The sequence below is a fragment of the Eublepharis macularius genome, chromosome 7 (genome assembly GCF_028583425.1).
Source record: "Eublepharis macularius isolate TG4126 chromosome 7, MPM_Emac_v1.0, whole genome shotgun sequence".
Classification (NCBI taxonomy): Eukaryota; Metazoa; Chordata; class Lepidosauria; order Squamata; family Eublepharidae; genus Eublepharis; species Eublepharis macularius.
Window position 1 is genome coordinate 44,501,552 of NC_072796.1, and position 144,179 is coordinate 44,645,730.

General features: G+C 42.5%; 3 protein-coding genes across 8 annotated transcripts; 2 read left to right on the forward strand and 1 right to left on the reverse strand.

Annotated features, from left to right (window-relative positions):
- Positions 1–6,120: 6,120 nt before the first annotated feature.
- Positions 6,121–27,121, forward strand: FAM217A (family with sequence similarity 217 member A). Its single transcript, XM_054985861.1, has 8 exons — positions 6,121–6,408; positions 8,795–8,901; positions 9,860–9,968; positions 11,538–11,619; positions 11,729–11,754; positions 12,536–12,604; positions 12,725–12,804; positions 25,963–27,121. The coding sequence occupies exons 1-8, from the start codon at positions 6,121–6,123 to the stop codon at positions 27,119–27,121; spliced, it is 1,920 nt and encodes a 639-aa protein (XP_054841836.1).
- A 5,418-nt stretch (positions 27,122–32,539) lies between these two features.
- PRPF4B (pre-mRNA processing factor 4B) lies at positions 32,540–63,165 on the reverse strand. Of its 4 annotated transcripts, none has more exons than XM_054984534.1 (19): positions 62,919–63,165; positions 55,974–57,173; positions 51,666–51,836; positions 50,656–50,808; positions 48,013–48,094; positions 46,222–46,432; positions 45,457–45,530; positions 44,816–44,906; positions 43,266–43,413; positions 42,033–42,170; positions 40,804–40,957; positions 39,323–39,437; positions 38,315–38,466; positions 37,326–37,412; positions 36,273–36,368; positions 35,597–35,731; positions 34,434–35,071; positions 33,606–33,651; positions 32,540–32,721 (listed from the first exon to the last, which is right to left on the reverse strand). In XM_054984534.1, exons 1-16 carry the CDS (start codon positions 63,032–63,034, stop codon positions 35,630–35,632), a joined length of 3,090 nt encoding a protein of 1,029 aa, XP_054840509.1. In that variant the 5' UTR covers positions 63,035–63,165; the 3' UTR covers positions 32,540–32,721; positions 33,606–33,651; positions 34,434–35,071; positions 35,597–35,629. The 4 variants fall into 4 exon arrangements, with proteins under 4 accessions (XP_054840509.1, XP_054840507.1, XP_054840508.1 ...); XM_054984532.1 differs by having other exon boundaries at positions 34,434–34,518; positions 35,026–35,071; positions 35,597–36,368; positions 62,919–63,163; XM_054984533.1 differs by having other exon boundaries at positions 34,434–35,731.
- Positions 63,166–65,299: 2,134 nt separating this feature from the next.
- On the forward strand, positions 65,300–70,996 carry LOC129333498 (zinc finger and SCAN domain-containing protein 20-like). Of its 3 annotated transcripts, none has more exons than XM_054985214.1 (5): positions 65,300–65,425; positions 66,152–66,436; positions 68,235–68,800; positions 69,536–69,616; positions 70,178–70,996. In XM_054985214.1, the coding sequence occupies exons 3-5, from the start codon at positions 68,251–68,253 to the stop codon at positions 70,621–70,623; spliced, it is 1,077 nt and encodes a 358-aa protein (XP_054841189.1). In that variant the 5' UTR covers positions 65,300–65,425; positions 66,152–66,436; positions 68,235–68,250; the 3' UTR covers positions 70,624–70,996. The 3 variants fall into 3 exon arrangements, with proteins under 3 accessions (XP_054841189.1, XP_054841188.1, XP_054841190.1); XM_054985213.1 differs by having other exon boundaries at positions 66,306–66,436; XM_054985215.1 differs by lacking the exon at positions 69,536–69,616 and having other exon boundaries at positions 66,306–66,436.
- Positions 70,997–144,179: the final 73,183 nt, after the last annotated feature.

A 144,179-nucleotide genomic window follows, 5' to 3' on the forward strand; every position in this document is an offset into this window, starting at 1 on the left:
CATTGTGGGATTTTCAGTAGAAGATCTATTTGAGTGGGGAAATGCCATTCTGAACTCATCCTGAGTGTCTGAAAACTCGTTTTTCTTCATATATCAACAGGATGAATTACCAACTTTTATTTACTCTGAGGAAAATCAGTTATACATTATTTAAGAAAAAAAGCATTAAACAGTTCATTTTAAAAACAACCTAGTATCTGACTAATTTTCTACAAGGGGGGAATCCTAAACCTCAGATTAATCAATCCTAAAAGACAGTTTCTAAAGAAAAATAATGTGGAATAGGGTATTAAACATATGAAAATGAGACTATAATAGAAAAGTCATGTAACCTTTCTACCAAAATCAATATTAGGGCCGATCACTGTAATAACAGGAGGCAGAATGTTTGAAGTCAAGTCCATTAACTGTTCATTAAATACAGTGACTTTTAAAATCATTACCTTTATTACTTGGACCAATACCAGGTCCTCCAATCAGTTTTTATATGGAAGTTGCTCCACATTCAAATGTAATCTTTTCACTTTAGGGATTATGACAAATTTGAAACATGTATTAATGCTATTTTATATTCAAGGCCTCAGTCATAACGTACTTACGTGGGAGCAAATCCCATTGAAATCAACAGGACTTACATTTGAATAAACATGTGTAAGATCATGATGTATAAGCATTTATATAAATCAAAGAAACATTTAGGCTTGATATTGCAAGCACTTACTGAGATGTTCAAATTGAAATCAGTGGGAAGATATATGAAAGTCTATGTATGACACTGAATATATGGTTTTGCATAAATAGGGGCTTGAAGGAGGCTAAGAAATTAGGTGACGCTTGATCACATTAAGGAATTATTACTAGCTAGAGGCCTATAACTCTTGGAGAAAAATTTGTTTTTCTGATCTTCTGAAATCAGAGTCACAATTTTTTTTGCTGGTTCTGTTCCTATGCCTTAAAAGCAGCTTGACACAAATCTAGCAGGTGATCATGGGATTAATTTCTGTATGCCAGGTTGCAAATAAAGTTGTCAGAGCAGGTTTTTCTAAAAGAAAGCTTGCAATAATTAAGAACAGTCAAAGTTCAGTCCAGCCATATATGTGGCAGCAGCGCAGAGTGCCCTCAAGTCATAGCTGATTTATGGCAACCTCTGGCAAGATTTTCAGGGCAAGAGACTAACAGAGGTGGTTTGCCATTGCCTGCCTCTGTAACCCTGGTCTTCACTGGAGGTCTCCCATCCAATTACTAACCAAGGCTGACACTGCTTAGCTTCTGAGATCTGACGAGATCAGGCTCCCCTGGGCTAGGGCCAAATAATTCTTCAGATAAGTAATAGTTTAGAACCAGTTTATACTTAATGTGTTTACTACTTGAGTATATACTGGCCTTTCTCTTGAACATCTGAAAACCTAAGGTGCATAATAACTATTTATTTATTTTAACAGGGCTTTTTTCTGGGAAAAGAGGTGATGGAACTCAGTGATGGAACTCAGGACCACAACATGATGTCACTTTGGGTCAGCTGGAACAAGGGGGGAGTTTTTTAAAGTTTAAATCACCCTTGGCGAAAATGGTCAGATGGGTGGGGCCACCAGCCATGTGACCATTTTCAAGAGGTGCCGGAACTCCGTTCCACCGTGTTCCTGCTGGAAAAAAGTGCTGTATTTTAAATATGTATATACCTACTTTTCTCCTGAGCATCTCAAGCCCCCCAAATGGCTAACAGCAACATAAAAGCGTGGATAAAACAAACATTAAAAATAACAAGATGTCAAAACCTTGAACCAAGTCTAAAATCACATTATGTCACCCATTTTCAGGTATTCCCCCTCTGCCCAGGCTAAGACTCCCCCCAAAGTTCTTGAGAACAGCTCTGTTTTGCAGCCTTTCTGAAAAGCCCAGCAAGCAGGAGACGTGCCTTGATCTGCTGTAGGAAGCTGTTCCAGACACACGGAAAAGCCACCTGAAAAGGCTCATGCCCAGACTTTTGCCCAATGTGCCTTGGTCAAGGAGAATGGGATACTGAAAGCTGATTCTGCTGGGAAGAATGAAGCTGCCATATGGGATCATGCAGGGAGAGGTGGACCCCAAGATAAGCACCAGCACCTTGAACTGAACCCAGAAACTAAACAGCAACTGGTGAAGGAACCCCAAAATTGGAATAACATGGTCCCCAACTAGAGATCCCAGACCCCTGGTGAGGGCGGGGATCCCACACCCTGCCCCCACTTACCTGAGCAGCAGGGGGCACGCACCTTCCTTGCATGCTCCCCTGCGGCGCAGTGTGCTCCAGTGCACCACAGCCATGGGGATCGGGCCCGTTTTGGGGCCACTGTGGAGCGCAGGAGCGTTCCTGTGCTCTGCAGTGCTCAAACTGGGCCCGATCCATGGCAAACTGGGCCCGTTTTCAGCAGCTGCAGAGCGCAGGAGTGCTCCTGCGCTTCACAGCGCCCCAAAACAGGCCCGTTTTGGCATGGATCGGGACCGTTTTGAGGCGCTGCGGAGTGCAGGCTCCTGCACTCAGCAGCACCCAAAACGGGACCGTTTTGGCGTGGATCGGGCGCATTTTTGAGCCGCTGTGGAGTGCAGGAACAGTCCTGCGCTCTGCAGCGCCTCAAAAACGGGCCTGATCCATGCCAAAACGGGCCCGTTTCCAGTGGTGTGGAGTGCAGGAGTGCTCCGCAGTGCCTGAAAATAGACCTGCCCAGGGGCCGCGCTATGACGTCACTCCTGAAGTGATGTCATCACGCCTGTGGGGGCACGCGCACGCACTCACCCCCCTCTCTCCAAAGATAAGTGCCAGGCCCCTGTCCCCCACCAGGAGGTTGAGGGGGCATGGCAACCCTATCCCCAACAGCTATCTCCAGACAAGAATGGGCAGCTGTATTTTGCACCAGCTACAGTTTTGAAGTGTCTTTGAGGGCATCCTCATGCATAGCAGTCCTACCTTACCAGATTGTTATGAGGATAAAATGGAGGAGAATGATGTAAGCTGTTTTGGGTCATCATTGGGGAGAAAAATTGGGTACATATGAAGTAAATCAGCGGAAAAAAGGTTTCATGACCCCCTCCCTTAGCCAAATCCCACTGGTTGCATGGTGACATTGTGGCTTTAAGATGGCATCATACTGGCTACATGATCCCCAACTGGATGGGCTATCTGCACTATAGTTTTTCTGGTTTTATTTTAGGTTATAGTTCCTGGATTTTTAAAAAAAGTTCTAATTATTGTTTTAATCACTCTTTATTTCTGTTCATTGCTACTCTAAGACCCCTTTAATGTTTGTTAGATGGAAATATGGCATACAGATTTTTAAAAAGATTTGAAAATAATGTGATGATTGACTCTCTGAATAAGACTATGGAATAAAACAGAGCAAAACAGGACATCTCAAAACAAACTATTCTTCCTGGGATTTTTTCTTTTAGCTAAAATCCATACTACATATTATATGGAGTTTGTGATTCTTTCCTCTACATTTTTTAAAATCTCAAACAGCTTTAAGCAGAATGGCAGTGCAAAGAGGCTGTTTTCTCTAGTAATTTTGCTATTCAAAATATGCCCTGATGCTTGCTGTGGTGGTAACCCCCAGGTTAGATTTATTTATTTAATGAATTTAACAAAACTTATATCCTACCTTTCTGCCCTCGTAGGGCCATTAAGACAGCTAACAAATTAAAAAACACATAATAATATTACATTTTAAGATTATTAGAACCAACCAAAACGACATAATTAAAATAGTTAAAACCAAAGCTAAAAACATACTAAGATATAAAAACAATATATACACGCACACACACAGTTTAAATAAATAAATTTGCCTTCCTGAGGGAGAGTTAAAATAATTTGGGGAGATTATGAGTTGGAAAAGATCCAGAGAAAGAAGTCTCTTTTAGTTTGCCTTTATTCTTCTTTGACTTACCAGAGAAAGAAGCCTCTTTTGGTTTGACTTTCTTCTTCTTTGACTTACAGTTTGTCCAGACTGCTTTGGGATAAAAAAGTATAATAAAGAATCATGGAACTCTTCAAAACATGTAGTTTGAAACCGAGTCACAATGTCCTGATGACACATTAAGATTCTAAAGAGCTAAACTCTAGCAAAGAAAAGTATCTAAAGCAACACTGAGTTTATTGAAGTGACAGCATGAAGAGGTATTTTCTAGCTACAGTCACTTTATATTTCTTGTTATTTCTAGGCTATGAAAAAATCATTGTTTTTAAAGTGTGCATTTACAATTCACTGCAATTTCAATTGCAATGTATCAGGAAATGAACAAACAGTATGTGTGATTTTCCTCTTGCTTTTGATGGCAATATTTCATATTGATAAATGTGAAGTTTATTAACTAAACTGACCTCAAAATATAATTGCTGTCAAATGCTCTGTTTCCATATCCAAGCCTCATCTAACAATGACATTAAAGCAACAACCACTTCACCTGCCAAAAGCAACAGTTGTATTCTCTCCACAACTAGGCAGCTCTGCCTGTAGTAAAACTATCTGGCCTGCTGCAAAAAAAGTGCAAAAAAGTAGTTTATCATACAGAGCACCCATAGTGAGTGGGTTTAGGACACCTTTTTATTCCAGGAAAAAACTACTGAGTAAATTTCATGCTGAAGAAGAGGATCAAGCAGTTCTCCCTGACATTAACATGTAAGTTTCAAATGTACTAAAAATTAAGCATTAATATATAATACTTTAAAATTAAACTAGTGGCAATATTTCATAGATGTAACAGGAAAACAAGATGCTGGTTTGGCTACTATTTAAGCCTTACGTGTCACTTGAATATGTCCATAGAGGTTCAGGGCTCAATCCAGCCAAAAGTCCCATTAATTTTCTTCCACTGAAATCAGATATACAGTTTGTTTACTTCTCATGCTGAAATTAAAAAGTACTGAATTTTGCTGGGATCATGACCAAAATCAGCACTAAGTCTATACAAGTACTGAGACTATTAATATACTCTAGAGATATTTGGCTGCCTCACTAACAACAGTACGGGGTTTTTCTATACTTATCAAAAGGCAAATCCCATGTTGGGATTATTAGAAAAAGAATTGAAAGCAAGATCACTGTATTGTGATGCATTTATTTAAATCTTTGGTGCAGCTACATTTGGAATACTGTGTACAGTTTTGGTCTTATCTCAAAAACAGTAAAATAGACATGGAACAATGCAGAAAAGGTAATAAAAGGGGTTAGGGGTTTGAAACACCATCACCAGGAGGAAAGGCTGAAGCGGTTCCATTTAGACAAGAATAACTAAGGGACATGTTAGAAATCTATACAACTGTGCATGGTGTAGAAAACGACTAGTGATCCCTGCTCCCATAATAGTGGAACTTGGAGTCATTCAATGGAATTGGCAATAGATTCAGGCCAAGCAATAGAAAATGTTTTAGTCACACAACACAATTTATGAACACCTGAAATTGGCTTATATCAAAGTCACCATTATCTAGTCGGGCAGGCAGCAACTCTCTGAGGTCGAAGCAAAGGTTTCTCACATCATCTATTAAGTAGAGATACCAGGAATGGAATATGGCTCCTTTAATATGGAACAAGACAGAGCCCCACCCTGAAAGAAATTCATTGTGACAATATGAGATGAGACAGTGCTTTATATGGCTTTAAAGGAAGATTGGGCACATTTGGAGGGGATAGCGTATAAAAGTCTATTGCCCATGGTAGCTAAACAGAACTTTCCTGACAAGAAGGTGGTCTTCCACTGATGCCACTCACTGGGATCGTAGGGGGCAGGGCATCTTTGTCTTTGTGCGTTTCTTGGAAGCATCTAGCTGGCTACAGTAAAGAAAAAGGATGCTGAAGCAGATGGACCTTTAATCAGAACCAGCCGGGCTCCCAAATTCTTAGGTCTCTAAAAAATTGTTATTTATATAAATGTAGCTATATAAAGAACTTGCACTCAAAACATGACCCTTAGTATGTCGTCCTTTGCCAATGGTGCAAAGAGTGTGTGACTTGTCTTGTTGTGAGCCTCTTTCCCTTCCCTCAGCTGGTTTCTCGAAAGAGGGCCCGTAGATGTAAGACAAAAGGGGTTTCATGAGAGACCCTTGAAGTCCAACCCGAGTACGAGAGTGCAGGGGCGACTGCAATGAGAGAGAAGCCAGAGGACACCAAGGACGCCGACGACCCCTCACCCTCAGCGGAAGAGCCTTTCCCCTCCTTTGTGGGGCGTCGCGGGCTGTCACAGCGGCTGACCTGTTTCCATAGCGACAGACTCCCTGTAACACGCAGGGAAGGCCGCGGCGGAAGTAGAGCCCGGGCCTACCCGACGCCCTTTCCCCCTGCCCCAAACCGTCATGTACCCGGCGAGAAGCAGGGATGTACCCGCTTCTCCCCCTGCGAGGGAAGCACCCGGGAATTTTGGAAGCTGCACAGGGTACGGGGTGGGGCGGCGGCTCAGAGGACCTGGAGAGGAGAAGAGCGGGGAGGTAGTCCCTGACGCGAAAGTGTCTCGTTCCTTATTTCTGCCTCAAATTACAGCCCTCTTGCGGACACACGCCCGCTCTTCTTTGCCTGTTGCTTTGGTTTTCCTCACTGCCATCCTCCAGAGATGACAAGGATGCCCTCGTGCTGTGGGTCAAGATTAGAAAGGAAGCACTTTTCTTCTTAGTCCCTATTCCTCAATCAAATGGGAGTCACTTTTGTACATACAAATTAGTGGCATATTCCGGGTCAGGGCTAATTGCTTCACCCATTATTATGCACCATGAAGCATATTTATACACGGTGGGACAGTTGAGGCCATAATCCTAACTCCCTGGCAGAGATACATGAAGTGACTCAACTCTTGAGTTTGGAAATTCCTGGAGATTTGGGGGTGGAGGATGGAGTTTGGGGAGGGCCTCATGGCATACAGTCCACACTCCAAACAGCCCTTTTCTCCAGGGAAATTGATGTCTATAATCTGGAGATAAATTAATTCCAGGAGATCTGCAGGCCCCACATGGAGGTTGGCAGCCCTAATGTATGCATTTGCTCCCATACATTCAAGGCTCTGAACGGAGTTCACAAAAAAATGTTCTGCATTGAAATGCAGAGTATCAAAAGTACATTTTTTAGAATCAAGATGGGTTTGTCTGTTTGTCTCTAGCAGTAGAAAAGAGCAAGAGTCCAGTAGCACTATAAGACTAACAAAATGAGATTTCGTGAGTCAGCTCACTTCTCCAGATACAGCTAGAATGGGAGTCTATCTGATCTTATATCTTGGAGAGTGGAATGATTTCAGATGTTGAATGACAATAGCAGGTGTGATTGGATTAGGTGGGATATGCAGAGGGGTAATAGGTGTGGAGAAATCAGAATTGGTAATGAGGCAGGAAGATTAGATCTCTATTCAATCCAGGTGGATGCATTGTCTTGAGCTTCATTATCGGTTGCAATTCAGAAGTCTAATATCCTTATGAAATTCCTCTGCAGGATAACTGCTGCTTTTAAGTCAGCAACTGAATGTCCTGGAACGTTAAAGTGTTCACCCACTGATTTTTGAATGTGTGGTTTCTGATGTCAGATTTATGTCCATTAATTCTTTGTTGAAGGGACTGGCCAGTTTGCCCAATGTAGAGGGTGGAAGGGCTTTGCTAACATGTGGTGGCATAAATCACATTAAAAGATGAGTAGGACTATGAACCTGAGATGGTATGGCTGATATTGTTGGGCCCACTCATGGTGCTGCTAGGATCTGAGAACAAAATTGGCATCTTGGTTTGTTGCAGGCCTTGGTACCAAAGTCCATGTTACTGGTAGTTTATCATTGTGGGTGGGTAGATGTCTTTGGTTAGCAGGTGGTCTGTAAGCAAGAAAACATTAGCCCCCCCAGTGCCTCTGCGAGAGAAGTGTCACAATCCAGCATGGGTTAGAGTTGCCAACCTCCAGGTAGTAGCTGGAGAGCTCCTGGAATTAAAACTGATCTCCAGGCCACAGAAATTAGTTCCCCTGGAGAAAATGGCTGCTTTGGAGGGTAGCTTCTATGGCATTATTCCCCACTGAGATCTCTCCCCTCCCAAACGCTGCTCTCGTCAGGCTCCACCTTCCAAATCTCCAAGAATTTCCTAACCTGGAGCTGCCAACCCTAGTTTTAAGTAATTAAAATGCGTTGAACTGGCTTGATTTGTGAGCTGTAGGTGACTACCAGCAGTGTTCTGTTGTTATTTTCTTTGGGCTTGTCTTGTAGCAAGCTGTCCCTGAGTGTCATTCTGGCCTTTCCAATCATCTTTCTCACCATGTCAGTGGGATACTGTAGTTGCAAATATTCACAACATTAAAAAACCAGTGGGGGAACTTTTTAACTGTCCAGGACATTCAGTTGCAGATCTAAAAGTAGAAGTTATCCTGCAGAGGAATTTCAAAGGAAGATTAGAAAGAAAGACTGCTGAATTGTAACTGATAAGGAAGCTCAAGACAATTCATCCACCTGGACTGAATCGAGGCCTGGGCTTCCTGTCTCATTACCAATGCTGACTTCTCCATACCTACTACCTCCTGCATATCCCACTTAATCCAGTCATGCCTGCTACTGTCATCCGCTGGCTATTGTCATTTACCTGCTATTGTCATTCAGCATCTGAAATCACTCTCCAAGATATAAGGACAATGGATTCCTATTCTAGCTGTATCAGAAGAAGTGAGCTGTGACTCACAAAAGCTCATACCCTACCACAAATTTTGTTAGTCTTATAGGTGCTACTGGATTCTTTCTCTTTTCTATTATTTAGAATGTGTACTTGATTTTAAATTGGATATTTGCTACTTTCTGTGTTAACAAGGTCCACACATTCAAATACCAAGATGAGTTTTTAACTCACAGTTTATATATTTTTAAGACAATACACACCAGCTCCCCTTGTCAAGAAAAGACCCGTGGTACAGAGTGGTAAGCTGCAGTACTGCAGCTAAACTCTGTTCACGACCTGAGTTCGATCCTGGTGGAAGCCAGGTTCAGGTAGCCAGCTAAAGGTTGACTCAGCCTTCCATCCTTCCGAGGTCGGTAAAATTAGTACCCAGTTTCCTGGGGGTAAAGCATAGATGACTGGGGAAGGCAATGGCAAACCACCCCATAACAAAAAGTCTGCCAAGAAAACATGATGCAACGTCCCCCCATAGGTTAGTAATAACTTGGTACTTGCACAACCTTTACCTTCTTTACTCCTTGTCAAACTAGAAATGTGCTCTGAATTTTTTAAAAAAGCAAATAGAATTATTACTGTCCTACTTCCACCAATCCAGGATCAGTTGAACACTATGCTACTGCCACTGGGCTGAGGTTAGTGCAAGTATTGCTCTGAAGGGAAAATGCCTTAGAGGGCTTGCATCCGTCCTGTTATTGGCCAATTTAAAAAAAGAATTAAGTACTTGGGCCAATACACCTGAATGCTACTATATCTTCCTGAGGGACAGCTGGCAACTATGAGACAGGGTGGGTGGATAATCAGTTGCCCCTTCATTTCATAATACTATAGCTTCATGGTGGTGTTTGTATTTTTACTCTAGCAATCCTAACCATAGCAGAAGGTGATCTGCCAATTACTGTGGCTAGGATTGCCAATGTAGGATTGGGACATTCTTGGAGATTTGGGGGTGGAGCCTAGAGAGGGCAGGGTTTATGGAGGGGAGACAACTCAGCAGGGTATAATGCAACAGAGTCCACTATCCAAAGCAGTCATTTTCTTCAGGACAACTGATCTTTCTAGTCTAGAGATCAGTTATAATTCTGGGAGATCTCCAGGCCTCACTTAGGAATTGGCAACCCTAATTGTGGCTGCTTATGCTATAATAAGTTGTCATCTTTGCTGTTTTGCCATCTAGATTTCTGTTCTTTTTGTGTCATTTAGGCTTATCAGGGGAAGCAAGACCAGCAAGTCTGCCAGCTTCATGGGAAAAAGTGACTTTGTTCCTGGTGTTTATGGGACCAGTCTCTCACTAAGGAGCTTTGCACACCAGGTAGATGAGCCTTTGTCTCAGGGATCATTTTTTACACATATTCCCTCCCTACATTTGTTTTATGATCAAGTAGGAAAGTGTCACATTAAGAATGAAATAAAGTGTTTTATTCCTTTGAAGCCAAAGGTGGGGAAATCCCATGTTTCAGGTTTGGGGAACACCCTGGTAGGAAGAAAAGTGTGGAGCAGTATAAAACGAGTCACTTCTGGTAAGGATGGTGGAGTAATAAAAAGCAACTCTGTACGTATAAAATCTTGAGAACTGAAGGTTTTAAAAAAATCTTACCATTATGCCTACTTGAGTGCATTTCAAATGTGATGACAAAAGAATTTGAAACACTTGGCAGCCAACAGGCAAAATAACTTAAATCTCATGAGTTTTAATTTTACATGTCAAAATTTTGGATAGTCTGATTAGTGCTTTTACATTTGAGGAAACCATTTCTGAATAAGAATATTCCAAATTAAATATTTTCATGAATCGCAGTAGCCCATTTTGCAGACATCCTGAGAAACTGTTAATTGCATGACCACAATAAGCAACTTTGCAGGAAACTTCCAGTTTATTATATGCTTTCAGAGTGCCTGCAGAACTAAAGCAACCCAGTAGTAATATGTGGCAGGTTGACATCATATGTTTGTTTGCCTATGATAAATTCTTGATAAGATGGCTGAGGTGGTAGGACTTTACAACATTGCTTAATAGGGTCATACGATATCTCAGTTAGATGGCTCTAAATTTGGGGAATAGGGTACTTTCAATTGTCACAGTTCAAACATGCATAAATTTCATCCTATTGATAGGGACCAGTGCAGAATTAAGGCAAACCATTCATTCTGTATGGCCACCATTTTTCTTTTCCTATAATATTTCTGTGCTTCTGATTTTATACTACAGCTGCCCTCTGGATGTGTCCTTCCTTAAGTATGGATACTGTGCTCATGCATTTTAATGAGTCTGTCTTTACAACCGCAATTTTATGATTATTACAGATGTAACTCATCAGTCTGTAATAAAATCATATGGTCTTGGCCAGGCTCTAGTGAACACACTGAGGGGTGTGTGTGTGATGCTTTAGCTGTACCCCATGAGCTACATTGAATCCCACTCCAGAGGTTCCATAGGTGCAATGTTTGGAGAGTTCAAGAGGCTGAAACGGGAAGGGGGGAGCATAAAATCCTAGAGTGCATGTGAAACACCATGCACAACCCTTTGAATCCTGTTCTTTGTGAATACTCTTGATATATCCTGTAATACCTTTTTCCAGGATCAGGTATTATTGGGAAGGATTTTAAATCTTATGGAAACCTGATTAAAAAATCTTCAGTGAGGCTTATCCATGTAGATCTCAGTGAAAGAGAAATATTTTGGTTTGCTTAGTTGTTTTAGCCATAAATAGAGTAAAAATGTTAATTATTCATTCAAACATACTGATGAATCTGGTATATGCCATTCCTGACTGCAATTCTTGCCCATCCCCCCCATTCTGTTTAAAAATCAAAGCTAAATTATATTTGATGCATATGTTATACATACAGTTGGTGAAACTATAAAGATATGTCATTTCAGACACAACACAATTGTGGTCTGGATTATGATGGCTCTGCTGAAAATAAAATTCATTCACCAGGAGATAAAATTGTTGCTGGAGGTGAGCAAGCATAAACATTTTTAATACAAGCACATTGTTTTAAAATAATGCAAGTAAAACTTAACTTTTAGTCTTCTACAGTAAAACTTAAATTCTTGGTCTTTTACAGGTGTTCTTGCAAGCACATTTTATAAGGTAAGCGCAAAATAAGCATCACTTTTAAGATAATATAGTAATATCCTTAGCAACCTACATTATCATCACAGTTCTTAATTCATAGAGACATATACATTATCCAAGCGTGAACAGACCTCTAATAGACTGATAATTGTGTGCCATTGAAGGATTCCTCTCTTGCTTTTCTTCACAGAACTAGTGTCCTCATTAGTGAGGTTATGCTAATCAACTGTAGATATAATAACTCAAACATTTCAACAATCCTCTAAAGCGCCGCCATAAGCCGGCATCATCTCTCAATTTTTGAGAAACCTAGATCGTCAGTTGCCTTTGTTGCTGCATTGAGTGTTGTTTGGGCTTCATTTTAGCTGGTATGTTTTAAGCACAGACAACCTGGGTCAACTGCCTCAGATGGTTAGTAATGTCACCTTTTGTTTGCATTTGTAGCATAAACAAGTTATAGCTCAAATGAGCATTATAATGTGAAATAGTAACATCTGTACTTCCTCTCTGATGCCGTTATGTGGCTGCTTTGGGTAGGATGTCTGTCCCTGAGTCCTTTCAGCCAAGATTTTTTCTTGAATTCTAGAGCAGAGTAGCGTGCGCACATGCATGTGAGTGTGCGCACACACTTTGATGGTCAGTTTAGATGTATATGCTATTGAAACTTGGAGTTTATAGGATTTTAACAAAAAGAGCTAAAGTTATTGATGGGATTAAAACATGCAACAAACATGAAAGCTTAAATTTTAGAACTGATGTACCTTCTCAATATTGCAGTTGCTCTGCTCTTTTACAGGACCATTATAAAGCTGCAGTGGAACAACTGGCAGCTCTCAGCTTGTCAAAAAATACCAGGAGAGCACAGGTAGTATTCATTTGCCAAAATCCTATAATATAGTTTGCTTCCTTTTGTATTCTCTGTGCATACTCTGAATTACATATCAATAGCTTCTTGTTGTTGTTGGAAATGTTTTGCTCATTTCAGCTCAATTCAAACAGCAACAAACAAGGGGCATTCCATTCCTGGAGCTATATACACCACCAAGGCAACAATGCAGTGAGCAGGTAAAGACATGTATTAGCACTGTAAATATAATAAAATAGAACAGCTAAACAAGCATGCCAGAATATGCTCTTAGCCACTTTCATAGATAAAAAGGGTGTGCCAAGTGTCACCCTTACAGTAAGTGTGCATTAGAACTCCTTTGTTTTGAAGTTTGTAATGTTCTTGTTAAGTATCTTGTCGCTTGTCTACATAAGTGCTTCTTTCTGCTGGGGTTTGAAGCTTATTAAAGAAAAGCCCTGTGTTTATACATAGGGACCTGTGCACTTTGATTTGCTGGACGTTACAGTGAAAGGAGTTGGGGACTTGAGTACTGTCATAGGAAATGCAAGTATCTAGGGTTGTTCAACATCAGAGCAAAAGGAAAGGAGACAAAAGAGAAAACAAATGTTATTATTGGTAGAGATTGTTGAACTGATTGACACGTAGAAAAGAGCAAGAAACCAGTAGCACCTATAAGACTAACAAAATCTGTGGTAGGGTATGAGCTGAAAAAGTGTGCTGAAGAATACTCAAAGAAGTGAGTTGTATCTGAAGAAGTGAGCTATGATGCACGAAAGCTCATACCCTACCACAAATTTTGTTAGTCTTAAAGGTGCTACTGGACTCTTGCTCTTTTCTACTGCTACAGACAGACTAACGCGGCTACCCATCTTGATTGACATGTGCAAAATTATATCAACATATCAGTCATATTTACACGTTGATAATGGAAGAGTGTCAAAACGGTAGAATAGAGGGACATTGTGACATGTCGTGCCTGAATGCAGTAAACTGGCATGTAGTTTATTTATTTATTTATAGTCCACCTTTCTTACTTAGTCTCAAGGTGGATTACACGGTTTAAATCAATACAATCAACAGCTGGGATATCAAATAAACAATGTAACAGGGTATGCAAATTTGCCAAGATGAGAAAACAAGCAGAAATCCAATACAGAGTTGATAACAATGCTGAAACAGAGCATAAGAAATTAAAGCTGATATATTAAACAATGCAGAAACTAACCAGTTGGAATGTACCGCAACAGACAATACACCGTAGTACAGGCTACAGTTCTTATCCCCTTCACCAGTGCATCTCTTTGAACCATTTCCTTACAGTACAGCCCTCCTACCTGTGTAAAAAAGCCCTCCTGAATAATTCAGTTTTGCACAGTGTGCAGAAAACTAGGAGAATGGGGATACTCCTAACCTAATCAGGCAGGCAATTCCATCAGGTGGGGGGCCACAACAGAGAATGTGCATGTACAAGCAGTTGTTGATTTTGCCCATCTGCAGAGTGGCACCTGCAGAAGGCCCTGTTCAAATGAGTGATGCTGCTAGGGTAGTGCACAGGGAGAGAGGCAGTCTCACTGATATGAGGGACCAAGGCTATGAAGGACTTTGTATGTGATAGCCAAAGTCTTGAATTCAGCCCTGTAACTGATGGGTAGCCAATGGAGTGACTACAGAATGGGAATAATATACATGCTCTGCCTGGCTCCTAATAATAACCAAGCTATGGTGTTCTGCACCAACTGCAGTCTCTAAGTTGACTTCGAGGGGAGACCTATGTAGACTGCATTACGGTAGTCTAGTCTCATTGTTATGGCATGGAGCCAAGTGGCCAGATTGGCTGTATCAAAGTAGGGGGCCATCTTCCAGGCTAGACTGTGTTGGTAGAAAGCATTTTTTTGCAGCTGCATTAACATGCTTCTCTAGCAGTGATGCTGGCTCTTAACCAAAATGTATAATATAGCCCTTTCTTTGATCTGCTTGTTTACTGAATGGAGAGAAGATTCATCAGATGAAGTGTTACAGTCTACAATTCTACCATATCGGTCTAGCATCTCCCATTATGTAATGTTCTTTAACCTTACCAACTGATCCTACTCACAGAAAAAATATGCATACATTTATATTGCTTGATACTCTACAAAAAAAGCTGCAAAACCATGCACGTTCTCTGTATAACATACTAACCCTTTGATCCTAAATATTTGTGCTTGTATAACTGCCTGCAGCACAGATGGAACATCATTAAAGTTTCTGCTCGCAACCAGTTTTAGTTCAGGATATAAAGAAGTCATAGACATCAATTTAATTATACTCATTTTCATTACTCCCTATTAGGTAGCTGAAACTTCCCATTTGCAATCTCCAGTTACAACTATTCAGCTCAATCCTGTGCATGTTTACTCAGAAATCCTGCTGATTCCTCTCCAGTAAACATGCAGAAGCTCTGCTACATATTAAAACAGCTGAACCAGCAGACAGCTTCCAGTCCTTTATTTCTGCTGAATAATGCTGGAACTAAACATTACAACGAATGCAGAACTGATGCCAAAACCAGCAATCTCATGCCCATTTTCTCCACTCTCTCCCTGTAGTATATAGTTATGCAAATGTGTGACATTTTGTGGTCTCCCACTGCCTTTCCCATTCAGCAGTATTGGCTGCCACTGGGGAGGGGGGCATTTGATGTCACAAAGATGTTATATGATGCAGTTTTGTAACAGTATGTAACAGAGAGAAGAGGGGAAATTCTGCATGTGATTGCCATTTTCAGTGGCACCCTCAGTACATTGTCATAGTTCTCTTCTCCCCACCAGAAGATCAGATCAATAAACCACATGGAATGTGCTTCAAAGCATGTATAATTGGGGCAAAAACCACTTTCAGTGTCTTCAAACACGTTAGCATACATATGCTTAGTCTTTGCAGAGATTATATGCAGATTATATGCAGAAAAAATAAACAGGAATTACTATTCCTGTTAGTATTAACAAATGCTTAGTTTAAAGACTAACAAATGTTTATTTGAGGACAAGTTTTCATGGAGTTTCTACTTTGTTTGATGAATGAGGTGGGTACTTACCAGACATCATATGTATTTCTATACTGAAGTTATTTTTCTTCATAACTTCATATAATTTCATTTTGTCCTGAGACAGAATGCTGAATTCTGGCTCACAACACTGCACTGCTTAGAGGGAACATCAGTCCTGAGTTAGTGGCTGACTAACATTAATGACAAAGACTTATTAATGTAGTCCTTACATGATTTTGGCAGCCAAGTTGAGCAAAGATCCAGTGCACATGTGGTGGCCTTCACAGATCCCAGGATCCTGTCAATATTCATCATGGTAACTGAGTCAAAGTGGTACATAAGCAGACCAGCCAAAGTATGAGGTGTTCCTTCTGCCTGGTCCTATATTACAGCCAGCTTCCAGATCAGAACTTATTCATGTTATTTTCAGGTAGATTTAAATGCTATAGATTGCATTGACTGGTAAGAATTTCTTTTTAGCCAGTGAGGGAAAGACAGCCAGTCATGACCGTAAGAAATGCAGGGTAATGGGAAGACATTTCTGAACCAGACTCCTGTGGTCCATCTCTTTGATGGAGACAATTTATTGTCTATTTGCACTTTTCAGGGGCAGGAAAGCTTTCCAACAGCTTTGACACCTCACTAGAAACCTGCTGAACATATAAGACATGGAAAATCACACATTTGTTGATGAAAAGATAAGGATCCTTCTCCTACAAATCGGCTGTACTTGCACGTCCATGTTTAGCAGTATATATCTTCTAAGAGATTGCTGAGGATACTAAATAAGGCATGGCCTGTTATCAGGTCTCAGTGAAGTGAATGTCTTAGGAAAGAAAGACTGCTGCGATCTAATGTTGGCTGCAGTCCTGCACTGTTTAACCCTGCCAGGGTTTTGCTTGACTTCAGTTAGAGCAGGATTGCCTCTTTTGTGGACAGCTGAAAAACAAAATGAGGGGGGAAAGCTTTTAAAGCCTCTTTATCATAAGTAATTATTTATTGTTATCACTCTATCCAGTATAAGTGACATAGTTTGCTGAATTGTTGCTGAATATTCATTTCCATTTTCTAGCCCTAAGAAAATAAGAGTTAAACCATTAAAAAAATTATTATATAGCCTTATTTCAAAAGTTTTACCTACGCTCTGAAAAACTATGTAGTTATATTAAAGTATTTTTACTGGAGTTGTCAGTCTAGCTACAGAATGTTAATAAAAGTTTAGTAGGATTCCATGATCTTGGCCCAAATTTAATTTTCAGTAATCCATCCTTTACTAGAGATCCTGCATTATGCTTTCCTTTTAATCTGTTTAATTCCATTCTAGCATACAAATAGGTGTTTCAGACCAAAGCCAATATTTTGTCTTTGCCAATGACTAGCCATATGCTCTAGAAACCTGAAACTGTTACTGACAGACTTACCTCACTGCCTCGCCGATGTGGGGATACGAGGGACTGCCTTACAGTGGCTTGTCTCTTTTCTCCATGGTTGGGGACAGAGGTTGGCGCTTGGGGAGAAATTGTCACTTCGTCATCACCCATTGGTGTGTGCATTGACATCCATAGCATAATGTTTAACAAAAATGTCAGCAGAGGACCACGTAGCTGCCTTACAGATATTAACCAGAGGCACACCCCTGATGAGCGCTGATGAGGCAGCCTGAGAACGCGTGGAATGGGCTTTGACCTCTAGCGGGCAAACCACCCCGGCCAGAGCATAGGCCCTACTAATGGCCGACACAATCCACCGAGACAGAGTCTGTGAAGATGCCCTGTGACCCTTGTCCTTGCCCCCAAAACAGACAAACAAGTGAGGACTACTACAGAAGTCCCTTGTCCTATCTAAGTAAAAAGCCAAGGCCCTCCTTAGATCTAAGGTATGAAGGGCCTTCTCCCCTTTGGAAGATGGCTGCGGAAAAAACGCAGGCAGCGTAATTTCCTGCGACAGGTGAAAGGCAGACACCACCTTTGGCAGGAACTTAAGGCATGGCTGCAGGACCACCCTATTACTATGGAATAGAAGGAAAGGTGGGTCAGCCCTAAGCGCTGACAACTCACTAACCCTCCTGGCAGACGTTATAGCCACCAAAAATGCTACCTTGTAGGACAACAAGTCCAAGGGGCATGTGGCTAATGGCTCAAAGGGAGGCAACATCAGCCTCAACAGCACCAGGGATAGGGACCATTGAGGCACAGGAGGGGACACAGGCGGGTAGAGATTAAACATCCCCTTCAGGAACTGACGAGATTTACAGTGTGAGAACACTGTGCTACCGTCTACCCGATCATGAAAAGCGGAAATAGCCGCAAGATGGACCTTAAGGGAGGTAACTCTTAACCCTTGGTCCCTCAACTGACATAAGTAGTCAAATATTAGCCCCAGGGGGCTACTGGCAGGCACCACTTTCTTAGCAAGTGCCCAAGCCTCAAACTTACGCCACTTAGCCTCATAGGCCCGCCTAGTGGACGGCTTCCTTGCATTCAGCAAGACTTTTTTCACCTGCTCTGAAAACACTACAGGCAGGGTTGTATCCGCCAGACCGACAGGTGCAGCTTTCTGGGTTCGTGGTGGAACAAGCTCCTGTTCTGCAGGAGATCCTGCCGGGGAGGCAGACATCTGCAGAAATTTGGGGAACCAAACTTGTCTCGGCCAGAAGAGTGCCACCAGAATGCAATCTGCATTGTCGTTTTCTATTTTGCACAGCACCCTCGGTATTAGTGGGAATGGTGGAAACATATAGTGCAACCTGTGGGTCCACGTAAACTGGAAGGCATCCCCAATAGAGAGGGGATCGCTCCCTGCCCTTGAACAAAATATCTGGGCCTTGGTGTTTGCTGAAGTCGCGAACAAATCTATGTTCGGTTGGCCCCACATCCGAAAGATCGGCCCAATGTACTCTGCGTTCAATTCCCACTCGTGGTCCAACATGTGCACCCTGCTCAGGGCATCTGCCCGAACATTGTCTGATCCCGCTACATGTATAGCCCGAAGCATCACACCATTCTGGATTGCCCAGTGCCAAACGAGCGTGGCCTCCCTGCAGAGAATCATAGATGCTGTGCCCCCTTGCTGGTTTAGGTAATACATGGCAGTCGTGTTGTCTGTCTGCACCAACACCTGACGGTTTTGTAGAAGTGCTGTAAAGGACACAAGTGCAAAACGAATAGCTCTTAATTCAAGTACATTAATGTGCAGGTTCTTTTCCCTTTCTGTCCAAACATCTTGTACACATACAGTACCACAGTAAGCACCCCATCCTATTAGGGACGCATCAATGGTCACCGTAACTTCAGGATGCTGGTAACCAAATAGGGTCCCTCTAAATAAGTTGTCATCAGACAGCCACCAGTCAAGGGAGGATAGAATAACCCTAGGTATGGACAGCTTGAGAGACGGAGGGTGGCGTATAGCATCATACCTCCGCACGAACCAATTCTGAAGCGGGCGCATACGCAGTCTAGCAAAGGGGACCACAGAGGTGGCTGCTGCCATATGGCCCAAAAAACATTGGATAGTGCGAACGGATTGGAACCAGTTCCTTTTAAACATGGATACCAGACCTTTCAGGGACTTAGCTCTCTCAAGGGGGAGCAGTGCCTTACCCTCTACAGAATCTAAAATTGCACCAATATAGGAGACCTTACGGCTGGGCACCAGTTTCGATTTATCAAAATTTATTAGCAGGCCCAAACGTTTGCAAGTGTTCAGTACTAACTCTACATCTTGCAAAAGCTTAGCCTCTGAATCAGCCACGATGAGCCAATCATCGAGGTAGGGAAAAATGGTACAGCCCTCTTCCCTAAGAAAGGACACCACAGGGGCCACACACTTGGTAAACACTCGTGGCGCCGTGGACAGGTCGAAGGGAGGCACCTTATAACGGAACACCCTTCGCTTGTAAACGAAGCTCAGGTATTTCCTGTGCTCCTCCTGTATTCCCATATGGAAATAAGTGTCCTTCAAATCAAGGACAGCAAATCAATCCCCTTTCTTTAACAAGGAGATTACAGCAGACAGTGTGACCGTTTTGTACTTAGTCACCCTTAGAAAGGCATTAAGGCCTCTTAAATCTAGAATGGGGCGTAAACCCCCATCCTTTTTGGGGACCAAGAAGAACCGAGAAAAGAAGCCCTTTTCAGATTCGTCATAAGCCATCTCTTCTACAGCACCCTTGGCCAGGAGCGATACTATTTCTGCATCTAGTTCGGCCATGGTATTATTTACAGCCGTTAGGGGTGAGCTACACCTAGGCAATTCCAAGAATTCCAGCCCGTATCCCTTATCAACGATTGTTAAGACCCATGAGTCAAATGTTATTGACTCCCAGTCAAAGAGGAAAGGCTTCAGCCTATCAGAAAAGTTCAAGGATGCGGCTGGATCGTCCCGTCAGTACTGCCTCCCAGGTCCCTGCTGATCTTTCTGCTGGGCCGGGGGCTGAGACGTGCGAGGCTTGAAGGGTTTACGCCTCCTGGGCTGCTGAGCAGGAGCAAAGTGGCGCTGAGAGGAGGCAGGGTACTGCTGGTAATAGGCTCGCTGCTGGTATCTGCCTTGATATTGGTACGGATTGTACCTTGCAGTATACTGTGGCCTGGATGCAGACCTGTCTGACGAGGTCAATCCCAACAACCGGGCCGTCTGCTTGTCTTCCTTCTTTTTCTTGAGCACCTCATCGGTCGTCTTAGAGAACAAAGAATCCCCTTCAAAGGGCAGGCCCTCGATCCTTGACCTCACTTCCTGTGGGAGAGCCGTCGACCGGAGCCAAGAATGACACCTGAGGACCACAGCTGAAGCCATTCCACGTGCAGCAGTGTCGGCAGAATGGCTCCCAGCATTCATCTGCTGCTTGGAGAGACGGATGGCTTCTGTCTGCAGCAGGGACACTACCGCCTTCTTGTCAGCAGGCAAATCACCGACGTAGGATGCCAGCTTCTCCCATAGGTATAATTGATAGCCAGCCATGATGGTCTGGTAGTTGGCTATCCGGAGGCCCAATGAGGAGATGGAATATTGTCGCCTGCCCAGGGCATCGATCTTCCTGCCCTCTTTGTCTGGTGGTGCAGAAGAGGGGCCCGACCGACGAGGCTGGATCTCTTCAGCAATCAAAGAGGAGGGTGGAGGGTGCTTGACCAACGATTGCCAGGTGCCCTGTTTGATTTTGTACATCTGTTCGATACGTTTAGATGTAGCTGGCTGATCCGAGGGCACCTTCCACACCTTCTCCACAATCTCTTCCACACCCTTCAGCATGGGGAAGCCCACCGTAGCAGGGTTGTCTCTGTAGATCCGGCGTAGGAGCTTGTCTTTAGTCTGCGGTGTGGCCGAGGAAATATCCATCTCCAACGCCTTTGCCATGCGTGCCATCTGGTCTGCATAGATCCGAAGGTCTTCATAAGGGGAGCTGGTACTGGGCGCCACATTGTCGTCTGGGGACGGCTCCGGCACCGACTCTTCTCCATGGAAGGGTGGGGGCAGCCAACCCTGTCTCGAGGTGGATGGTCTTGGCTCCGAGTACTCAAAACCGGCAGGGGCCCCTTTCCACTGGTAATGGTAGGCCGGAGGGATGTATGAGGCCTGTTGGTGCCGAGACTCCAGGGAGTGCCTGGAACCGACGCTCCCCGCTTCCGAACAGCGCCGGCTCTGAACGGAGGACGTCGGAGATATAGGAATCGCTGGCCCTGGCGAAGGTCGGCTCCGATGGTGGACCGACGGGCTCGGATCCGTGATGGGGGAACGATCGCTGGAGACTACAATGAAGGCCCCCGGATCCGGCACCTCCTCTGGAGCTGGTCCGACCGTCGAGTTCAGGTGAGGGGAAGGCGTGGGCGGAACCACCAACACCACCTCCTCTGTAGAAGCCCGACGTGGGGACCGAGAGTGCCGATGCTTGACCTTCTTCGGCTTTTTGGAAGGAGGCTCCGAAGAGGCCCTCGGAACCAAAGCCCTCTCGGCGGCCGGCCTCTTGCTGGACTCCCGCCTTGGACCCGACACCTTCCTGGGGGTCGACTTCCCGGCGGCGAGCTGGGGCCTCGGCGCCGTAACCGTCGTCGGTTCCACCGATGGCCTCGGATCCACTCTCTTCGGCTCCGATCCCGAAGCCTTCTTCGGATCCGAGTGCGCCGATGCCGTGTCTTGGGGCGATTTAACCGGCCCCTGCGCTGGAGAGGCCGCTCTCGATGCCGCAGCACTCGTCAGCTGAGATTTCGACGCTGACTTTGTGGATGCCACTGAGCCCGCTCGGGAATGCCTTTCAGCAGAGGGGCTAGGGCCAGCCTTGGGGGAAGGCAAAGGAGTACCCTCAGACATCACCTTCTGCCACAACGAGGAGTTCACGCGCGCCTGACGCTCCTGCCGGGCCTTGTGAGTGAACTTTTGGCAGACCTTGCAAGCCGGAACGTTGTGGGTCTCCCCCAGGCAAAACAGACACAGATCATGGCCATCGGTTTGGGCCATTTTTGTGTGGCACTGAACGCAGTGCTTAAATAAGGCCTTAGAAGCCATAATAGGGTCAGGCAAAAAGGCGACATCAAAACAGTCCAAGGTTATATTTACCGAGTCCAGTCAAGATCCAAATCAGTCAGAAGAAGAATAGTCAAGTCCGAAGTCCGAAGTCAATACCAAATAATCAATCAATCAATCAATCAATCAATCAATCAATCAATCAATCAATCAATCAATCAATCAATCAATCAATCAATCAATCAATCACTCACTACAAGCACGGAGCTGCGAAGCAGACGTTCACTTCAAGCGGCGGCAAGAAGAGAACTGACGGAAGGGGCCGTTGGTCGCTGGAAGGACATGTGACCGTTTGGGCGGGAAACGGTTGCTGAGGCGCGCGACAAACGGCCCCTTTGGAGCTATAGAAGCGATGAAGAATTTTCCGGCGGCTGGCCTGCGCCTGCACAGTCCCATGTGTGGAGGCACAGAAGAACGAAGATGAACATATGTTTGCAGCCGTGACTGATTGGTTGAAACAGAGTCGACTGAAACTGAACCCAACAAAGATGGAGGTCCTGTACTTGAGCCACAGGGGACTGGGTTCAGGACTCCAGCTCCCGGCCCTCGATGGGGCACAGCTTGTGCCAGTTCTGAGGGTCAGGAGCCTGGGGGTGATCCTGGATGCCTCCCTGAAAATGGAGGCACAAGTCGCAACAGTTGTCAGGTCTTCTTTTTTCCATTTGCGGCAGACCAGGCAACTTGTCCCCTACCTGTCTACCTGTGACTTAACTACAGTGGTCCAGGCAATGGTCATCTCTAGGTTAGATTACTGTAACTCACTCTACGCGGGCCTACCCTTGAGCCTGACCTGGAGATTGCAGCTGGTGCAAAATGCAGCGGCGCACGTCATTATAAAAGCACCAAATAGGGTGCATATTACACCAATACTGCGCAAGCTGCATTGGTTGCCAGTGGAGTACCGGATCAGGTTCAAGGTTCTGGTATTGACCTATAAGGCCTTGTGCGGACTGGGGCTAGCATACTTGAGGGACTGTCTCTCTCCATATATTCCCCGGAGGACCCTCCGATCAAGAGAAAAACAATTGTTATTGGTCCCTGGCCCCAAGGAGGCCCACCTCACTTCGACTAGAGCCAGGGTTTTCTCAGTCCTGGCTCCTACCTGGTGGAACGTTCTGTCTACTGAGACCAGGGCCCAGCAGGATTTACTATCTTTCTGCCGGGCCTGTAAGACAGAGTTGTTACGCCAGGCTCATGGCTGAAGTTGGGCCTCAGCTGGCCAGAGGATGCAACATCTACCCCCCTCCCTGTGAAAGCTGCCCACCACTGTTTGTTTTCCAGCTGCTGTTACTGTGCTGCTTTATCTAGTTCTACTGCTGTATTGCTCATTAATAGTTGTATTGCTGCCGCCAAGCAAAGAGTGCCGCTATTTTTATATAATGTTTTAATGTTTTAATATGGAATGTTTTAAAATTATTTTAAGGTTGTTATCCGCCCTGAGCCCGCTTGCGAGGAGGGTGGAATACAAATATGATATAAATAAATCTTCCATTGATGATGAATTCCCAGCACCCATTGATGATGAATTCCATAGATGATGCAACGTATAAAGAAGTGCTTCAGTTTGGTTTCCCAAAACTACTGCTAGGTAATTACTGAAGTAGAGGTGGGAAAATTTTCTTTTAGGTGAGATTTACTTTCCCCCTTCCACAGTGCCTTGCACAGCTTGCTTGCGCCATCTAGTTTATTTTACAAAACTTATCTCTAATGCTTTTGTCTTGCTGTGGCATTGTAAAACACATGGTCAAGCTAGACATGCAGATTTTTAGAGTTAGGTCTGGGTTCCCTAGACCCAACTCAGGTTTCTGCAGCCATACAGCAGTTAAAAAGTAAATGCCTGTTAAGAAAATAAAAGAGAGTCCAAATCACCTCAGAATGCCTCCGTGGGGGAAGGAGGGGCTCCTCCTCCCCCCTCAAGCCATTTCTCCATGTCATGATAGCACAGGAGGAACGCCCCCCCCCCCCCGTTTTTACTGCTCCACATGAAGCAGAAAAAACAGAAGAAACCTCTCTCTCCTTATATTTTGACATGGGGAAACAGCTTGAGGGGGGAGAGAGGAGCCCCTCCTCGCCCATGGAGGCATTCTGAGATCATTTAGGGTCTCCTTTATTTTTAACAGCTACTCCCAAAACCTGCTGTGCAGCTGCAGGAAACTTGTTGGGTCTCTTCAAAAAACTGCACGTCTAACTTGGCCCACAGAATTAAGTTTCAGTATGATCTTGACAGGGTGGAAAACTGAGCTATCAAAATGAAATTCAGCAGAGATAAATGTAAAATTTTGCATTTAAGTCAGGAAGATCAAATGCATAATTATAGGATGGAGGAGACTTGGCAGTAGTACATGTGAAAAGAGTCAAGGGCTCTTAGCAGGGCATACATTGAACATGAGTCAGCACTCAGCAGCATGATGCAGCAGCTAAAAAGGCAAGTGTGAATTTGTCTACATCAATAGAAGTATAGCGTCCAGATCATGCAAAGTGATTGTCTCACTTTACTCTGCTTTAGTTAGACCACTTGGAGTACTGCTGTTTTTGGGCACCACACTTAAAGCAGGATGTTGACAAGCTGTAATGCATCCAAAGGAAGGCAACAAATATTGTGAAAGGTCTGGAGATCACGTTCTATGAAAAAAGGTTGAAGGAAATGAGTATGTTTAGCCTCGAGAGTTGACGACTGAGAGGTGATATGATAGTCATCTAGCTATAGTATTTGAAGGACTGTCACATACAAGTTGGAGCAGAGTTAGAGTTGCCAGGTCCCCTGGGTTCCCCGGTGGGGAACTGAGAGCCTGGCACTTACCCTCCAAAGTCTTCAGTGTCTCTCCTTGCATGTGCACTCCTGGTGTGCGTGATGATGTCACTTCCAGGAAGTGATGCCATCATGCGGGTCAAAGGGCGGCCTGGTGTGCACGCCCGCGCTCGTGAAAGGGCTGAATTGCCCCCCTGTGTGCCCGATTTGGCCCAAAACAGACCTGTTGTGGGGCGTGGGAGCATGCCGTGGCAGGGTGTGGGGGTGCGCCACACTGCCAAGGGGTGCTCTGTGCCACTAGTGGGGGGCGCTCCAGGGGGGCGCGCCCCCTGCTGGCCAGATAAATGGGGCGGGGGGAGGAGGTGGGAGCAGGGGATTCCCCCCCCCCTGGGCGGGGGAATGGTAAGCCTAAGCAGAGTTGTTTTCTGTTGCCCCAGGTCGGACAAGAAACAGAGTTAAAATTAAAAGAGTTTTTGGTTACACAGGAAGAACTTCCCAACAGAGCAATTCTTCAGTGGAATAGGCTTCCTTTGGAGGTTTTTAAGGAGTGGCTAGATGGCCATCTGACAGCAATACTGATTATGTGACTCAATATGAATTTAGGCAGATTGTGAGCAAGAGGGCAAAATGGGATGAGACAGTGCTATAGTGGCCCTTTTTTATATGTCCAGGGTAATGCCAATCACCACTTTGGGATAAGGAAAGAATTTTTCTCCAGGCCAGATTGCGATCCTGGAGTTTTTTTGCTTTCATCTGGGCATAGAGCAGCAGTCAGTGGGGGGAGTGGTGGGGGAGGTAGCTGTGAATTACCTGCATTGTGCAGAGGGTTGTACTCGATGGCCCTTGGGACTCCCTTCCAGCTCTATGTTTCTATGTTAAGGGATATGCTGTTTTAATATGGAATGGTATAACTTTTGTATATTAGTGAAATTAATAGATTGCTGATAAAATTGTAGTGTGCATTACTGTGGAATTAACTACATATATATTTGTTCTTCCTGCATACGAGCAGCTGCATCTTAGATGAGTTATGTAATGTCATACCTAGTAGAGTTTTTCTTTCTTTCTCCACAGAGGCAGCAGGAAAACCTTTTTAGAAATGCCATCTAGCTCCAGTGATACTCCAATAAACCTCATCAATACCAATCCAACACTAGTAGGTTCTCAGTCTGTGAATAGATACCAGTCAGTTTCGTATCCTGGAATTCAGCAGACACCATTAGAGAACAGCAGTAGAAATGGAGATGGGGACTTTTTCAGAAAGACTCATGAAGCCACCACTTCTGATTCTTATCCTGCTACAAATAGTAGTAGTGATGATATGCTTTCTCTAATGAAATTGAACTGGAAAACAGGAAACAGTTATAGAGAGAAGGTTTTAGCTGAAGAGAAGGATGCATGTGAGGATGCAAAAAATAGGGCAGTTTTGCTAAAATATTTAAAAAATGCAAATCTTAATCTAAGACCAGAGCCTATAAAAGACACAGAAACTTCCTCTTCAGCTGAGTGTGATACATTTTCATACCCTGATTTCCTACCTCCACCTTTCAATACCTTGGATTTACAAAAATTGTCCTTATCCAAGTGGGATGACTGGAAATTATCATTTGAACCACCACTTGAAGGGTCACTTGATAAACTAATTTCTCGCTTAGTGGAAATGGAAAGGTTACAGCACTTGACTATATTAAAAGAAAGGGCAAAGGAACTATCTGCTTCTCCTACCATGGCTCTTAGCAACCGCCCCACTTCTACAAAAGATATGAAGCAATTGAAGGCAATTGATATTTCGTATCCTCAGGCAGCATTTGATGGAGATTTTCACAATTTTGACAGTTGTGTGCAGGAACCAGACATCTCAAAGTGTACTTGCCGCTATTGTCATAATAAATGGAATTCCGGACTAGTTTCTCCTCTACATTCAAAGCACTTACGAGCATCTTGTAATAAGTGCACTAAAGCTTCAGTGATTTTAGACTCAAGCAATATAGTTGCCCGAAGGTCTCTGTCATGCTGTGGAAGTTCAGCAAAAATCCGATCAGCTGTCAAGATGTCTTCACCCAACACAGCTGTAGCTTTTTCCTTACATGACAATGAAAGTTCTAAAGGTAAACAGCCAAGGACCAGAAGAAAACCTTGTAGAAAAAATGTAGCATTGATGGGTAAACCTTCTCACTCTCAAAGATTAAAATCCCTGTCTGTTATGGCAAAGCCCAAATATACTCAGATTGAGCATCAGTGATCTGTTGAATTAGATCACTAGGTCAGAAGCAAGTTGGAATGTTGCATCCAATTTTCAATTTGTATTATATTAAAGTATCAGATTTTTTCGTAATGATCATTTTCATATCATACCTTTAAAAAAGAAAGTAGCAAAAATTAATCCTGCTTTATTAATGATTAATTGGCTAGTAGCAACTGTAATCACAATTGTCTTGAAGGTGGTTTTGGACACAGTATTCAGGCTTACTTTTTAATATTATATTAAGATATAAATAAATTATAGTCTGTGGACTATCTGATTTGGTATTATTCTAAACTGCAAAATAGTAATCAGAAATTAAATACACTTTTGATAAAAGCTCTGATGCCTTGGCTGGAGAGTTACTCTAGAAGTGAGAATGAGGAAAACAAGTAACTCTCAGAGCTAAGAACAGAACCTCCATGCTCAGAGGACGTGTAGCTCTGATGACCAGATACTAAAGGTATACTGCATGGTTTGCCTATTCACAACTGAACTGTTCTAGATGTGCCCAAAGACGGTGCCATAAACTACATAAGCTGCTTTTGAAACTCTCTTACTTTTAAAAGAAGGTTGCTGTGAAATGCAAGGTGGAAGAAATTCAAGACCAGAGCACTGCTTGAAGTGTGGCTACACAGAACGTAAGAAAAGCCCTGTTGGAGCAGAACACCTCGTCCAGCATCCTGTCTTAGAGTGAACAACCAGTTACCCTGGGGGACCAAGAAACAGGGCATAGAGACAGTCTTTTGCTGCTGACTTCTAACACTTGGTTTCAGTGGTTCTACCTCTGGGTCTGGCCATTCTCTTTAGTCATTATGGCCAGCAGCCATTGGTGAACCTATCCTCCTTGAATCTGATCTGGCAAGGGTGATTGATGTCCCTTAGAAACTTCTGGGGACATCCACATATCTTATGCAGTAGAAAAAGACACACCATTATGGTGTTCTTCTAGACACTGAACAGATGGATTGCTTTGACACTGCCATTCATGAGGGATAGATGTTAGAAATGGAACACATATATTTGCCCACCATTAGGTGATTGCTGCTTTCGGTATAACCTGTTTAGCTGTGTGTGTGTTGGGGGGGGGGGAACCTTGCATAGTTGTGCTTAGACCATGGGGGTGGGGGTAGGGCTCTGTTTCAGGGTTTCAATTGTTCAGTATTGTGGGAGTGGGGGCACAGCTTTAACTTACAGTCTGAATGTAGGTGATAGAAGCAGCAAGTTCCCACATTTACGTTCGCATTGGGATCCATCCTCAGAAACAAATTCTATAGTAGTTACCACTGTTGAGGGGCAAATTATTCGAAAGCCTATAGGCATTCATGACAAAGCTAAAACTCAGGGTCCACTTAATTTATGTGAAACACACAGCTAAGTGTCGGAAACCAAATAAAAGGTTTGTTTCAGAGCCAAAGCAGCTTAAAAAGCAAGGTTTTTCACATTTGTCAGAAATTGAAGTACATGTATATGTTACTTTTAACCAGTAAAAATAGTTTTCATTCTCTTGCAAAGGATACTGGTAATAAGTGCTCACATTAAAATTGTAATTTGTTGAACACACACTGCAACCAATGGGTTTTTTTGCAATAGAATGAAATATACACACACACACACAAGCAAGGAACATGCGACTTGTGGGCAGCATCTCATTTTACCCTCCCACGATTTCCTCTTTCCATTTGCTGAAAGCCCCTATAGTCTTGTCTTCTGCTTCCTTCTGTCCTTAACGCCCACGAATAAACCTACCTTTTTACCTGTGTCCCCCTCTCTACGCTTTCTCCCAGCCATCCCCATGTCCTCACCTTTTTATGCTCCATTTTCTCCACTGTTTATTTCTCCCCACTTCAGCTATATTTATTTATACCCTGCCTGTCTCCGTAAGAGGGGCCCAAGGCAGCCTGCATTGTTCCCTCCTCCATTTGATCCTCACAACATTGTGAGGTAGGTTAGGCTAAGCATGTGTGACTAGACCAAGGTCACCCAATGAGTTTCCATGTCAGAGTAGGGATTCTAACCTGGGTCTCCCAGTCCCTGGTCTGAAACTCTTAAGCAACACACAACGCTGGCTTTTGTGGGGTGGCTACCGTTGAACAGTAAAAAAAACAGCTGGGACTAGGTGAGTCATGCAAGTCATCTCGTGGCTGCTGCTGCCAGGCCTGGCCCCATATTTCCTCAAAAGTCGAAACATCCCTGGAAAAGATCCTCCTCCTGCCCTTCACTGAAGGAAAAAAAAAAAAACAAAGCTCGCAATGCTGTTGTGGTTGCCTAACAACTGCCCCTAAGGGCATTCATTTTTAAAAGCTGCCACTCCTTGAATTTGGGGGATTTTTACACACACAGCCACCAGGTTTTTTAAATAAAGATTTCAGATTTTTCTGCATACTTGGGGCATTCTCAGGTTTATAGAAAAATCTGTCTTATCAGTCTATGGCTCCAGTCTCCAGATTTAAGTCTCCACAGATGGAAACCCATTGAGAATTAGATATGCTGATACAAAAAAACCATGGAAATAATTTTCAGTTAGCAAACATGTTGGTAATTCTGAGTCTGTGTGGTGACTTCAAAAGGCAGTTGGGAGTGCCAATAACTGAATGCTGCTGCATTTTAAAAACTCACCTAGAGAACCAGATGTTGGGGAGGAAAGGCTAGCTTGAATCACTCTCTCCAGTATCTAGTATTCTCTGAAGTGAAATGGAGACATCTGAAAGTAATACAATGTACTTATTATTTTGCACTCTTCTTGCTAGAGTAGATTGTAGGGAAATGCCATACGCCTCAGGATTCACACAGAAGTTACAGCAAATTGAGTCTGTACTCTGGTACATGTTCAAAATGCCTTTCCACAAGTTAACTGCTACAGGGGAAGCAGTCAGCTTCACAGGTACCATGTGATTCAGGGCCATGGATATGCAGTGCGCTCTAACTCAAGGAAGACAAATGGTTACCAGCCAACACCTCAGCCAGAGTTGTATGTTAGAGACATTTGGGAACCCACAGCTAGAAGGTATCTTTTCTTTTTGAAGAGATGAAACGACCCACAAGGGATCAGACAAGACATTATAAAATCTCTGGATATGGAGAAGAAACTCTCTTTTAAGATCTACTGTTCTGCTCTTAAAATATCCCATCAACATGATTAAAGCTACAGATGCCATCTTGAGCACGACTGAGGAATCGCCACTCTAGGAAACCGAAATGATGATTTCCAAACACTGTAACAATAGCCTACCCTTACTCTAACCATCTGATAGGTATGTGTAGCAGTAGAAAAAAGGATTTGTGGCAGTATCACTTTACATTTTGATCACTGATCAGATTGCTGTGTGCTTTATTAAACTTTATAATTTGAAAACATGTAGCCTGACCTCTGGACCCATCCTACACATTTTTCAGTCATGTTTATCAAGGAGTCTACCAGGCCCTTCATCCCCTGAAAATACAACTGACTCCTTGCAGTGTGAAGGAGAGCAGAAGAGGCACAGGGGTGGAGCCTTTAAGTGGCACCATGGTAGAGTGCTCAAGTGCTAGTCCTTCTGCAGGAGATACTTTTTAAAAGACTAGACAGTGGTAGAGAGAAGTAGGTAACACCGGATTAAGGGGAAGTGGAGCTTTTCCAGGCAAGATCCTGGGGCTGTTACAGACCTTCCCAAATTCCTACATGGGCAGAAACGTGGCTGTAAACAGTGAGGTGGATCCAACTATCCTCTAAGTGGCTCTTCCTCCAACAGAAGAGCCACTTAAGTTGGAGGAAGTCTCAAATGTAATAAATGAATAAATAAACTTTGCTCATTTGAGTGTTGGGACAGAGGTAGGATCCACACCAGTGTTTCCCTACAAGAGTAATATGAAAGTTTGTGAGTCTACATGAAGAGAAGTTGGGTTAAGACATCTCTTTAACCAATGTGTATATTTTGATGATGAAAACACAGGGAAACCGTAAAAAAAGTCATCCTACTCTGCTGCGACTCTGAGCCTCCCACAAATAGAAAATAGGATATTCGTTTCCAAATATCTCTAATCAAATCCCTTATCAGGCAAAAACTACAACACTTTCCAGAGACTTGAAAATAGCATTTTACAGAGCCACTCTACATGTAACAGCATCCCCAAGCCCACCAATGGGATGCCTCCACCATTTAAGAGATGAAAGCTGCGAAGGGATGGAGATGCTGCAGTCCTGAGATGAAAGCTGCAGTCCTGATCAGGACTGCAGCATGGTGAGAAGAGGCTCATGCTCCCCCCGCCCCCCCCATGCCATTTTCAAGCATCCAAACCCCTGGCATTTGGGCTCTTAAAAATGGTGCATGGGCAGGGGGAATAGCGCCCCCCCAGCAGTTGTAAGCAGAGGGAATTTCATCTTTAAAACAGCAGAGGTGTTCCTATGGTGGACATGGGGACACCATCACATCTAATGTGGCTCTCAAATTTCTGCTAGTAACTTAAATACTGGAAGAATGAGGGTTAGTAGAACAAAAACAAGAGTCTTGTAGTCCTTTAAAGATTAATATATTTATTGTAACATATGTTTTGAAGTAAAGCCCACTCCATCAGATACATGAAGTATCTTCAGATGGTATATAAGCATACACAAATACACAGAAAACAAGTTTGGAAACAATGAAATGAAAGAGGTTCTTCTATCTGTGTTACTAGAATGGAATAATGAGTGCAGCAATTTTCAGATAGGAAGCCTGTTTGATGATGAATCTTGAACCATTTTCTGTTAACTCAGTTTCTAAAGAGGCTGACATTTGTATAAAGCTTGCAAAAGGAAGTCTGACAGGGCATTTTCTTCCAGTCCCATGCTCTTCTTTCATGTAATTACCAGATATTGTTATGTATGAGTTTCATTTTATTAGTCATGCCAATTAAAAAGTCAATCCTCTGATAATAGGAAATTACTTGACAGTAAATATAAAAGAAAAGCACCTATAAAAAGCTAACTATTCATGATTACTTTGAATTAGCAACCACCTTGTGTTAACTCCTGCAAGATGGTTGACATGAAAGATTAACAATCATAGCATGACATAAAATGTGCATTTAAAAAAATATATTACGGTGGTCACAAGCCCCAAAGTGTCACAGAATGCACCTAAAATCTGGTCATTTTTGGATAGCAAGCCATTTGCTTAAGCAAAGGTAAAGTGCCCACATCAATTAGACAAATGAATTATCAACTCAGATTTGGAGCAAGAGGCAAAGATTAATTATTACTGTTTGGCTGCTCCTGAGGTGGTGGAGGTAGTGGTGGCTCCTTCACCAGAAGAAATCAATGTGCAAAGAAATAGTAAATCAATATTGTGACCTTCCTTTGAACCACCCACTAAATTGTCTGCATGTCTAATATTTTAAAGAATCCAGTACTTTTTAACTGAACAAACTTCATAAAAATTACAAATAAATGTTAACAGATGATTTTCAAAGCTATTTTATTATCATGAAGTGAACTACCACTTTACATTTTGATACAGAAGTTTACATTACAGCTTGCCAAAGATCTGAATTTCTGCATTCTGTATTTTCATAGACTGATCTGCCTCTTGAGCACAAGTCAATCCATGCAAATGTTTCTCAGAGGTTTTCTGCCACTTACCCTATACAGGAAGGGAAACAAATCATTAGCAAAGAAAAGTGAGAATTCCACATCAGATTTACCAAAATCATAAAAAAAACCATTTATGACATGTCAACCTACACTGCAGCACAAAACAATGATGAATATATGTGTACTAGAAAAGAATTCTAAAATTTATTTCCTAATCTGTTCCATCAGTATAAAAGAATATTTACTTGTCTGAAAACGACGATATGAAGGGCAAAGGAAATCTTTGTTTCTAGCTGTAATCCACTCAGTTTAAACAGAACTGTGTGTGTGTGTGGAGGGGAGACCACAGCACCTTCAGCCTTCTACCACATTCCTGGATTTGAACTATATTACACAGACCTAATTTAGATAGATTTATATATTGTCTCCACTGGCTTTCAGGCACATAACCACATAGCCAAACTGTGCTGTCAGAAAGAGCAAAAGGTCTGAAGAATCAAGGCCCAACCTGATACATCCACCAACAATATTAACATTTATTCTGCTGCCAAAGCATACACAATGTGAGCTCTGTAACAAATGAATGTTGCTCTATTTTGTACTTTTTTTTAAAGCACATTACTTGTCCTATTGGTATGTTTTTTCATAATATTGGTTGATCCTTGCCAAGGAGATAAAATATTGTAACGAAAGGTGAAAAAGGTGGTGTACTGTGCCTACCTCAATTTTATCACAACAAAAATCACATCACCCAGAAACAAAACGGACAACATTTTACATGTTCAAAAAATGCCACAACAGTACTATGCTAAGATCTGCCAGTGTGGCATGAGTGCAATGAAACCTCTATCTGAGTACTGTGAACTGGGGGAAAAAAAACTAGACATAACTAAAATGGAAGAATGTTTTTCATATCTTTTATAGAACAGAAACCTTTGTTCATGTCTTCTGGATGCCATCTTCTTCATTTGAGCTGCACCTACAACACAAAGAACAAGTAAACAAGCAACTTTGTTTTTCTTGAGAATGGTTTAAAAATTCTGTTGCCAAATGGCACGCTGCTGCTAGTGGAGTTGACATGACCAGCTTTTTTCACTATTTGTGAAACAGCGATATGAAACAATGATGGAGGCAGCAGAATTTTACATCTGTGTCAGACTGCCACCAGATGAGCAAGTTAGGCTGGAAGTGTCACCAAAGCACTGCACCACATTACTTTTGTGTGCAAACAACTATCAAGTAATCTACTTCTTCGAGTGTCAAAGCTGCATTCTGTCTCCTGCATGAACAAGAAACATTTTAAATAAGTTGAGAGAGAAATACATTTACTACTTTTAAAGAAACGTTAAACTGAAGAGGAGGAGACAAGGTAGAAGTTCAAAACAGGCAGGTAACATCACCTGCCATCTGTCTCCTTTGTGGTTTACTATGTTGCCATGGTGGAGAGCATCTCATGAGGAGCGCTCCACAAACAGCATGACTGACTGCACTAAACTGTGCATGTTAAAAGCAACTATGTGCCTAAATGGGTAAAAAGAAATCCCATTTAAATGACTATCACAAAGTATCTAGGACTGTGCTTTCATATAGTTGTGGAACGTACACAAAACGTACAAAAAGAAGGTGTTACATGAATTGTTTTTAACCCAAGAACTGGATAGGCAATCATGAATTGACTGATCTGGGGATCCTCACGATGAACAACAAACTACTGTTTACGTTGCTGCTAAATTTTTATCTACACATGCTGTCAGAAATAACCTTGTTAGGAAGGTGAAGTTGGTGTCTCAGCAAACCAGACCCCCTGGAGTAGGCGTTGAGTGGCCTGTGACTTGCCTTCCTTTGTCTCTCTCAGCACCATCAAAAAGGAAAAGTAAGAAAAACAGCACAAACATTAGTTAAAACCTGTATCCAGTCCCAAAGCTACAGGAATAAATTTCATTACAATGAAAACATCTGTAGAGTGCTGGGGGTATGGGGCTATTTATACTACGAAGTTGGTAATTAGTCTAATATTTTCAAAGGATTGTATCTTTTAGTAATCGATTTAATTAATGGACTATCAAAAATGAAAGATTTCTTCTTACAGATTACCTGAATCGGCAACACTGGAGACAAAAAAAAATCTTTTAAAAATGGCTACCAATGCCTTGTTCACAAAAGACTTTATTATCTAATGATGCATACTGAAAACATACAGAAATCTGCATGGTCCACTTTACATGCAGCAGAACAATCTTCACTTCACAATAAGTGAATGTCAACTGTTTTATGCAAGAGACAACACTTTAAAGTCACATTTCTTAAAGAAAGCTTCATTTACAAAAGAAATAAAAGGTAAAGAAGCAATTACCGCTTTTAAAAAGCAGCTGCTTTGTTCAAGAGTGGAAGGTTTATGCCTGTATTGAAAGACAACATGATCACAAATAATGAAAACAATGAACAAATTAAAAACACCTTTAGCATAAAGCAGTACACTTTCAAATGACATACAAATAGCTAAAAAGTTCATTACGATGTTTTCTATCTGGCCATGAGATAAGGACTTCCGGAATCGGAGTTCGATATTTGTTGTTAATAAATGAAAACTCTTCTCTAAGCTCTGAGTCTATGCCATAGTGAACTGTATTTAACAAAATGTATACAAATTCTATATATATAGCAAGTTGATTTTTTAAAAATGAAGGTAATAAACAGTACACTGAAGGCGCTCTCTCCATCAAGTGCACCCCCCGCCAATTTTTTTTAAATGTAATGATCGAACAGAAGTGGGAAGTATGCCACAGTTGTAATGCCATAAAACAAAAACAAGGTTGTTTATCAAACATGCAGGGAATTCTGCTACAAAGCTATTGACCCTCATTTGTCAGTTGTCCCAGTACAGTAACATCGTAAACACCAGTGATGTTGATGGTTTAGCTTACCTTCAGTGTACTGAAAGTTGTACACAACCTGCTTTAAAAGAGGAGACCATTTCTGCGGGCAGGCTCAAGAAGGAATAGACCCCCTTCGGCACTGACTACACCAAGGGCATGCTGCTGTGGCCTGCACGCACACACCTAGGAAAATGTAATATAAACAGCATTTACGCTGGCCATTTTTCCAGAGACAAAAATGAAGCCAAATCTGCTAAAAACCAAAATCAACCACCCAGTCTTACTGATCTTTCGTAACAGATGTTCTGTTTTATATAATGTTTGTGTGTGTCTGTGTTTTATAGGAACTGCAACCATATACATTAGCATTGTACTTCTGTGCAGTCTTGGCAATTAAAACAGTTCTACAGTGAAAAATCTTCACATAAGAGACAAACAGAATTACTCTAACATTTCTAAAAGAAATATCAGCCTTGGTGTTAATTCAAATATACCATTCTTCCTCAACGCTGCAGGGAAATTATTTATATGTTTTATATACACTTATAAACTGTTGTGAAATTTCACCAGTCTTTGTATATTAACTACTCAAACCCTTTGAACTTCTTCACTGTATTTAAATTTTCTCCTGGATGAAGGCATGCTGCAGAGCCTGGTTGATACTAATCCGTTTAGCTGGGTCTAACATAAGGATCTGGTCCAACAAGTCCTTCAGCTGGTGAACCTTTTTACGCTGGTCTTCAGGGAGGCGCTGGCACCCAATTAAATCTGCTAGAAGATCCTTGGTTGGGTTAATGGTGCTCATGACAGTTACTTTTTCCTACAAAGACAATGGAATCAAGCACTTAATTTCCAAATGACTACGAACATTAACAGATTACATGGATTTCTAGTTAGTGGTAGAACCCTCCCATTATTTTCATGGGACACAGCTCATTTAAGAACCAAATGTTATTTCTATGCTATATTTTATAGCCCCCATGTAGAGAATTATGAGATCATACTGAGTTCAGCCTGCTCCACTCGCCCATCACCCCACCCTAACTGCTGATGGATGCCCTGCCTTGAACTTCATCTCACTGCCTTTCACAATACCAAACTGCTATTTTGTGTGTATGCATGTATGGGTGTGGAAGAATTACACCCCAATGCTCTTCTGGGCAGAATGTTAAGGGGTTCAGTGGGCTGAAACAGGAAGAAACTGGTGGAAGAGTCCCAATCCATGAGCTCCACTCCTCTCACAATACTTCAGATCCAATCCAGGTTTGTTTTTATTCCGTCTTAATGTAAAGAGTCTGCAGCTCTAGAGACAGAATGGAAACCCAGCTGGAGAGAATTTATAACTAGTGACCAGGTAGCTGGTTAACTGCAAGCCTGACAGTGTGCTCTAATCAATACACACCCCAGCTTTTTGCATATTCAATAAGACTGATCTGTGTGGAGAATGCATTTCGCAACAACGCTGCAATATTAGCACATTTGATTACTCCACTAAATTAATTCCCTGTTACATAATTAAATACAAGAACCTTTATGTGTGTAGTCTTCTCTGTATTGGAATCTGCACCAAATTATAGGAAAAACATGTCACTTCTGCCTACTGATCCTTCAGCTTAATGCATGTCAATGATTTTAAGAAGCATGTGCTCCAAAGCCAGCACTTCACACTAATAGTTATAACCTCTTAACTGAACAACAAAAGAGGCAATAATACAGAAATTTCAATTCTATATGCAAAAAGGTATGAAACATTTCCCACAAAGTAGTTCAGACTTACCCTTTCTGTTACTTTATCTACCTCTATATACATAAAGTTGAGATTTTGATCGAAGTGTTGATCTTTGAACACACCTTTTCGGATCATCTGCCAATAAAAAGTTCACAAATGTACTCTCTTAAATTTACAGCTACATAAGAGTAAATATTGAAGTGTAACCCCAAGAGGAAACCTACTGACTTCAATGCAATGCTAATTTAGTAAACAGATAAATGAAGTGCAATTTCTTCTATTTGATTAGATCTGTACCCTCTCCTAACTTGAAAAAATTCATATAACATTATAAATCATGAACATGACAGGATGTTGCAAGAAAATTAAACTAACAGAACAGAGGGATGATTTTCACTATTTCCCCCCTTCCCTGCTGCCGACTTCCAACACTCTGAGCCGCCAGTGTTATGCCTGGGAGGTAACCTGCTACCAGGAGCAACATTTCAGGAATAACTTCAAGCTGCAACGAGAGAAAAGAGGCAGGGAAGTCCCATCTTGCTGGTGGAAATCCCTTTTGTCAGTAGAGATTTACTGCAGGATCCAAGCAATGAGGTGCTATAATAAAATAGCTCTGTAATACCAAAAGAATCAAAACAAGCCTGTATCAAAAGCCTCACATAATTCCAAAAATCACCTAGGATTATTATTTATTGCATTTCTAGCCTGGCTTTCTTCCATAGAACTGAGCACAGCTTACGTAGGGTTCCCAGGAGTTTTCTCATCCAGGCACAGACCTGTTTAGCTTCAGCAAGGCTGTTGCGTCATGTGCCTTCAGACTATAACCTGGGACCCAAAGAACAGTTGTGGGGGGGGGGGGGAGTTTTACAGTAAAAAATAGGGGGTTTTTTTTGCTTTGAAGAGAAGGTATAGATAACAGTTACTAGTTAATTTCACTGGAATTGTCAGAATGTGTCCAGAGCATTGTGCTGATTTCTACAAAAGGAGGGAAAATGCTAAAACACGGCTCCTTTGTTTTAAGCGCTTTATATCTTTACCTTGTTTGGCATCTTTCCTTTGAGGTCCATAGCAAGCTTCAACATATGGTTATTGGTTTTCCCAGGAAACAAGATTTTTCCTGTGTAAAGTTCATACAATGTACAGCCTACAGACCACATATCTATACCGTAGTCATAGATTTTCCCTATAACTGAAGGAGGAAAACAGTTTCAGAGTTAAACCACTATCTAACAGATACTGAAACTAAAGGTCACTTACATTTCTAGGATAAGTGAGCAACAACAACAACAGAGAATAAATTAATTACAGTATCTAGGCCACTGAAGAAAGGTGAGTGCATTAGTTAACTCTAACCATAATTTATGCCCTTCTCATCCTCAGGAATCTGCTGATGCTGCATGATGCTATATCTACAGCTTTATCTTTTATCCTATCAGCTGTGAAACAGGGTGTTTGGGAAGTAGACGGGGCAGTGGTTAGGCACTACAGGAAGTATATGGTGCAGAAACATATACTGCACCATTCATTAGACAGTATTTCAAGCAGCCATGTCTAACTGTCCATTCTGTTATAAAAGGCCAAGTCTTGGTAATCCTATGATCACACATACAGACATTCCACACACAACTCCATCACTGATAAACAGAGGGGTGAGCTGATGAAAGAGGAGGAAGCAGTGGTATCAGAGAAGAAAAAGGAGTGGGTGGTGGCAAGGGCCTGGGTGAAGGAGAAAGCAGGGGATGGGCGGCAATAAGAGGACAAGAGAAAGCAAGCGTGAGGGGAAGTTGTGAATGGCACTCACCCTCCCACTCAGCTGTAGCCTGTCTTTATGTTCACATTTCCGAACACATTCCCACCATTTGGCGGGCATCTCACATTAGTTAACTAGATAATTATAAAAATCTAATTAAGCACCAAGAAATGTTATCAGGTATAAAATTTCCATTTTTACAGTTAAAATATACACTTATCTGCTTCATAAATGTGTAAACATTACTATAATTACAAAACTTGAATGCAAACAAGAGCATCTCAGATTAACTTACTAATTTCAGGAGCGCGATAAAATCGACTGACAAGGTATGGTGTGATGTCATTATCAGCTACATGTGAAGCTGATCCAAAGTCACAAAGCTTTAGTATGGTTTTAGATTCATTCACCTAAAAAATATTTTATTTCAAGTCATGGACTACAGCAGCAAATGTTGATGGTATGCATACTAACAACCAGTTCATAAGAGTAGTACCAAATATTCTGCAAGCATTTCAGCATGTTTGAATGTGTGCAGTATATATTTAAACTTGATTATATTTGAAAGAAAGAACATGGTATTCAGAGATAGTGTACCTCTTGATACCAGCTTCTGGACAGAAACAATACAGTTTTCATGACCTGCCTGTAAGCTTCAAAAGAACTCTTTGGCTACCCACAGTTGGAAACCATATGGTGGCCTAAAGGGACCATTTGGTCTGATGCAACAGGACTGTTTTTATGCTTTTAGCATTTTCTATAAATAGAAATCTCAAAAATATTGTAATGGATTCAATCATTTTCTATGGTAAAGCAGTTACCATACAGTAATTGCTTCTAGCAGCTTTGACACAACTATCAGTGGTTTAGTTAAAACATACTTTAGGTGTTATGTGAACAAGCATTTAAGGAGCCTAGGAATCACTTACACAGATCTTCCCCCATGCACATACCATGAACTTTTCAGGTTTTTAGTAACTCATACTTTGCCTTTACGTCTGAGCTATGGTTTATGCTAGCTCTGCAAAGCAGAATTCTCAACCAAGAACAAACCAGAGTGTGGAATCCTGGTTTGCAAAGCTAGCACAAAACAGTTTGATAGTTTGTTTGAACATAAATGCAAGCAAGAGTTTGCAAAAAAAATCTGGAAATTACTAGGTGACAATTCACAAACAGAAGAGGAAGCTAGGAGAGGAAGAGGAAGCAAGTGAACCCAAAGCTTCTTAGATCTGATCATTAGTGCCAAAACCCTGGTTAGGCATTACAGTTGAACCTTTCCAGTGTATAAACCTGCCTGCAGTTAAGGCACATCATTATTTTGCCACTTTGAAAACCTAGAGAGGTTTTTTCCCTTGTGTTTTTGAAACTTTCAATATCTATTACTTTTTTTCTCACATGCACTGGTATTTTAGGGAGTAAAACAGGGCAACTCTGGAGGCATTTGGACAGACACTGTAAATAATAATAATAATAAATAATATATACTACCGTTCAGGACAACTTAATACCCACTCTGAGCCGTTTACAAAGTATGTTATTATTATCCCCACAACAAAACACCCTGTGAGGTGGGTGGGGCTGAGAGAGCTCCTAGAAGCTGTGGCTGACCCAAGGTCACCCAGCCGGCTTCAAGTGGAGGAGTGGGGAATCAAACCCAGTTCTCCAGATTAGAGTCCTGCACTCTTAACCACTACACCAAACTGGCTCTCAAATACACACTACTGTATGTTGCTTTCAAAAACTCTATTTAGAGTGTTGTAACTAAATACTGCTTACCAAAATATTGTCTGGTTTGATATCTGCATGCAAGATGTTGCATCTTTTCAGAAGTTTTAATGCCAGAAATAGCTGCTGACTGTAGGATCGTACAGCTTTAATATGGAGACCAACGTCCTTTCCATACTTCTTCAGAACCTCTCGCAAATTCATACTTTTAAATGTTGGAAACAGACAAAAGAAGAAGAAAAAGAAAGGGGGGGGGAAACATAAACCAGGGCTCAACATATATTAAATATATGGTGGTTTAGATTCCTTTCAGCAAAAAAAAAATTATGAGATGAAGACTCCTCACAGTGGAACCCAATAGGAACTAACCCAATATATAACATTATAAACATTATAAATATTAATGCATGAGACATTCATTACTAATTAGGATAATGTCCTTTGAAAAATACTGACTTGAAAAAACATTTTAAACAAATTTCAGACCTCAAACTACTTATAATAGACCAATAAAAAGAAAAGTTGATTACTGGCGGGATCTGTATAAAAATCTAACAGCTGAATAGCAGATTTTGGAATCTAATTTGCTTTAACAACTCTATGATTGTTTTTCAGGAATTGCACAGTATTAGCATTTATCCAAACAGAACCTCAAATACAATAGGAATGAACCAGAGTTTTAAGAATACAAAGCATTCTTTCCAATATGGAGAACTGCCTCTGTATTGGCAAAAGGAAGATTATGTACAAATTTCCCACTGAGTATCAGAATCTAACTTTTTTCTACTTGAAAACACAAGGCCTGATTTTACCTTCTGTATCAAAACTTAACCCAATTTCAAATAAAATATTCTCATCACTTTTAATTTTCCAACTCCATGTGTACATGGAATTTTTGATAAAAAATGTGTGTGTGTAAAATTTAACTGTTTAAAAAACTCCAGAATCTTCATCCAAACAAAATGCAATAGTTCACATAGTCTATTATTTATGTTTACAAAAAATATTATATTGTATTGGCCATGAACTTGACAATAGTCTTCTTTAGCAGACCTTGGGATTATTCTCAGTTTTGAGAGGTGAGATCATTTTACTTATATTCTCCCAGTATACTATTTCAGAATACAGAGAAAGAGTATTGCTCATTCTCATATTTGCTGAAGATTAATTTTTGAAACACCTGAGGAAAGAGTAATTTAGGGGAGAAATGGGCAATAAGTTTAACAAGATTATTTTTGGTTATTTTAAATAATACTTTAAATCTACTTATCAGGGCTCACCTGAGTGGTTCAAATACCAGACAAAGGTGCTGCTTGTGATAAAAATGCCGGAACAATCGCAAACAATGAAACTTGTCATCTGGGTCTGCATCATTGAGTTTTTTCAAAAATTCTAATTCTTTTAAACCAGTTTTCTGCCTGAAAAGAGATTTACTTACTGTAAAAATGCAGAAACATAACGGAGGAAGTAGCAGTAACAGTATTATTAAAGCTAAAAGGAACCACACAGCCTGAAATTAATAGCTAGCTACCACTAGCAGATGACAGAATATTCTGAGGACATGGTAAAGCAGAACTCAGCAAACAAGGATGAAAGCAGAACTGTGGAAAATGAGAATACCGATATAGTTATTTTATGAGCAGTTTCCAATTTGTAACAGCAACTGAAACCAAATACAGGACCAGAACTTGCACCACATTTTGCAGGACTGTGGTAGATTATGGAGCACCATGTTAAGGACATCAGGAGTGTGCAGCAACAATGATGGAATATACTAGTGCCAGAACCCGTTGTGTCTTAATACAACGGGCTCTAGCAGGGAGCCCCTGCCCAGGTCAGCTGGGCAGGGGGAAGGTGGAGGTTTGCCCGCCTTCTCTCTGCCCAGCTGAAGCAGGCTCCGTTGCGCCCCTTTGCCTGCAGATCAGCTGGGCAGAGGGAAGGCGGCCACCTTCTCTCTGCCCAGCTGAAGAGGGCTCTGCTGCGCCCCTTTGTCCCACAGATCAGCTCCTAAGAAAGTGCAGGGTGCGCCGTTGGGGGGGGGGGGAGGCACCCTGGCGGGCTCCTGCACCTGGCAGCAGCCTGTGCTGGCCCCACTGGAGCTAGATCGGGCTGCTGCAGGAGCAAAGCACCACTGGGGGACACTGCAGGCCAGGCTGCTGCAGGCCGCCTCGCATTGCAGTGGACCAGGCAGCCCCATGCTTCAGTGGGCCGCTGGGAAGCAGCAGGCCGCTGGGCCATAGATCCCTTCATCTTACTCTTTCTTCCATCTCTTTCCAGCTCAGACAGCTCCAGATTAGTTCCCATTCAAGTGTCACACAAATTTATGAGAAAATAACAACAAAGGAGGAAAGGAAACATACAGTCCTGCAATTTTACAGTCCTGCCCCACCCAAATGCTTTCTGTATAGCAATATGTGCCTTTGATCATAAAGCTGTCCCTGGAAAATTACTATGAGCTCAGCAGCTGGCTCATTAGAACTTAGGACACATTTAAAAAAGCCTTCTTTACTTACATAAGCTCATTGTTCCTGATGATTTTGACAGCCACTTCTTGATTTGCTCTTGCCATATCTCTGGCCCTCACCACATTACTGAAAACTCCCTGCCCAGTGTAACCATATACATTGTAACGTTTATCTAGAACTTCACCAATGTTAACACCTACAAAGGAGGAAAAAAACTTACTTTAGAAGAAATTTGCAGTAACACATTTGGCAGTGGAAGAATTAATAATGGAAAGCTTCCTCATACACAAATAACTATACATATAACAGGGATCTCCAACAGAGATAGCTCTCATACATCCCCTAGAAAATCCAGATATATTATGAAAAGACTTGCAATAGGTTTTTTTAAAAAAAGCTTTTATTTCATATGATTTTCCCCTCTGCAGCCTAGCTGACAGCTTCATTTTTGGTGCTCTTCTTACTTCATGCCGTTTCAAGGACAGAACAAATCTTGGTACCAAGTGTGTCCGTGTAGTTCAGAGGGAAGTAGCTCAGGATATTTTCATTACTCAGTAGTAGCTCTCGTTTAAGAAAAGGTTAGTAATCCCAAAAAAGAGTGTTACTACCTACCATGGACTGCCTACTGCAGCAAGCACAGCTCACTGGCAGAATTTCTAATTCTATTCCATTGGGTTAATGATCCTCAGTATGAGAGAGAGATGATGGGGAAGTCTACTGAAATTGCATGTTCTATCCCCTCTCTCACTAACTGTAGATAAAATGTAAATCTTTTTATCTAATTCTGAACATTGCCCTAGAATATAAATAAAAAAGTCCGCACAAATGTAAAGAGAGGGGCAATGTTTCTCCAAACCCAAGGGGACCTCAAGATTTGCAGAAAAATCTGAAAAGCTAAATTAAAAAAAAAACTTAAAGCTGGGGAAGCTGTGTTTGAGCTTGCAGAAACACTGCAACTTCAACAAAAAGCAGACATTTAAAAAACAGTAAGATTGGTGGAGAGGAGATGGCAGGGGAAGGAGAGGAGGACTTTTCCTGTACCATGACTTCTCACAGGTCTACCCTTTGTAGCAGTCATAGCTGGAGCTCTTTAGCCCTCCAAGGATGGCTGCAAAATTGGGAACAGACCCACCTTTGCAGCCACCCTATAGGATTAGAGGGCAGTAACTACTGGGGAAATCCCAGACAGTATTCTTTTATAATCTCATTCTTCAGGTTTCAGTTGTATGGAGAATGCTCTTGTCTATTTCCAGAAAAAGACTGAAAGAATGTCAGCTACACAGGAGCCACACACCTCAACAGCAGATGATATTACCCCATGTTATTTCAGTTGTGATTGTTAGAATTGTGGATTTTACTGGTTAGTTGACTGCTATACTATTTTACTGCACATGTGCTGCAGTCTACCCTAAATGCCCTATAGAATCCTGTGGTGGAATACAAATTTAAAAATTCAATCACACATTTGCTAATACTCTATCTTTAGAAGATGCCATGATGTTATCAGGTTTTTCTGCTGGTCCTTTAAACACAATTTCTTTCATTTAAAAATTGTACTCCAGAAGATAACATAAAGGAATTGTGGTAGTCGCACTCACGATAATATCCTTCAGCATCAGTCCAGTTATCCCTGAGGTTAGGGTTTTCTTTGAAGTCTTTTCCAATGCCAGCAGCCCTAAGGCGTGCACTCTGAAAGAAAGGATTTAGCTTTATTCTTCATGTTCCACATCATTAAATAACTGATGTTGCTTAATGCTTACTTGTGGAACTGAAGATCACAATAGTAGAGGCATTTAAAATACAAAACAGAAATATAATGCAATTAATTATTTTTAAATACTAATTAAGCAAATCTGTATTAGTTGACAAACTGTGCTTTATTCATCAATGTACTTTAATTCTATTGTGAAAAGGAGTCTTATCTACAACAAGAGATACAATTCGAGAGGCGAGTAGGAGCCGTAGGCCACAAAAGGGGAAAAAATTAAGTGTATTTCTGACAATATACAAAATGTACATCTCCAACAGTTACAATCAACTTCAGTGCACCTCCAAATACTTAGTTCAACTGAATGCTATGCAGAAAAAGTGGAATAATTCTTAGAAAGAATCAATGTATCAGAAATCTATTTAGTGACTTTTAACAAGTTTCTAATAGATAGTTCTTTCTAATTTTTTTTGGCAAATATAAACATTTTATGAACACTATGGCTAAAATGTATTTTGAGAAACTACGTACATCAAAATATGCAGCAAACATATCATCTGATTCTGTGAACATGTCAGGTGCTGTGAGTTTCTTCTGAGATGAACCTTTAAAACAGTTTATATTATTAATATTAAATAGAATGAGAACCAAAACAAGTAGCATAAACAAACTTGCACAGACTAAACTTTTATATGAGCTTTACCTGTCAATATTACCAACTCTAACTGCAATCCAACCTACAACTATGTCTGTGCTCAAGATCCTACGATTTCACGGAACAAATGTGTAACAGTGAGGTTAACAGAAACAGAAATTTCCTGTTTTTTTAATTCCATAGTAATTGGGGCTCCCTACTAATACTAAATACTTGCATTCTTCCTGCCCATCATACTTTTATAGAGATCCTGCAACATTACCATGTACCAGGGTTTGCAATGCTACACAGACACACTGCTACATACACAACACTATAAAACTCTTACATGCAAAGTATAAAATCTCATTATCCTAAGAACAGTACAGAAATGTTTTGAACTATGACAGTTTGTTCAGTCAGCTTGAAAATGTAAGAGATGTGCCTTATTTTCTGGTGACTCAGCAAGCTAAGAATTCAATTAATTCAAGCTAAGCTTAATTGAATTAAGCTTCTACAAATGACAAATAACTTATGCAATCTTTCATAGTGTTTTCAACACCAGGACACTAACATTTAATCATAGCTATCTTGTTTCTGTCACACATATCTTTTGTTGCATCATTCTTTCAGAACTACACAGCAGTACTAGACATTCTTACCATTATTTTGCTCAACAGTCATGAGGTTGTGCTTGGCCTTCACTGAGGCCTCAAAAGTGTCCATATTTTCCCGCTCGTACTCTTTAACATCTGCAGCTACCCGTTCTAGAATGTCATCAGGTGAGTTTGAGCGACTTCGAGTACTGCTCTGAGGACTGCTAGGTTCAGATGGCACAGACATGTTACTGTCTTCAGCTAAGTACTTGTATTTCTGCAAAAAACAAAAAATATCTTTATCATGGTATTGATATATTCTGTAACTTCTAAAATATTGTATATCAAACTGCTGCCGAACAACTCAATCCTCTGAATGCCAGCAGAGGGCTACTGCTGAATCATCACTTCCAGTAGTTAATGCAAGACTTTAAGCATGCTGCTGACCACAAACAGCCTAGCATTTACTATCTGGACTCTTTTCAATGTGTTCCCTAGTCTGCTCCTTTCATGTTGCGGTTCTGTTCACACATGAGAATCAATGGTTGGAAGTTTGTGGTGGTAATAAAATCTGTCAAAAAGTTGAACTGATAGCTTCTGGAATCACATGACCATGCTTCATGAGAATGTTCTGACCCGATGGGATGAGTGTTGTAGCAGTCCTAACATGGATAGGATTGTCTTTAGCATCACCCACTCTCTTGTCCTTATTCTTTTCAAAGACCACAACCAGTGATAGCTAGCCAAATTTCACTGGTTTCATTAACATAACCAGGTACAAAATTGCAGCATACAAGAATGAACTATTTTAGAATCTGCAGAACAGAGACAAAAGAAAAGAGTTACCTATCATCTGGTACATCAAGGATGGGCAGAAGGTCATGTATAAATGTCCAGTCACTTTGCAAGCAATTATAAACAGCTCTCCGCCCCTTCTCCAGTGCTGCTCTAATCACTTTCTTCTTATCCTTCCCTTTAAAGCTACCACAGTAGTCTCTCTCCTCTGCCTCTTTCAGAAAGGGGCACATGCACACACACCTTTGCACTGGATCGGGAAGTGACATCAGCAGCATACTTTCCCCCTCTGCCTCTTCTCCTTTTCACATCCACCACACACTCTTGCTTTAGATGGGAAACGAACATGCTACTGACCCTTTCTCCTGCCTCAAAGCTACTAGTCTCTTCCAGGGAAAACACAGAGATGACCATATATTTTTCCCCTGTAGGGCAAGTTACAGTTTAGGGTGCTGATGGTAGTTTGCTTTGGAAAAACAGCAGAGGAAAGTTTTCCATACCTAAGCACTATAGCTCAGAACTGCTATAATTTTTGTACAAGTTGCCATTTTGTGACTATCTCCATCCACTGCACTGCCACTGTGTGACTGATAGCTGCCAAGGTTGGGGGGGGGGGGGGAGTCGCTCCCAGAAACGTCTGTCCTGCCCTGTGATACACCACTTAAGGAATTTAATTTACACATATATTCATATAAACAAAGCTAACCTCCACAACCACTTACAAATGTGCTACTAATTTTATATAAACAAATATTTTAAAAGCTAACTAACATCAATCTGTGCAATATTTTTATTAGGCATTTAGAAATCTAAAGAATCTGATGGGTCTTGTGCTATGGTGACAGCTGCTGCCAAAAGCTTTTTTTTTAAAAAAAATACTCAGCCAATCAGATCTCCAGTGGCCAATCAGAAGCCCTGCCCACTTTCTAAAAACACTTTGTGAGCACCAGAAAATTTGTTCATAGGCACCACACTGGGGACCCTGACGTAGATAATAATGTTTTTACTATATTTACTGAGAGGAAAATCAGACTTGTTTATGAATAGAAAGGTAAGCACTACCTGCACAATAGCTTGCCTCTGTAACCTTCTCTGTTCTATAAGAGCTTCTTCATCTTCTTCTTCAACATCAAAGTCTTCAAGGCTATTAAAATGTAATGACAGACATATTCTGTTTTAATCTGGGAATTTGTATTTTAATAACCTAACAATACTCAAAAGACTTCTTTTTCTCCAATATGCCATTTGAGCATGCCACTAGTTTATTTGTGAAGAAAAGAAATTAGTAATCCTTTCTGAATTTTTTCAACAAGTCTCCACATGACAAATTTTATTTGTTCCCAAAATTTGGACACTTTCTACATTTTGTTTCATAATCAAGAGACATATTACCCTGAGTTTTATAAATTCAATAGGCAAAATGTAGACACTGAGCCAGTTTATGAGGCATCTGTATGCTAAAGAAAAGCACTGATTGCTAAAGAAAAGCACTTCTCCCCCCTAAAAGCACCTCAGTATTTAGCCGCAGAGAATATCTTAAAATATGTCAAAGGCCCAAAGTATGTTTCTAAATCTAATGATTCTGAAGGTTAACCTCAAGACAAGATAATGTGATTTAATACAAAACTTCATGACCACAACAGTTGATGGTAACCATCAGCTAGCAAGACAGATTTGTCGTATGATATTTCATTAAAATTGCTGGAATTGTTTTCTTAAAACAGAATAAAGCGTGAGCTCAGGATTCGTATCTTAATGACATGAAACTGTGAAGCCTACTAATTAACATCCCCTAACTAAACAAATTTATTTGGAAATACTGTAACAGCTGTGTTACCCAGTGCTTTGTTATCCACACAATTCAGTTAGATAGTACCTGTCAAAGAAAGCACTATGTCTGGGGGCAGAAGTCACACCTCCACGTTTACCAATAGAGGTGTGCGATGTGAGTTCACGAACTGGAAAAAAAGATGGCTTTATGCTGATTTGGCATAATTCAGCTATGCTGGTTCCCCAGGCTGAACCCTGGATGGGATCCGGGCACTCAGACTTGCTGGGTTGGATTATTTGGCCATAGGCAGCCACCACAAAGACAGAGCAACAGCAGCAGTGAGAGGGCGTAAATGAAGCCAAATTCCACATTGATGCAGAAGAGCATGGCAGGGCGGAGGAGGTGGCAGCAGGGAGAATGAATTTACATCCCAGTCTGCCCCCCCCCCGAGCTCCAAAATAGCTCATACAAGCCACCACTGCTAGCCACCTTTTAAACTCTGGCTTGGCAAGCCTCACCCCCTCCTCACTTCAGTAAAGGGATTCTCTGGCTTGATATTGGGATTCTCAGGTTTGACAAGAAACTTACAAGGGAGTTACATCGAATCAAAGAATCCCAAGCAAGGAGAGGGGAAGCTACAGAGTTTAAAAGGCTTGGAAATGTTTCCTCTATAGGAAACAACAGAGAGTGGCTGGGGGCAACTTATTCAGGGGCCCACAAAACTGGACCCCAGTGTCCAATTCTCCTGAAATTTGGTGGGGGGTCTTCAGTGGACAGTCAGGAGTAAATTCCCTGCAAATTTGGTGGAGACTGCTTTAAAATGTTTCCCAGCCCCCTGGATATTATTCCCCATAGGGAATAATAGACAGTTTAAATCCAGGATTCTCTAACCCATTTCAGAGAATCTGACTCAAGATTTAAGGGACTCTGGACTTTTTTCTGATCCTTGAAACCAGGATCCAGATTCCCCAGATTTTTTTTTAGTATACACACTTAGTTACTATTCACTGCAGAGAGGAGGAAGACTGACTCAGTGCCTGAGGGGTACACCATGGCCACTTTGCTCTCACCCCGAGTACTGAAACTCCCAGAAAGGGCAAAGAACAAGCTAGGCCTTTTGCAGTCATTGCTGTTTGCAGTGAGGATTGCTGTAAACTCAGCACTGGTGGAGAGTAATGGGAATGGCTAGGCACAAGCTAAGCCAGCCCAAGGTGAGCAGCAAACACAGCTCACCAGGTATGATGAAATACATGTCCAGCACTTGCACGTTAGAGAGGAAGCCCGCTGCTCACCTGGAAGTAAAGCTGGCAAGAGCAAGCAAGGAGGTGAGCTTGGGGAACCAAAGTGACTTACATAATTCTCTTTTCCTCCATTTTATCCTCACAACAACCCGGTGAGGCATGTTAGGCTAAGAGTGTGTGGCTGATCCAAAGTCACCCAGCAAGTTTCAGTGGCAGAGTTGGGATTCAAACTGGGGTGTTCCAGATCCTAGTCTGACATTCTAACCACTATACCACACTGATTTGTAGAACTCTCATTGATAGCTTGCTTGGATTTTGGATCCACATAGGGACCAGAACTTCAAAAAACACTCATAGCACTTTCTATCAGGCTTGACTCAAGAGTTGACTCACCCTGTCTGTGGTACTTTATTGTAAACATATAGATCAATCATTAAAGCATTTAAACTCTGTGTGTGTGTGTGTGTGTGTGTGTGTGTGTGTGTGTGTGTGTGTGTGTGTGTGTGTGTGTGTGTGTGTCTCTCTCTCTCTCTCTCTCTCTCTCTCTCTCTATATATATATATATATATATCCTCCAATATGAAAATACTGCTGGGTTTAGAAAAGAATACTTAAATTAATTACAAGTATTTGCTTATAGGACTGTACTTTTATGAGACATCATCAAGTTAAGCATTTAAATTCAAATCTTACTTTTCATCCGAAGAAGAATCTTGCTCAACCTTCATCCCTTCAGAAAGACTTCCTTTAAATTTATCTTCTATTTTGCTCCTACTCCTCCGTCTATGGCCACCTCGTGACCTGGATCTCCTCCTAAGACGAGATCTACTCCGTCGACCTCTATCTCTAAAAAGTGAGAATAATATATATCTTTCATATAACCTATCATACTTTCTTTTATTTGACAATATTATTTAAAAAAATTTCCTTGTTCCATCTTGTGGTAAAATGTTTAGCGAAGGGCTTATCTACTACTAGCACAACAACTATGATAGAAGATGCTAGAAGAACACTAGTTTTCTGACAAGACAGAATTCCTATTGTGGATGCTAATAAAGTATTGCCAACAGAAACTTAGCATAAATATAATAAACACAGATACTGCATAATACAGTGGTCTTCAACACAGGGGATGGGACCCTCAAGTGAGTCACAAAGTCCCACCTGCTGGATTTTGAGTCACTGCAAAGCTATCTTTTTCCTGTTTTACGGCAGGATAGACTTTTAACACAAATGCAGAGACAGCAAGGGAACCCAGTTTCTTCTCCTTGCCCACATGGAGAGGAGCAACAGAACACTGAAAAAAGGTCACTCAACAGAGAAGATAATTCCTTTTTAGCACAAGTTCAGAGACCAGAGCCACTTTCCCACAAATGCTGTCCCTGGTGTTCTCGTCCTCTGCCTGATCATTCCTTGCCCCCACCAGCCAGTCTTCCAATGTTCCAAGAGTACTCCCCCACCAGTGAAGTTACAACTCTGGTTCCTGCTCTTCCCGCCACATGACTCAATCAGTTGTGATTTCCTGTCACATTTGCAGCTCAATGAGTTCCATGCTGTTGCCTAGATGTTAAAGGTGCCTCTTGAAAATCTGAAGACTACTAGCACAGTATGTAACTTTGAAGGAAAGGTTTAAAAATAGTATTAGATAATATACAATGTTTATTTCTACTTACAAAGTACTGTACAGTATAAAGTATACATACCTCCTCCGAGGAGATCTACTACGCCTTCTTGGAGACCGGCTACGGCGAAGAGGTGAACGAGATCGTCGCCGAATGGGAGATCTGGATCTTCTTCTGGATGGGGACCATCTAGGTGGGCTGGCATCTTTTGATCTCTCGCGTCTAGAAAGGATATCATCTCGAGTTCGTGTTCTTGAATTTAAGAGAAGAAGTATGTTAAAATAAAGAGTATACGGAAATTTGTTATAATTCCCTTGACACCTCATGCTGAATTTTTTAAAAAAAATAACACAAATGTCTCATGTGGATTTATACAACTGAAACATATTATAGAATTGTTAGCCTCTGCTTTCCAGTTACAGAAATAAGTGGCTGGGTTATTAATATTCTAACGGGCAGAAGAATAAAATTGCATGACTTCTGTTACACCCTGTTAAAGGAGGTCTATTTTAATTGAATTGATTGGTATTTTTTTAAAAAAGAGTTGTAGTTCTTGGTTATAGTGATTACATTTTATTACTAATAGATATTTGGGTCTACCAAACACGACATGGAAACCTAGAATCATGTATCTAATTTGCAGATGTTTGTAACTGAGAAATATGGGGTAAGGTTTTTAGCAAACCCTGGGGATCCCCCAAGGTTGCAGAAAAATCTTAAACCTGCAACAAATTACACTGACCATGCATCTGCACATGTGGGGACACACAGCCTAACTCCTCCATCAGGAGCCAAGCAGGCACTTCTCCCTACCAGTGCCATCAATGGGTCCTAGAGGCAGGCAGGGCAGGCAGGAGACTCACCACTGCAATGTCAAAGCAGCGGCCACCAGGCACCTGGGAAAGGAGGCTGCTGTTAACCCTGCTGCTGAGGTGCCAAAGCTGCAGTCAGGCATCTGAGGCAGGTCAGAGCTGAGCAGGCAGCTGGGAGGGGGAAGGTTGGGACCCACTGACCCTGCTGCTGAGGCAGTAAACCTGTGGGAGGCTGATGGAAGGCTGGAGTAAAAGTACAAATGTGGGCCAGGAGGAGACTGCACTAGGCCAAATCACCTCATGGCCTCGCCACTGATGTACATGCTTCTTCTGCAGGCCTAGCCAGTTATTAAAAGGGAACAGTATGGAGGAATGGGGGGGGGGAGTAACAGGCAAGGCCATGAAAAGCTGGAAGTAATGGACAAGGAACCCAGCATGTTTCTTGGGAAAACCTCTCCCATGATTTTCCCAGCCCCCCATTGTTTTAAACTAATATATCATCAGATTCTAAGATTGGAAGACCATAATCAACTCTTTATAAAGTATGTAGCTTACGTACTTTCTACCTGCTAGGATTGTTTCTTGTTATTAAACTGACTTTTACAAAAGGAATTCAAGCTCTTTTGACTAGCTATACAAGCCAGCCAGTGCCACCCAAAGTAGTTATATCCTTCTAAGCTCACTGACTTCAATGGACTCAGTAAATGCAACCCTTCATAGGATTGTGCTGAAAAGCCACTAGGTATGTCCCACAGATGCAATTTTATCTTCTCTGCAGGATGAGCCCTATAGTACTCCTTTCAACAGCAAGTAAACTCTCTCCCCAGCAAACTGCTTCAAGGAATCTCGTGTTGCTGAGGACAGGTATGTATATGTTTGAGTGGGTGGGGTGGTGATGAGAATAAAGGAACATTTGTTCGGGGGGGGGGGGGGTGTTATACTTTGTACATTTTCTGTGCAATCCTAAGGGGAGGTGTGGAAAGTGCATAGGGAGAGAACTAAGGGTTGCATGGGCGTAAATGGCACTTATGTGGGTGTAACCCTCTTTACGCCGGTGGCTGCCCAAGGCACACTACCACAGATGGGGCGCCACTAGTGGGCACGCTTAGCGGCTGGGCGGAGGAGTAAGTACGGCGCAAGGACCTGTGCCTGCCTTGGAGAAGTCAGGGCAGGGCCGCGAGTTAGTCATCTTCCAAAGCTGCTCCAGGCGCAGGAATGCCCCCTGCAGCAGCAGAAAGTTACGCACAAAAAAGAAGGCATAGCCAATAGGTTCCCATTGAATGGGAAAACTCGGGCCATCCTCCCGGGACCTGGCCCTGTGGCCCGAACAGGGCATAGGATGGCAACTACCACAGGGACCAATCTGCGTGCACTTCTGGGGTGGGGGAGCCCCTCTCCCTGCACCCACGCAGGTGATTACCTCCAGCTGCACCGCTCATGAACTCAGGTAAGTGGTTGGCAGCTGGAGCCCTGCCTGGCAGCCTCATGCCATGGGGACTTTGTGTGCAAGGCAGGTGAATTGGTACACATGGTGGCGGGTCACAAGTGCACTGGGGGGACTTAGTGGAAAATTGGGAGCACTTTGCACTTGCTCAAGGGAAGAAGAGCAAAGTCCAGAATGAATGACTAACAAGAACCACCCAAGTCCCTTTGCAAGTCATCTGACTCTGGAGTCCCAGCTCTGGAAGGGGTGAGGGAGCACTGACTAGTAAGAAAAAGGTGGGGCGGCAACTAACCCAGCTCACTGATTTGCGTCAGCTGCCCTCCTCACCTGAACCCTCCCAAATGCCAGCCACCGGCCTGGACCTCATCAGAAATTAGGGTTGGATGGGTGAGAGGGTGGGTGCCCTGTCCACACCTTCATTGTTACTTCTGCCCCCCCCCCACTGGACAGGGACGCCTACTCCCTGGTGGGGGTGTTGGAGGGCAGCGGGCATCATGGCCTCCCCATTGGCTGCGCCACTACCTGCCCCTTGCCCACCTGTCAGGGGAGCAGTGCAGCCATTGGCTGGTGTGGGCAGGGTTGTCAGGGGAATGGCGGGTGGGTGCTCTTAGTGCCAATGTGGCTCTCCTGCAAAAGTCCATAGGGAGTAGCAAAGCAGCGCCGCTTTTACGTCGATGTGCGAGCAGGGGCACTGACTCAGGGCTTAGGATTGGGCTGCCCATCTTTAAATTAAACAGTGGTCCAATCTATAAATGCTGAGTAAAGATAGCTTCAACAATTATAAAAGTATGAAGTGCTTTACAAACAATTCATGCTTCATTTGTATTCCTCCTAGTTAATACATTTTCTCACACTATGTAAACTTAAAAAGCAAGCAACACAAGGAAAGATAACAAAAAGTTAAGTTATGCAGGAAATTTATGTTCTCTTGCTACTTCTTAAACCCAGTCATGAGACTATTCTTCCTTCTCAGAACTGCACTACTACCTAGTTTAGGATAACTGCATTTCAAAAATATCTATTTTATAGTAAAATAATCACTGTACAGAGGGCACTGTATAGAACAGCAATGGAAAAGTGCTTATGCTTCAGGGAAAGGGGGGATCAGAAAACAGAACTAAGTTCTGATATATGAGAAGGGCAGTTTGAAGATACCCAACAGCTATAAACCCATAAAAACTGTTGCGGTTGGTCAAAGAATATGATCTACTTAGTTCAGCAACTGATCTCCCATGTCGGGCTTATACGACAATGAAATTCAAAAAGAGGATGTATAGCTGTTATTTGTCACTTTCATTTTCTATCCTTCAGCGTTTCATATCGGTAATCAGTGGACATAGAGTCTCTTAAAATAAAGTTTGCACTTGTGTAGTGGTTAGGAGTGACAGGACTCTAATCTGGAGAATTGGGTCTGATTCCCCACTTCTCCACTTGAAGCCAGCTGGGTGACCTTGGGTCAGTCACTTCCTTAACAAAAGCAAACTGATCTCCATATCAGAAACTACTGTTTGCATCTACTCCTCCCTCCCCTCTCCACCTATATATCTGACCAGCTTCTTCTTGCCCTCCATGTATCTGACGAAGAGAACTGTGATTCTCGAAAGCTTATGCTACAATAAAGTTGGTTAGTCTTAAAGGTGCTACTGGACTCTTTTTGATTTAGCTTTCTTAAGAGCTCTCTCAGTCCCACCCACCGCACAGGGTGATTGTTGTGGGGATAACAACAACATACTTTGTAAACTGCTCTGAGTAGGCGTTAAGTTGTCCTGAAGGGCAGCATATAAATCTATTATTATTATTCTTGTTGTTATTTTACCCCTCTGATTTTCTAGCACTGTGACAATTCCAAAAAATATTTTTGACTGAACTAAACAGAATGGCACTGCAGGAAAACCAACAATCCATTTTAACCAAAATACAAAAACCAAAGGATAATACTGTTATTTTTTTATCAGATACCTGTATTTTGCATGTTTCCTTACAGGACTTTTAAAGCAGCATAAATTGCAGGTAACTTTTGGGGGGAGGAGGATCATTTGGGGATTTATTTCGTGGAGTTTAAATTGTGGTGCTTCTAATTCCTTATGCCATGACAAAAGGCAGGATATAAATATTTTAATAATAAATAAATACCTTGGTGAGGAAAATCGCCTCCTTTCTGATTCTCTTCTTTTTCTCTCTATTGACCTGCTCTTTGCTCTCCTACCAGGAGACCTATTTCTAGATGGCGATTTACTCTGTTTAGATCGGCGATCATTAAGAAGAGGTGATCTACTGCGTCTTGACTTATCACGCAGTTTTGGAGACAAACTTCTTCCTTTAGGACTGCGGCCTGGTCTTCTACTTGGAGACCTGTTTTCTTTCCCTGATGAGGCATCTTTAGAAGGAGACTTAGCAGGTTTCTTTTCTTTATCAGTCTCTAGTCTCCTGAATTTTCGATCTTTGGACCGTGATCGTCTGTCTTTGGATTTGCTTCTTTGATCTACTGGAGATTTGGATTTTTTGCCACGATCTCTACTTTTACTTTCATTAATAACTGGAGATTTTTTACGATCTCTTGACTTATTCCTATCTTCTACTTTAATCTTATCATCTGGAGGAGATCTGGACTTCCTATTTTTCTCTTGAGAATGCCTTTTAAGAGTTGGAGATTTTGATTTTCCTACTTGGTCTTGAGACTTGGTCTTTTTAGAGGGGCTTTTAGATTTTCTTCTCTCTTTTGACTTACTTCTAGTTGTTTTCTCTTTGACTCCATCAACTCCAGACTTGCTTTTCTTTTTATCAGTTCTGTGTCGAGTCCGTTCTTTTGATTTACTTCTACTTCGTTTCTTTGAACTAGTTTTATTGTCTGCAACCTCTTGTTTTCCCTTAGTGTTTGAAGATTTAGTTGCAGATCTAGTTCCATTTCTGACTTTGTCATTGATCTCCCCCTCTTCTTCAGAACCTGACTCATAACCTTGCAATATTAATCCCATCCCAGACTGAACTTTTCCTTCCATTAACTCATTTTCAAGTTCAGCCTTTAGCAAAGCTCTTTGTTTTTCCAGGTCTTCTAGAGGGGCTAAGAAATCAATTTTAGTTCTTTTTGCTGGCCCATCTTCTTTATCAGAAGCATCAACAATCTCCTTTCGTTTATGTTTCTTATGCTTGTGTCTATGTTTATGCTTTTTGTCCTTATCTTCTTCTGAAGAATGTTTATGCTTCTTATGCTTTCCTCGATGTTTATGCTTCTTTTTTTTATGTCTGCTGTGCTTATTTTGAGGTTGGTCTCCTTCTGAAATGTCCCCATTTTCTTCATTTGCACTTCTCTCTGAAATATCAGCATCTTCAGTTCTGCAATGTTAAAAGGACAGATCAGGGATCAAAAAATATTTTATATTAAATGCCTCACACTCTCCATTTATAGCATGCTTTTAATATTGTGATAGGGTTTGAATTGCAAGCTACCCTGAGCAGGATTCTGAAGTGGTAGTATAGCAATGCCCTAAATACATACATACATACATACATACATACATACATACATACATACATACATACATACATACATACATACATACATGCAGGCTGTATTTGATTTACATTTGAACAGTAAGTCACTGAAACACTGATTTATGGAAGCATCAATGTACCTCACACAACAAAGTTGTGAATAGCTAGTAAACATTCTATATACTAGTGCTGAGCTGTGCAAATGCTGTCCGATCACAGATAACGTATGGCAATCTGATAGGGTTTTCAAGGCATCTGCCATTACTGCCTGCCTCTGCATAGCAACGGTGGACTTCCTTGGTGGGCTCCCATCCAAGAACTAATCAGGGCCAATCCTGCTTAGCTTCCAAGATCTGATTAGATCAGGCTAGCCTGGATCAATCAGGTCAAAGCTGTGTGATAGATACACAACAGCAAAGAAGTATCAGGTCATATTTGTTATTACTTCTGTTACAGACAGGGATCCTGGGTGTCACCATGGGCTCCAAGACAATTCTCTCTGGGCCATTCCTCCCACACCTAATCATCAGATGAACTGTGGCTAACAAATTATTAGCCTAATCATGCATCACACTTTGATTTCCATTCCATTCCTCATTTTTATATATTGCATCCTTCCTCCAAGTTGATCAAAACAACCTGCATGCTGCTGAATTTCATCCTCATATCAGCACTGTGAGGCTGGTTAGACTGAGAAATACTGATACTAAACAAGCCACGTTTTCACCTTTCTTTCCTCTCAAAAACGGGATCACCAAACTTATAATCACACACGAGTGGCACTATGCACAGCTCCTGGGACACCCAGAATTTTGTTCCCCTTGTCTTGCCTACAATAGCCTTGCTTACTAAATTTGCTTACTAAGTTTAAATCACTTCTATCTAAATTTGTTAGTTAGTGTAAGCCACAGGGAAACATTTGGGGAGGGAGGAGATTGAAAGGCAACATACACAAACATTAACTCAATCAATAGATTTGTTATTAAATGTTTGTGGCACAAACTGAAGTGTTCTACTGAAACTTTTTCCAAGCGACACTTTGGCTCTCAAAGTGCTAATCTTTATTAACTGTTTGCTTCATATTCCAGGTTCCATTTGGGGGCTGAATCATTTGAAACATTAGTATATGCACCATATGATCAGCTGCTAAAGAAAATACATTACTTTCTTCATGGAGGAAAATTGTATTTTGAACCATTTTCTCACTACTTTTGCTTGCTAATTTGTAAAAAATTCATGAACAGTATTCAGAAAAAAGTACCAACCACCAACTATATGATCATAAAACAGGCCTAGCATAAAACCCTTTCTGTTGCATAATGAATTAGAATTTGTGGCAAGATTGAATTAACAATAATATGAAGACTAAATATAATAGCTGACTGTTTAATAGACGACCTAAAAATCACTAAACTTCAAATTAGTTGCATATGTAAGGTTTCAGTCTATATTTCAATATTTAAAGGTATGTATGGTATACATTTTTTTTAGGTCTGAACCATTCATATTATGTACGGAGCAGTTTTTCTCTAAGGATGGCTAAACCACATTTAGGGCTGTTAAATAATGTAATTATAAAATTTACTACATTATATCACAGCACTGCAGGTAGAGCCTTTGAAAATAATCATGAGCACTGCATTTAAAAGAAACTCATTGTTCACTAGATATCTCTACAGACATTCTCTGAAGATGATTAACACTTAAAAGAGTATTAGTTTTACATTTTCTACATAAAATATTATTGTGTTAACTATGCACTAGAAAATTATTGTTTTGTGCCATAATTCTATACTTAATTTTGCATTCCTGTTTACATGACACTTTCCTTCCTTGTATATGGAGTAATCAAAGTTTATCTTTATAATGGCATTTGCAATCATTAAGAGTGTCAGACTCTTGAATCTGGGAGACCCAGGTTCAAATCCCTGCTCTGCCATGGAAGCACCTGGGTGACTTCGTCCCAGTCACATTCTCACAGCCTAAACTATCTTACAAGATTAAACGGAGAAGAGAATGGTGTAAGATGCTCTGGGTTCCCACTGAGGAGAAAAGCAGGGTATAAATGAAGCACAGAGATAGACAGATGAACAATGTAAGGATCTAACTAACCTCATTACTAATAGTCAGCTAATAAATTCCATGTGAGAAAGAAGGCCTCCCGACGTATATTATGTGTTGAATCACAAATCACTGGAATAATCTGACATGTATTTGAATGCACACTCAACTATGGTTGCTGAGCCCATGTGTGGGGAGGGCGGGGTATAAATCAAATCAAATAAATAATAAATTCTGTCTGCTCACCACTACTTTATACAGGATAACATCTCCATCTGTATTCTCATTTAACTAGTCACATGCAAATAGCTTCTAAAAACTAAAACAGAGTTGGGTCAGACCACAAAAGTAGTGGTGCACTGCCAGGATATAAAATATAAAGAACCTTCTTACAGCCACTGACTCCAACCCAACTGTTCATATACAGGGGCAAACCCAGCAGCACAGAAAAGCTTTTCTTACTGAACACCTGTGTTAACTGCACTCATCTCCAAACAGGAAGAACTGGCTTGCTGTCTGCTTAGCATAACTGACGTAGTTGTTGCCTTACTGTTGTTTTAATTTCATTTTTTAAAATTTGAAACTGTAGGATCATCCTTATGTTATAGGATAAAATCAAGCACCATTCAGTGAATCATTCATATTTATAAAAGCTTACCAAGCATTATCACTATAGATAAATTAATGTAATTGTTTTAGAATGACAGTTAACTAATTTGTCTTTGTAATTAGTACTAGTATGAAACACATGCAGATGAAGTACCTTTGTTACTCTAATAAAGCTAATGCTTTGACAATATTTGACTGCTCAATTAACCAAATCCTTTCTAAATAAACCCAGGAAAATAAAATGTCATTATTCCTTAGACCAATTACAAGATATAAATGGTGGCTACAGCCAAGGGGTGGTAGCGGATATTTCCAGCTAATATTTTGTTTTTCAGCAGGAAAATATATTTCGGCAAAACAAGTTCTAAGATACTATATCCACTTTTATTTTAAGGTTAGTCAGATGCGTGTATATTCGCTGCCTTAGAAAGAAGACTGCTCACTAAGTTACTTAAGTGATTTTTAGTTGACAGATGGAAGGAAAGCTGCTACAGTGCTGTGGTGTATGTGATGGATGTACTACCTATTTTGTTGGATGATGGTAACCCTGCAAGTAATTCAACCTGAAAACACAATTAGCAGATAAATGAGGTTTCCCACCCCCACTTACTTTTCTTTGGATAGAAACACAAATGGACAGCTTCTCTGCATATTATCACTTGAGGAAACAATGATAAAGATGGAACAAGTTCTGACAAGAAACACATGTTTATACCACTTCTCTAACCAAAACAGATGCCAAACTCTCAAATGCTGTGTTTACTCTTGCTATTGGCCCAGGTTGCAATAAAAAGATCTGCAGTATTAATCTGACTTTGATGCAGGAATGTTGCAGTATAAGCTAACACAAAGTATACCCAATAGTTTAAAAATAGATGAAAGCATCTCAGATTCTGGGCAAGGAAGAAAAAATGTTTTCCTCTATTTTCTAATTACCAATTCAACTTAGATTACTTAAAGAAATGTTATCCAATGCAGTGTGCTAACACATGATACGTTATACTTGTAAAATGTTTGTCCCGTAAATCAATATTCGGGTATTGGATAGCTGGTCTAGTTTGAAAACAGCTCTGATTTTGTTAAACAGTCCTCAGCAAACTTCAGCCCTCATTCAGAATAGATCATATGCCAGGTTGTCTTCTTTTTTCTCTAGAACAGGTAAATTCTATTCCAATTTACTCAGCACAGTTCCACTCAGTTCAATGGGTCTCAGGATTGTAAGCTTAGAATCATAGTTGAAAGCAACCCAAAATGTTAGCCTACCATCAAAAGTCCTATCAGGCTTTTCCCCAAAAGCCCCTCCAACGATGGGATTTCCATAACTTCTAGATTAAGTAAGAGTCGAGTATACTAATTCAGACCTGAAACACAAAGGTTAAATACCTTCCTTGGAGATAATATTCCCCATCGTTGTTCTACAGCTAGTTTGAAGATGCAAGGGTGGTATTTGTGCACCACAATAAGCCAAAATTAAACTGCAGTCGGGCACAGTTTTTTGCCATACTCCCCTCCCTGTGTAAAGATTTTGAATGAAAACCTCCCAGCTTGATTAAACTCCACAATACAGACATGATACAGGCAGATCAGAACTGGTTTTCCCTCACAAAATTCTAAATCTTGGTTAAATCTGGTTTAGAATTCCAGCCTGAGGTGAGTAAATAAACTCCAATTTGCCAATGTGTCTATATCTGGATATTAAGGCAAACAGAAGCCTAGTCAGATAGGGAAGTTTCCAATCCAACTTCATCCATGTGAAAAAGGGAGTATGAAAGCACCAGCAACCAAGCTGTAGTGGTGGCCAATGACAAACCAACCTCTGTTTAATTGTTGCAATGTCAGAGTGTAATGCTTTATTCCCAAACCTCTTCCAAGCATAATTTATTACAGAAGACTGGAGAATAGCCTCCCCCCCCCCATATGAGCTTTCAGTGTGTGTTGGGGGTGCTTACATACATATCCTGTACAGTTTCCCGCTCTTCTTTAGAGGACTGGTTTATACAAGTGTGTTTATGATCCACAATGCAAAGCCAAGCAATTATCTCATCAGTTATTGCTTATTTGCATTCATGAGGCTTCAACTGCACTGCACCTGAGTATTTACTCAAAAGGAACAATTACATGATTGAGACAAATATGGTAACTTAAATATGGATCCATTAAAAAGATAACTGATAGCATTATGGTATTTCAAAATTCATAGGGGCCTGAATGTCTCTGTTTACATCTGATGAACTAGGTAGACGTATACTCTTGAGTTGAAACTCTGGCTTAAACCAATCCACAGAGCGACACCTCCACCCCCCCCCCCCCCCGAACTCGCTATTGAAACATTTAGCAGCACAAAGAAGTCGGGGTGATGTATACTTGAGGAACTATCTCCACCAGCCCGACGAGTCTATAAACTAGAGCTCAGCACCAGATCCAATGGCTTCGTTCAGTTTCTCCGAATTCAAATGAGTATTTCCCAGTAAGCAGCACAAGAATGTAGGCTTTAGACATATGCGCGTGCGCGGGGGAGATAAACCAACATTAATCGTCTTTTTAACACTTTTCTGCTACTGGGCCCGAGGTCGAGCAACTCCATAAGAGTGGCGCCCCGAGGGTTAGCAGGAAGGCCTGCAAGCGAAGGCCCAGCGGGAAATCGGCCTGGGAGAAGGGCTCCTGCGCGTCGAGGAAGGGCGCGCGCACCTGCCGGCACGAGGAAGAAGTTCGCCGTACTCAAGCTCCTCGCGCCAGGCCCAACAGGGCCCTCCTCGCGACCGTTATAACCGCCCAATGGCCGCGAGGACGGTGAGGCCGTCGCTGCCTCCATGTTTCTTGACCCCATTCCCTCGTACTTAACTTTTCTCTCGCCCAAGAACAGCAAACAATAGTGAAGGAGTTTTTATTGGTTTAAAGTAATAGTGTTATTCTTACCCGCGGCCCCTCAGCCCTGACTCAACCATCGTCGCCGCGGCCATTTTGAACTCCCGAACTGCTTCTCCGCCACCGCTAAGCGCTGGAGAGGAGCTTGGGGTTTGGCGCACGCGCATTGAAACCGCCAGCTAAGGTGACAGTAGAAACTTGCGAGCATAGACTAGCCCCCTCCTCACGGCAGCCTCCTCAGCAGCCGGAAATGAGGTAGCATCGCGCGCCTGGGAAAATATAACTTCCGATTCACAGGTGCGCCGTATGCAAAGAAGAAAGCGAACACGGTGCCATAACGATATGGTGGGCTCTCCGTTTTGCATATAACTTCCGCCTAGTATATGGCGATTTTATAACGTATGCCGGAAGTGAGAAATATAGATCACCCTTGTCTTTTTTATCTCTATGGTTTCCAGTCATTCAGGGGGACCGGATAATGGAACGTTCTGTTTTAGGGAGCGTCTTTAAAAGACACCCGTTAGGCTTAGGCGTAAAACGTACCTAGTAGTTTTTCAACTTTTCATGGTTGATCGAGACGAGCGTTGTTGGGAGCTCTGAAACCCGAAATGATGGCAGTGCGTAGTTTCATTGTTTTGAGTGCTGTATACTTCCAAATAACTGTGCATTTGTGACGGTAGCCATTGTTGCCTAATCCTTTGTATAATCGGTAGAAGTAAAATAGTGTTTCGCGAGCTTTGGTAGATTAGAGCCCACTTCTTCAAATACAATGAGTGGATGAAAGAAAGAACTTATTTGTCTGCTATTTAGAGCAACTCCTCTAAAATACAACCGAATTTACTGTTACTGATTGATAGTAGATCCAGGACCTGTTAAAGTGCTTCCTAGTACATTGACATACCCAGCAAGGTGTTGCAGGATTTGAGTCCAGGGGCACCTTAGAGACCAACAAGATTTTTTGGTGTAAACTTTTGAGAATCAGAGCTCCCTGCTTGAGACACAAGGTGTTGTGATGGCTGTTAGCTATGATGGCTAAATGAAATTAACTGCCACATTCAGAGGTAGTATACCTATGAATGCCTCTGCGATGCTAGGGAAGTAGTCCAGCAAGGATACTATCAACATGCATCTTATGGACTAGGTGCCATTAAAATCTGTTTTAAATATGTGGATGGCAAATACAGGGTATTTATTTACATCACATCTTTTTAAGTTTGTTACTGGAATAAACCAGAAAGTAGTGTTCCAGATGTCTACTTGTATGCATGGTACAGAACACTCTTCACACAACTGCCCACCTGGATAGTACATTTTAACTGCTATTAGAATCAGTTGGAATAATCTTCTGTTCAGTAAAAAGACTTGTTTGGTTGAATCTCTGTAAGCAGTTGAAAAAACAGCCACTTGAGACTGTTGCTGCAAAGTTAATAGTCTTGTACCATCTTTAAGACTAAGTATTTCTTTGTTTGTTTCATAGGCAGCAGTAGTTCATTTCATCAGAAGCACAAAGCAAGTAGTGAAGGTGTTTCATATTATATATGCATGTGAAAAATCAGTCTAACAGGATGTTCGAAGGTAAAGGAGCATATTCGGAAAATGGAGTATGTATGAGTGGCAGTTGCTTAAAAAAAGAAAGCTCCCTTACAAGTTAATAATAAAATAATTAAAGAAAAGAAAAGAAAGCTCCATATTAAGACCAGCCAAAATGACACAAAACAGTGTGCAAACTTTTTTCTTCTCCAGAAGTGTTCATCAGGCTGGATGTAAAAAAAATGGTACTTGGAGGAACAGATGTCTTGGATCAAGACAAAACTTTTAAGAACATCATCTAAGACATATGTTTTCTTCACCCACTTAAAAAAAATTGTGCCTCTTGAACAATTCTGGGGAACTTGAAAACTTGCTGTTGTTTTGTGTCATTTAGGTAATAAAAACTATTATGTAGTATTACACAACTCTTGTTTTTGCTTTGGACCCTTGCTGCTACCTACAACCTCTTTTTGCCTATAAATAGATATTCAGAGCATCTGGCTGAAAAAGTGCTTCACGTTTGGCTGGATTGTGCCCACATTTTAAGATTTGGTTCAGTGAAAAGGTGGAAAAGCAAAATAAGGTGTGTGTGTTAATGGAGGCATTGTCAAAAGGATGGGATGAAAGGAGGACTTCCACTTTGCTTTCTCCCCAACATGCAATTCCTTCTGAAAATTATTTTCAATTGCAAGATCAAGCCTGTTTTGGTTTTTTTAAGTGAAGGGTTTACAGTAGCTGTCTTCAAGGCACCTTTCTATGTTATATTGTCAAAAAGGCCGTCTGGAAATTGTGTATTGTTGCAACTTGCACATACTCCCTTAATGTTGTAGTGGGAGGGATCTAAATATAGGCAAGATGCCTTGTTTTTGAAGCTGGGAGGAGAAGCGGAAATGGAACGAAACCAATGGGCGGCATCCTGGTTAGCCTCCCCTGCTGATGGGAGTGGAAGATCCCTCTCTCTTTCCTTTGCTAATCTTGCCTGCAGAAGATTCTCACAGAGGTTTCCTGGGTGCTTTCTTCTGCTCAGGGTTGGTTAATTGAGGATCAGGAATTCATATTGTTGCTGTTAATGTATTTTCATGCAACTTTTGCCATGGATAACAGAGATATTTCTTTAGTGGCCATGCCAACATCTCCGTCATGAGCAACTCAGAGAAAGGAGGAAGAGTCTAGTTTCCGCTGACTGCATTTTGAAAGACAAAAGGGAAAGGAGCTTGTGCTGTGGGTTGACTCCTCTGGTGTAGGCTTTGACTACATCGTTTTTTTATTTCTAAACTTCTGTTTCCAGTAAATAGGAGACAGTGCTTGTCTATCTTGCCTTGTTGCAGAGGAAAGCCAGGAAGGAAATTAATCCGCATATGCTAGAAATAGCTAGAAATAGTCTGTTGTTTACTTGGGGATCATTGGTATGTTTTGCAAATAGAATTTTTTTGGTAGAGGAATATTGTAAACATTGCCTCAAATACTGGCAGTTTTGTTTCTAGGTATTCAGAAGTTGAATGTGATGCAATTGCAGCTGCGTTGTTCAGAATTTGTTTACAAACAGTTAGTTAAGCATAGCTATTTGGCTGTATAATTTTTTTAAATGCATGTCAAGTTGTATTTCCAAATTAAGATGCAACATTTAGCCTATTGTTTTAACAGGCTGCTTAAAAACCCCAGAAAATCAAAAATATAGAATTGTAATTGTGCCAGTTTAACAAGCTAGTACGGCAGAACATGAGACAGATTTTTAACACACATTTCTCTTACAGGCTTGTTTGGGTCCATAATCTAAAGGCACATGATTTTAATTGTTTAAGTCAGTATTTTCCAGACATAAATATCAAGTTACTTACATATACATTCTGTTTTTGTCATGATGGACCTTGACATTTGCTGGTCTGGTTTATTGCTTGAAATATGCAGATACAAACGCTGATCGAGACTATACAAATGACCCCTACTATACAAGGGATGAAAGTTGTTGAGAACTTTTTCCCTCTAAAAACGCAGATCATCTTTTTCTATTGACATCTGTATTCTGGATGCTACTTGAGGTAAGTACTTTGCAATATTTACATAAAGTCAAAGAATCCAAATATTACTTTGTGATGCTTGGTTTGAAAATATTTGGGTCATCTGTCTCTGGTTGCATCCACACAGCAACAGTTCTCATTTACTGTCTCATTCATTGCCACTGCAAACAAATGAAACATCTGCACAATTGGTTGAGCAATGAATTCCCGCCCTGTTCCAACCATGTTGCACTTCTCCTCCCCAGTCCTTTTCAGGCAATCTGGACAAAAACTACCTATACTTTCCCCCTTATATCTCCACAACAAAACAAGCTAGAAACTTGCATTAAAAAAAGAAAAGCAGGGAATTTAGAAGAACTAGTACATGGTGGCACTAGATTGTTATAAAAGCAGTTATTACCAGTTTGGTGCAGTGGTTAAGAGCCTGGGACTCTAATCTGGAGAACCAGGTTTGATTCCCCACTTCTCCACTTGAACCCAGCTGGGTGATCTTGGGTCAGTCACATCTCTCTGGAGCTCTCTCAGCCCCACCCACCTCACAGGGTTTTTGTTGTGGGGATAATAATAACATACTTTGTAAACCGCTCGAACAAAATAGAGACAAACCTGGAAAGTGGACATTTGAAGAATGATATGTGGGTGCTGGTTACAAAAAGACTTCAGTTTACAAGCAAAGGCAGAGCAAAATGTCTACATGGAAGCAGTCTCAGTTGCTGGAAATCCTTTTCTAAGCATAAACTATAATATTTTGGTGCTGATAAAATGCATTTACAGGTCATTTAGGTGTGCCTAAGGAAATACATAACATTTTTGTAGCCTAATTTTGCAACATGGATACTATGAAGATGATACTTTCCTTTTTTGTAATTGGAGCATTTGTAGGAAATGCAGTTTTTTTCTCTGTTTGCTCTGAGGCCACCTTGGAAGGCTAAGTAGTGTTTGCAAAAGAGGTGGAAGACTCTATCAGATGGTTTTAATGTCGCCTTCTTAAGCCTCTTAAATGTTTGATGTTTTAAAAATGTTGATCTTGAGATGCTGAATACTTCCCAGTGCATCACCCTGTTGTTAAATAGTTCATCTGCCCCATTTAGACATCCCTTCTAAAACAACACCTCTGATAACCCTCCCCCACTCCACACACCAATGAGTTTCCATCATATCATGCTTTTTTTAAAGAAAACCAAGGGCAAAAGATATTCAATACCAGAGGAAACAAAGGGGGAAAGGTCCTGAATAGTGTGTGAATGAATATTATTAATCACAAGGAATAACTCACAAGATAAAGTAAACAAAAATAGAAGCCATAATTATGATATCACATGCAAAACAGTGATGTAGACAGAGCAAAATAACTTAGCATTCCACTAAGTAAAATAAACATGCAGAACTGTATTGTGCAGTGGGCAAAATAAAGTTGCATGCTAAGTTGTTTTGTCTACACCACTTTTGCATATGATGTGTATCTGCTTATCATGATTATGGTTTCTATCTTTGTTTACTTTGCGTTGTGAGTTATTCCTTGTAATTAACAATATTCATTCAGACACTATTCAGGTCTTTTTTCCTTTGTTTTCTCTGGTACCGAGTACTTTCTGCCTTTGAAATCTGAGAACTGACATGGGCATGCAGTTCTTTTGTTTAAAATGGTACCAATCTGAAAATGTGCAGATTGTGTAGGAGACAAACCCTTGCGAATTGGATATTGATGCCGTTGCTTGGGAGCAGATCTTACTATGTTCTCTGGTGGAAAAGAGATTGGAATGCCCTCCACTCACCTCCACTTGAATTGTAATTCTTCTTTTTAACTTACAAAAATAAGTTGCAGTTTCTACAAGATGAGTCGCCGTGGCAACAACTGGGCCTACACTGAGGTCATTGACCTTCTGGATATTTGGGGAGAGCAGAAGATCCAGAAGTTGCTTCAGAGTAGCTATCGAAATATGGACACATTCCAGGTCATTGCAAGTGAGATGGCAAAACGGGGACACGAGCGTACAGCACAGGAGTGTCGGACCAAGACAAAAACAATGCGCAGGGATTACAAAAAGGCCAAGGACAACTCTTGCTCTGGGACTGGACGTATCATGTGCCCTTTTTATGAGCAACTGGATAGGATATTGGCTGGGGATTCTAGCTTCCAGCTGCCTCGGAGGCTACAGAATATCACTCTGCCAGAGGAGTCTTCAGGGGATACCAATTCCCCGTGTCCCATGGTAGAGGGAGTGGTGCCAGTGATGAACGAGGATTACGTGGAGGGCCAGGATCCGTGTTCTCCGTGCACGCAGATACCTGTCGAAATCTCTGATTCTGCCACATCCAGTCCCATGTTCTACGTGACGAGGGGAGCATCTGCCAAACCTGCAAGCATGTCTTGGCCAGCAGCAAGTAAGAGCTACTCTTGGTTTCTCTGAATGGATCTCATTGCTATAGGCCGTTTTAACACGTCCTTTGTAAACAGTTTTAGCTGCTGGTTGCTAGTAGATTTTTTGTGCCATTTCAGACACAACTGGTTTGGCTGCAAGTTGTAATCAGATTTTTTAAAACCTTTTCACACAAAGCTGCATGTGTCTTCTTTGCAATGCAGGGTTGAGCAGGTTTTGTTGAAAACTTTTCTCCCATTCTCAAGTGTTCAGCTCACTTCTGATTTTCTGCAGTTCACTGTTTGAAATGTCTGTGGTGCTTCTGCCAGCGCCACCCTTTTTATTTTCCCACCCCTTTCCAGTGCATTCTTTTCCCGTTTTTTTAACAGAGCGGTTTTTGCTATAGGGCTACAGTGATGAACATTGATATCACCATATTAGTCCACTGATGCTATAGCCTTAAAGTTTGAAGCATTAAAAAAGGTGCACTGACAGAAAAGCAGCACTGTTTGAAATAGCCACAGCAATTCACATATGGTTCATAAATAGAAATGCTGTTTGAAATCACTGTCCCCACATGGCTATACATGGAGTCAAGGCAGCATGAGTAACAAGTGAATTAAAATAGAAAGTGAAAGGACCTGTAGTCATTGTGCACGTGTCCTTTTGTGTTGGAGCTATATTGCTTTTGAGAATTAATGGGCGTTTTATACAGTTGATGTGTTTTATATAACTCACCTCCCCCCCCCCCATCTTCTAGAAGTTGATCATCTGGCTCCTTCCCTTCCATCTTTCTTCTCTACTAATCCAGGCAGCTCATCAACCAAAAGCTCAAGAATGGGTAATACAGCTGTGTTTGAATTTTATTTATTTATTTCCTTTATTTATAGCCTGTCTTTCTTGCTGAGATCCAGGCAGATTACACAATATAAAACAATGCAACTAGACAGCATAAGTTATCTAATAAACGATGTAATAAGACTAAGGTTACAGAACTGGAAAACACTGATAACAAAAAGTATAGGATATGGTATACCATAAACAGTGCAGAAAATGTAATTACAAAAGCAGAGTACAATGCGATAAGAGCAAAATAAAACATACAACAAGGAAAAGAAAAGACTACAATTCTATTTCCTTTAAAAAAGCACTTTCGTGTGCCAATCCTGTATATTATAGACCTATTCCCTTTTCAGGAGTGCCCTCCTGAACATTTCTGTTTTATAAAATCTGAGGAGAGACAGAAATACGGGAACCTTTCTATCCTCCTCAGCCAGGCCATTCCACAGGGTGGGAGCCACAACAGAGAAGGGACGTAGAGAGCATTGAAGCCTTTTGCCATATGTTTTGCATGCTTTCCTCTCTTTTATTAGGCACTTTTTAATGCATTGTTTATTTTCAGATGTGGCTATACCATCGTCGCCGACTCTGCTGCACAACTGTGCAACCCTTTCTTCTGATGGGCACCTGACAAGAGTCCGAAAGCGTCAAAGGAAAACGAGGAATGACTTGGTCATGGAACTGTCAAGGATAGCAGACAGGAGGGTTCAGACAGCCACAGACCGGATCCTGTCCTCTCTGAATAGGTATGCTACGGCAGACTTGCAGGACCGTGAGAGAGACCGGGCAGACACTGCGCAAATCATTGCAATCATGCACCGCCAGACAGAACTGTTGGAATCACTGGTGCAGATGCAGTCTGTCGAACAGAGTCCAGTTTCACCTGCACCCTCGTGGCATGCCCGGCCTCGTTCTGCAATTTCTCCTCCCTCTCGCTCAGGTGTCCCAAGGCGGACGCTGATGCCAAGGGTAAATCACAGGAGAAGGCCCCAGAAGTACAGCCCTTGATTGCATGGTTGCAATTTTGTCTCCTCTTACGGTTTTTGTAATCTTTCATTCAATACCTTTGATTGCTTATATCTCTTAAAACATGATGTATCAGCTTCCCCTTTAATTAAAAATGTCCCATTAGCATCTGGGAAGAGGTACAGTAATGCAGTGGCAAGCATCAGACAGTACATCTCTTCCACCTAACCATTTCTCCTCCTCTCAAAGTTGGAGCCAACTTGTCCTCTTCTGTGGATACAGGATAAAGTTTACATCATCCTAATGGAAGTAGTTTCAAGTGGGTAGTCATGTTGGTCTGCTGTAGAAGAGTAAGATTTGAATCCAGTAGCACCTAAAGATCAACAAGATTTCCAGAGTATTAGATTTTAAGAGTCAAAGCTCCCTTCATCAGATATGAATAGGAATGGAGATCCCTGAGCCCTTACATCTGCCAATGGGAGGAAAACATCTGGGATATAAGGGCCCCAGGATCTCCATTCCTACTTGTATCTGATGAAGGGAGCATTGATTCTTGAAAGCTTATACCCTGGATATCTTGTTGGTCTTTAAGGTGCTATTGGACCCAAATTTGACCATCCTAATGGACATATATGTGAAATTGTATGATATTGTGTAGAGAGTGAATATAGTACAATATAAGCTAATAATGAGCACAACCTAGTACAAAGAGCAAACTAGTTGAAGTACAGCAGTGACTCAGTCCTTGCCCATAAGGTTTCACACATCTCTACATGTCCCCTTGTTTGTGGTCAGAATGCAGTACTTTTGAGCCAATGGGAGGAAAAGATGCCTGATTCTTCCCATTTCCTTTCACTTTCCACTTAGCACCAAAAGGGCTGAAAACTCTCTTTTCCAGCTGAGCAGAATGCCTCTCTGGCATTTCAGCTGTCTCCATCTGTGGTATTGGCAGGCAAGGGACTGGTGTATGTGTGATGACGTAACCGGTGCTCCTGAGTGCAGATGGGCCTTGCAGTTTTTATTCAGTCAGTAAGATGGTTGTGGAAGGAAAAATTACAGATGGCTGCAAGGTGATAAGAAGTGTGAAGAAGGAAAGGAAAATGGATGAAGGCAGGCTAGGCCAGGCTGGGGTGGGGGGTGTGTATGCATGAATGTGCATTAGACTTAGAGATGGAAGTAGGTGACAGAAACAGTGCAAGCTGGTTTCCTATGAGCTTTCATTGGATAGAGAGGATAAAAAGAGGACCGGGAGGAGATATAATCAGCGCAGAGAGGTGGAGAGTATTAAATGCAAATTACATCAAATTCAAGAACATTTAAATATAGAACGGATTTTTTGTTGGCAGTCTCCCCGCCCCCAACAGCCCCCTTAACGCTTTGGAAACCCCAGCTAAGAGTCAGAGAAGCCGAGTAGCCATGGGGTTAAGGGGGAGTTGGCAGGAATTCTCCCCCTTCCTTCTTGCAAGCACTCTGTAAATTTGCGCTCCACCCATGCAAGGATCCCAGAAACATTAGATCCAACCCTGTAAACTTAAAGACAGTATGGCACTCAACAGGGCCCCCGTGCAGCAACTTAAGGAAGGCTGATGCCATCAGAAATATTGGAGCAGGAGTTCTGCTGGGCAGTGGCCAGGCAACATTGTCCTCCAGTACCAGGAGCACTAAACAGGAAAGAGAGGAACTGGGTATCTCACAGGAGATGTGCCAGATGGTATGTCAGGGGTGGATTGCCTTATTATTGTAGTTTTTTTGCATTGCTTTTACTGCTTAGTTGGTGCTATCCCCATGAGTTTGCCTCAACTAGCAACAATAAACACGTGAGTTGATGAATGCAGCTGGGGTGAGACATACTATAATAAACAAGGCTTTTAGGTAATGGAGAACAATTTGTTTTGGCCTTCAAAAATTACAGCAGTGGGTAATACAACACTTTCACTGGATGCATAAACTTCCTTGTTCAACAAGATATCTGGCAGGGGTGGGCTTCTGTTAAGAAACAAGTTGTATGAGGGACATTCTAGTTTTAGAATTGTATTTCAGCTTTCTTTTGTTACAATGAATTCCTGTTCTTTGCTTGCTTGTATTATGAATTTTGCTCCATAAAATACTGGTTTTAAACCAAGTGCGTCCCTCTCTTTTTATGTGAATTGATATTAGCAAGCTACCCACATTGGAAAGTATTAATTCTAACCAGTTGGAAGTGGCACAGGTAACATTGATGCTTCTTCTACATGGCAATGAAGAATCCACGTGGTAGTTTACTTCACAGTTTTCTTGCCTCAGTCCCCACCCCAAGCCTGGCTGCTATTTCTTCCCCATGCCTTAGGAAGGCTTTAAAAAAAGAGAGATGCCAATTATTGGTTTTTTTTAAAAAAAAAACCTATAATGCCAGTGGCTGGAGGGAAGGGGATGGTAGCTGCAGGGCACTGAGGCAAAGGAAGTGGTGTGGACGTGGATGGGAGCAGGAAAAAGATGCATGTTCCCTTCTGTAGGGATAGCACCAAGATCACAGCAAAATGGGAAATCATGCTGAATCATGCTGCTACTGTAAGAAGTGTGGAAAAGATGGAATGGTTTGTTAGTTAATGTCAGAAGGCAAAAGCAAAACTCATGAGAAACTATCAGAGAATGAAAACTTGCTGTATGGATCATCCTATCTTAGGTTATATTTTCCAGAAATGAGCTTATAGGAGGCTACTGCATGAGAAAAATCAAAGATACACAAGATTGATATGGCTGAAATTGGATAACTGTGCCCAATTAAAACACCCTGAGTTGTTTGGGGAAATCTTAATGATTTAAATAGGCAACAATCTTGAAAGCAAAGAGGAAATCCCTCCAGAAATTTGGGTGGACTATTTTCTACATAAGAGTGGAGGGGTTGAGGCTAGTGAGATGATCTATGAGTTGAAACATAGCTTAGCCTCAGTTACAGAAACATGGGAGGACGTTGAACCTGATGAGGTTCTTATGCTGATTCATCGCCTAAAACCTGGCACGGCAGCAGGTCTAGATGTCATTCCCCCTGAACTGTTCTTAAATCCCACTTGGTGGGCTTCGCTTCTGGCTTTTCTTTTTTTTTAACTGCATCAGGTGAAATCCCTCCAGGCTGGCAATCATCCGTTATGGTACCGATCTATAAAAATAAGGGTACTCACTTAGATCCTGCAAATTATAGGCCCATCAGTTTTCTTTCTATGCTGGGCAAATTGTATGCTATGCATCTGGAACTCAAATCGAAATCTTGGATGGATAATTATAGTATTTTGGGACCAGAACCATTCGGCTTCAGGAAGGACTACTCTATAATGTATAATAGGATAATCTTGTCACAGTTGGCAAAGAAGTACTTAAAGATGAATGGACTATATGCTGCCCTTTTTTACTTAAAATCAGCATTTGATACTGTAAGTAGAGAAAAGTTGTGGGCTAAGCTACAAAAATATGCAATTTCAAAACAGTTACTGCATTTGATTCAATTACTGTACACTAGCGCAACTCTACAAGTTACGTGGTCGAGGAAAGATCTTTTAACAGATAGAATACTTGTAGTAAAAAGAGTGCAGCAGGGTTGCATTTTGGACCCAACACTTTTTGCACTTTACTTAAATGATCTGAGTCCCTTCTTGTCAAAAGTGAATGTAACAGCTCCATTGTGAGGGGAGAATCAAATTAATGCTTTATGCTGCTGATGTCTTACTATTATCATTGATTAGGCAGGGCTTAAGAAACCAAATCTATCAATTTATTAATTATTGTGAAATGGAGCAACTTAGTATATGTCAAAATAAATCTAAAATACTGTTGTTTGGAAACTCAAGGAATATGGCGCCCTTGGAGGTTGCATGGAATGGAGTTTGAACAAATTCATTCCTACAAAAATGTGGGCATTTATTTTGATGTTCTAATGACATGGAAAAACCATCTAAAACATATCACAAGTAGCTTTCAGCTCTTCTCCATATCGTTGAAGAAATTTTACTGTTTTGATGGAATGCACTTTAAAGAAGGTTTCCTATGTGCAGCATTCAGAAAACTGGAAAGGAGTTAACAATTGCCTGAAATGAGAGCTTGATTGACAGGCTGCTCCCTCCTCTCTCTGACTGGCCAGTCAGAACCAGCCTTCAGGATGAGAGTTGGTTGCTGACAGGATTTTGAATAGTGTGTGTGTGTGAGAATCTGACAGGGATGGTCAGACAGGTTCCCCTCTGGCATGAGGGGAAAAAAATCTTTTGCCCTAACACTAACATCATTGTCTTGAGGAAGTATTCTAGTTAAGAATTCCAAGTATAAAAGCCAGCATAAGGTGAAACCTGTTTACACAGACACGATAGAAGGCAAGGGGCTGGCAAAGAGTGATTTGGTAGTAAGTGGAGACTCCCATTCAAGCCAAGTGAAAAAGGATTATATCTTCTTAGGAAAGAAATATTCCTGCCCAGGGAATTCTATGAAGAAACGTTGCTGTAACCAAAGTATTAAACAAAACACCTCTCACTATTAAGGATTAAGAAACAGAAACTAAGCTTCAAGAAAACTATTTTGCCTATAACTTAAAGAGTATTCTGTTCTACCAACAAATTTTACCTCAGCTTTTTCATTCCATGACTGCTCTTACTCCATCCCTGCCTATTCAATAAAGTTGTCGTTACTTGTGAACATTATACAGTCTCCAGAGCTAAAAAGCCAAAATTATAACTGCTTATCAGGGTGGGACAAAAAGGGTGGGACTTTAAAACCACAAATAGAGACATGCTACTTGGGGCTGCTCAGCCAAAGCAGGCAAACTTGGGTTTTGGTGGGAAAATCTGCCTCAGAGTGGAGAAATGAAAAGGGGGTCCATCATAACAGTCTTTTCCAGCATTACTTAAATTATACAATTCCAAGATCTTACCTGCAACCCTATATGAGGCACCATTATGGCAGTATGTAATTGCTAAAGATCTTGAAAGGCTGCAAGTTAGCTTCTTCTGAACCATCTTGGGAATTCCCAATTGTCCCCCCAACTCAGTAATTAGATTAGAAATTAGACTGTGCTCCTTACAATCAACCGCATGGAAATATGGCTATTAAGATGTGGTTAAAAATATTCCTATTAGAACCCCCAAGTCAACTAATATTTCTAAGGAGGCAAGACTCATTTTTATCATCAAGTGCAAATGTCTTCCTTGATAGTATGAACTGAGAACCTGACAGAAGTCAGATCTCTCCCCCCCCACCCCGCAACCTCCCAATGATAACCAAGTAGACTGGGCCTACCTTTTAAAATAACTAGATAAGCCAGGCCCTGATTTCAGCCATACTAAAAGTGCATATTTGAACTGGAAGTTTAACATCACCATTGGGTGGCAGGTTTTTGCAGTCTATCAAAAGCTCCAGTAAGCCATAATTATGAGATACCATGGAGTATATGCCGTAGTGAATAAAGCCTTCTGTAAACCTATTCAGCCTTCGACAATATATCTATTCAGTCTTGTTCGAGATGCCGCTCTGATCCAGCCATAGGTCCTTTTCCCACTGAATCTCCCATATTTTTAAATCTGTTTGCTCCTCTCATTCACCTCCTCCTCCTATCCTCTGAAGTCTCTTTTGAGAAAGCTCTACATTTTCAAGTAGTTACCATTTTCTTATATTGGAAGACTCCTTTCTTTCTGGCGAAGAATGATTCCAGCAAAATTCATCCACTGCCTTTCCCTAAAAAATGGTAGTTTGTATCTTTCCAGCTAGCAATGATAATGGTTCGAACTTGTGCCCTACTGAGGGTAGAAGAGACAGATCCCAGTACTCAGCAATTTTATAAACTGATGTTCTGCCAAGAAATAATTTTGAACAAAATCTGATTATTGGATGAGGATACTCACCATTGTTCACCATGTTTTGCTGCTTAAAACAAAATCAACAGAGCAACATTTGAATAGTTTTTGTTATGTGATAACGCAAAAGCACAGTAGAGTTCTAGTGATCTTCACCAGAATATTTTTATGTGCCAGAAGAGGGCAGTAAAAGGCCAATACTATTCTAATTATTAGATGCTCTTTTAGTTAATGCTGTTCATTTAAAAGATTGAAATATTTAAAATGTATGTCAACAAGGATGCCATGCACATTAAATTGATTTATATATGACCAGAATTAAGAGGGTGCATCTATGATTAGTTTTCTATATCTTTTAGTAAAACAACTTCAAAACAGTGATCTAAAAACTACTAGATATTTTGCCGTTGCCAAATGAGAGATATTTGGAACTGATAGACCCAGTACTTGATTTCCAGGTTTTAAAAGTATATAAGGTTCATAACCACAAAGTATGTGCTACCGGTGCTGCTTAAGATACATCATGTGCTAATTTCACAGAATTGTCACAACATGGAGAAAACCCCAGCTGAACAGTAGTATTTATAGAAAAAGTAAAACCAAGAAGGATATCCTTATTCCTAGAAAACTTCAGCATAATTTCTGGGCGGTATATCTTTAGTTACTATTTATTATGTGCAATCACATAAACTATGCAGGAGAGTCCTTACAAAATTGAAAATTTACCTTTTACATGAGATATACTACAGAAGAGATCATAGCAAACTAGATAATGCAGTATGCGCAAGAAGATATCTGTCCTGAAATTACTGCCATTTCAGAATCTTTTAATAACTACATGAAAATGCAACCCTAGCTAAGCTGTAGTAACAAAAATATAAAAATGCTAGATTACCACCTTACCAAGAGATTGTCTTTTCCACAGATACCTAAATGAGATTCATAAGTGTGATTACTCCTTGACAGATATTCTCATCTGATCTAACTACAGCTTAATGATCTGTATTTTCTTGAGGCTTGGATCTTAATTTGCCACTTTATCATTATAATGGCACTTCTGCTGATAGAATGACACTTCCAATTGCAGAGGAGAAGGCAATTTTCAATGACCCCCACACTAGGGTTGCCAACCTCCAGGTAGTGGCTGGACATCTCCCAGAATTACAATTGGTCTCCAGGCCACAGAAATCAGTTCACCTGGAGAAAATGGCTACTTTGGGGGGTGGACTCTATGGAATTATGCCATATCGAGGTCCTTTCCCTCTCAAACCCCACTTTCTCCAGGTTTCTCCAGCTTTCAACCCCCAGATCTCCAGGAATTTCCCAACTTGGAGCTGGCAACCCTACCCCCCACACACACTGTCAATCCCCATGTTGATGCCTCACACTGTTCCTGGGCATCCAGTGGCCTCCACCAGCATAGTTTTGGGAGCAGGGAAGGCTGCAGTGAGAATAGGGAGGTTAGGAAGTTGCCTTCTCCCTACTGGCTTTGCTGATGCTGCTTAAGATCCAATCCTGAATTTCTGTAGGACTGAATAAAAGGTAGTCTAGTTGTGCCTTAAAATCTAACAAAGCCTTTTTTGTTAAAGCAGAGATCTCTTGATCAGATGCATGATGGAAGACATTGAAAGCTTATAATGCCACAAAGGATCCACCCCACACAGTAATATTTTCATCTTAAGTAATTTACAGTACAATCCTTAAATGTTCCTGAGCATAAGCCCCACTGAGTTGATCTGAGTAGGATTCAGAGTGGATGAGAAGGATATGGTGTTGCTGTAATTGTCCTGCTCGAGCCCTGAAACATAGAATCTGAGAGAGGAAGAAGATGTGCTTGTGTATAGGGTGGGAAACTTCATTGTCCCCCATTGTCCCAATACAAAACATTGGTACAGCTACACTGGGAATACTATATACAGTTTTGATTGTGCCATTTCACAAAGAATAACACAGAGTTGGAAATTGTACAGAAAAAAATAATGAAAGGGTTAGAGCATCTTCCACAGAAGCAACACTAAAATAAGTATAAGGAAGTATTGCTGGAGACCAAGCTCAAGATGATTCATACTGTGGTATTCCTCATTACTATGTATGTGAAAATTGGACAACAATTGGAGAAGGATTTTACAGATACCATGGACTGCCAAAAAGACAAATAAGTGGATTTTAGATTAATTCAAGCACAAGTTCTCTCTAGAAGCTAAAATGACTAAACTGTAGTACTTTGGTCTCATCATGAGAAGACAAGACTCACTGGAAAAGAAATAATGCTAGGAAAAGTTGAAGGCAGTGGGAAGAGGAACAACATGAGATGGATCGACTCAATAAAAGAAGCCATGTCCTTCAGTTTGCAAAACCTGAGCAAGGCTGTTAATAGGATGTTTTGGAGGTCATTAATTCATAAAGTTGCCAAAAGTCAGAAGCAACTTAGTACATAACACACACACATAAGGGGGCCCATTATTGGAATTTAAGATATTATTCATAGTGTGGAGGAACAGGACAGAGTTGAATTCCATACAGCAATCATTTTTTGTTACTGCTGTGGTTGTTGATTAAACACAGCAGCAATGAGCTTCCACATGGTGTGCTCCTTGGCCCCTGTCCTCCACAATAGGCATTTTCCTTTTATGAACCACTGAGTGCTGTCAAAGATAGCTGTGTCCACAAGCCACCCTGAGTGGGTGGCCCAGAGCAAAACACACAAAACTGGGAGTGAGTCCTCACTTCCAGGGTAACAGTTCACTATCACCAGCCTCTCTGACTAAACCCTGAGCTGTGGAAACAGGAAGGAAGTTCCCAGACCTGTCAGGTATTAAACAAGAAGTCAGCCATACAGAGCAGGACACCTGTAGACTGAGTTCCAAATGAATTATTTAGGTAGCTATAGCCAAACAGGCCAAAGTACTGAATTAAGATTGAAGCTTTCAAACTCCTAAAGAACACAAAGGATATATTCAAAGGAGGTTATTAACAGAAGTGCAAAAGAGTACAGACATAGAAATGTGCAAACAGAGAACAACAAAAACTAGCTAGTCTATCCTAGCACTCAAACAGACTTTCAGTCTCGCAGCCAGAAGTTAGCTTCCAGTCTAAAACAAGAGTCCAAAGGGTTCCAAAGTCTCAAGATCCAGAGTAGCTATGGGCACAGACAGGAAAACGGATCTACATTTCACACAGACCACCCCAGTTCGTTGTTCATGAACCAGCAGGTCGTGGGGATGCCCATCTCCCACAGACCCAGGACCTTTTTGCTGGTCTGTGGTCTGTTTTTTAAAAGTTTAAACTGCTCCCAGCACCACTTGCAAGTGGCCAGGGAGGCTTTAACCCCCCCCTTGCTCCAGCTGACTAGCAGAGACTTCCCCACCAGTCAGCAGAAGCAAGGGGGAGTTAAAGCACTCCCAGCCCCACTTGCAAGTGGCCCAGGAGCACTTTAACTCTCCCTTGCTCCAGGCCCCGGAAGTGGCTCCACGAACCTTTCCATAGTTCATGGAAGTTCATGGTCCATCTGGTCTTTTCCCAGTCCGTGCCCACCTCTAATACAGAGACAAAGATCGTGGGCACCAATCCTGGGGGCAGGTTCAGAGCACAAAAGTAGGTAGCAGCAGATTGCCTTCCCAAACCATATGCAGTCAAAAGGGGATCAAAGGAGGGGAGTACAAATGAGAATGAGGACCCTTGCTTCATCCAAAACTGTTGCAACTGGTCTTATCCCAATTAACCAAGGAGAGTGCATGTACTCCCACCCAAGATCTTTTGCTAGAATGAACTGAACTTTTAAAGAAAGAAGAAACAGACTTGGACAAGGCAATTTTTTTACAGGGCTTTTAAGGGTGGGGTTAAAAAGTCAGCAATTGACAGATTACTAAAGCATAACACAATAGTGATTTGTCAGTTGTTGACTTTAAAATGCCCTCTGGTGGTGCAGGGAGGAATCAGCACAGCAGGGGCAGGGAAACCGGCATGACGTCGGTAGGAGCAAGATTCTGGCCAGGTCAAATGCCCGGTGTGGAAAGTAACCCGATAGATTTTTTTTCCTGGGTCACTCATTAGGGGTCATCATGGTCCCATTCTAGGATTTACCAGAACTGTGTCTTTGAATACCTGGAAGGCTGGAAGACTTTCTAAGAGGAAAATAGTCAGTACATTCAAGTGCCACTTCTCAAATTATGTGCAGAATGCTAAACACATACACAGTACATCCTTTTTGAAGGACACATGTACATAATTATCCCTTATCCTTCTGAAATACACACAAGTGGCATGGGGAAAAGACAGTATGCTGGAACCAGTGACATGTTTCCTTGGGTGCAAGGTCCCCTCTCCCTTAGGAAAAAGATTTCAAAGGACATTTGAGGCTGCTATGGGAGGATGAAACCAAGAAATTCATGGTTCTCAAATGGAAGGCCTTTTTTGCCATCAAGTTGCAGCCAACTTATTGCTACCACACAGGGCTTTTTTTCAGCTGGAATGCAGTGGAACGGAGTTTCGGAACCTCTTGGAAATGGTCACATGGCTGGTGGCCCCGCCCCCTGATCTCCAGACAGAGGGGAGTTTAGATTGCCGTCCGCACCAGTGGCATAGAAGGCAATCTAAACTCCCCTCTGTCTGGAGATCAGGGGCCAGGGCCACCAGCCATGTGACCATTTTCTCCAAGGGCAACCCACTGAGTTCCACCACCTCTTTTCCCAGAAAAAAAGCCCTGCTGTCACATATGATTTTCTTTTCTTTTATTAAAACAAAAAAGGGAATACAGAAAAGAAGGAGAGTAAAAAGGGGACAAGCAGGACAAATATATAACTGTGTGCTACAAGGATTATTAAAATATGAAGTACAAAAATCATAACCTTTATAAATATTAAAATCGTGATTAGAATAATTAAACCTGTTTAGCAGATATTTTTCCAATTGAACCACACATGCAGAATTCAAACCTATTTCTCCTCATTGTATTAGTAATTATAAAAAACAAAAAAGACAATTATTAATAATAACAATGCTTATTACTTAATGTAGCTGGTTGTCATATCTTTTAAAAGTATTCAAATAAGTACTATTGAAAATTCTAACCTATTTCTACTCCTTATCTTAGAAAATAAGAAAAATCCTTGTTTCCCCTCTACTCATTACCTTTTTAATTATACTTTACTTAACAATAACAGAGTTGAATTTTTACCAGTATTTCAATATTATACAATTTATTCTACCAATTATCTTTATATAACTAGTTATCTTACCATCAAATTATAAAATATATCAATATACAAACATTTTCAAATTTACAGAACAGATATCTTATAAAGTTTATCCGTTATAAGTGAAATATTTTGCCCATTTCTCTTCAAATTCTTTAACTGGCCTTCAATTTATGTAGTTCGTCAGTTTTGTCATCACCACATATTGACATTTTGTCCTTCCAAATATCCCTGGTTGGGCATTCTTCTTTCCATTTACTCGCCATTACCACTCTTGCTGCTGTCAGCAAATACTGAAACAGTTCATGCAGTGGCTGTTGTGGGTTTTCCGGGCTGTATTGCCATGGTCTTGGCAAGACCATGGCAACACAGCCCGGAAAACCCACAACAGCCATCGTTCTCCGGCCGTGAAAGCCTCCGACAATAGTTCATGCAGTGTTCTATCAACATTATCTGGTATTATTCCCAACAACGTAGTCTGGGGTTTCTTGGCAAAATTAATTTTCAAAATCTTCTGAATCTCTGCGTGTATATCTTTCCAATTCTTTTTCCTTTTTTTACTTGTCCGCTACCTCATATGATTTTCAAGGCAAGAGACGTTCATGGTAGGCCATTGCCAGCCTCAGCATTGCAACCCTAGACTCCCATCCAAGTACTAATTCAAATACTCGGATGGTCTCCCATCCAGGGCTGAACCTGCTTAGCTTCCGAGATCTGAGAAGCTCAAGCTAGCCTGGGTTATCCAGATTTCAGGTCAGGTCAGGAAGGTCTTGTATGCATGGAAATGCTATGCTGCTCCAATCCAGTGGCTTCACTTGTGTGTGTGTATTTTAAGGGGAAAGTATTCCTTTCTGTCCAAGGATCTTTTAAGGTCTGCTGTCACATCACACTAGTTTCTCTCACTAACATTTTTCTGCAGAATTCACTCATGAGTAAATAAATGGGGTCACTTGGCACATCATTCTGAAACTGGTATTTTCTTTAACTACATAAAGAAGACTTTTGATTGCAACTGTAGTAGTCAGCACAGTAAGACAGTCTCTTTTCTGTTCACTGAACCAGTACTTGCTATAACATTTACCGTACTTACATTGTTCCAAGAGTTGTGACAGCACTGTGGAAATCACCATCTCTTCTGCTCTCTGCATTTCCTTTCCGTATTCTTTCCTTATAGTCCAAACACTGTACTGTTCTGGGGGTCTATTATTGGTAGAAAGAAAGCTTTCTTATTGATAAAGATAATAAGTGTCTGAGACTGAGTTGCATCAAGAATTTAGTGTAGTTTGTCTTTTAAGACTGAGCAGTTTAAACCCAGTACTGTATTTAGGTTAATAAATTTATCTTCTTCTAATAATAATTTCTCAAGGACTTGTTGCCTTTTCCACTCTTCCTTTACTAAATTCAGTGCCTCCTTTGCATTCTCTCTAATTTCTCCCACCCTAGAACATTTTGACTACCCAGTACATCAGACTCAGAGCATTAGAACCAATAATAGCCAGGAAAAGATACCTCACCAGCGTGGCAGTACAATATAGGCTACAACCACACGCTGAGGATTCTCCATTTTGCATTCATTACAGCTGCAAATACAGAGACATTCACCTTGGCAATGGAACATCCACACGGCAGTTTTTGGTGCACTTTCCTGTGTCAGCTGCCATTTTACCTACATTTATTCCCTGCCATGCCAATGGAGAGCTTTTAAAAAAAAATCAGTAATTGCTGTAGCACTACAACAACATACCATAATAGGGCTACAGCAATGAGTGGTTTTTTTAAAAAAAAACCTTCCCATGGTGCCAGAGGGAAAACGGTGACCACAAGGGGCTGATGGAATGAAAATGGTACCAATGTGGGTGGTAACTTCAAAAATGCACACCTTCCAATCCAGATAGTATGCTAATGAGCTTGGACATCATTCTTTCTAAAGAGAATGTAGCAAAGTCGTTTTGAGAAAGAATATACTTAGGATAGGGAAAATCTAAAGAGTGGAAAATTAAAGGACTACATGATGTGGATACTCCCCAAATTCCAGGTTGGAAGCAAAGGTGAAGAAAAAATTCTGTGTGGAAGTAACCATAGATGCCATAATAACTGTCTCTCCATTTGGGGCATATTTAGTAACCTTAACTGAATATAGTTGCACAGCAATCTCATACACATTTATTTGGTGGTAAGCCACACCAATTTCAGTATACTATTCCAACAGGACTGTTATAGGATCCTGCTGGGACAGGGGCTGCCTCACTCCCAGCTGCTGTTTCCCATTGCCTCTCCTGCAGCCAGCGGGAGAAGAAGAATAGGTCACTGGGTTTCTATATGGAACTTGGAACTCCACCCATCGGAATCAATCCTGATGTTGACATTATTGCTAGCTATAATGAGTAAAGAGCTCTTGATCTTGCAAGGAGTTGTTGACACTCACGTACAGTAATGCCTTTAGCTCTCAATAGTTTAATGTCTCAGGGCCAAACTAGATGTGAGGGCTGTCCAAGGGTCAAACTCATAGACTATGATGCTGTTTAAAACTTTGGGCCAGTAACACATCTCAGCCTAACCTACCACACAGGGTTGTTCTGAGGATAAAATTGAGGAGAGAAAAACAATGTAAGTCACTTTGAGTTCCCCAGCATCCAATCACCTTTCAGACAAGGGATGGAATGTTGGAGGGAAACACAGCAGCAGTTCAGTTCAGGACTGCCTCAACAAAAGAGCAGGCAGTAGCATCAAGGGTGGTTCTACCTGATGGTATGGCAGAGGGGTTTAGCTCTACCTCTGGGAGAAGACGGAGTACCCAATTGTAAGCCCTGACTCTGGTGATGAGCAGATGTAACATTTAGCCTGACTCTTGAGAAGGTGTAGGCTGGTGTGGGTAGAATCTTGTGCATGAGAGGATCCAACCTGATGGTTAAGTAGTCACAGCCTGTTTGTAATTGCAAGCATGAAAAGGAATTTAAATCACAAAGCTATAGCTAGCTTAAGACTCAGGCTTCTCCTGTGACTAGAGATGTGGGATGCTGTTCTGTTCTTTCAAAAAAACCTATACATAAATAAACCTTTATTGTTTTGTTGAACCTCCTACTTCAGTGATTTTCAGCCCAGCATCAAAGGGTGGAGGAGGGGAGGGAGGCACGGCAACAATAAACAACTGACACAGCTGAATGGAGAAAAAGGAGGCCACAACTTTTATTGAATAATAGCTTGTGGAGCATTGGCGATGCATGGGGGTCGGATCCAGAGTATCAGCTGACCCACCTGCCAACTGATGAACTGTCACGCCCTCTCAGATTGTTGCTGAGGGGGGGAACCAAGGAGTTGCATCCAGTAGGATACCATGTGAGTGTATACCCTTGTGTGGATCCCCTGCCACCTAGGGGTGAGCCTGCCCTGGCAGCCCCCACTGAGCATGTACCACCATAACTCACTTCTAAGATTCCTTAAGGGAACTCCTTTGCTGGGGAGACTGGGCACACAGACCCCCTATCTCCCCCCCAAAAGAATCCTATCCCATGCCCAAACAACCAGCCAAAAGTTGTGACAAAGAAAACAGAATACAGCAAAATTCCCTTAGTGCCCCAGCAAACAAATAAGACACAGATCAAACTAACAAAAATCGAGATGGCGGGCAGGTTGCTGGAAGAACACAAAGTGAGGTGGGGACAGAGCCAGTGGCCCCATTTGACTTATGCTGCTGGACCTGAAAGGAGCCTGTGCCTCGCAGGTCTGACACCCGGCCCCGCCCCCGGCCCAGCCAGTCCAGTGGGCCCTGTTTGGCCACCTGGGATTTGAATTTCCTGGGCATGGGGCCTGCTCAAGAGGCCATCAAGAAGGCTACAGGGCAGCCACCATGCCTTTGCACCCCTCCACAACTCGGCCACCAAGGTGAGTCTGGGGGTCTACTTTTCTGTACCCTTCAGGTGCAATACAAAAATTACCTCACAAGAGTAAACCCAAAGCGTTTACACTTGCTAACTACTATAAGAACATCTAGCAACTGAGGGTAAGGTTTACGTTTCAAAACAAACCTAGTCCCCAGAATTAAAGGAGGCTATGAGGGTTCCCTCAGTTGGGAGAAAAGGCCAGTCGCTGTGGATATAAATGAAGTAAATAAAAATGTTTTAAAAATAGAGCAGGAGCTCATGCTAGAGTGCAAGAAGGGAATTTCCATTCCCATCACAGCCCCCTTTCCCATTGTGCACCATCCTTCAGGGTCCCCCGGCCCTTAGAAGCAGGTTTCATAGAACTAAAGGAACTCAGGGAATTGCAGAAAAAAGCAAACACAGTTAACATTTCTTCTGTGAGCAGACCTCCAGTCCATAGTAGTCTGGATTAGAGGTGGGCACGAACAGCAATATGAACAAAAAAAGGCCACGAACAGCCCAATCCTCTGTTCATGAGCAAGCTGTTCGTGAGGCCCCGTTTCCCGGCGAACAAGTGTTCATTCCAAGCCTTCTTCATGACGTTCGTCAGCCGTTCGTAAAGCCAGACAGTCTGGCGCCTTTCAATCAATTCCCCTGGCAACATAGGCATGGACTGTCTGAACTCTGTCTGAACTCCTTCTGGCTTTCCTTCTGACTTGCAAGTTGTAAGCCCTCAAAGTAGCTTCCAGCAGACAGTCCAGTTTTTGCCACTGTGAAAAGAAAATGACAGGAAAGGGAGGGACCCATGGGTCATGGCTTTCCGAGGGTCCAATCTCTCTGAAACTTGGAGAGTTTTCAGAGGACAGTGAGGATTATGTCCCCTGCAAATTTGGTGGTTATTGGACATTGGGAAGGTCAGTTTGTAACCCCTCAAAGTAGCTTCCAGCAGACAGTCCAGTTTTTGCCACTGTGAAGAGAAAATGACATGAAAGGGGGAGGCCCATGGATCATGCCTTTCCTGGGGTGCAATCTCTCTGAAACTTGGGGGGTCTTCAGAGGACAATGAGGACTATGTCCCCTGCAAATTTGGTGGGTATTGGACATTGGGAAGGTCAGTTTGTAACTTTTCAATTAGCTTCCAGCAGACAGTCCAATTTTTGCCACTGTAAACAGAAAATGGCATGAAAGGGGGAAACCCATGGACTCTCCTTTCCCCTGCTCAAATTCAGCTAAGTCCCAAGGGGGCCGTTCTGGCTCCCACAAACCTCCAACTACGCACATGTTTGTGAACATGTCATGTCCATCGATGTTCGTGAATCCCTGTTCGTGGATGGCAATGAACAATGAACATCATGTTCATTTTTTTTTCTGTTTGTGCCCATCTCTAGTCTGGACCCAATCCACCATCTTCTATCAGATCTATTCTTGTTATTTCTTTAAATAGTGGAGTATCAAGGCTAGTTTGCTACCTCTGTCCTAGAATATCCCCATAACTGATTTCTGGACCTTGAAAATGTCTTCCAATTGAATTACTAGGGTTCCCCACCCCCCATACACACACACACAGTAAGTAAACAGTGTCTGCTTTGGATAAATGTAATATATTCTGTCACCTTCTCTGTACAAAGCATTCATTTATTTCCTATTTTCCTTCTTGCTTGAAAAGGGTTCTTTTCTTCAGTTTTGTGTCTGTCACATTAAAGTTCAATTCCTCACTAGGAGGCTCAACATCCCTTTAAAAAAAACATACACATACACCAATGCACTTAGATTCTTTTTTGTTCACCAGAGGCATTTGTGTACATGGAAGTTGCGTTGCCATGGTTATCACAAGATCTCCCTTCCTGCCAAAAAATAATAAATTTTGTGTGGATTTCCACACAAAAACTCTTTGTATCTGTCTTGGCTTGGGGTCTGTGAGTATGTTCTGTGAGCCACACATTTAATGCCCCCATTTCTCTAAATATCCAACTATTTTAAAACTACAAAGTAGAATGAATAATTGTGGAAGTAAAATGATTACATTAGTCACCCTCCCAAGTATATGTTATCAGTGTGCTGATACCATAATAGTAACACAGCAGGAGAGATAATTAGCATCCCTTGCACTAAAATGCAGCCATTGGCATGTGGCAAAATGATATGTTGGGGCTTAAACATATAGCTACAGAATTGCTTCTGCAATTGTCCAGTTTTTGAGTCCTTTGATTTGATTTCATGAATATTTTTTATTTAAAAAAAACTCCTATAACCTAACGTGAGTATTTAGGACAGCCTATAGCCAGCAGGGTATAGGTAGTAAATCATCAAACTGGGACCTGGCAGACCCAAATTCAAATCCCCATTCATGATGAAATTTGCTAGGTGATCTTGGGCCAGTCACCTTCTCTGAATGTGCAGGGTTTTAAAGCGTTGGGTCCAGGTTTCCCACAGCCACATAGCAGCAGTGGGGAAAAAATAAAGAAGAACCTGTTTGGTCTTAGAATGCTGCCACAGGGATAGCAAGACCCCCTGCCTTCTCACAAAACCATTTTTCATTTTCCTGTACTGAAATAGGACTGGAGAGGGGCTTACTTCCTTATTTTTGCTGCTCCACTGCTCCTGCCTTCCTCTCAGTGCTATTTCAGTGCAGGAAAATGGCTTGGGGGAAGGCAGGTGCCCTTCCTTTCCCCCATGTCAGCATTCTGAGCCCATTTGGGCATTCCTTTATTTTTAACAGCCATTCCTTCCAGCTGCTGTTACAGCTTTGGGACCCCAAGTTTGGATCAGCTCATTAAAAACTCACATGGCTAGTTTGGCCAACCTCACAGGGTTGTTTTAAGGATAAACTGGAGGTGGGGAAAGAATCATGCATGCCACCCTGAGCTCTTTGAAGGAAGGGCACGGCAGAATTGTACTAAAAAAAAAATCTAGACATCTATAATAATTTATGCTCTTCCTCCAAGAAGCTCAAGGGACGAACGTTTAGGGCTGTCCTGTTTTATCTTCGGAGAAACTCTGTGAGTTTCTCAAGTCAAGAGTGACTTGTCCAAGATTCAAAATAGGCTGTCACAGCTGAACCAGGATCAGAACTCAGGTCTTCAAAGCCCAGGGCAGTGTCCACTGTTGCACACTGACGCAGCTTTGCAAGTAGCAAGCTGCATTGCTCCACCTGCCCTTTGATACACAGGGTCATGTGGATAGGTGGATGTTCTGATAAAAATGATTAGCAGTGTCATTGTAAGCGGAATTACCACCTTCTAAGTCCATTAAAGTCAATGAGTTTAGACGGGTGTAACTCTGTTTACAATTGCTCTGTAAGTAACAGATCAATGTGTTTCACCTTGTCAAAAATAGCTAGCCTCTTTCTGTCTTCCAGCATTACAAGGTACATTTTCTTGTATGTTTGGAAAAACTGAAGTGCTGATTATATGTCTTCATGAATCTACTCTGCAGTGTCCGTTTAGCATTCTGCCACTTGCCCTCCACTTTCTCTTTTGTGTTCATTTCTTCTGCTTTCACACACTTTACTGCACTTGCAAGCATCTCAGATTGTGAAGGGGCATCCAGCTCTTTTCTTTCTTCTGCATTGGAGCTCATCAGTAGAAAACATTAAAGTTGAGCAAACTATGGAGACTCTGGGAGAACATTGGTCAAGTATAGGGTTAAGAAAAGACTGCTTCCTCCTTATGTATTAGCCTTAAGTAAAACCCTCTTTCCCAGAACATTGAATCTTGGATGTTTTAGAGGTTCCCCCCCCCCCTAAAGTATGACCTTGCTTGTAATTAGAGAGACATGAAACATTATAAAGACAGTATGCTTAAAGTGCTGGAATTATCATAGAATATGCATTCAGCACTAAAATCAAAGATAGGAATTCTTCTTTCAAACCCTTTCCAAACCATGGCTGAACTTAGAGTCTCTCTACACAAGACATCTTAAATGGGGACACCCAAGTGACTTACTTTCTGTGTGGCCTTATATTCAAATGTACTCTGTCCCCTTGCAGTGCACGTGTATTCACAATGGGAGAACAAGTGGAAGATCTTTCACTTGAGCATCCCTGGCCGTTTTCACACGGCCATGTGCCTGGAAGTTCGAGCGAAACTCACAGCATAAAAGTGTCTTCCTAGTGCGATTTCCTGGCATGATCCCATTTAATGGCCCTTTTTCTGACATCATCAGGCTGTTAAAGGGGATCGTTTCAGGAGATCCTCCTAGGAAGATGCTTCATGCTGTGAGTTTGCGTGATCTCCTGTGGTGCGTGTGAAAACAGCCCCTGTCTAAGATGTCTTGTGTAGATATACAGTTAAACTCCGAGTCCTTTTGTCCTGATCTACTTTGTTAGCCCTAAATAAATGAATACAGGAAATAGCTTTGTTCTCCATCTTTACAACAGCAATAGCGAATAGCACAGTGCAGAAGACTGTCTGCTTTGGCAACCACACTCCTAATGGAGTGTGGAATCTCCTAATGGAGATTCCAGAAAAGAGGAATCTCCCAATGCAGGATTAAAACTTAGGTGGCAGATAAACTTTCCTGGGTGTAAGTCCTATTGAACAGACTTTAGACTTGTTCAGGATTGCACTCATAAAGTCTTCATCCAGCTTTCTTCTCCCATCCCCACATTCCTCTAAAAAGACAGGGATTGTGGGAAAGGTGAATAGACTCTGGTTTGGGGACTCTGGTTTGTTCAGACAGATGCACAGGTTGCCTGAGCCTTCTTAGGCCATTTTCACACTGCTTTCACACAGCGTGATGTTCTGTGGCCAGTAAGCAGTATGAAAACGGCCTTTGTCTTTGGAAGAAAGACTGCTGAGTCCAAACTTGACATGTGATACCCACTGTTTTCTTTTTTCAGTCTATGAACCACTCACTGAAGGTTAAGCAACTCAGAGGCAGTCACAGAGCCAGAGTAGCAGGATGCCCGGCTGAGTCTACAGGCCCACAGTGACAAATGAACGTTTGACCTGCCTGACTTGTCAACTGTTGTAATGAGTGTCTAAACCCAAGGCAAATAATGTTGGGAAATGTTAAGTCTAAAGCCCATTTTAAATAGTTGTTTTTGAACTTTGAATGAGAAGCTTTCAATTATATTCAATGCTTTCTTAAAATCTCTGCACCCTACAAACATCTTGTTAACTTCTGGCTCTTATTTTTGTAATACTAAAAAACTAATGAAATCTGTAGCATAATAAAAATGTTTTTCGCACGAGGAATTACTTTTGCCTTGGCAAATGTCCTTCATGACACATAACAGGAAATGTTGAAGGCAACAAATGCATTGGCTAAAAAAAATGCAGCGCTACTCAAATTTATATCAAGGCAAACCAGAAATCAGAAATAATTCTTCTCTGCCTTTGATTTTCATATTAAATAGCTAGCACTGTAACTGTCAGGCCATTAGTTAATTTACATGTCACTATGTGTTGTCATTGCACAGTGAGAGTGAACTATTCATGTATTGCCGCTAGAGATGGGCACGAACAGAAAAAAAATGAACATGATGTTCGTTGTTCATTGCCATCCATGAATAGGGACTCACGAACAACCACAAACATGGCCCTGTTCATGAACATGTTCATGGGGGCCAGCAGGCTCTCCTCCAGCCATCATTCAAGTCAAGATCCCTACCGCACCACTCCCAGAAACCTTACCTGAGCAGGCAGCAGGAAAAGTACCAATCATAAATAATAGCTTGGCCCAGAGCCTGGCAGTGGCCCTGGAACTTGAAGGGGTAGATCCCTAATCCACCACACACAAAGAAAATTCAAGCTCCAATGCACTCTTTCTATCAAAATGCCAACAGCAACTGTCTCTCCCTCTCCACTGTCTGCAAAACCAGAGCTAGGAGCCCCCCTCCCCACTGGTCTTTGCTCCCTTGTAACAAATTTGGAGCTCCACACTTGAAAGGAAGACCAGCCTATCAAGCTAAATTGGGCTTAGATTGGGGTTTCCAGGGCAACAGCAGGAGTTAAGACAGAGTTCAGGCAGTCCCTGCCTAAGTTGCCAAGGGAATTGATTGCAGGTGCCAGACTGTCTGGCTTGACAAACAGCAAGAAGAACAGCAATGAACAAGGTTTGCAACGACCACCTGTTCGTTTAGAATGGGGCTTCACGAACAGCTTGTTCGTGAGCAGCAGATTGGGCTGTTCGTGGCTTTTTTTTTCGTATTGCTATTTGTGTCCATCTCTAATTGCTGCTTGCCATGGAGATTGAATACTTTCTGCCTCATGTCACAAATGGGTAGAAGGAAAAGTTTTTGGTGATGTTTGAAAAACACCCACTCTGATTTACTGCTGCTGCTACATGTGAACAACTTGCCACATAGTTAAAACCACCATGAGAAGGAATCTCAAGGAACCTCCAGGAGATGACCACAACTTTGACACCATCTCAGCAGACAGGAGAAAGCATGAATGGGTAAAGTGAAATGCCCTCTTCCCCTGTTTTTGAGTTTCTGCTGCTAGATGAAAACCTATTTGTTTGTTCAGGCTTCTTATTGATTAATTTTGTCTACATCTTAATAATTTGTTGGGTCTATTTCTAAGGTTGCCAGGTCCAGCCTGGCAACTGGCGCAGGAGGGCAGGGGATAATGGGGGGGGGGGAGATGCCCATTTCCCAGTTCTATCTCCCAGCCTCTGCCAATGGAGGGCAATATCCAGGCAGCCTACCTCCTCCCACTGATTGCCAGTGATCAGTGGGCAGAGTGTACAGTCATTAGCAGATTACCCACCGTTGGTGGGAACCTGGCAAGGTTTTCCTTATTTGCTTGCCATGTTGCTTTATAATGTATTATAACTGGGTTGGTGGTGATCAATGTAATGCTTTATTCTCTTTTCTTGCTTTTGTTTTAATGCTGCTAATTATAGTTGATGTGGCTATTATTTCTATTAGGTTGGATACAGACTAAATTTTCTGCGAATCCTTCAGCAGCAGAGCAGAGCTTTCCTGCCTTTCTCTCCTTCTGCAGTCTACTGATCTCCCTGCAATGCTGTTCCTGAGGGACATGGAACCCACAGGAAGTGATAATATGACACTTGTTCCAAGTATCTGTGTAAAAAAATCCGCTTTGTTAATGTTCAGTAAATCCCCCATTTTCTGTAGTAAAAAAAGCAAGGACCTGAGGGACTGATTTACCACAGGGTAAATTAAAGGTCTGAAGTAGAAAAGTACAATGGATGAAAATTATCTTCCCCCTTCTGTTACAGGAAAATTTAACGGCATGGTTCCAATCCATCACTTTTACAATTGATGTATTATGATGATGTGGGTTTTGATTTGTATAATGTGTGTGTGCGTCATCTACGGTCTATGGTGATCCTATGAAGGAAAGACCTCCAAAACGTCCTATCAGACTTCCTCCATTCAAATCACCATTGGAACATTTAATTCTCTTCTGTTGATGTGACCATTGATTCCTGAAGGGGATGGTGTCTCAGCTTTGACCATTCCGCCTTGAGTGACTCTTCCAAGAGTTTAGACTCTACCATGTTGGAATAAATCACTGTAGCCTAATTTGAATAGAAAGAGTGAAGAGTACTTGCAGATGGAAAGGGGGCTTGATACTTTATATACAGGGCTGTAGCAAGGATCGCCGGCACCCGGGGGCAGCTCCAGGGCTGTTGCCACCCCCCTGTGCACCCGGACTGCATGATGACATCACTGCGCATGATGTTATCATGCAGTGCATGCCGCTGCAAGCCAGCCGCCCCATCAGCGTGGCAGGCAGCCAGGGTGGCATGCGAGTAGCCTCCCACCCCTCCCACTCTGTTGCCCCAAGTGCTGCTCTGGCCACCTGCCGCGCCTGGCCTGCAGCTGCTGCACCTGGCTGGCAGCGCGTGCTGGCAGTAGTGGCAGCAGAGCAGGACAACTGAGTGGGAAGGCTGGGAGGCTGCTCGCTCAGTTGCCCTGCGCTGCCGCCACCAGCACGCACTCCCGGCCAGACACAGTAGCTGCAGGCCAGGCGCAGCAGGCGGTGTGGCCATCAGCCAGGGCATTGCACAGATGGCCTCCCAGCCCTCCCGCTCAGCCGCCAGTGCTGCCGCCGTCAGCTCTGCAGTGCACATTCCCGGTCAGCAGCCACGCTCAGTGCCCCCTCTTCGTCAGCGCTGGGGGCAGGCGACCCCCCTGCCCCCCGTAGATCTGGCCCTGTTTGTATAGTGTCAATTTGTTTATCTGTTGCTATTGAATTGGCCCCCACCTGCTGTGAACGAACATTTCTTTTGTGTCCATTAAAAAAGGTCTATTACTGTAACTATCTTATCTTATCTTATGTACAAGTCATGAACAAGTTTTCTCTCATAGTTTACTGTTTGCTTCACTGTATATAGTTATTAAATGAAGTTCAATATTATCTGAACAAATACGTCCGCAGAATGTTATTACTTCTCACTATCCAAGAGGGAGGATTTGTGTAATACTGGTTTTATATTTGTATTGACATATCTTTGGGCTCTGAATGGGCTGGATACAAAATCATAAATGAATAAACAATTGTACCCAAAGTGCAGTCACCTTCCACTAACAGAAGATCAAGGAAGGGAAGGCAACATTAAAAGGGAAGGCAACCCTTTCTTACACATCTCACACTGTTCCCAAGTCTTCCCAACTACCAGAAGCAGCATTTCACAGAATGCGTGGGCTGCATTGGGGAGGGGAAGGCAAGGAATATCCATTTGGTCCTTTGAATCTAACACAATAAATGTGGGGAAGTAGTATAAAAGGGTGCGGTGGTTTTTGCCTCTTGAACAATAGCATGGCGGAGAACAGATGGCAACATAGGAAACAAGAGGCAACACTAAATTTTTTCTCTATTACTGCTTCATTACCAGATATCTAGAACCATAGGAATGTCTAAGAAGTAAAGGAAAGACATAGGAATGGATCTAGATTTAATTTTCACTAATGGAAGAAGAGGTGTTCTTTGCCAATGCCTTTTGTCTACTGCAGATTTTCAACTTGCCCTTTATTTTGTGTTAGCAGTCAGAAAGCACGTGCCCAGTATGCAGCAATTAGGCTCTTAGACAAACATTGTAGAAAAAAATACAATTGATATTTATTGAGGACAAAGAGAAGCAAATTGCTCATCAGGAAAGTGAACACAGAGAGAGAGAGAGAGACAGGCAGTGCCCTTGCCCCCAATGGCCAAGACATGCTGAGTCGCCTATTCCAACATGTTGTTCCTGGGGTCCCACTCCCATCCGAGCAAATGTTGGATGCTGATGTAGTGACTCTGCCACATATTACAGATACTCTTACCCACAATGCCTCATGGTCTATGACATGGGATTTCTTTCTTGAGGAGTGGGATTGACAGTTGTTAATGTTATGTATAAGAAAAGTTTGGGGCTAGGAAAGTGCTACGCAAGGTTGAATCATGATATAAAACTTAGCATTATCTCTATTTTTGTACACTTGGAAAGAATAGCTACACCCAACTAAAGTGTTTTTACATTCAGCTGAAATGGCATTCTAAGTACTTATTTGACACTGTGCCCTTGATTGTTGGATATATTTTACCAGTTCTGGCACAGTGATTGGAATGTTCTGACTGTATGTACCTACCACATAAAGAGCTGCACTTCTATTTAGCTGATTTAATACCTACTTGGAGGACTAGATGGTTTTAAAATATAAAATCAATGTAGCCTTTTGTGGCCAGATCCTGTGACAAATCCTGAGGTTTGGTGACATTATGATTATATATTATAGTACTGCAGTCTATTCTATTCCTTTAAGAATATCTGGAAGCTTACACCAGAGCAGAACACAGCAATTAGGCTCCTGCTGTTATGGCTGCCAACTCCAGCCTGGGAAATTCTGGAACATTTGGGGTGCCTGGGGAGGGAGCTCAGCAGGAATATGATGACAGAGTCCATCCTCTGAAGCAGCCATGTCCTCCAGGAGAACTGATCTCTGTAGTCTGGAGGCCAATTGTAATTCCAGAAGAACTCCACCCCCACCCCCTGAAGGATGGCAACCTTGTTTCTCACTAATCTTACCACAGGGGAACATGTCCTACCAGAATTATATCAATATCACTGGCTTCCAATATCTTTTTAGGCCCAGTTCAAGGTGATGGTGTTCATATACTTAATTTTAGAATATTGCTATCCTGCCCCTCAGCCCAAAGGCTCTTGGGTTGTCTTAGAATGCAAAATAATTCAAAACAATAAATGAAAAGCAACCCAGAATAAAAATACCAATATTATAAGAGTTTAGAAACTAAGCATAGTCTGCCATGGCTAGTACCTGGGAAGTTACTGGGGAAGACCAAGGTTGCTATGCAGAAGAAGGCAATGGCAAACCAGCTCTGCTCATTTCTTGCTGTGAGAACCCCATAAGGGGTTGCCATATGTCAGTTGCAACTAGAGGTATGCAACGAAAAATTTCCGTTTCAGTTTTGGTGGGTTTCAGAATAATTCCATTCCATTACTGGTTTGTTTTCACTGGGACAGTGGTGGCTGGTTTTTTTTTTGTTTTCATGAGTTTCAGATTATTGAATGCTCACTGGCTACACATGTTAAAATGTTTGTTGTTCTTTTGAAGGGCTGGTGTGTGTGTGTGTGGGGGGGGGGAACAGAGCTCTGGAGTAGCTGTTTTCATATGCAACTGTACCAGAATACAGTCCTCCCTCTAAACCATTGACCCACTGAGTCTGAGATTATGCAACAAAGGCATTCAGTTTTTATGGACTCGAAGGAATGCTTGGGGAAGGCACACGTAAAGGCGAGTGTTGTGCAAGGCAGCTGTGCATGCATTCACATATTGTTCTTTTCAAGGGAGGAGTTGGGGAAACAAGGCTCTATTCATGCTTAACCAAAAACTGCATCTTCCAAAACCCATCAATCCAATGAGTTCTGCCTCAAGCACATGAAAACTCACACAACAATGGACCCCAAAGAAGGTGAATGTTGGTGGGTGCACACAATAGTGGGAAACTTACTAGAAAAGCAGCGCCAGCACAGCATGCAAGCAGGAAAGCATATTATTGTTGGCCATCACAGTGCAGCAAAATAAAAAAAAATTGCTTCTTCATGGTAGTGACAACTTGCAGATAAATTATTTGAGTCCTGCTGTTATTCCATGTTTCTCTGTTTCCATGATGAGGGACAAACTCATCATAATCTGCTTTGCAGCAGCTGGCCCCAAGATAGATCTGCCATCCTGTCCTTACACTGCGCAAAGAAAGGGAGGGCTGGATGTAGGTTTTTCTTTCATGAGAAGGGGATGGTTCTCTTTCCCCTCTATTTTTTACTAGTAAAAGTGGGAGTCTAGACAGGTTGCTGCTTGCCAGTTTCCCTTTCTGACTAACAGTACAATCCTAAGAAGAGTTACTGTAGTCTAAGCCCATTGAAATAAATGAGCTTAGACTGAAGTAACTCTGCTTAGGATTGTACTGTAAAACTGTTAACCCAATGAAAAGGAAGAAGAAACAATGGCGGGAACAGCTGAAGAAGAGACTCCTGTTGCTGTGCCAGAGAATAAAAAAAATCTGACCAAATCAGCCCTTCCACATGGAATACTGATCGGAAAAGACTTCGTGCATGCACGTGTGAGTGTGCAATGCACACACCTGCTACCTCCCCATCATTTAACTCTGGGTTATCAATTTTAATCAGAAAAGCCCCCAAAGCCAGAAGGCTTCCTGGGTAAGATAGAATTCCTCCTGGTGCTCCTTAACCCACTATCTTTGGAGGACTTGTTAAGTCACAATGGTGGCACTGGCTCCATGGCACCTAAGCAAAGGACAGCAGCAGCAGAAGGCCACTAAATGGGCATGAGTCAGCTCCACATGCCTGTCAACTTCTGTGTGGCTGTCCCTTAATAATTGCTTTTGATTTCCAATTTTCACTCTAATCTGTATAACATGAGCCATTGCAGCAGCTGGGGACTAAGAGGCTGAAGGGAACATCTCTCTCCTCAAACCCATGTGTGCATGCCCATTTGGATGTTGCTGGCCTTTCCTTGCATTGTATGTAAAAACAATCAAAGGGATGGCAATGGTGATGCTGGTGCTGATGGCACAATGCCATCTGCTGCTCCCCTCCCTGACACAAAGCAAACCTTTTGTGATTTGATCCCTAGAGTCACTCAGCACCAATGCTATTGCCCAGGAAGTGCTGAAGAAAAAATGCACTCATGTGCACCGTGCACATCCCACCAATGGAGTTAACACTAAGGGCTTGGTCTTTCCTGTTTGAATTTAACCAGTTGCAAGATGAGTGCAGACAGACTTGTTGTTAAGGAAAATAAGATGCTGCTGGATGGCCGACCCCACTGCCTGGCTTATTTGCTCAACAAAACACAATTTCCCGTGCAATAACAATGTCTCCCTATTTTATTTACAGTAGTTGCATAATTTAACAGAAAACTATACCACATGTAACCAGTCCTAGGAAAAATTATTTTGCAGGCGTCATATATGCTCCAAAGTCAATACATAAAGTGTCCAGTGCTTCAAGTGCTCTATTAATATTGCAACAGGTATTAAAGTGCAAATGCTTCCTAGCACCATGTACACACTAATTCTTTCATTCAAGCTCGCCTTATGTTCCAACTGGAATTGGGTATAGTCCAAGATTTAGTTCCAATAAACTGTGTAGTTCACAGATTACAAGTAGACCTTTGCGTGTATTCTTTAGGTGTACATTGATAATTCTGTGACATCAGTATTCTAACGGAAGGTCCAGATCACCATTGTATCCGTTTCCAAGCTCTTTCTCAAAGAACACAGTTGCTGGAAAAACATGCAATAACACATATTACACACCATCTAACAATAATTTACATTTACAATACAGTAATAAATATTGCATATACAATCAATATCACTGGTTACATGTGGTATAGTTTTCTGTTAAATTATGCAACTACTGTAAATAAAATAGGGAGACATTGTTATTGCACGGGAAATTGTGTTTTGTTGCTGCTATACTTACCGTGTTGCTCTATATTTTGTGCTAATGGCTTATTTGCTCAGCCTCTGTGCGGTAAGAACCAGAACAAAACACACAAACATTTCCATGAGGGGGACTTGTTACAGCCTGGTTTCCTGACTTTGTTCCGCCATTCCAGAAGTCGTCTTAATGAGCCAAACCAGTGTTTTCTGTATGCATTTTCATCTTATTTTTTCCGTTATACACACCTCTAGTTGCAACTTGACAGCACTTAATTATATTAATAGCCACAGCAGATTTGACCATCTAGAAAATAGATAAAGCAACAGTTTAAAAAGGATATAATATTATAAAATAAAAAAACACTGAAGCAGCATTAATAAAAGCTAAGCATTGTTAGAACAACAGGATACAAAATAGTTAAATAGCCAATCAGTGGGGAAGGGGAGGTAAGAAAAAAAGGGAGGAAAAGGGATGTTTGGGTCCACAAAGTGGAAAAAAGTAGAGTATAAATATTTTAAAGAAATAAGACTAGAATTACAGGTGCAACCAACCAAAGGAGTGAGCCTAATACTGATTATTTCAAAAACTTTTAAACTTGTTTGTAAGTCACTTGGAGCATTTGGGAACAATAGCAAAACTTCAAATAAATAAATAAATTGGGAGGTGGTAGCCATGAGGGAATGACAAAGAAAGTTCCTGAAAGTTTCTGAGGTTGTAGGTTCTAAGAACTAGCACAAAATCAAAAAGACTATTTCAAAGACTGAAGGAGAATATGAATAAATATCCTATGGTGAATGCTCTTGAAAATAATTCAATAAGTCTACATTTCATGTTGATCTCTATATTCTTCTTCTTGATTTTCTGAATATTCATGTTAGCAATAGCAATACCTTTCCTCCTTGTTTCTTCTGTTATCAGTACTTCTTATCAGTACTTCTTGTTATCAGTTATCTGTACTTCTTATATCTAGATTGTGAGCCATTGGCTGAATCCACACACCCTCAGAGCATCCCGGTGTTGCGCTAAATGTTCACTAAACACCTGGAAGTATAGTGTCTTTCTTGCACGATTTCTGAATCGCGCTAGAAAGACACTATACTTCCGGGTGTTTAGTGAACATTTAGCGCAACGCCGGGACGCGCCAAGGTCGTGTGGATTTGCCCTTCGTTTACAAAGTGCAAATCAAATATGAATTAGAATCAATTGGATATCCGTTTAATATAGAATCTGAGCTAGGATTGGTGTGGTAGATTTAAGACAAAGGGAGTGCTGCTTCACACGATGAGTTTTTAGACTTCTGGAACTCACTGCTAGGAGATGTGGCAATAGCCACTGTCTTAGATAGATTTAAAAGGGGATGTACAAATGTATGGAGGATTGATCCATCAATGCTTGTTAGCTATATTAGCTGAACGTACCATCCAGGTTCAGAGGCAGAATGCCTCTGTTTGTCAGATACTGGAGGGGAGGGCTATTGCCGGTGGAGCCTGCTTGTGGGTTTCCCTGTGACGTCTGACTGGCCACTGCTAGAAACAAAATGGCGGACTAGATGGACCATTGGCCTTGTCCAGCATGGCTACTCATACCTTCCTATGATACCTCCACCCCTCCACCCCACACAAATATGCGAGACTTACATAGACTATCTTCTTTTGTGCTGTATGCAAGGAAAACACTGACTAACTTGCGGAGCATCTGACTTGCATGTAGAAGGTTCAATAACCAGCTTCTCCAGTTAAAAAGGTTCAGAAAGTAGGCGATGTGACAGATCTCTACCAGAGACCTTGGAGAACTGCTGCTGGGCAGTTAATACTGGTCAATACTGACTTTGGTTTGACTCACTATAAGACCACTTCATGTGTTCAGTCCCTGACATGTCCAGTTAAAAAGAATGAGTGAATAGGCAATGCAAAATGAAAGGCCTCTTTTAGAGACCCTAGAGAGCTGTTGCCAGTCACAGAAGACAATGTTGACCTTAATAGACAAACGTACGACTCATTATAAGGCATGTTCATTCTGTGTTATGACAGTGTGTGGGCAGCTGCAGTGACTACCCCAGTGAATAGTCTGGAAAAAACCGGAGCAGCAGAGATAACAAACCTAGGTGACCATGGGAGTTAAAGAATAGGAGACTAAAATGAGTATGGGACGGAATAAAAAAATATTTTTTTAAAAAAATAGCAAAGGTCAGTAAGTACAAGACACAATTCATATTCCACAAAGTTCATTTCTGAAGCTCCATTTCCTATGAGGTCATTTTTCATTTTATAGTTCCTAATTTTCTTATTTATTTCATACAAGGGGTTTTCTGCCTCCTTTTCTTCCTGAAAGCCTCAAGTTAACTAACAAAAAAAAAATACAAATTTCACACCAACTTAAAAAAACCAAATCATTCCCCAGTCACAATCAGAAAATATACAACCAGCCAAATGTCCCCTTAAACTGTTGTGACTCACAATGATCATTAGCCATAATTTGTCAAATGAAGTCATTCTCCGTCCAAGCCAGCTCTCCTTTCATTAAGCCAAAAGCCTTTGACAACATGTTGTCGACTGTATCTTTATGCAAATCCATTGAGCCTGGTGTCTGCCAGCTGCTTCTTTATGCAATGTGAGTTTTTTCCCTCACATGATTGTTAACTGTATTGACTAATTCGTCGCATCCTCTTCCCTACCAAAAGCAGGAGGCAACCCATGTAATGTTAATTAGTGCATCTTACAATGTCTCCAGTGATTTAAAGGACAGAAGCCTTGAACTGACCAATTTTCCATTTTTAATAATGTCCAACAATGGGTGAGAATGTAGATTTAGAGATCTGGAACTAAACTAATGCCATTGGCAAAAGTTTGTCCTTTTTTCAGTATTACCCCCCCCCCCACACACACACACACACTCTGTGCTCTTATTTCCTTAGATAGCTTGGGAGAATCAGGGCTTTTTTTCAGGGGGAACGCGGGGGAATGGAGTTCCGGAACCTCTTGCCCGGAACCTCTTGCGGCGCTGAGGGCAATCTCAACTCCCCTCCGGCTGGAGATCAGGGGGCAGGGCCACCAGCCATGTGACCATTTTCTCTGAGGGCAACCCACTGAGTTCCGCCACCTCTCTCCGCAGAAAAAAAGCCCTGGGGAGAATTCTCAACTTTTTTCAGTATGAGTATCTTTCAGTCTCTTCCACAAAGAGATAATGATGATATGCTTCCCTCTGTTCAGAAGGCCTTCAGGATAATTTTATATTTATATGGCCAGACATTAATTATGCAAAGTGTTCTAATGTTTTTGTTCTTTTCAGGAACACTCCTGCATTGTGTATTAAGTAATTAAAAACTTCAGAGCCCATCAATCCTTTCTGCATTTTAATAGTTTGTCCAACAGATGAATTAACCAGCATGCATGTGCAAAGGAAGCTTACGTTTGCCATTCTGAAGAACAGCTGCAAAACTTTCTGAAGCAGAATAATACATTGGCGGTGCAATCCTAAACAGAGTTACACCTTCTAAGTCTGTTGAAGTCAATGGGCTGAGAAGGGTGGAACTCTGTTTAGGACAGTACGTTGGGTGATGTTCTTTATGCATGGAAGATTACTGTGGGGTGTGTGTATAACATATTCTATTGTGTTCCAAATGGGCAAGGCAAAAATGTAACTGTAATTAAGATTACTCAAGGAGCAAGTTGCAAATATCTGCAGAACATCCAAAAATTGGCAGGGGAAGTCATGATTTGAAATGCAGAATGCATGGGTGGGGGTTTGCTTAACTCCCACTGTTTCTCTTCTTCTCTCCCCCTTTCTGTCAGGGGCTTTCCTGGCATGTTTTCCATGGTTGGGAGAAAAGCAGTAGTGAGAGGAATTAAGGGGAGAAGTGGCAAGGGGAGGAAGGGTTGAGCATCCTCTCCAGCCCACCTCCTCTCCCCTTTTTCACAAAGCCAGGCAAAACTACCATGAGATATTGTTTTGTCTGGTGCAAATTCCTGGTTGATAACAGTCCATACAAAGAAACATCTAAAAAGTACAGTGTAGGTTGTTACTATCAATACGAGGAGACATTGAATAAGCAATATACTAGGATTAGGGTTACCTGTGCACAGTGTTACAATCCACAGTTCCTCTTTCTATAAAGTGCCTTTCTGAACTATTCTTTTATAGTTTAGCCCTATTACTTTTATAGAAAAGCCCTCCTGAACAACTCTATTTTACACAGTTTGCAGAATGACAGAAGGGTGAAAGCCTTCCTGACCTCCTCCTCCTCCTCATTTTATTTGTTTGTTTATTGTCTGTCTTTCTCACCGAGCTCCAAGACAGATTATACTGTGCCAGTGAAAATACAATATAATCAACAGCTAGGACATTCACTGAGCAAAGTACAATAATGAACAGCAGTTAGGACATTCAGTTAAAGAGATCCAATAGGATATGGAAGCAGAAAATGTGAAAAACAAGTCTTTCTGAAACAAAATATAACTGATTTACATGGCATGTTTAGTTATGTGGAAACTCCCTAGTAGGCACATGTCTACATGAGCAGACAGTACTCAGCAGAGTGGCATAGAGTCCCTCCCCGTGCCGGTGCATCTCTCTGAGCTTTTTCTCGGGACTCGGCCCTTAGGCAGGCCATTTCACAAAGCGAGGGGCACAATAGAGAAAGCATTTTTATTGGAGGTTGTTGATCTTGCCTGATTGCAGGATGGTACCTGCAAAAGGCCCTGGACAAATAAGCAAAACTATTGTGGTGAAAAACAGGAGGAGAGGCAGTCCTGCAGATACGAAGGTCTGAAGTAGGGTTGCCAGCTCTGGGTTGGGAAAGTCCTGGAGATTTAGGAGTAGAGCCTGGAGATGGCAGGGTTTGAGGAGAGGGGAGACCTCAACAGGGCCTAATGCCATAGAGTCCACCCTCCAAAGCACCCATTTTCTCTCGGGAAATTGATCTCCATCAGCTGGAGATGAGTTGTAATTCTGGGAGATCTCCAGGCTCCACCTGGAAGATGGCAGCCCTAGTCCAAGGCCACTCTACTGCTCTGTGTTAACAACTTCCTGCCTATGGGAAGCTAGACAGGGAAGTCTAGCACAGCTTCTTGGCCAGGAACAAAATATCCAAGGAGAATTTGCAGTCTTTTGTTACAGGGGAGATATGTCCACAAGTGGGTCACTTCTCCAATTCAGTCCAACAGTTAGTATGTAACAGTTTTTAGGCTGGAGAAAGTTTCAGGTAGGCAGCTGTGTTGGTCTGCAGTAGAACAGCAGTATCTGAGTTCAGTGGCACGTCAGAGACCAACAAGGTTTTTCACTGTCTAAGCTTTTGAGAGTCAAAGCTCACTGCTTTGGATACAGAGAGGTGTGGAGATCACTGAGTCTTTATATCCCAGTCAGGAGGTGGGAGGAGCAAAGCAAAGAAGTGAGTTATGCTGTAATGATACAATGTAGCTTGATTAGAGCAGAAATTAGAGCATCTGTAGTGAGATAAGAATCCTGTCTCTATTTAGGCCCCAGGAGTGCCCATTGTTCTGAACTTGAATATTAACTCATGTTTAATGATGTCACATGTACCCTTGAAGATTCTTTGTTTGAAGGAGAAGCAAGTGGCGTGGTGTTTGAAACTCAAGCGCCCTTTTTTGTGCCGTTTGCAAGCAGCATGAAAAGGGGCACTTTCAAGCACCACGCCACTTGCTTCCCCCAATGGGAGAGCCTCCTCCCCCTTCCATCAGGGGAAGCAAGTGGCAGGGCAGGAAGTTTAAAGCAACCCTTTTCTTGCCACTTGCAAGCTGCACGAAAAGGGTTGCTTTGAGCTTTGGTGTGCTCCATAAAGATTCTTGAATCTTTACGGAGCATACCAAAGCTTTTAAACATCTGAACCACGAAGCAGCTTGTCGCTTCAGGATTTGGGTTATCCCGAATAGTTTTCCCGAATCTTTTTTGGGTGCACACCCCTATTGCTGATCTAAAAGTGGCTGTCCTCAAACAAAGAATCTTCAAGGGCAGATGTGAAATCATTAAATTTGAGTTAATTTTCAAGTTCAGAACAATGGACCACCCCTAGGGCCTAAATAGAGTCATAGGATTATTATCTCACTACAGATGCTGTAATTTCTGCAAGCGGCACGAAAAGGGGCACTTTAAGTTTCAAATGCCGTGCCACTTGCTTCACCTGATGGGAGGGGGAAGAGGCTCTCCCTCCCAGTGGTTGAAGCAAGCAGCGTGATGTTTGAAAGCGCCCCTTTTTGTGCCACTTGCAAGCGGCACAAAAAGGGTGGCTTTCAAACTTCCTGCCCTGCCACTTTTTCCCCCCCATGGGAGGGGGAGGAGGGAACCCCCTCCCCCTTCCATCAGGGGGGGGGGGAAATAGTGGCAGGGCAGGAAGTTTCAAAGCAAGCAGCACTTTTCTTTCTATTTGCAATGCAAACAGCTAGAAAAGTGCAGCTCTGCCCCTATATCTACCCAGGGAATACAATTACAGGACCCAATGGCATCAACTACACTGTCTCTGGCTCTTACAGCTGCTCATCCTCCAATCTGATATATGCCCTTATGTGCCATCAATGTCCTTCTGCTCTGTACATTGGACAAACCAGCCAACCTCTACGCAAAAGAATAAATGGACACAAATCTGACATTAGAAATGGAAACGTCCAGAAACCAGTGGGAGAACACTTCAATCTACCAGGACATTCCATCAAAGACTTAAAGGTCGCTGTTAGGGGTGTGCAAAGGCACCTCGATTCGGCTTTCCCAATTCGGGTATACCCGAATCGAGAAGCCAATTCGGGAATAGCCGAATCCCGAATCGCCAAGCCGATTCAGGAATGGTATTCGGGATGATTCGGGAAAGCTTTTTCAATGGGAAAAAGCCTCCCCAGGATTCTCTGAAGCCTGGGGGAGGCATTTTCCCACCGAATCAACCCAAAATTGGTGGGGGCCTTCCGCTAACTCCCCTCTAACAACCCCCCAAGTTTCAGACCTATTGGACTTTGGGGGGGCCATGTTATGGCCTCCCAAACCAGGTCCCCCTATCCTCGCCTATAAAAGGGCATAGCTTTAGGTTGCTGCTGCTGATCTTCATTCATTTTTTCCTATGGGGAAAAAATGAAGAGGCAGGCTCCTTTGCCAGGGGTGGCATTTTGCATGCAAAATGCCCCCCAACCCTCAGGGGCCCTTCTCCCACCTTTCCTCCCACCCCCCACCAAGGCTCAGCCTGCTCCCACTTGGGGGGGGCATTTCATGGCCTCCCCAAGTAGGTGCTCTGTTCTCTACCACTTACAGCTGGGGGAGGCTTGTCTTGCCAGGGGTGGCATTTTGCATGCAAAATGCCCCCCCAACCCTCTGGGGCCCTTCTCCCACCTTTCCTCCCACCCCCACCAAGGCTCAGCCTGCTCCCACTGGGGGGGGGCATTTCATGGCATCCCTAAGTAGGTGCTCTGTTCTCCACCAATTCCACCCGGGGGAGGCTTGTCTTGCCAGGGGCAGCATTTAGCATGCAAAATGCCCCTCAACCCTCTGGGGCCCTTCTCCCACCTTTCCTCCCACCCCCCACCAAGGCTCAGCCTGCTCCCACTTGGGGGGGCATCTCATGGCCTCCCCAAGTAGGTGCTCTCAGCCCCCAAAGCCCACCCCCCACTGCCCCACACAAATGCAATTCCCCCCCCAGCTGCCATACACAGACCCAAATCCCCACATTAGCCCTTCACTGACCCAAATCCACCCCCAGCTCCCCACACCCATAACCCCAGGGACAGGCTAGCCAGCCCGCCCGCTTTGTTCCTTATGTTGGGAACTTCCAAACTCTCTTTCCCAGGGCAATTCCGCACAGCCCAGGGGTGCCACAATGGTGGGCACACTTCTGAGTGCCAACTTGTCCCTGGGAAAGAGCACCTGACACACAGATAACCACCCCCTGACACCCCCACCACCTACAGAGAAGGCTGGCCAGCCTGCCCCATTGTTCCCTATGATGGGAACCAACTGCACAACAAAGAATAAAACATGAACAACACAAAATAAAGCTTTTAAAAAATTATTTTCTCCCTTACAAAGTACAAGTAGGCAAAGCATTATGACACATTTCACCAGCAGTCCCCCACACAGAAAAATTAACACAACTCTCACTTAACATCAGAGAATCACAAAAACACAATTCCTGTCAAAAACACTTTATTTCTTGAACAGCTTTAGGTTACACAGCAGGGGGGGGGGCACACCAAAGGGCATTCCAGCATTCCACCTCACAAAAATAACACAACTCACTTAACATCAGAGAATCACAAAAACTATTCCTGTCAAAAACACTTTATTTCTTGAACAGCTTTAGGTTACACAGCAGGGGGGCACACCAAAGGGCATGGCAGCAGTATCTTACACAAAAATAACACAACTCACTTCACATTAAAGAATCACCCCAAAAATTGCTGTCAAAAGCACTTTATTTCTTTAACTGCTTTGGGTTACACAGTAGGAAGGCACAACAGGGCATGAAAGCAGTGTACTTCACAAAAATAACAACTCACTTCACATCAGAGAATCACCCAAACACAATTGCTGTCAAAAACGGTAAAGTGGGTTGTATTATTTTGTGTAGTACACTGCTATCATGCCCTGTCATGCTCTCCTACTGTGTAACCTAAAGCAGTTAAAGAAATAAAGTGTTTTTGACAGGAATTGTGTTTTTGTGATTCTCTGATGTTAAGTGAGAGTTGTGTTATTTTCCTGTGTGGGGGATTGCTGGTGTAATGTGTCATAATGCTTTGCCTACTTGTACTTTGTAAGGGAGAAAATAATTTTTTAAAAACTGTATTTTGTGTTGTTCGTGTATTATTCTTTGCTGTGCAGTTGGTTCCCATCATAGGGAACAATGGGGAGGCTGGCCAGCCATCTCTGTAGGTGGTGGGGGTGTCAGGGGGTGGTTGTCTGTGTGTCAGGTCACGTGCTCTTTCCCAGGGACAAGTTGGCACTCAGAAGTTTGCACACCATTGTGGCACCCCTGGGCTGTGCGGAATTGCCCTGGGAAAGAGAGTTTAGAAGTTCCCAACATAGGGAACAAAGGGGGAGGGCTGGCCAGCCTTTTCCTGGGGTTATGGGTGTAGGGCTGCTGGGGGTGGATTTAGGTCTGTGAGGGGCTAATGTGGGGATTTGGGTCTGTGTGTGGCAGCTGGGGGGGAATTGGGTTTGTGTGGGGCTGTAGGGGGTGGACTTTGGGGGCTGAGAGCACCTACTTGGGGAGGCCATGAAATGCCCCCCCCCCAAGTGGGAGCTGGCTGAGCCTTGGTGGGGGTGGGAGGAAAGGTGGGAGAAGGGCCCCTGAGGGTTGGGGGGCATTTTGCATGCAAAATGCCACCCATGGCAAGACAAGCCTCCCCCAGCGGTAAGTAGTAGAGAAAAGAGCACCTACTTAGGGAGGCCATGAAATGCCCCCCCCCAAGTGGGAGCAGGCTGAGCCTTGGTGGGGGTGGGATGAAAGGTGGGAGAAGGGCCCCTGAGGGTTGGGGGGCATTTTGCATGCAAAATGCCACCCATGGCAAGACAAGCCTCCCCCAGCGGTAAGTAGTAGAGAAAAGAGCACCTACTTAGGGAGGCCATGAAATGCCCCCCCAAGTGGGAGCAGGCTGAGCCTTGGTGGGGGTGGGATGAAAGGTGGGAGAAGGGCCCCTGAGGGTTGGGGGGCATTTTGCATGCAAAATGCCACCCCTGGCAAAGGAAGCCTGCCTCTTCATTTTTTCCCCATAGGAAATAATGGAGATCAGCAGCAGCAAGCACAAAATAGGAGATTAGCAGCAGCAACCTAAAGCTATGCCCTTTTATAGGCGAGGATGGGGGGACCTGGTTTGGGGGGCCATAACATGGCTCCCCAACGTCCAATCTGTCTGAACCTTGGGGGGTTATTAGAGGGGAGTTAGAGGAAGGCTTCCACCAATTTTGGGTTGATTCGGTGGGAAAATGCCTCCCCCAGGCTTCAGAGAATCCTGGGGAGGCTTTTTCCCATTGAAAAAGCTTTCCCGAATCGCCCCAAATTGATTCAAGGCATGCCGATTCGGGATTCCCGAATCGATTCGGGATTCCGCGAATCACCCCGAATCAGGGTGATTCGGGATTTTTTCGGGATTCGGATTCCCACACTGCACACCCCTAGTCGCTGTAGTTCAACAGAAACCTTTCAAAAACAAAATTCAACGGGAGGCTGCTGAACTGGAATTCATATGCAAATTTGACTCTGTCAATCTGGGACTGAATAGGGACTATGAATGGTTATCACATTATCACAGGTAACAGATTTCCTTTACAGAGGCGGGGTCTGGGGGAGCTCAGTGGCACCTGGCGTGGGCTTTCGGGGACCACAGATCTCTTTGTCAGATGCATCTGGCAGGGAGAGCTGTGGTTGTCGAAGGCTCATACTGCATTGGAATTGGATGGTCTAGCTGTTTGGCTGCTACAAACTAACAGGGAAACTCCTTTGAAGCCAACTCATCCACACACCAAAAGGAGATGTTTACATATACTAGCAAAGGAATGTTTTGGTTGCACCCCCCCCCCAATTGCCTCTTCTCTCTCCTCCTCTTCTCCTCCCTCCTCTTCTATATTTGACTAGTCTCTGTATCATGCATCTGACGAAGAGAACTTGATTCTCGAAAGCTTATGCTACAATAAAATTGGTTAGTCTTAAAGGTGCTACTGGACTCTTTTTGATTTTGCTACCACAGACTAACATGGCTAACTCCTCTGCTGCAAGAGTGGCTGCCACTTTGCCTGAAGCTTCCCGAAGTGATATAAATTGCTTTGGAAAGCTTTGCTTCAGGATTCCCAAATCAGCTCAGCAATGCTGGGGCTGATTTGGGAAACTTGAGTCTTTACAAATTTGGCCCAATTTGGGTTAAAAACCTGAATTGGAAACCAAAAGTGCCCATCCCTAGTCAGCAATGGAACTTCCTAGAAGATTAAAATGTTCTCCAACTGGGTTTTAAGTGTTGTGATTTTTAATACCAGATTTATGTCCATTTATTCTTTTCAATAGAGACTGACCTGTTTGTCCAATGTAGAGAGTGGAAGGGAATTGTTGGCACTTGATAGGATATATAATGTTGAAAGATGAACAACTGAATGAACCTCTGAAATGGTGTAACTGGTGTTGTTCGGTCTAGTGATCATATGGTCAGAGTAAATATGGGGACAGAGATGGCATCTTGGTTTACTGCAGTTCCTGGTCCTAGAGTCCATGTTATGAAGTACATTATTATGATTGAGAAGTTGTTTAAGAGTAGGAGGTTATAATAATAATGATAATGATAATGATATCTGATGTATAAAGCGCCCTTCAGGACAACTTAATGCCCACTCAGAGGGGTTTACAAAGTATGTTATTATTATCCCCGCAACAAACACCCTGTGAGGTGGATGAGGCTGAGAGAGCTCCTAGAAGCTGTGGCTCATCCAAGGTCACCCAGCTGGCTTCAAGTGGAGGAGTGAGGAATCAAACTTGGTTCTCCAGATTAGAGTCCTGCACTCTTAACCACTACACCAAACTGGCTCTCACCAAACAGGGTGTCTGTGGGCAAGTAAAGGTTTGCCTCCCAATGCTTGTGAGAGAAGAGAATCATTGTTTAGCATTGGTTGCAAGTCATTAATGATGGGTTGAACTCCCTGAAGGAGAGTCACAGGCAAACAGAAGGTCTTGACAACTAGTAAAAAACAGACAAGGCTGCCAAAGTTTCAGTCTCTTTTGCACGGCATGTTGAAAACAGCAACGATATAGCATTTTTATGGTAACACAAAATGAAAAGGACAAGTTTTCTTAGTAGGTCAACAATTCTACTAGGAAATATTCTCATTAGATCCAGATGATACAATAACTAGATTGGATGTAACTGTTTTGAGGCAGTCCAATGATATGGCATTAGAATCCAAGTGATTTAGCTGAGTAGCATCACCCAAGAGATGAAAACAATTCTCCATTCTATCTTGATACTCCAAAAATGTTCATATCCAGTAATGGACACACCTGTCATCTTTGGTTCACTCCACATGCCACTTCCAAGAGGTGTTGATTTAACTCTGGCAAACAGGTGCTACTCTATTCCCAGTGCAAAGTTCTCCATTCGTCAACATGCAAAAGGACAAAAAAAGAGTAAAACATTAATTTAATTCCCAAGTTGAAATGCTCTTGCTCCCGCACTATCCAGAAGTTTATATGGATTTTTGCATTCACTTAAAAATAAATAAAGAGGCTTTGCTCTGCAATATTTAGACCAAGCACATCTAGAAAATTATAGCAGGACTAGGAATAACAGACAAAAAGGTTTCACAATATCTTATATTGTTTAAATGACATGGTTGCCAGTTATTGCTACTCTCTGGCAGACACCAGCTTGGAGGTAGCTTTTGGGATGACCATAAACCTCCAAAGTGGATAGCCAGCAATTCTTCTGTATTTGGCAAATAGTCTGCTCTTCATGGAAAACTGATTTGCTTATAAGCATGCTATGAGGCCTTTGTTGATTTAACTAGTGTACCTACTCTATTGTACTTTGGTCACATTATGAGAAGACAAGATTCTCTGGGAAAGTCAATAAGGCTAGGAAAAGTGGAAGGCAGCAGGAAAAGAGGAAGACCTAAAACGAGATGGCTTGACTCAATAAAAGAAGCCACGTCCTCCAGTTTGTAGGATCTGAGTAGGTCTGTTAGAGATAGAAAGTTCTGGAGGTCTTTCATTCATAGGGTCGCCATAGGTTGGAAACGACTTGATGGCACATAACACACACACACTACTCTCAAGAGATGCTGCAGGGCATAAGGCAAGGGAGCCAGAAGATTCAGAACTATGGCGGGAAAGCTAAGGGAACTGGCACTGAACCAGTGCTTTGCAGTACATTCTGAAGCAAAGTTATACTCTTCAAAGCCCATTTTACTTCAATTGACTTAGAAGGGTAGGACTCGTCTTAGGATTGCAGTTCTCTAATTACTAAAATAGGAGATTCCTAAATTATACCTACCTGCAAATCACTCACTCCAGCCCAGAAATTATCTCCTAATTACTGGGTATTTATATGCCACCTTTCTCCCCACAATGGTCTACCATGTTCTCCTTGCCTCCATTTTATCCTCAAGACAGCCTGTGAGGCTAGGCTGAGAGTGTGTGACTGGAACAAGACTACCCAGCGGCAGAGTGAGGATTCAAACCTGAGTCTCCAGAATCCTAGTCTGACACCACAACATGCTGATAGTTACATGTGGTTTCTGAGTAGTGAGAGGAAAGTTGTGCTTGTGGCCAGAGTGTTTATAGTTTTGGTAAAACAAATAAACTCTATAAACAACTACAAATACACAAACAGAAAGGAGGTCTAATAAGCACTAGCAAGGAAGCCAAACAAAAATGTTTTTTACCGGCTATCAAAATACAACAATAGAGGGAGACAGACAAATCTCTCTGGGTAGGAAATTCCCAAGTTTTGATGCCGGACTAGGACCAAGAAGGCCCTTTCTCAGGTTGCCGCTCACCTTGCCTCAGATGGGGGGGGGGGGGCACCTGAAGCAAGGGCCTGTGGAGATGAGTGGTTGGGTAGGTTCATATGAGAGTAGGTTATTCTTGGCTCAGATTTATTTAGATTCTCCCAAGTGCTTTGTTTTTCTGCAGAGATTGTGGTGCTTACAGCTGCATGAATATTATGCCCACACATCCTTTTGGCCTTCTGCAGAAAAGAATTTATTTATTTATTTAATTTCAGATTTGTATTCCACCCTCCCCACGAGCGGGCTCAGGGCGGATAACAACATATTAAAAATACAATTTAAAAAAAACCCTGCCCTGCTCGTTGTAAATTGTTTTATTGTTTTATTGAATGTCAATAAAAGGTTGCTGATCTGATCAGACAATTAAAAAATTCATGTACATTAAAAACAACACATTTAAAACAGGATGGTGGACAGCCTTCACAGGGAGGGTTAAGATTTATGCACCCCTTTTTCCAGGCCAGCGGAGGCCCAGCCTCAGCCATATGCCTGGCGGAACAACTCTGTCTTGCAGGCCAGGCGAAAAGATAGTAGGTCCTGCTGGGCCCTGATTTCAGCAGACAGAGCGTTCCACCAGGTGGGAGCCAGAACCGAAAAGGCCCAGGCTCTAGTCGAGGCTAGGCGTGCCTCCTTGGGGCCAGGGACCCAACAGCTGTTTGTCCCCTGATCAGAGTGTTCTCTGGGGAATATATGGGGAGAGACAGTCCCGTAGATACGCTGGTCCCAGTCTGCACAGGGCCTTATAGGTCAATACCAGAACTTCTCTGAAGAGAAAGGTACTGGCTTTTAAACTTGCCTGAGTATTATACATTTAAAAATAAAAATAACATCCGATTTATATACCACCCTTCAGGATGACTTAACACCCACTCTGAGCGGTTTACAAAGTATGTCATTATTATCCCCACAATAATCACCCTGTGAGGTGGGTGGGGCTGAGAGAGCTCCAGAGAACTGTGACTAGCCCAAGGTCACCCAGCTGGCTTCAAGTGGAGGAGTGGGGAATCAAACCCGGCTCTCCAGATTAAATTCCCGCTGCTCTTAACCACTACACCAAACTGGCTGCAATCATGGCCATAAGGCATTTTTAGTCCTTTAGACTTAATCCCAGGTTTAGGGGGAGTAGCAGTGGGTATTCATTGGTGAGTAAAAGGCATTATGGACATAATGAAAGGCATACATAGACAATTATTAAAAACAGATACCAGGTGGAGTGAAGCTGAGGCAAATTTCTCACTGCAGGCATGGAAGGCAAACCAGAAATCAATACAAATCTCACTCCAGGGCTGTACCCAATGTTCTCACTGATCACTGCCGTCATTAAATGAGAGAAAAACAAACAGGAGACCTGCAAAGGACCCAGGATAAAAAAATACCAGAATCAATTTGGCCCAAATGGACTCAGCTCCAGGCATCTTGCAGTTTCCCCTCACCCATTCCTTCGCAGGCAATTGGGACAAAGGCTTGGGGATGGCACGTTTCATTTGCTGGTATCTCCATCAAACAGCTTTAGAAATCACAAGATGACAGAACGCTTGCTAATAGTATCCTGTAATGTTACGATAATTTTAATGATACAGCATGATGAGAAAGCATCTGGGAGATCTGGCTTTTGCTCTCTCAGAACCTTAGAGAGGTTATTGGTAGAAATGAGAGAAGGGAAAGCATCACCTTGAAAGAGGACATCCAAGTCCTTTTCCATGTCAGTAGTCGACACACAGCCCTGTCGGAAACTGTTCCTTGAATGCTGGGTGATGCTATTTATTGGTACACAAAAAGGAATTTTATCTCATTTACGTCCTGCCATTTGTGCAAGGAGCTCGGGGCGCTGCATATGGGCTTGTCCATTTTTAGCTTCCTGATAACTGTAATGTTTTCCACTGGAAGGGAACCTCCAAATGTCTAAATTGCCATCAGATTTGTTAGGAATCATTTGCAAGATGGTTCAGTGTCTGCATAATTTTTGTTCTGCCTGTCCAGAAGTCTGTCCAAATCTTTAGGTTTCAGCTTTGCACTCTGATAAGAGATGTGCAGTCACATACTTCCCCCGAGGATGATGGGTGTTTCAAAACCCAGCCAAACAGCACTTAACCCCCTCCCCAAAATACGTAACAGCATTCTCCCTCTTCAGTGGTGATTTTATGCATACTGTATTCCCCATACAGTATTTAGTCCTCATGCCAAGGGGAAGGTCGCCCTTTGAAAAGGAAAACCGTTTTCTCTACCGTCCTGCAACATCCTCATTACTATTTGAAGATAGAGGTGCAGTGAAACTCATGAAACCTCATTGATACCATTCACCTGATCGGGGCTGTTTCGGCAGAAGGGGTGTTCCCTGAATAGTAGAGGAAAGTCCACTTACCCAGCAACTTTCTTCCACTATGTGGAATCTTCCTTAGACCAACAGAGACTCTCCTTGGATTCAGTTACACAAGAACTTGGGAATTTTTCAGAGTATTCCCGCCCCCTGCCCCTCAAAATCAGGCAGTGGGATCCTGATCAATGCAACTGCACTGCAAGGAAAGTGGGGGATGGGTTAAGCACCCCCATGTGCTGTTCTACTGACCTGAAACAATCCAAGGAGCCTACACGTGCCTCGCTGGGGCAAAAATACAAGCCCCTGAATTAGTGCCTGTAGTGCAAAGGAGTCATGGATAAATGAGAGTTAAGTAGACCTAGCCTCAGTGGTGGAGTGGACCTTTAACTTATTGGGTTGGTTTCTGGTGGGCTGCTCCCCTAATGGTTGTTGGCAGCTGGAGGCAGCCTAGATAAAGAGTCCCCTGCTTTGGCTCCCTGAACCACAGGGTCTGCTTGGCTTGGACTCAGCAACAGTGAGAACAGGTATTGGCTTGCCTGCCGCAACCTGGATCCAAGCCGAGTGAACCTTGTAGTACTGCCAGCACCGGGGGAGGGGGCATTTGTTTCTGCTTGCTCCAGGGACTGCTTTAATGATGCTCCAATCCACCCCACCTACACCAAATTCATATATGCCATTTAAAGACTTCCTCAGCTCTTCTCCTCTCTCTGTCACTAGGTAAATGTGAAGAACTGATATGGGCCTGTAACCAGGTTTCTGAACTGATCGGTGGCTATGCAGGCATGTTGATGTACAACCCCATCCCGACCTTCCTGCGCTTTGCAAATTGCAATACTTGATTGATTAAAGTCTTAGAAATGGTGTTGCAGAGTAAGTCATGGAGTTATTTCTGACATGGTCAAACAAATGAAAGAAAAGAAGGGTGGAGATTGGGAGATCAACAGTCAGTTGCAGGGGAAACAGATTAGGAGCACAGCAGCCCCCAGCAGCTTGACTTGATCTCTCATAGTTTCTAAAAATGCCATTAATTTAAAAAGCAGTCAAGGCACCCAACTGAAAACAGAAAGTAGCCCTAAGAAAAGCAAGGAAGAAAAGGTTGCGGGGGGGGGGGGGTAAAACACATGAAAACCTTGGCTTGCAATAATGTAGAAACTTTAACTCATTGAAAAGCTTTTATGACTCTAAAAGAGGGGAAAGCTTAAGGAATCATTGGGAGAGACTTTTTCAAATTACTTCTGCTGCAAATAGAAGCTGTTTTTCTTTGATACAGAATGATTTTTATTTTGATGGAATCTCAGGCATTTGTAGTGGTCTCTATCCAGAGGGGTTCATAACAAAAATCAGTGCTACTTGTTTGAAAACCCACTGCAGTAAAGGGCCGAGTCCTCCTAACATGCCATTGGTACATCAGCCTTCCTCTGGGGTTTTCCTCAATAACCATTGCTATTTCCTATTTTAGCCGTTGTTATGAAGCTCAACAATTCAGGATGATTTAACATCTAACAGAAATCAGATTAAACATCTAGTCCCATAAGCTGCTGGAGGGGGGAGAGTAGAAGATACCACAGAATAATGTTTTTGGCTCCTTGCATGACCATAACAATTCTTAGCATTTAGTAATGCACAGCACGTTTCAAAGTGCATCACAATAACTGTTCTTTATAAAAGCTCTGCAAGGTAGACCTGCATTGCATTGTATCTTAATGTTTCCAAATCCGAGATGTCGTCCAGCGTTGCAAACAGTCTAAACTAGAGGTGGGCACGATCCCAAAAAAATTACCAATCCAGCTGATCGTGGATCGGCGCCAGCGACGATCCCAAATTAACGATCCACACCGATCATCTCCCGTGTCCGATCCGTGGATCGTGGATTGTGGAGGCCAAAGTGGGCCGCGCTGCTATTCCCAGCGATGTGGGAAGGTGCGTGGTGGCGGCGGCCGTCGGGCACGGGGAGACCGCGACGAGCCGCCTCCCCTCAGGGGGCGGGGAGGTCTGGCTGCTCGTCTGTGTTTGGCCATCAGAGCTGCCTCTCAGGGTTTGCAGGGATGAGATTGGAGTGCCCATGGCTACAGAACACCCCCTTCCCCCTCCCTCCCTTGGGTGGCTTCTCCCAACTGGTGCCTGCTTTGCTGCTCCGTGGTTAGAAGGAAGCCCTGCTGATCAAGGACAGCTGGGCTTCCATTTGGGTTTCCAGGGAGACAGAAGGAGGGCAAAGGGGAATAGATTGCTGGTGCCTGAGTGTTTGGCTTCCCGATCCAAGCATGATCGCCCCGATCAAGCCCCGATCCGGGCCCCTCCCGACCGCTGCATCGTTGGCCGTGGATGAGCACGATCCGCCGATTCATGATCGCGCGATCGCCATTATCGTGGGTTTTTTTCGATCGTAATGCAGATCGTGCCCATCTCTAGTCTAAACTCTAAACTATAAGATGCTGGAGTTCTGTGATTAGAATTCTAGAGGTCTAATTTGACCATAAAGTTTCTGGGGAGGGAATGAACTGGGAAGGATGTCACTATCTCCCTTTATTGCATTTCTTCACTTAGAAATGGCCTCACCTGGCAGGGTGAAGCCCCAGTAGGGGGGGGGGAGACAGATATCCACATTGTACTTCTTTTTTCCTGTACCATGGCTTAAAGTATCCCCTAGGATTTTCAAACAAGGAACTTCCTTCTTTTTCAGTATCCCCAAACCATATTTGGGCCTTTTGTGGCTGAGAAATAACACATCTGGAAGCCCAGTCACAGAACTCTACTGTCAAGTGCCATCTGGCTACCTTCCAAGGTCATCGACGATGTGAGATTGGAAGGCCTCCTCCACCTAAGCCCCATTCATTTCCACCAAGGACCCATTCCATATGCACATTCCTTTGGGGAGGGGGGGGGGAGAGGTGTTCCCTCCAATTGAAACCAATGACAATGCAAGGGTCCAGCATGTGCCTCACAGGCCTTTGCAGAACCCTTCAGTCACAACCAATTTACTCTGAAGCCACTTTACTCACTCCATTGGGGGGGCTACTTGGGGGTAACCAGGTGAAAGTTTGCTGCCTCTGACAAAACAAGAGAGTATTTGTAATCCCCATTTTCTCCTGCTTCCTTGTTGTTCTCTCCCTCTCCTCTGGGTTTTACTTTAAAGAGCTTCCAATTTGGCCAGCGGCTATCGGAAAAGATGGTGAAATATCTACTTGAGCAGTGAAGCCAGGCATTCTAAGCAATGGCTTGGAATGTCCCTGGAAAGTTTTCCTACTTTCGCCTCCAAAATTGTCTATGTTCCTCAGGGATGGAAAGCGTCATTCTATGTAGACCTTTTTAAGAGTAGGGAGAAAAAAACAGAGAAAAAAGAAACTTTTCCTTCTAATAATAAGGGCACGGAGTAAGTAAAAGAAAAAAAGGAGTACATCTATTTCCAACTTCTGCCATGTTAATCAGCAATGCAAATAATCTTGCAGAAATTTCCTTGCTCTGCCCATCTTATTTGAGAAAGGGAATATGCAGACAAGCAACAATCTTTTTCTTTTAATATTATTAGGCCTTGAATTCTTCCAGGAACTGACAATAAGTTAGCAGGGGTATGAAGCTGTTGCTGGCCGACATTTTCCCAATAACATCTAGCTGAAACATGCACCATGTCACCGTATTCAGCACTCCCTCTACAATTAGCAGCCAAAGGGCTAGGGTTACCAACAGACCTGGAGAAAAATATACTGTCCCTTAAAAAGAGGCTTCATGTGTGGAAATGGATGTGTGGAAAAGATGTATTTATATCCCACTTTTTTCACCAGAGGGGAACTCAAAGGGTTTACATCATTCACCATTTTATCCTCACAACAAACCTCTGAGGTAGGATGAGAGTGCGTGACCGGCCCAAGGTCATCCAAGAAGTTTCCAGGGCACAGTGGGGTTTTGAATCTGGGTCTCCGAGGTCCTGCACTCAAAGCACTAAATTACACTGGCAGACAGGTAAAAAACATCACCTGATAAATGACATTTATTTGTATTTATTTTACTTCATTTTTACCATGCCTTTCTCCCCATTGGGGACCCAAAGTGGCTTACATTGATCTCTCCTCCATTTTATCCTCACAACAACCCCATGAGGTAGGTTAGGCTGAGCGTGTGAGACTGACTCCAGGTCAAGTCACCCAATGAGCTCCCATGGCAGAGTGGGGATTCGAACCTGGGTCGCTAGATCTGAATCCTTCACTCTGGCTTTCACATTACGCCTCTAAGAAAAAGTCAGGGCATTTTTCTCCAGGCCTGTTGGGGGTGGGAAGGGACTGCTGAGCATGATGATAGCTTTCATTTCATTAGCCATGTAAGCATCAGCCACACAACTTTTTAAAAAATTGGATAAGTATTATACATCATATATTATATATTATATAGCCACACACCAGCATCACTTTGAATGGGTCCCCAAGGTGACCAGTGCACCGGGAATTTTATTCCTGGCCACTCATTTGACTGACATGTTTGGAACCCTGAATGGGAATCATGGTGCGGAAGGTTCCTTGGCAAACTTCTCATGGGAAATGTAGGACACACTAGTCGGTTTCCATGCACAGGTTTGTTAACAAATAATCAGCATGCCTGCACCATTCAGGGAGGTGAAAAGGAAATTAACAATCCCTCTGAGGAGGGATCTTTGCTGGCTCTGTAGAGCTGTGAAATTGACAGAGCCTTCGGCATTGTGTTTTTAAACTATGTTTCACGGCTAACATTTCGACTCTCTGCACTTGAGCATTCTCGTGTAAGATGTCTCGTGTAGAGAGACTCTGAGTCTCTAACTCTTAAGGATGAATCACGTGTAGTTCTTCATTCCGAAGGCATGCTAGCTGCTCACACAGGAAGCAGGTGGACCTTTTTTAGAACCTGAATGGAATCCCTCTAACAACTTATCCCTGCAGGCAAGGAATGTGAGAGAAGACTGAAGTGCTGGCTTGCCTCCTGCCTTTCCCAGCCATCTGAGGATTCTTTCCCTCTTGATCTAGCTCATCACTTACTGTACTTCAAAATGGATTACATACCCCACCCCCCCCAACACACACACCGGAATATACAAGAGAGCATTTTCAAAGAAGATATACATTCACTCCTAGCTTGACAGAAATGCTAAGCTATACCATGCGTCATCTGGAAATTGTGTCAAAATGCAGTTTTTTATCGAACCACCTCATGCATGAAAATCAAGTTCAGGTATAGTGTTCATGCACTCGTACAGGGAGCCAAACCAAATCCCCAGGCTCTTCTCTACCCCCTCACCACAGCTGGATTGGGGAGCATGGGTGGGTGGGAGGAGGGCTCCAAAGAGTTTGCCGAGGTGGCAGTTTGAAAATAGCACCCGTTTCAGTACAGAGGAAGCCTTTATAACTCCCACTGAAGAAAAACCTGATGAGCAGAGCAAGTTTCTTAGTCTGATGCCTGAAAAGAACCTTCTTAAAAATTCTCATGTTTATGAACAGGGGTCTGTCTATGCCACTATTCCATCAAAACTCCCTGAGAAAAATTGCAGAATATAATCTTAAATATAAAATCCCACTTCTGGGAACAGAGCATAATTACTCCAGTCAAGCCAATTGACCGATTGAAAACATCTCTATCCCACCCTACCTCCTTGGACTCAAGATGATGAACAGTGCAGCAACCAAGTGGTAAGAGGTCAAATTATAAAGACCCAATTAACAACATGCTTTGACTGGGGTGATTCGTTTTAGGATTGCACTGTCAGGGTTTTTTTTTAAAAGAAAGCTCTGTAGTAGTGGATGTAGGTTTGCCAACTTCCTAGAGAAAAAAAATGACATGTCCCTGTCTTAACAGGATGTTGTTCACCAGGTGATGTTATTTTATATCACCTGTGAAAAAGTTTCTGCTGACATACATTAAACCTCTGTTAAAGGGATAGGGCATTTTTTTCTCCAGGCTTTTGGGCAACCCTAAGATATATATGTGAAGTAGAGATGGGCACGAACCGGAAAAAAAACAAACCATGTGGGTCGTAGTTCGTCAAATTTCATGAACCACAAACTTTCACAAACCTGCCCCCCGGTTCGTGAACTGGTTCATTTGGTTTGTGAAAACATCACATCCAGGTCAGAAAATCATCACTGCCAGGCCAGCAGAAGGTCACTTCCGGGTCAGCAGAAGGTCTGCAGGAAGTCCATCCCTGGTTGCCTAGGAAACTGATTGATCGGCACCAGGCTGTCTGCAGTGACAAACCAAAAAGGAACCCAATGAACCAGCCTAAAGTTTGTGGCGGTTTGTCAGAAATGGGATCTGACAAACTGCTGGTTCACGAACCAGCCTGGTTCGTCATGAATTTTGATTCATAATTTGGTTCGTGCCCATCTCTAATGTGAAGATATATGAGCGACGCATGTAGAAATCTAAGAATCCAGATGGATGGATGGCTGATTGAGTAAAATTTCTAGAGGTTGGGGGCAGAACTTCTGTGCCAGGAAGCTTTCTTTCAGCAGGGGTGCCAGTCTTTGGCATTAGAACTCTTTGCCACTGGAATCTAGCTCATGCACAGTGAATGTATTCCTGCGCCCAATGATTCTGCAAAATTGGTCCTTGCAATCAAATACTTTTTTTGCATCTTCACATAAATTTTGCATTGATTTTTAAAAAGTCATCATCAATACATACTGTAAACCAAATAAAAAATTTGCTGTAATGCTATTCATTATACTCCTCTTCTACAAATGCCATGTAATTGCTGCAATAATTCATGTTGTAAGTTAATAGGTACAGCCTAATCTTTAAAGCATATCAATTGGAAAATACGGAAGAATACAAAATGAGCTTGGTGATCCAGTAAAGGTTAGAGACAGTCCATTTCTTGAGAAATTTGCTCTTCTTCTGAATTCTATGAGCTAGACACATTAACTATGGCAATTCAATTCTATATATTTTTGTTCAGGTTCCACTAATTTCTACAGGATTACTTCCAAATAAGTGTATATGGTAAAGTACTTGCATAGCCTAATCCTAAGGATATTTACTTGGGAAATAGTGGTATTCAGAGGGACTTACTGCCAAATGGCAAGCCCAGAATTGTAGGCCTAGTTTATTTCCATCTGAAGTCACTGTTGCCAGGGAGCCCCCCCTCTCCTGTTCTGAGGCCTGCCATGAACTGTGTCAATTTCCTGTGTTGCTGTTTTAAAGTTACACCAAAGACTCTGTTCTAGGGCAGCACTGCCCGTGCCTGTTTCCTGACTACCCTGCTTTTATGGACTCCGCTTTTCCTGTCTCTATTGTGGACTATACTGCCTACACACTGTTTCCTGCCTCCATGGACGTCTGCCTCACCTGGGCCCAGAGCCATGCTGTTAGCTGCACGGCGTCAGCCGGGGAGACCCTCCACGAGCCTGGCCAGGCGCCCCCTTGTCAGTTCCCACGGGGAATCTCTCACGGGGCAGCCACCAAGCTTGCCCTCCCTACTGGGCAGCCTGCTAGCAAGCTCTAGTCATGCCCAGGCAGCAGCCATGTTCCCAGGCAGCCAGAAGACCAGCCTGAGCCGCCTGCTCAGAGAAGCCATTTTGTGGAAGCGTGCAGACCACACCCGCAGTGGCCAGCCTTGCCCTGCTCTGCATATCTTGATAGCCGCCCCAGAATGGAAGCTAAAGTGCCAGCCATCCTAAGCACTTAATGGATGCATCTCAAAGCAGCCTCTGCATTCCAGAGCTGATGACATCGAGACAAGCCCAGCTTTCTGGAAGACCCATTCAACCCACCCGGCATTCCCCCTCCCTCCTTTGTCCCCTCTTCCCGAGGTGTCACAATAATATATTCAGATTCTAAAGTGGCCCATCTAGGGTAGTTATAGAGCCATTAAACCTTTGTTTTGCTCATGAGAACCACAGGGAAAGGCACCGGCCCCAAGGTATGTTTTGGGGTATTTAAGCTGGCCTCCCCGGCCATGAGGTGTGCGTGCCATTCCTATCCTGAAACCCCTTGCTGTCACTCTCTTCGGATCTAGTGCAGGCCATTAGACCATCCCATCTCGCTGCTACGCCTTTCTTCCACGCCGTGACCAGGTGAGTATACCCAGTTCTGTCGTTCTCAAGTGGGCTCTTCTGCTCATGCAACCGTCTCTATTTTCCTACTCTTTATTTCTTAGTTTCTTGTATGTACTCTGTGTGTATGTGCTACTGTAGGCATACGCAACATTCTTAGTAAAAACACGTTTATTGTTATTAGTCTTGCCTCTTTATTACACGAGTGATCTGGAGAGGGACTCTGGTATATATCGGTTAAGATCCGCACTAAATTATAACCCAGACTGCAAGCTAATTCCCCGATTAAAAAGAGCAGTTCTGGTAACATCACAGTGTGCTCTTCCTGATCAGGGCCTTGATTTATGCATCTAGTCCCTTTTTGATCAGTCTGATCAGTCTCCCCTCCTTCATTTTAGCCCATAACAATCCTGTGAAGTAGATTAGTCTGAGAGAGGATGACTATCCCAAGACCACTCATGGCAGTTCCCCAACTATTCAACAATCTAACTACCACGCTAAACTGTCTTTCAGACATTTCTTTCACCAAGCACTTTGACTTTAAACTAAGACTGTGAAAAGAAGTCAGCCAACAAGAGGAGTAGCCTGAAGGTGAAGACAGATGGAAAGAGGAAGGCGTGGGGCAACTATGGCAAGGTAGCTGTTCTTGGAGCACTGAAACAATCTGAGCATTTGTTCAGGAAAAGATTATATGTATCTTGAAGACTATTAAAGTGTGATGGTTTAGCAACAGTTCCCTTGGAAATAATTTAATGTTTGCTTCTAAATTCATTATCTTATTACAAGATGGAGAGTGAATTGATCTAAAAAGAGCTTCAATACTTAATTTGCCAAAAGTAGTATGGCAGAAGCCCTGACCTGGATAACCCAGGTGAGCCTGATCTTGTCAGGTCTCAGAAGCTAAGCAGGGTCAACCTTGGTTAGTAATTGGATGGGAGACCTCCAACAAAGACCAGGGTTGCAGAAGCAGGCAATGGAAAACCACCTCTGTTAGTCTCTTGCCATGAAACCCACCCCCACACAGGTCCCCATAAGTCAGCTATGACTTGAGGACACCCTCCACAACCAGTATGGCAGAGATTAATCAGGATACATGTCCTTTCACTTAAAGTCTTCATTACAATGCTGATTGCAAAATTTGAAGACGGTATTGTGCACATGTTCTAGACAGCCAGTCTACAGATACAAAAACAAAACAAAAACACACATTCAGGTTACAGGGCCGTCTGAAACAAACTCTGAAACATGAAACTGATGTGACATTAAATGTACCTGAAGGTATTTTGCGCATGTTCTTGACAGCCAGCCAGCCTACAGATGCAAAAACAAAACAAAAACACACAGCCAAGTTACATGGCCTTCTGAAACAAGCTCTGAAGCATGAAACTGATGTGACAATAAATGCACCTTGCAAATTCTCTGCTTCCCTGTTAAAATATAATTCTTTTAATTAACCATGAGATACTCCAAGGCTGTTATGTCCCATTCAAGTGTTATATTGGCAGAAAACATGGCACTTCTAAAGTAGCAGTTCTACAAATGTGGCCTGTGATGCCTTCACAGCTACTGGGATTATTGCCAGTTCCTCCCCCATGGAGCAGCAACCAATCACAACAGAATACATGCAACGTGGAATGTCAGGGAGTGTCAAACAATTGTCTAGGCAATACAGTGCAGCACCTTCTTTGCCACCCAAAAAACTACAGTTCCCAGGGAGACTTCATGCTAATGTATATGAGGTGCAAATATTGTCAGTGCACACGTATCAATTTTTTGAGCCATAAGGAACTCTTGGAAAAACAGATGAACTTTCACCAAACGGTTGCCAAGAAAGTATGCAAACACAGAGCCAAGGACAGTGTGCTACTGTGGAATATAATCCTGTGTTTTTAGACACAAAGGCTGAAATAATGTGCACAGTAAGGTTCCTCTGCTCCCGTTGTCATTAATTTAATTTCAGCAACCTAGCTGTGTCTAGAACTGCAGCTGGTCTTAAATTATTTAGGCAATGATCAATGCAATCCTAAACAGAGTTACACCCCCCTAAACCCATTGACTTCAAGGGACTTAGAAGGGTGTGTGATTCTACTTAGGACAGCGCTGGGTATAAATGATGTATTTTGCCCAATGACATGTTCATCTGGCACAGGGAAGACTACGATGCTCTTGGCATGAAAATACCTGGCTCTAATCGGAAACGACAAGATGAATTATTGCCTGCTGATTACCGTAGAAATACTGGTAATAAACTAAATATCATGCATTATTACAAAGCACGTCCTGTCTTGCTCTTGTTAATTTGGTCCACTGGCAGTAGCAGAAGTGAAAAGAAGCTTTAAATGTTTTGGAAGTATTTTAATGATCATTAATTGCTTATGCAGCAGCTTCAGATCATCATTAGAATCCTTTATTGTTAATAATTCCTCTAATGCATATGATGTGATAATTGTACCCACAGATTTTTGCATCTGGTCAGATAAACCAGCCATAAGGCTCAGCCTGAACCACAAAACTGAAAGTGATGGAAGACGTGCATAACTGAGAACAGACTTCAATCAAGTAATTTTCTGTAAAGCTTTTATAAGCAAAAGGGGAATATAGGAAAACTCACAATAAGGTCTGATCTTCCCTTATGTGACCTTCTGCTTAAATGGACAGCAAAATGGTTTCATTTTCTTCTTGAATGCAAAACTTTACCATGAAATATAATCGTGGCAATCACACAGAAATTCATGAGAATGAACTTGGTTAGTTAAGTAGATGGAGAAGGGGAAGAAGAGAGGAATTTAAAACCAACAAAAGGACAACTGAAACAAGGCCCAGTTTTCACTCATGTGGTAAACTGCTTCAACTGGCAGTTATGTATTTATCATAAGTTTGCCAAGTTTGGGTTTGGAGATTCTTGGAGATCTTAGGGTAGAGCCTGGGGAAAGCGGAGTTTGTAGAGGAGAGTGATTTTAGACAGAGCTGGAAACCTTGTTGGCTCAACCAATTTTCATGGGCTTTTGTGTGCCTGCTTGGCTGGTGAATTTAGACCCAGCAAACTGAAGAAACAGAATTTTGTGCTACTCTGAAGGTCAGACTTAAGCTTACTAAGTTGCCTACTATGGTGGGCAGTTTCCTGCCTATCTGCTCTGGATCCTGCCCTTGCTTGATGGAATAGTGGGAGGAAAGAAGGGGGGATGCTGACATGAACATCTGATTGAGCAGCCAGAAGTGACCCTATAGAGTCTGTGATGCTCTAGGAATCCCCCCCCCCCAATCTTTATTTAGCATAGAGATTGGAGAAATTCCTAGAACATCATAGACTATACTATGGCATCACTTCTGGGCACTCAACTGGAAATGACATCATGATGTTTGTGATGCTTCCCCTCCCCAGGCTTCACCCCTGAAACACTCCTGTTGATTGCCAGCAGAGAATTGGCAACCATAGGCAGACCCCAGCTTTCAAATGGATCCTTACTCTTGGGTCTAGCCAGCATCAGAATGTCTTTTGAGACATTTTGTGCCTAATAACAGATTATAAACATCTCACATTACTTAGGAAGGACATCTAATTCTAGTACTCATCTTTTTAAAAAGTTCCTATTCCTTGACAATCTTGAACTGGTGATGGCAAAAGTATTTGCTCAGGGCTCTGAGACGAGAGACATGCCAGAAGCAGTGCACCGCATTCCTTTTCTATGCTTGAGAATTCTTTGCATATCAAGATTTTCACATTTTCAAAATTGTTTCACTCTTGAGCACATCAGTTTCAGAGCCCAGGTGAGCTGACAGTGTGTACTTTGGCACCTGCTCAGTCCTTGAAAAATGGCACGAAACCCTTGTTGATTCAGAGCCAAGCTACATGTGACTTGATCAAATGGAGAGCAAGTGAATGGCAAGTGAACAGGGAGGAATACACATGAGTCTGTTCACTTGCCAGGCAAGTGTCATTCATCACTTGTAGCTTGGCTCTAAGAAGCATAACTGTGTATGCACATGTATGCATTATCCTGTGAATCAATTTTCTTACAAGAAGCCTTAACAGCCTTTCGACTAATTGACTTGATGCTATTTCTGTGGAGAGAATATGCTATGAGGCATATTGTTTGGACACTCAGGCAGATCAGAGAGAAGAAGGGCCTAGCATCTGACCACTTTGTGTCTGGGACATGCTGCTTCAACCTCACGGTAGAATCAGTTTATGGAAAGCTCTCTCCATTTAAAAAACAAAGGTCTAGCTAGGCTTTCCCCTTGACACCTAGTTTTCCGAGTAAAAGGAATGTTTGCGTGTGGAAAAGCATTCCGTTTTGTAACCCCACCCCTCCCCAAGTGCAGTTTTGAAGCCCAAACACAGGTTTCCTATGAACTGCATAGGAACAAGCCACTGCATGTGGAGACAGAATAAGACTGAGTGTGCTGATTCCACTTCTCATTCATGACAGAGCATGCCCATGTGCATTTGCCTAAATGTGGGCACACTGACTAAGCCTGTACAAATGGAACATGCATGAGCTGTGTCTCAGCGGATTGGGCACAAAGCCTATGTAAGCACAGTTCGTATGTGCATAGGTGCTGTGCTCATGCTTGGGCAAACACATGTAGATGCTGAAAGGGCCATGCTTGGTTGCCAGAGTGTGTTGGGGGGAGGGGGGCAGCCTCTGCACTTGCTCTTGTTCCCTTTCTAATTGGTATTGGCTTGTGACTTGTCCCTACATATGTCAATAGGGTGAGTGAAAACTACATCAAAAACATAGAGTGGGTTTCCTGGCGAAAAGGAGCTCTAGATGAGAGATCTTGTAATAGCTGGGACCTATTTATGCACCTCTGTATCTTTCACGACCACTTATAAAGAAAACTAAAGCCTAATAATGTAAGGCCTAGTTAAGACTTTGGCCGTTTTCACACAGCCATGCGCCCAGAAGATCGCATGAAACTCATGACATAAAAGCTTCTTCCTAGCACAATTTCCTGCATGATCCTGTTTAATGCCACATTTTCTGACATCATCAGGTTATTAAAGGGAATCGTGCCGGGAGATCATGCTAGGAAGATGCTTCATGCTGTGAGCTTGCACAATCTCCCGGGGCACATTTGAAAATGGCCTTTATATTGAAACATAGGCTGGTTTCACATACATTAGATAATGCACTTTCAAGTCACTTACCAATCATTTGCAACTGGATTTTCATGCATAATGCCATTTCACATAGCTGGTCATTCCTACCCTTTGCCCACTTTTTGTGTAGGTTTTGCTGAGCCACTTCAAAAACACAGCCTCCACACACACTCCCCAAAAGCGCTTACCTTGAGGTTTGGGAGGGGAGGTCAGGCACTTTCGTCATCGTCGCCCACCTCCCTTTCAAATTTTTTTTTTTTTGCTCTGCACATGCTCGATTGCACGCTGAGAGCTTCAGAGTTGGAGCTGGGCTGTGATTGGATGATTCCTCAGAGTGCTTTAACCATTCACATGCGCAAGAATGCAAAAGAGGCATTCTGTCAGCCCATGGCAAAAGAAAGACCAGGGAAAGTTCAGTCCTAGTGAAGGCACCAAAAAACCAGAAGCCAGACAGCCTGCAACCATTTTGAAAATGGAGACATCTGGAGTCAAGGGGGAAAGCCACCAGCATTCGGTCAGTGGGTTGTCCCTTTAAGGACATGTGGCAACAGCCTTAAACAGGAAAATCCACTTGTAATCACTAAAGTGCATTGAAAGTGCTTTGAAAGCGCATTATCCAATGTTTGTGAAAACAGCAACAGTATCAATCATGTTCTACTTTTAAAACTTGTATACTCTAATGTGCAAGCAACCCAGGTTTCTGTATGGTATGTGAAATGTTGCCCCCCCCCCACACACACACACTTTTCTTATTGGACCTTCCACTATTCAAAGAGTTGATGTTATCCCATATGGTTTTAACTTGTCTAGGTATACAAAAGTAGGCTGAGTGATAAGCAGCTCTATGTTCTAAAATCTGAGTTATGACTGCCGGTAAGTCTGGGCACAGTGATTAGGATTAAACGTTCAATCCACTTCAAGGAAAATGAGCTCGATTTCAACACTACAACAGAACTGGCCAAAGGGGAAGGCATTCTGAATTATGACAGAGGGGCAGGTTGACCTAACAATGGTTTATTTTGAACAAAAGAAAGTTATACTAGGTTTTCTTGAAGTTAAAAATATTTTTGAAAGATCTGGCATTTTTTAATAATAAAAAAGCAGAATAATTACAAAATCTAAAATAATATGGTTGTATTCCAGGTAAATCTGTGCTCTGAAATGAAGGAAGCTCTGTTCCTACCCTTGTACCTCCAGCTTGTTACCAAGCAATTAAATAAGGCACCATCTGATTTTTCTCATAGACAGAGAACTTCCGTGATATTGCAAAGGGTGGTGATTCATCACAGCCTATTCAATATTCTCTCTAATAGCTGAGGTCATGAAAATGGAATGTGGAAGGACACTAGAAAAGGTGCGAAGCTGTTTCAGAAGGCTCCTTGAAGGAGACACACAACAGGAACTTCAGTAGAAGTGGATGCAACTGGTTTATCTAAGTAAAGTGACGGGTAGGATGATTTGCTGAGGAATTCCCAAGTCACACAAAAAGGGTTTTTCAAAGGTAAATCTGATCAAGAGACATGATCATGGTACCGATGAGGGAATTGAACTGAATGGTGCTTACTCCCAAGTAAATATGAACAAAAGAGTGCAGCTGTAGTTAGCCATAGGAATGGACATTCTTTCCCAAATTTAAAAAAAAATCAACTGAAAATACCTTTTCATTCCATTAATGAGAGCAAGGAAAGTGAAGGACAAATTAATACATTCTATTTGTTCATTCATTGTTCTGCCTCCTTCCCTGTCCCCCTCCCCAAGCATCACCAGGCAGCTGCATATGCTTATGCTACTGGGGGGCAGCTGTGACACCAGGTGGTAACTGCTGTGGCAGCAGACCAGGCTGCTGGTTGGCCAGACAGGCAGCAAGATAAAGGATCTCTTGCTACCTCCTCCCCTCTGTCATTTGGACTGGAAATTGCATAGCACTTCTCTACTCTACCCCTGTTCCATGGCCACAGTATATGGCCATCTCTGGAACAGGGTTGCCAACAGGATGGGAGAAAAATGTCCTGTCCTTTTAATAGAGGTTTAAGTGTGGAAAGTAACAGTAGAAGCATTTCATGACATGGAGGCAAATCCCATCCTATTAAGCCTCTATTAAAAGGACAGGTCATTTTTTTTCTCCAGGCAGTTGGCGGCCCTACTCTAAAAGCAGATTGGTTGCATGCTCCAAGGAAGCACCTTTATGCTGCTATGTTTACTTGCACATTTATCTTTACTTAGTATAAATATTGATAAGTCTATTTTTCTCCCAAACAAATGGGATCAAAGATACAGTGTGGAAACAAGCATTGGAAACCTGATTTTTTTTTCCACCCCTGCAAATTACCCCTCTAGAATTTTCACCAAGGCCTGGAGGTTCTCTAGTGTGCTGCCCCTAGAAGTGGGCATGAACCAGCAAAATTTCAAACTGCGTGATTCATGGTTCATCGTGTTTCATGAACCAAGAACTGTGAACTTTCACGGACCTGACCCGGTTCGTGAACCAGTTCATTCGGTTGAAAAAGAGGTTCATTACTGGGCACCGGTGGACCAGCAGGACGAGCTTGGGACTCCACCACACAAACACCTTCCCAGCCAGGAAAAGTGCTCTAAATAAGAAAGAGACTGTTTATCAGTCTCTTTTTAAGAAGCAAGCCAGCAACTCCACCAAAATGCTCCAAAATCTTCCCTCTTTCTCTCCAATTCCCAACAGCAGCTCTTCCCTGTCTCTATGCCTGTTGGAAAGTGGAACCATGAAGCTACGAGCTGGTTATTATATACTCGTTGCTCTCCATACAGAAGAATATGAGCTCTCCGGTTGGCAGGCAGAGCTGCCTATCAAGGTTTTGAGGGCTAAGTTTGGTGTTCCCAGGGCTGCAGAATGTCCATCCCCTCTTTTGCCTAGGGAATTAATTCATGCTACTTGCTCGCATAGAGAAGAATGGGAGCACTCTGGTTGGCAGGGAGAGCTGTTTTTCAAGGTTTTGAGGGCTAAGATTAGTGTTTCCATGGCTGCAGGAGGTCTGCAGACATTCACCCCCTCCGTTGCCTAGGAAATTAATGAACCAGCACTACACTGTCTGGCTTCACAAACTGATTGCAAACCTACAAACCGGCCAAAAAAGTCGTGGAGGTTCGTGATAAAAGGGGTCCCATGAACCGCCAGTTCACAAACGTCGAACCGGCCCAATTCATGTCAAACTTTGGTTCATAATTCTGTTTTGCGCCTGCCTCTAGCTGCCACATATTAACCATGTGGTAGGTCAAGGCATTGGCAAATGATTTTCTCCTACTATGGGCTGAGTTTCTTTTGTGATCACCTCTGCCTTCTCTTTCTAGCAACAAACGGATCACAGCATTGAAAGAATTAAATTACATGAACAAACCTAGTAATGATTTTATCTACTGTTTTTTAGCAAATGCAGTTAAAAACAGTTTTCATAAAATTCTCCCTTAATATCGTAGCATAGGAGGCAACATTTTTATTCTCTTAAAATATACAACTAATGAACAATATTGTTACTTGAAGCCTCCCCTCCAGCTGGCAAGTAGCCCCCAATTGTGCATTATGAATGTTGCTTCCCTTTACTGTTGCTCAAAGGGGTTACCCTCCTCCCAGTGTCCACGGTGCACCAGGTCCTTTCAGGCAGCTTAAGGCAGCTGTGTGAGAGAGTTCCTCAAGGAAATGTAATTTCCTTGTTTAGTAACATAGGAAACAGAACTCCTGCTGAGCAAGATAAGAAACTCATTCTATGGAAGAATACAAAAATCACTGTGTGGAAAAAGTACTATATATTGAACAAGGTTTCTGATTGTGCTTTTAAGAAAATGGCTAAGGTTTACCAAGTATGTGGCTGCTTGGATTTCAATCCTGCGCCATCTCTGCTTATTCAGAATGTAGCGTAACATACTTAAACAACCAAAACGGATTTTGAAAGCATAATAGGTAGAGCATTAAAATAAGCCTTTCTTCCCCTCTCCCCAGCAATAGATGTCTGTATGAATTTAGAATCCAAAACTGTGGCTTCCTAACAATACTATTAAGCTATTTCAGTGTGACACAAGTGAACAAGAGCTTATCTGTACAACATTGTACATACCCAGGATCTTTAAAACTAGGTCACTGTGAGCATCATGCTGCTACATGTAGAATATTGGCTCACAAGTGCAACACCAGTCAGGGATACACTCATCTTGCATGCTAATATAGCACGTATTTGTTTACTTTTCAATTTATTTACTTTATTTATAGTCAGCCTTTCTCACTGAGACTCAAGGCAAATTACACAGTGCAGATCAACGCAATCAGTAGGATGAGACATTTGGTATGCAGAGTAACAGGACTAGCATTACAGCAATCTGAAACAAAGCTTGCAATATTAGACATGTACATTAAACATGCAGAAAAATGTTACGTAAGTATAAAAACAATGCAGTGAGAGTAGGACAATCCATACAGCAAACATAGTTATAGTTATAGTTCAGTCTCATTCCATTTATAGGGACTGAAAGCTCAGTTTAAATTAGTCACTGGGCATAGCAACATTGCACAGTCCTCACTGGAAGAAGTCAAGCTAGATAGAACATCATAAAAGATAATAATAATAATAACATTCGATTTATATACCGCCCTTCAGGACAACTTAATGCCCACTCAGAGCAGTTTACAAAGTATACTATTATTATCCCCACAACAATAATCACCCTGTGAGGTGGGTGGGGCTGAGAGAGCTCCGAGAAGCTGTGACTCACCCAGCTGGCTACAAGTGGAGGAGTGGGGAATCAAACCCTGCTCTCCAGATTAGAGTCCTGCACTCTTAACCACTACACCAAACTGGCTCTCAGTTTAATCCTGATTCTGTACCAATAATATATATATTTGGTGTAGGGTGTTTCTAGATGCAGGCAAAGGCAGAGAAGAGTTCAAGACAAAAGTCTGGTTAGTACAGTAATGTCACATAAGGGCTACTAGAGACTTTCATAGTTATTTGACCAAGGAGAGAGCTTTCCTGAGCCATAATTAAAAGCAGGGCCGGAGAGAATGCAAACTGTGACAAATTAGAACAATAAGAAAATATGGAGTCAGTTTCTAAATATTATCCCAAAAGTTCAATTGTTAGAATAAAAAGGAAACATAGATGAGGGAAACTGAATTTTCCATTTGCCTACCACACTCCCTGTAGCCTACCCTCTCAGGCATTTTTTGGTCCTAGTTGAGCTCTCTTCTGAAGTTGGAGCTCAGCTGGGGAGAAAAGAACTGGAGAGGGCAGACAGTTTTCAAGAAGATAGATCCTGGGCTGGAAGAAGGTTTAGCAACTCCTATCTGCACGCCCCTTTTGTTATATGCTGAGTTTCACTTTTGCAACCCTCCTGCAAACAAGATAATTCCTTTAGTTTCCCTGTCCCCTTAGTGTCCATGTGTCTGATCAAGGTATTGATTAGGGTGACAATCTCTGGGAGCATTGTAGGGGGACAGAGACTGCTGGAACAGCACTTCCAGTTTCAGAATTTAAAGTGACATCACAACATACTAATGCCAGTTTTGGAACAAATAAGTGATGTTAAGATGTTCTAGGAATTTCCAGACCTCTGGTTTTTTTATAGTGATTTGAAAATTCCTAGACTATCATATCACTTCCTGTTCTAAAACTGGAAGTGATATCCCAGCATCAATCGGTGCCATTCCCCGGTCCCCCATTTTCCTTCCACCATTCCATTGAGCAAGAGTGGAGGATAGGGAGTGTTGGCTAGAGGTTGCTGCTCACCAAAACAGTTAAGGACCAACCGTCGTACCGATGGTTGTCTACAGTAAAGTCATATAACCACCAGACACATTGTGGGCACAGAGAAAGTGAAAAGACTGCATGTGATGGTGCCATCACCCTGTAGGGAACCCATGGTGTACAGTCAGCACATAAGCACTTGATGGTGGGTGCACGAAACCAGCTTACCTCAGAAGTCACCTCTGCACACAGATAACTGCACTTCACCCAAAAGTTCAGTCATGGAGAAAAAAATAATTACCATGGATCGATGATGTCACTGTAGCACCACAGGGCAAATACAGTGCTCCTTTAACACATGTGATGAGGTAAACATGAGCACTGAAAACCATCTTGGTTTGGAATGCACGCCTGTACACATTCACAATGGAACAAAGATCTACTTTCATATCTATTTTTATTCCCGCATGGGTTGTTTACATAGTATGAATAGAAGACCTCTTGTTTCCTTTCTCACTTTTTATTCAGAGGTTTTGTGTATTTAATATATACGCTCAAGGAGGATGACAAGAAACAAAGTCTGTTTTAGTGATGCCTATACATACGAGATTGTGCATATTATGGTCTTAGGACCAAGTTTATACAGTTAGCTGGATTGAGTTTGTTGTGGCATGTACCATCGCACTCCTCACGTGGAAGAAGAGTAACATGTTTGAATGCTCCCTTGTGAAAATAAACTCCCTGCATGCAGAAAACAAGCATGCTAGAGTGAAATGTTCACACTATTACATTATGTAATGATCATTTTGCAAGTCAAAGTCCCCTCCCCCCTTGAAGAAGCAAGGGCCAAGCTAGAGAAGTGGCTGAGAGTTTAGTTTATAGAGCTCTGCTTTTTTTTAAAAAAAGTAGATGTATGGGAACCTGATTCAGATGAAAACCATGGCACACATGGGACTTCCTCCCCACGTGCCACTTCTCTATGCTGAAAGAACACAGTCAAGCTGCTATTTGCCCCCTTTAGGCAAATATAGAAGTACCTGTATATATACCCTAATGGATCAGATAGCAGCCCCATAGGCCCATTTTGGCTTCTATCATGGGGATAGAAGGCATAAACTATTCTCCTCTACTCAGTCCAGAATCTTGAATGCCTATTTAAAAATGCAGGACCGCCCCTCCCCAAACACATTTAAGACTGTCTTTCTAACCAACTTTACTGTAGCATAAGCTTTCGAGAATCACAGTTCTCTTCGTCAGATGCTCTATTTTGGTACTACAGACTAACACGGCTTACTCTTCCGGATCTATGACTGTCTTTCTGTTTTCCACCAGCAAGAAAAAGGCTAAACAAGGCTTTAAGTGGCATATGTGGACTTAATTTAAAGAGACATTCATTCTTTCTAGGGTCCTATGTCTAGGACACTGTAAATGGCTCCGTTCAGAAAAAGCTTTTTAAAAAATTGAGCCTTCCAAAGTGGGGCAATCAATATTTTTTTCTAATGTGAACTTTTGTGTGCATGTGGTAGGTAGGTGGAATCTTTGATGTTTAATTTCGCCTTCTTGCCCTGGTCATGTCAGAGAAACATCTTCAGTGCCCTTGTTTACCTTTGCTGTAAACAGGTTGCTCTAAGCTGGAAAAACTAGAGTCCACTTCTGAGTCATGTTTAGATTGCTCATGATGAGTTGGGAATAGATGGCAGCCCAAGAGCTTCCAGACTGGGCATGTTGCAGCATAAGAAGTTCAAGATTTTTCCATACAGTTTGTTTAAAGACTCCTCATGGTACTATTTTTCCTCCCAGCAAGCAATGCTCTGGTGTGTTGCTCACAAGGAAACAACTTTGGTTTGCCAATTGATACTGTGTGCTCATGTACATATTCTCCCAGACAATATACCTGTGATTTAAAAAGGCACTGATGTTTTTTTAAAAATTTTGCTATCATGGGGTAGAAGGCTCTGTATGGTGCGCATTGCTTCTCTGATCTTCAGTCAAGTGCACAGTGCCTTCTGCCTTCTTGCTTGCCATTACAAAATTATTGCAGTGCCTTCACTTGGTCTTGTTAGCATGTAAGGAAGCACCAATGGCCCATTTGGGGGGGGGGCAAATCTTCTTTGGGATGGGGCAGGAAGAGAAGAAAGGGAGTGCTTAATTGTTTCACTGCTGGTCAATTTATTTGCTCAAAACAGCTCCCCCAAGTTTCTTTTCCCCTGCTCTCCATAAAGTTTCAAACGTGTTTGCAAGGAAAAACACATCTGGAACTTCCTGGAACCTGTGGGAGGAAACAACAACAACAACAGTTGGAGGCATGATTCTGATTATGCTGTGCAGTAATTCTCTTCCACTTCCTTAACTTTTACCAGGGCCGATTCCAGATGGCCAGAAATTGCGGTTTTTCTGCGGAAATAATCGCTTACCGGCCACGCGTTCGCTTTCGTCTCCATCCACTTTGTCTCGCAGCATGCCGTGCCGTCCCGCTTCCGGATGTTCGCACGGCCAACTGAGGTACCCGGGATTGGTTGTTTCCTCCCCATCACAGTTGACGTCACCTTCATTGGTTCGCATTTCGTTTTTTTAAAAAAAATTTTTTTACGTGTTTTGCGCAAATGCGCAAACATGCAGGTATGCGAATACGCAGCGTCGACGTTTGTGCACTTTTGTGCATTTGTGCATTTGTGCGCATTTGCACAGTTTGATGTGTGCAAATGTGCAACTGCGCAAATGGCGCCCGGTTTTAAAAAAAAAATTAAGGGAATATTGTTGCCGGCTGGCCGGCAAAGGAAGGAAGGAAAGGGGAGGGCCTCTCCGCGGCGACAAAGCGTCCAGAAGTGTGCAAACCTGCAATACCGCGTTCACACCGTCTGCTTATAGAGCGCAACCGAGCGCCATGGACCGCAGGTAAGCCGGGATGGGAAATTGCGGGTTTTTACGAGCGCTGTCGCTGAAAAAGCGAAAGCACTCGCTTTATTTGTGCCCATCTGGAATCGGCCCAGGGTACCATTTTTCATAAAATCAGCAGCTATGGGCAACAAAACAAATTTTCACCTTTTCTAGGTACCTATGTAAACACTGTTCTTAGTATGTCAAACTGAGGTGTAAAACCTGATAAAAACTACCTGTCATAGAAATCTGAGCATTGAAGAGATTGGGTTTTCTTCTCCACTGTTATGAATGACTCCTGTCACAGAGCATCTTCACGCAAAATGTGTTGTGAATTCGTATTTCCTCTAACAGAATTTTGATACCAGCATTGATTCCTTCCTTTTATTTTTTGGCTCATCTTATTGGTATCAAGTAGCATTTTATCCTGTAAAGATGGGAAAAGGTAGCAATAAGCTTTGAGATATAAAAAAAAGGACACTAATAAGAAAACTTTTGAAATTTCACTTCTTCATTAATGGGGAAAAAAGTTTAGAGCCTTAAAACATCCTGGCCCAAAATAAAACAGGTAAGTTAAAATAATATGATACCGCCTCAATAACTTTCTGCTTTCATGCCTCACAGCAAAATTGCAACATAGATTTAAATTGCTGGGGGATCATTTGCAGTCCTGTGAAATGAAAGATCTACTGTGCAATCCTAAGCAAAGTTATACCCTTCTAAGCCTGTTGACTTAATTGAACTTAGAAAGGCCTATCTCTGCTTAGGATTGCACTGCTATTAAGTACAGAGAGACGTTGATCACAAAAACCCTGCAGGTGATTCCTGGATGCAGCTCAGTCGCCTTGTGCCCGTTCCCTTTAAATCTTCCGTGACGCCTTCTTCACACAGCCACGCAGCAGATGTCAGGCCATTGCTCCTCCAAGACAGGATGCCATCACAGTTCTGCGGAGGAAGGGGGAATAAAAGCAAGGGGACAAAGGCAGGATGCATCTGTCACACAACAAAGAACATCTGTCTTCAGCTAGAGCAGCTTTTGCAGTGACTTCACACAACACAAAAGCCCAGGTTGACCAACATGAACCAGCCACTCCATAAAACAAGCCATCACTCTAAGGCTGCCAGCCGAAGTCAGGCTTGCATTCTTCATCAGTACAACAGGAGGATACAGGAAAGGGATGGGGAACATCAGGGAGCACAGACCTCAGCTGTGCATCTGCTGCTTGATTTTATGGGCTCTCTTTGTGGGCACAATATATAAAAAAAACCCTAAACCGAGGCCTCATTATGTACACCAATGGCAAGACCAAATGGGTGCTGATGGCCGGAGGAGGAAGAGATTTGCATCATATTATAACAAGAGGCTATATCTCCATTGCATGCCTTCCCTCCTCCCCCACTTTGGCTTATTCAAGGTTTGTGAACATAATGATAATGATAATGATAATGATAATGATAATGATTTATTACATTTCTGACTCTCCCATCCCACAAGCGGGCTCAGGGCGAGGTACAGCAGTTATAAAAATATAATACAAATATTAAAACAATTCATAAAACAATAGTTCATCATAAAATCAACAACAGATACTAACTGTCCCAAGATGGGGTCAATTCCAGATTCCTGCCCATCAACATACAGGGGGAGGGAAGCGGACAGATAATGTACTGCAACCCATACATGGGTCAGCAAACGAATGGGCACTACATAGCCCCGTGCTGTACCCATATGTTGGGCAGCTGGCCGGTGGACACTGTATAACCCTACACTTTTGAAAACGTGGTTTTCAAAAAAACTGGACCTTTAGCAGAGCAGTTTGGAGCCAAAGGCAACCACCGGTAAGGCAGGGACAATGCTTTGAACAATCTATCAGGCCAAGGGAATATAAAAGAATATGGAGTGCCAGAGGTAGGACCAGGCAAAACTCTTGTCAATATGGCAGAGATAAGCCAAAATTTGAAAGGGGTGGGACTACAATTGAAGTTATGCATGGGGGGGGGGGCTGAGCCTCAAACACAAAAGGATCTTGTTATCATAGTTACTCAAATGGCAGGAGACCCTTAAAAATGTTATACACCAACAAAACATTTTACTGGACATAACTGCAACTTGTAGGTATGTGTAACATGATGCCTTCTTTTCTTTTATGACATGCCGGGGAGGGGCTAGTCTTGTACTGAAACAATTTTTGGGGGCATGGATGAGTTTCAGTTTCTTTTTATGTGCATCACGTACTGTCATTTTAAAAATATTTATTATGGCTAGGGACCTCAAAAATGGGAAGTGTCTTCCACCTGTCTGGAATATTCTTCCAGAAAAAGACTGGTTTTAAATGGCTTTTCACTTTGAGCTAGTTAAGTTTACTGGTTTGGGCTAGAAAGATTGGCTAGACCTAATCCCAGTGTATTCCTTCATGTTCTCCCCCATCACATCTTAAAATGCTTCTCTAAAGTATCAATATTTGTTTGACAGTCTACATTCTTCCACCTTTTGTTTCCAGATATAAACTCTTTGTATTGAACAGCAACATAATTGGTGCAACAATCAGATCTGCACTGATAGGAAAGGCTGAACTCAGTGAATTTCTGCATGGCAGTCCAGCCTTCACTAGGAAATATGTGGTGATAGGAGGAATAGCAAGCATGAGGGGAACTAGCGAGAATATTGCACTAGATATAGTTGAGGAGGTATGGAAATCTGTACCTTCCTGTCCTTACTCTCTGCAGACCCATTTTGAGTGTGAGCTTTCACGAACGATCATGCCAAAGCCAGTTTTGGGGGACAGTGCAGCAAAGTTGGGGGAAACCAAGAAGGTATGGCAATGCACAGCAATGTTGGGTTAGAAGCCCCCTACCATTTAGGGAGGATACAGAGCAATACCTCCATGTGGAAGCAACCTTTGTCTCAGCTTTGAAAAGCGTTATGTCATATGTGTGTGTGTGTGTGTGTGTGTGTGTGTGTGTGTGTGTGTGTGTGTGTGTGTGTGTGTGTGTGTGTGTGTGTGTGTGGAGAGACACTAATTACAGACTAAAATTGCATAAGGTGCTGTTTCTTTGAGAAGAAGAAAAGATAGCTGGCCTTACTGGTGTTTCAGCCTATGTCTGAAGCATAGCCTCTAGTTATGCACTCCACAGAAGCCTTTTGTTGATTTGCCAAAACTCATACAAGTCAAAAATGAATGCTTCAGGCTGACCCTAAGCATAGTTTAATTATAACTGTCTTTATTTCATGGGCTTGATGTAGTTTTTAATTCATCTTTTAATTCATCTCTTGCCAAGTTCCCTGTTATGGTGTCATGGCAAGATTCAGCAGCTTGCAGACTTTACAGTCAACTTGTAATACATGCAACACATGAATTTTTTTGGGACTGAAAATCTCATGTCTTCCTTAAGCCACCTGGTTCTCCCGAGGATCATAAAAATGGCTATACATCACTTATATGTATTTTTGCATGCTGCTCATATTACATCTTAAATGGTTCTAAATCAAAACAATATGCAACTGGCACTTAGGGAAAGAGATGATCCCATCACTTTTGACTAGACATGGGCATGAACAGCATTACGAATGGAAAAAAACCACGAACAACCTGTTCGTCTGTTCATGAACAAGCTGTTCGTGAGGCTCCATTCTAAACGAACAAGTGGTCATTGCAAGCCTCGTTCGTTGCCTTCTTCAGCCGTTTGTCAAGCCAGACATTCTGGGGCCTTTCAATCAATTCCCTTGGCAATGGCAGGGACTGAACTCTGTCTGAACTCCTTCTGGCTTTCCTTCTGGCTTTAACCCTTCAAAGTACTTCCAGCACAGAGTCCCGTTTTTGCCACTGTGAAGAGAAAATTACAACAAAGGGGGAGACCCATGTATCATGCCTTTCCCGGGGTGCAATCTCTCTGAAATTTGGGAGGTCTTTGCAGGAACGTGAGGACTATGTCCCCTGCAAATTTGGTGGGTTTTGGACATTGGCAAGGCCAGTTTGTAACCCCTCAAAGTAGCTGCCTTCCAACAGGCAGTCCCGTTTTTGCCACTGTGAAGAGAAAATGACAGCAAAAGGGAGGAACCCATGGATCTTGCCTTTCCCTGGGTGCAATCTCTCTGAAACTTGGGGGGTCTTCAGAGGACAGTGAGGAATATGTCCCCTGCAAATTTGGTGGGTATTGGACATTGGGAAGGTCAGTTCATAACCCCTCAAATTAGCTTCCAGCAGAAAGTACCATTTTTGCCACTGTGAAAAGAAAATGACAAAAAAGGGGGGACCCATGGATCATGCCTTTCCTAGGGTGCAATCTCTCTGAAACTTGGGGGGTCTTCGGAGGACAGTGAGGACTATGCCCCCTGCAAATTTGGTGGGTATTGGACATTAGGAAGGTCAGTTTGTGGGGTGTTTAAAGGGCCCTTCCCCCATGCACATGGTAGGAACGGGCCCTTTAAACTATCAGCTGGCAGGCGGCAGGGGAGAATCCCCCCTGCCACCTGCCAGCTGATAATTTAAAGGGATCTTTAAAGGGCCACAAACAATGAACATGTTTATGAACAGGGTCATGTTTATTACTGTTTGTTGTTCATTGTTCGTGGATGGCAACAAACAACAAACAGCTTTTGTCGAAGGCTTTCACGGCCGGAGAACGATGGTTGTTGGGGGTTTTCCGGGCTGTATTGCCGTGGTCTTGGCATTGTAGTTCCTGACGTTTCGCCAGCAGCTGTGGCTGGCATCTTCAGAGGTGTAGCACCAAAAGACAGAGATCTCTCAGTGTCTTTTGGTGCTACACCTCTGAAGATGCCAGCCACAGCTGCTGGCGAAACGTCAGGAACTACAATGCCAAGACCACGGCAATACAGCCCGGAAAACCCCCAACAACCAACAAACAGCTTGTTCAGGTTTTTTTCCCCGTTTGTGCCCATGTCTACTTTTGACAGGGAAAAATCACTACACGGTGAGGGAAAAGTTACAGTATGATGACTTTTCCTATCATTTCCAGTGCCTATGTTTACAATCACTTACAATCTGACATATTTTAAAGCATATTTTGAATGCATGTTATCTGTCTTCATATATTTTACTCTGCATGTGTGAAGATAGATGATCACATGAAATTATATACAAATTTAAAATCTAGTAAGCAATAAGAACAACAACATCCTTCAGGAGAACTTAATGCCCACTCAGAGTGGTTTACAAAGTATGTTATTATTACCCCACAACAATCACCCTGTGAGGTGGGTATGGCTGTGAGAGCTCCGAATAGCTGTGACTGACCCAAGGTCACCCAGCTGGCTTCAAGTGGAGGAGTGGGGAATCAAATCCAGTTCTCCAGATTAGAGTCCCGCTGCTCTTAACCACTACACCAAACTGGCTCTCAGAGTCTTCATGGGTGGGTTCATACAGAAATAATATATTTCTTCATGTAGCTCTGGCTGAAACAGAGAAGTGTAACAATCAGTGTATCACTCTCCTTTCCCTCATTTCAAGTGAATATGTTTGTCATTGGACTCAGTATCTCTAACGATCATAAGAAAACTCAATAGGTCAGAAGGAACCCTCTGTCTTGAAGGCAGAGGACATGGGCTGTACAGATTGAATGCAAAAGTCCCTTAAGTGCATACATATTTATTTATTTATTTATTTTATCATATTTTTATTCCGCCTTCCCCGCAAGCAGGCTCAGGGCGGATACAGGGCTTTTTTTCAGCTGGAACGCGGTGGAACAGAGTTCTGGAACCTCTTGAAAATGATCACATGGCTGGTGGCCCCGCCCCCTGATCTCCAGACAGAGAGGAGTTTAGATTGCCCTCCGCGCTGCTGTAGTGGCGCGGAGGGCAATCTAAACTTCCCTCTGTCAGGAGATCAGGGGGCGGGGCCACCAGCCATGTGACCCTTTTCGCCAAGGGTGATTTAAACTTTTAAAAACTCCCCCCTTGTTCCAGCTTACCCAAAGTGATGTCATTGGCCCTGGGAGCATACGTGCACTTTGCGCACGCACATGTGGTACCAGGAGCATCACCTCCCACCAAGAGTTGCCCCGTGCTGGCAACCCACTGAGTTCCACCACCTCTTTTCCCATATACATATACACAGACAGCAATGTGTGAACCATTATATATATATATATATATATATATATATATATATATATATATATATATATATATATATATATATATATATATATATATATTATAAGGAATCTAATAAATCTTTTGAGGTAGCTGTAATACATTCCTACAGATGTTAAATTAAAACAGTGGACAATTCATCCATTATACTCACTGCATTCAGGAAGCCAGGTCAAATGGTCTTCTTTCATAGGGTGTTTGACTCTGGCAGATTGGCTGCATTCTTAACCTGTCTGCAGTTTTTATCTCTTCAATGGGCTGCAATGTTGTTTTCCATCAATGCTGCTTTTTGCCATGTTAGTCACCATGAGTCTAAAGAGCTAAGGCAGGATATAAATATTTTAAATAAATATATAGCTGAAGTTCTGCATTAGTTTTAATGCTTGGACTAAAAATACAAAGCTCCCTTCATATACATGCTTCAATGTGTTTTTGTCTCATAAGCAACGAGCTTGACCCTTGTCACACTGATGTCACAAGGTCATGAGACCAGAACCAGAAAACAAGGCATATTTAACATTCCAGTGAGTCATATATCCTAAGTACAAACTGTGTTGTTTCCACAAATGTGTTGCATACAGAATTATCTGGTCATAGTACAGGCCTTAGCTACAAGACCTTGGATGAAGCAGCAGAAATTTATCATGAGGTTGTCACAGGAAGACTGTTTGACTTCAGAGGGTACAGGTCACTAGCTATCTACGAGTTTTTCCATCCAATATGTTTTAGACATGTCTGTCTGTACTCTAGCAGAGGCTGTAAGACTGGAATAGCTATGACTGTGATCCCTGAATAGAGATGGGCACGATCAGCATTACGATAGAAAAATACCCACGATAATGGCGTTCGCGCGATCGGGACCCAGCGGATCGGTGCCGTCCACGGCGACCGATCCAGCGTTCGGGGGGGGGGGGGGCTTCATCGGGGCTTGATTCGGGCCATCAGGATCTGATCGGGGATGCAGACAATCAGGCACCAGTAATCTATTCCCAGGGCAACGGAGCCAGGGGAATGCCTGAGCTGTGTTTGCCCTCCTTCTATCACCCTGGAAACCCGAATGGAAGCCCAGCTTTCCTTGATCAGCAGGGCTTCCTTCCAATCACGGAGCAGCAACACACTCACCACCAGTTGGGAGAAGAGACCCAGGGGAGGGAGGGGGAAGGGGGTGTTCTGTAGCCATGGGCACTCCAAACGTTTTTTGCTTTTTAAAAAACCAGGGCTTTGTAGGAGGAATGGCTGTTTTTCTGTCTGTCACTCTCTGTTTTTAACCTGCTATTAAAACACTGTATTTTGTGGGAAAACCTCATTCACGGCTCTGTGTGTGTGTTTAAAATATGCTTTTGGAAGACTGGCTGCTTGCTTTTAAAATTGGGTGGGGAAGAATGGAGGATTCTGTCCCTGCTTTTTTTTAAAAGCTGGCTGAAACATGTTGACAGGGTGTCTCTCTCTCTCTATTTGGAGAGGCAGGGACGGGTTAAAAACTCCCTCCCCCTCTGCTCTAAGTGTGTGTGTGTGTGTGAACGTCCCCTCCCTGAGGGGAGGTGGCTCATCACTGGGTTAAAAACTTCCCCTCCCTTTGCTCTAAGTGTGTGTGTGTGAACATCCCCTCCCTGAGGGGAGGCAGCTCATCATCGCATCCCCGTGCCCACCGGGCCCGGCGGTCGCCGCCACCACCCACCTTCCCACTCCCCAATCTGATCCACAGATCGGAAACGGGAGATGATCAGTGTGGATTGGTGATTTGGGGTCGTCGCTGGCGTGGATCCATGATCAGCTTGATCGGTAATTTTTTTTGGATTGTGCCCTCCTCTATCCCTGAACCAACTAGACTAGTGGTCTTCAACCAATGGGCCAGGATCCTCAGTATAAGGATAAGTTTCCTTTAAGACATAAATGGGAAGAAACAACTAAACAGAGACTAAGGGGGTGATTACCAGGAAGAGAGAGCTTCAGGAGAGAAACAGGAAGCCTCTCTACAAATGGAATCCTCTGGTTCATAACGTTAATAAAGTATTGTTAATTAAAGAATAACTAGCAACCAAGCCCATTTTTAAAGAAACAGGCTCTAGAAAACGGCCTGCTGCGGAGTGCAGGAGTACTCCAGGGCTCGTGGTGCCACTCCAGCAGTGCTCTCGCACTCCTCTTCTAGGCTGAACAGGGCCTATTTGGGGCCAAAATCAGGCCAGTGCAGAGCACAGGAGCACTTCAGGGCCCCTTGCAACGCCCCAGCCTGCTCAGGGCC

Coding starts and splice junctions, on each gene's coding strand:
- FAM217A (XM_054985861.1), top strand. CDS start 6,121: ATGAGAGAGAAGCCAGAGGACACCAAGGACGCCGACGACCCCTCACCC. Junction 6,409..8,794: donor AATTTTGGAAGCTGCACAGG/GTACGGGGTGGG, acceptor TGTGTTAACAAG/GTCCACACATTCAAATACCA. Junction 11,755..12,535: donor TTGCAAGCACATTTTATAAG/GTAAGCGCAAAA, acceptor GCTCTTTTACAG/GACCATTATAAAGCTGCAGT.
- PRPF4B (XM_054984532.1), bottom strand. CDS start 63,034: ATGCGCGTGCGCCAAACCCCAAGCTCCTCTCCAGCGCTTAGCGGTGGC. Junction 42,171..43,265: donor ATCAGGAACAATGAGCTTAT/GTAAGTAAAGAA, acceptor ATCTCTTTTCAG/GCAGAAAACTGGTTTAAAAG. Junction 40,958..42,032: donor CTGGTATTTGAACCACTCAG/GTGAGCCCTGAT, acceptor AACATTTAAAAG/TATGAATTTGCGAGAGGTTC.
- LOC129333498 (XM_054985214.1), top strand. CDS start 68,251: ATGAGTCGCCGTGGCAACAACTGGGCCTACACTGAGGTCATTGACCTT. Junction 68,801..69,535: donor CATGTCTTGGCCAGCAGCAA/GTAAGAGCTACT, acceptor CCCATCTTCTAG/AAGTTGATCATCTGGCTCCT. Junction 69,617..70,177: donor AACCAAAAGCTCAAGAATGG/GTAATACAGCTG, acceptor GTTTATTTTCAG/ATGTGGCTATACCATCGTCG.